The following is a 144,179-nucleotide window of genomic DNA, read 5'->3' on the forward strand; positions in this document are numbered from 1 at the left end:
TACATATGTTGAGAGTCTTGTCAAGTCTGAATATGTTAGAGTTGGGGTTTGTCCTCTACCTCCAAATATAAACGAGGACAATCACTTTGTTTTTCATACAGGTACCACTATTGTATGTATTTCTATTATCAAGGTTTCTATTACTTTACCATACTATGAAACTAATTGAATATGTTTTTAAGCGTCCAAAAAGCATTGATACCATTTCCAAGCACTCCAAGAATCATTTTGCGTTGCTGCTACAGCAGCCGCGCAATGTCAACACTTTACACACGCACTGGTGTAGCATGTAACATTAAAATCCATCAACTTCATATCAAACCATTGATGATTGGTGAACTTGTTGGATCAGTTAAGGCCTGTGCCAGAAATCAGTACACACACCAATCACACAATGGGACTATAACAGACACATACAGTGCATTCTGAAAGTATTCAGACCCCTTCACTTTTTCCGCATTATGTTATGTTACAGCCTTATTTTAAAATAGATTAAATTATTAATCTAATCATTAATCTACACACAATACGCAATAATGACAAAGGTGCTTCAACAAAGAACTGAGTAAAGGGTCTGAATACTTATGTAAAGGTGATATTTCAGTTTTTTATTTTGAATAAATTAGCAACAATTTCTAAAAACCTGTTTTCACTTTGTCATCATGGGGTATTGTGTGTCGATTGATGAGGGAAAAAAAATGTTGAATCCATTTTAGAATAAGGCTGTAACATCACAAAATGTGGAAAAAGTTAAAGGGTCTGAATACTTTCCGAGAGCACTGTATTTACATCTTGATTCACAGAATCACGCCTTGTACACACTTGCAAGTGATAGCAACGCCCATCACCTGTCCCAATAAAGAGATGCTCCAAGCGCACCATTTCATCCTTTCCACTCTTCACTCTCTGACTGTCTGAAGTGTACTGTAGTTGTGTTGTTGTAGCTGGCTACACCTCAGCCTATGATTCTCACGGAGCGTTAGATTGTCTCTGATAGAATCCTACGGTTCAGCTCGACATTCAACGACGATTTTCACCTTCTGAGCACCTGTTAACTCTCTGAGCTAGCAGGCTAACCTGTGAGCTCTCAATTCTTTGTTATTGTTGAACCCTAGCTCAACAATAATTCCTCAGGTTATTATTATAACTTGCTAGGTCATATGTGTAGGCTACAGCTAGCACTTGGGACGGTCGGCTAACTAAGTTACTTGTTGTTTCCGGACAGCTGAGAACCTTGGCTAGCTTTGACAAGCTAATATTGAGAAATATTAGCACCCTGTTTGCAGGAGGGTTGGCCAGCTTGTGTTTGTAGCCCTGGGACTACTGAGCACTTTCTAGTTTGACATAATTCCTAGTTAGTTACCTCGTATAATGATCTAGAATATGCCAGTTCTCTCTAGTGTGAGACCAGTGCCATATCTAACTATGCGGGTACCAGTTCCCTGTGGTAGCACGTGGGTGGAGTAATGCTGAGGTGTGCTGATATTGTACCTGCTTGTTGCTTCGTGCGCTGTATCTAAACTAGTCAACTACACTATCTACAACTACACTGTCTATCACAACTAAGTCAACTAATAAACATGGGCTACGCATATCTTAAACATGCCTGTGTCTGTGTGTTTGTGTGTGTGTGTGTGTGTGTGTGTGTGTGTGTGTTTGCATACATGTGTTTTTTCGGGGATGCATAGAAAGTCTTCCAGCTGTTCCAATGAGAACATCCATCCATAGACCTATGCATTTAATTCTGGTTTGTTTATAACTAAGAGGAAGACACGGTTATCATCAAAAACCACTAGTTATCATCAAAAATGATGGTCACAGTTTGCTAAAAAAAAGTACCTAAAAAGCCTGCAGAGGTCTCGTAAAAATGAAAGTTTGGAGAAAAAAGGATCTGCCCAAGATTTACAGCATACCACCTCATCTGTGAAACATGGTGCAGGGGGTGTTAGGTTTGGGCATGTATAGTTGCCATTAGAACTTGTTAACTTGTCTTAATTGATGATTGTACCTGCTGACGGCAGCAGCAGAATGTATTCTGAAGTGCACAGAAACATCTTGTCTGCTTGAGTGCAAGCAAATGCGTCCAAATGCATTGGATGGTGCCACACCATACAATAAAACAATGCCATAGCCAAAACACTGCCATAGCAACTAGTGGAAAGATCTTGATTGGCCAAGTCAATCTTCAGATTAAAATTCAATTGAACATGCATTACATTTCCCTAATGATAAGAATTTAGGCAAAAAGACCTCAAAACAAACAACAACTGAAGATGGCTGCAGTACAGGCCTAGCAGAGCATCACCAAAGAAGATGCCCAGCGTCTGGTAGGGTTAGTGGGTTGCAGACTTCAGGCAGTTATTGTCCACTAAATACTAGTGGATTGTCCACTAAATACTAAACATGACTGCTTCATATGGACATTTGATAAGTCTGTCCCATTACTTTTGGGTACACTGAAATAGGGGGACTATGCATAAAAAGTGGGGTAATTTTTGAATGGTGAAACCAATGTGTACACAAATACCGTCAAATAAAAGCTGAGAATCTCTACTTGTAATAATTGTTTAATTTCAAATCTAAACGTTTGGAGTATAGAGCCGAAAGAACAAAAAATGTTTTGTTGTCCCATTACTTACACAGGCAGGGGTTTGGGAAAGTGAACAACATTTGATGGTGAATACATACTGTATGTCAAACCCCAGCCTGACCACTCCGTTCTTCCACCTCGGCTGGCCGCCTCTAAGAGGATGGAGTGGTTGCGCTAGTTGGTCACGGCTTTTCACTGTCTTGGCACCCCGGTGGTGGAACGAGCTTCCCAGTGCGGTCAGGACTGCAGAGTCACTACCTATCTTCCGCCGTAGATAGAAGACCCATCTCTTCAGGCTACATCTTGACTGTCCCTCCTAAATACCTCTTCACCTTCCACTACCCACCTGTACAGTACCTCTAATGTAAAGCATTTTTAAAAAGCATTGTGACTACCAATGGCCCATCTGCTAAATGTCAAAAATTTAAATGTAAATGTGGTGAAAATGGGTGAAGTGTCTAGCCCCAAATTTACAAAAAATGGTTAGGGCATAAACCCAATATTTTCATGTTTTATTCATTTTTCCAGAGAACAGATTGGTGTTGAATTGTGGGATATATGAAGGATTGCCCCTTTTAAAAGGCTACCCATTTTTAATTGGCAATTAGGGCACTTGAAATTAGCCAAATAAGCCACCTTTTTGGAGTGGTAGGGTCTCTCTCTGATAACCCCCCCCCCCCCCCCCCCTAAAAAGTACCACATAGGTTCTTGACATCAAAGATGAGCATGGAAATTAACAGGCCATGTAGCAATTAAGCTTATTTTATTTTCTCGTGCATGAGGTTATTCGCAGGTTACCTAAATGTTAACCTCGTCCTCAGGCTATCGCTCACAGCGCATATAAGTCTGGAATAACGACGACTCAAACCTGGCCGTAGGGTGATTACTGATTAAAGTACTTGTTATTATTTGATTTCAGCTAATCACACGGCTGCAAGGTGTAGCTTCTTATCAGAAATGTGTGGAATGTGCTGTGGAAGATGATTGATCCGAGGTAAAGCCAATGGCTATGCCCCGTCCCTGTTTTTGACGCTCTTGCTCTTGGCTTAATGAAAGCCAATGAAGTTTAACGCATTGGTCCAACAGACCTTTCGGGCATTTGGGCGGAAGTGTCTGGGAACGAGACTACTTAAATCTTAACATAATATTAACATAATCTTCAGCAGTACATGCTAAGCACAGTGTATCTATGAGAAGATATTCAGCAGTTTGCTCGTACAAAAGTCCTACAATTCCGAAGCGAGTATAAACCAAGGCAATAATTAATATTAAATACATTTAAATACATTCATAAAGTTCTTCATAACCAACATCAGGGAGATGTGACCAGAGAGGTGGTTGAGTGGATCCTGGCTATAAGGGCACACTCTTGCCAACACACATTCTGGTGTGACATGTGCGATGTCTTATTGATCTATGTTGCTTTGGCTGTCTCCATGTGTGGATCATTGTAATCAGGGGTGGGGCTGGCCTTTTAAACACCTGTGCTTTGTTTCATTCAGGGAAAACAAAGAGATTTTTAACATTTCTTTTAAAGAGACAACACACATTTTCTGCCATGCCTCTGTCAATTGATTTGGCTTTAATCAATGGTTTCTTCTTGATGTTGTGTACATGTTTTCATGCCTATGTCACCTTTCAGAGGAAATCAAGGAACCTATCCAGATCTGATGTCGTATTAGATGAGTCAAACCCTGTCAGAACATAGTTTGCTTTTGCTAGATTCTTTTCTTTTCTTTTGTCTAGTATTGGTATACATGGTCGAAATGATGCACTCATGTTTAGTATTTGGTTGACAATACTTTGTATGCAATAACCGTCTGGGACCCATTGACCCCACCAGGTGCTGGGTATCTTCTCTGGTGATATTCTGCCAGGCCAGCCATCTTTTTGCCAGGTCTTTTTGCCCAAAATCTTACCATCAGAAAATGAAATGCATGTTCAGTAGGATTTAAATCCAAACATTGACATGGCCAGTCAAGGACTTTCCACTTTTTCGCCCTGAAAATCTCCCGAGCTCCAATGGCAGTATGTTTTGGGTCATTGTCTTACTGTATGATGAAGCGCCATCCAATGAATTTGGAAGCATTGCTTTTACTCGACCAGACAAGATATTTCTGTACACTTCAGAATACATTCTGCTGCTACTGTCAGCAGTAACATCATCAATTATGATAAGTTAGCAAGTTCTAGTGGCAGCTATACATGCCCAAACCATAGCATCCCCTCCACCATGTTTCACAGATGAGATGGTATGCTGTAAACCTTGGGCAGATCCTTTTTTCTCCAAACTTTCCTCTTGCAATCACTCTGATAATATTCATCTTATCTGTCCACAAGACTTTTTTCCACACCTCTGCAGGCTTTTTAGGTACTTCTTAGCAAACTGTAACCCGACTATCCTTTTTAAGAATAACTAGTGGTTTGCATCTTGCAGTGAATCCTCAGCCATTTGCGATTGCTGAGCTCATCAGTGCTTGATTTTGGCAAGTCTAAGGTTTTGACTATGTTTCAGATTTTTCAGCTTTCACCATTTGTCAATTCCTTTGCTATTGTAATGTATCTAACACCTTGTCCTTTGTTGGGAATGATATTTAAGGAGAGGGACAGCGAGATATTCTTTGAGTTTTGGGTTAGGCCCATCACGGGCATCATTCTCCCGCGTTGTCCTTGACGCACGTTAACGTATGGTTAAAACTTACAGACGTATGTTGTTTTAAATTGTGTTAAATTGGTTATTTTGTTGATACTCTATTCTCATTCTTCCTATGGGCATTAATGTGATGTTGTGCGCTCGATAAAGGTTCTGTTAATCAGGGCTGGCTCTAGCCATTTTGGTGCCCAAGCATTTTTCCTTCTTTTGCATTATCAAATGTCTAAATTAAGCACTCATGTTTAGTATTTGGTCCCCAATCCTTTGTATGCAAAAGTGCAAAAGTCTGTGACCCATTGACCCAACCAGACGCTGGGTATCTTCTCTGGTAATGCTATGTTGCAGCGACTGTTGTTGTTTTTTTAGGATGTTTTGCCCTAAGTCTCCTCTTGAGCAAATGAAATGCATGTTCTATAGGATTTAAATCTGGAGACTGACTTGGCCAGTCAACAACTTTCCACTTTTTGGCCCTGAAAAATTCCCTAGTTCCTATGGCAGTATGTTTTGGGTCATTGTCCTGCTGTATGATGAAATGCTGTCCAATGAGTTTGGAGCCATTTACTTGTACTTGGACTGACAAGATGTAAATAAATGATTCTCAATTATGGTGAGCATTCTTTGGTTATCCACTGGAAGTCTTCCTTGGCCTACTAGGTAATTTGCGATTTCTGAGCTCACCAGTGCTTTCTTTCCTTTTAATGAAGTTAAATGAAGTTCCAAACTGTTGATTTTGGTAGGTTTAAGGTTTTGGCTATGTTTATTTTTTTTCTGATATTTCAGCATCATAATGGCTTCCCTGACTTTCAATAACATCTCTTTGGTCCTCATGTTGACAAGACACCAATAGCAGACTGCACAAATTATGTGACGGAACACACCTGACGAACACACTTGTCAAGCCAATTGTCCTATCACTTTTGTGTAGCCTGAAATAGGGGGATTATGCATAAAAGTGTTGGAATTTCTGAATGATAAACCAATATGTACATTATATAAAAAATTAAAATCTCTACGTTTTTATTTCAAATCCAAACAGAAGAAAAAATGCTTCACTGTCCCATTACTTACGCACGGTACTGTATAACCTTCTGTGGAAAGGGTTTTACATGGAACCCAAAAGGTTTCTTCAAAGGGACAGTGGAAGAAGAACCCTTTTTGGTTCTAGGTAGCACTTTTTCAAAGAGTGCAGGATCTGTGATGGGTCTGTCTGTCTCTATCTACGGTATATTTGCTTGAATGCCACAGCCTATTTAAGTATTGTTGCTGACCATGTGCATCCCTTCATGGCCACAATTTACCCACCTTCTAATGGCTACTTCCAGCATGATAATGCACCATGTCACAAAGCAAAAGTCGTCTTAAACTGGTTTCATGAACATGACAATGAGTTCAGTGTTCTTCAGTGGCCTTCCTTGTCACCGGATCTGAATCCAATAGAACATCTTTGGGATGTGGCACAACGGGAGATTCACATCTTGAAAGTGCACCTGAAAAATGTGCAGGAATTGCGTGATGCAATCATGTCATCATTGACCAGAATCTCAAAGGAATCAATGTCACGAAGAATTGAGGCTGTTTTGAAAGCAAAGGGAGGCTCTACCTAGTATTAGTATAGTGTTCCTAATAAAGTGTTGGGTGAGTGTATATCTAACTATCTTTGTTTTTGCTGGTCTGTAGGATCTATGATGGCCGTCAGCCCGTCCTGTGTATCATGGACACAGCCATGATCAAAACCATCCTCATCAAGGAATGCTACTCCCTTTTCACTAACAGGAGGGTAATACGCTAAATTGAAGTTGTTGTATGGGGAAAAAAACATAAGGGCTCATTAAATAGATAATATCATTGTTATTATAGCATTATTAATATTCGGTTAATTTTGCAGTATATAATCATTGTTATTTTTCTAGAATTTCTATCTCAACGGGCCTCTGTATGACGCCGTGTTTATCGCTGAGGATGATGCATGGAGACGGATCCGCAGTGTCCTGTCTCCCTCCTTCACCAGTGGGCGGATCAAAGAGGTACAGTCCCATCTCTCCTCTCCTTCTTTTATTCATTCCAACAACACAAATAAATGAATGACTAACAACTCTGACGTGTGTGTGTGTGTTTATGTGATTTGTACTATGTGTATAGTGTGTATTCATTGTTGTTTGTTGTTGTGTGAAGCAGCAACTTTAATTGTCTAAGACAAATTTCCATCCGGGACAACAAAGTATATTTAATCTTATCTTAGATAAGTTCAGTGGTCAGATGACAGAGTTTAGAATAATAGTTCATCTTTGGAGTCAGTTATTCCTTGACTATATACATAATGTATCCTGTATGAATGTATATTCTCAGGCTATATAAACATTAAAATAATTCCTGTTTCAAACATGATATTAACCCATGTTTTGCACATATTAATCCATGTATCAATCATCATATTTTTCCATGTATCCTTCCCAACTCAGATGTTCGGGATCATGAAGCAGCACTCTGGTAATTTGGTCAGCAATCTGAAGAAGACGGCCGATAACGAAGAGCCCATTGAACTAAAAGAGTGAGTATTTCTCTCCGAGAAGATAAGGTGAATTTGTAATTTCAGTGAACTCCCCCTTTAAGTTTGTGGTTGTGGTTCTGGTGGTCAAAGATTTTGTGGTTGTGTTCCAGGTTCTTTGGACCATACAGTATGGATGTGGTCGTCAGCACTTCATTCAGTGTCGACATCGACTCCCTCCACAACCCCTCTGACCCCTTTGTGACCAACATCAAGAAAATGCTCAAGTTTGACATCTTCAGCTCACTGTTCCTCACAGTCGGTACAACTGCCTCCATATAGCTTTCAGTCTCAATCATTTTGTGCTTAATAAATGAAGCTATCGATTTCATTACACTGTGGAAACACTCTATGAGACCACCAGTAGCTCTCTGTCCTTCCTGGCCTACAATCTGGCAACCAGCCCTCACATTATGACCAAGCTGCAGGAGGAGATAGACACTGTTTCCCAACAAGGTAACCCCTCTGCAGACTCCTATATAGTACTATTCATGTGGAACAGGAAATATGATAGTGACAGTATTTTAGAGGGTACTGATGAGTGTGTAACCCCTGTGCACTGCAGACTCCTACAGTATCTATTACTATTGCTTTGGAACAGATGGTTAGATAGGTGACAGTATTTTGCAGTGTGCTAATGTGTCTGTAGCATCCCTGTGCAGACTTCTGCCCAGTATTATTCATTTGAAACAGGAAGTAGATAGGTGTTGTTGGAATCTTCAGAATAGTTAAAAGGCCAGTACCTGAGGACCTGAGGGATCTACAGGGTATATACCTTAAAAGCATGTCTGACATGCAGTGGTGTGCGTGACCATAGAGTGATTTCTAAACTAATACAATTATCTTAAAATAAATTATAAAACGAACAGGTTATCAGTGCAGAGACTTGTATGATATGTGCTCTCCATCTGACTCGTGCTGCTGCAATCTGTATCATTTGCCAATAGCTTTCTTTGGTCGACCAGACAGGAGAGTGTTACAGTAATCAAGGCTGCTAGTAATACAAGCATGCATTTGTCATTCAGTGTCAGCCTGGGAGAGGAAAGGTTGCACCTTTACAGCTGTGTTCTGTAAAGGTCCATGTAATATTCAACCTTTTTAAAAGCTTCCTAAAGGTTGTAATGACTATCTTTAATCGGTAGCGATCAGGGAACGAGATCCCTTGAAATAAATATGTCATTTACAAACGCTGTTTTGGTTCGGAAAACACGCTTTTTAAAATGGAGTGTCCTACCTGGTTTTTGCTCGAATGACTAGTTCTGTGACATCCATATGTCCGCAATGCATTTCACCAGGAAATCAATCAAACTGTTTGACTGGTGCTACAGAGTCGATAGTTGCCCTTAGTTTGGTGTTGAAGCTGGTTAATCAATCATTATCACAGGAGGAAGCTGTTGATGGTGTACTATTCATATTCATCATCATGAATCTCATCTGCTCAGCGACATGGCTAGATAAATAATAGAGGATGCAACAGGAGTAAGACCCTTTGTAATCACTAGGTCCAGGGTGTGGCAGTGGTTATGGGTGAGCCCAGTAACTCGCTGAATAAAGTCCGTAGAATTCAAGAGATTCATCAAATCCATGGCTGTCGAGTCAGTCTCATTGTCCACATGTAGGTTAAAATCACCAATGATAATAATCTTAGCATAATTTGAATGAAAGGTAGATGGGCCTTGGATGAAACCGTGATCTTTACATTTCTCATCCTTGTCATCAGGTGTCTTTATCACTCATTACTGTGCAACAGGAGGCTGATGGAGGTAGAAATGGGAGGACAGCTCATTGTAATTAGAGCTTGACAGACATATCTGATATTGGCCTTAAAGAAATATCGGGGAGTTATTCACCATGTTATATATAATATAGAGGAAACTGGACAGCACTTATTATGGATCATTTAACACAATTACACATGACACAACTGTGTTAACAGAGACACAATACGTCCTGCTCCTGTACATGTTTGTATATACTGTACATTTTCCCCTATGTCTGCTAAGGGCTTCACTGCTTTTTCCACTGTTTATGTGGCACATAATATATTTATATGTAATTGGCCACTTACGTAAATGTGTTATTTTATATGTATGCACTTTATCTTGCATGTTTACAGACTCCCCCCATTCAATTTCACGCATTTCTATTTGGAGTATAAAAGGCACTAGATCACCTGCGGGTATATAAGCTGTGGCTTGCGCTGCGTTCTTCAGTTGGCAGTTAATACCTGAACCAGTAAAGACTGAGGACCAGACGACTCACTAGTGTGTTTTCCATTTATTCTTAAGCATAAGCATTAATACAGTTTGTCATTAATGTAGGCTTTCTATTTAGTGTACCGTTATGCATAGTAGCATATGAAGTTTGTAGTCTGTTAGCGGTAATTGCGCTAGCTTGGTATCCTAAACGAGGACGAGTTAGCACTAGCTTGCCGTTTACGATGAGTGGTTGTTGTCAAATGACACCTGACAAAACATGTCGAAGGGAGTCTGGTGTAACGTTTGCCTGACTCCACTGATACAGATGTATGTGTAGGATTTAATGTTAGAGTGTTTTGTAGTTTACATTTTCTTTGTTTTTCTTCGTTTTCTCCTAACGGTTAAGAGAAGGTAGACGGTTAGAGCCAGAGCCCGAACCGCTGATGAACAGCGCTGTAGTTTACCGTTGCCAAGGCAACCAGGCAGCTCACAGGTTGTACCATATTTCTAAATCATTATTTTGATATAATACTGAAATGTTGATATTATATTGTTATTGTTTTACATTGTAATTTGTATTGTTCCAACTAAGTTCATTGGCAGTTAATACCTGAACCACGAGTATGTTTTCCATTTATCCCCCCCCCCCTATACTAACCCTAACCCCAACCCCACCCAGAGACCTCTTCATCCCCGCTACCCCTCTTGTACAAGTTCTCTCCTGCTAATACAAATAAAATGAAATAGCCGACTGCCTATGGCCCCTGGTGTGAGCATTGATTACTTTGTCTTATGATGACTGTTGGATAGATGATTCAATTACTTAAACAAATGTATTGTTGTAAGTCGCTTTGGATAAAGGCGTCTGCTAAATGCCATGACTGTAAATCTAAATTACAATGGAGGGCCATGTCCAGAAACGACCCCGAGCCCCTACCACTGATCTATATACCTATATCTATGTCTGTGTTTTGTCTATTAATTAATAATATGATGATGATTAATCCCAACGACGTATATTTTCCAAGAAACAACATGAGCATATCTGTAATCAAATAAATATCTCCTGCGTCATAATGCTGTTGTCTTGATGACGCTGCTAGCAATGACGTAAATTTATGTAAAAGTCACTTTGGTCACTTGAACCTCCAGTTGTTGTCAAATAGCCTTTGCTGATTGTCATTTGTAATGTGGTACGCTCATTAGTGGAAATAGATTCAATTACATTTCAACACAATGGAGAAAAACTGGTGGGACCCGCCGCAGGTAAGTTTGCCTTGCTCTATTTTAGTTTAAATAAACGGGAATACTTTACATTAAATTGCCCCAATACTTGGGCCAAATGTCCAAGGACGTAGGATGTATCTTTCGAGAGGGGGTGCTGCCTAAATGTTGTGTAAAGGGCTGTGCCATGGCTGCTGGTGGGCCGGTCGATCTGTGGGCTGCGGGGCCGGTGAGCGACACGATGTGTGGGCTTCGCGCAGATCCCCCCTACCTTAATCGAATAAGCACTAGGCCGACAAGCTCCTGTATATTTTCAGCCTACCTCAAGTCCGTGAACTGCCTTCAAGTAAACGCAAAGGTGTAAGAAGCAGGGCTGAAAATTTATCAAATTTAATCAAATCAAGCTCTATCATCCGTGGTGACAACATGTTACTGTACACTTGTTTGTATTCGTATGTTATCGTCCAGTCAAAGTAGCCTACAATTCAAAGCAACATTTCCCCCACAATCAGGACCTAGACCTACTGCAAAGAAATACCCTTAATTGGCTACTCTTTGTTGTTAGATCTCTGGGAAGTAATTCATCCGACTCGGCAGACAGTTTGATCCCAACATCAAGTCAAATCGCGGTAATTTCGGTGAGCGCTTAATTCCAAAAACAGCTGTTTGTCAGTGAAAGAGCAGCGTAACAGCCTAAAAAGTGAAACGGGACGAGCTCAATCGTTGTTACAGAGAGAAATGTGGCTGCAAAATCAACCATTTTAAAGATCAACATTAAAACGAGACAGCTTTATAAATAACCTATAGAGGATGGACTATCGAAGAAAGATGATTGACAGAACAATATCAAAATGGTTAATTTGATGTTTTCAGGTAGGCCCTATCTAAAATATAACCAAACATAGTTGGCACTAATAGGTCTTAATCGACAGGACCTTTCCTTAAGTAAGTCGTAAGTTGACTTTGCAAAGGGCCTACAATTACTTACTGTACAGGCCTACATGATTTGCAATATAAATTGTGTCGGATATGTTGAATAAAAGGTAGATGTAGGCCTTTTTTAAAGGCAAAACTAGAGAGCCCCTTTTGGGAAATTGGGAACGCAACAGCCTATTCTTGAGAACATTGTGAGGTACCGCAATCTCTTTGCGAGGGAAGCCTGTTATCTAACGCAATCATATTTCTTGACGTTTCCCTGTCATTGTGTCTGTCATCTCCATCAGGAAGTTTCAAAGCCCTATGCTACTGTATTTGATAACTACCCACTCACCCCATTCAGGATGGCTAAACATAGACAATATGTAAAGATCACTGGAGACAATTGAATGGTTTTATACTCAAAAAAGACAAATACATTCATAGAGACATTCTCGAGACTGCACCTGTAGTGTGTTCACTGTATGTCCACAGGAGTGTAAAGAGGATCAGGCTGCCCTGATAATGGAGGCAGCAGGACCGGCAGCTTTCGCAGCCTACACCCCACTCCCACAGAGGACATCAAGACGGGCCAGGCACACAAGAGAGAGGGCCAGAGTGGCTAAAGAAAGAAAGGAAGAGAAGGAGGGTTGGAGGAGGGAGATGGAGGAGAGAGCGGAAGAGGTGGAGGGAGCCCAAAACCTTCTGCATAAGGTGAAGGAGCACACCGATGCAGAGAAGGAGAGGCTGATGGAGGAGAGAGAGAGGGTGGACAAGGACAGAGAAATGGTGGACAAGGACAGAGAAATGGTGGAGAGGAAGAGGAAGATAGTCAACCATCTTAAAGATAATATGGAGAGGAAGAGGAAAGTGTTGGATAGAGACACTGAGAAAGTGAATGAATGCAATGCAATACTCAGTTGCATTCAAAAGACGCAGGAAAATAACAAAAACGATTTGGAGGAGAGGATTGTCCAGTTGGAAATAAAGGCGAAAGAGGTGGAGGAGGTGGAGAAAGTGACAAAGGAGATGGAGGAGACTTTCCAGAGGGAGATGGAAAAAACAAGAAATGAGATGAAGAGGAGAGAGAAGGAGGTGGAGGAGAGAGAGAGGGTGGTGCAGGAGAGAGAGAAGGAGGTAAAGAAGAGCGAAGAGAGATTAAAGATGAGTGAGAAGGAGACCGAAACAATGGAGGTGATGAAGAGAAGGGTAGAAGAGGTCGACAGAGAGATGGAGAGAATCCTAGAGGAGAAAGAAATGGAGGTGAAACAAGTGAAAGAGAGGATGGAGGTGATGAAATGGGCAGAGGAGGAGAGAGAAAAAGACAGGAATGAGAAGAAGAAAGAAAAGGATATTGAATGGATGAGAAAGGAGTTGGAGGCGATGAAGAGAGTAGAGGAGGTGGAGAGAGAGATGGAGAGAATATTGGAGGAGAAAGAACGTGACGTTAAACATGTGAGAGAAGAGATGGATGTGATAAAGAATATGTTGGAAAGGAGGGAGAGTGAAGTGGAAGAGGAGATGAGAAAGATTACAGAAGATGTCGTGAAGTGGATGAAGACAGAGATGGAGAGGGAGAAGGAGAAGATTGAGAAGGAGAAAGAAAACGATATTGAATGGATGAGAAAGGAGATGGAGGCGGGTATGAAGACAGTAGAAGAGATGGAGAGAATCCTGAGGAGAAAGAAATGGAGGTGAAACAAGTGAAAGAGAGGATGGAGGTGATGAAATGGGCAGAGGAGGAGAGAGAGAGAGACAGGAGTGAGAAGGAGAAAGAAAAGGATTTTGAATGGATGAGAAAGGAGTTGGAGGCGATGAAGAGAGTAGAGGAGGCCGAGAAAGAGATGGAGAGAATCCTGGAGGAGAAAGAAATGGAGGTGAAACAAGTGAAAGAGAGGATGGAGGTGATGAAATGGGCAGAGGAGGAGAGACAGAGAAACAGGAATGAACAGGAGAAAGAAAAGGATATTGAATGGATGAAAAAGGAGTTGGAGGCAATGAAGAGAGTAGAAGTGGTCGAGAAAGAGATGGAGAAAATCCTGAAGGAGAAAGAAGATGACGTTAAACGCATGAGAGAAGAGATGGATGGGATGATAAATAATATGGTGGAAAGGAGGGAGAGGGAAGTGAAAGAGTTGATGACAAAGATTACAGAAGATGTCGTGAAGAGGATGAAGACAGAAATGGAGAGAGAGAAGGAGAAGACTGAAAAGAAAAGAGTAATGGCGGCGAACCTGGAGTTTGCCAGAGAGAGCATGGAGAGGGCTTTCCATAAAGGGAAACAAAATACAGGTATGCCCTCCATTATCTGCTTACAGAGCATTCTAATTATGATCCTTTTGGCTTCTCAAATCACCTCAAAATAATTTAGATTTTATCTATACAAATGATAAGACAATTTTTCTCTTTCAGATATTTCAACACAGAGACAATTCTGGAAATCCACAACTATCCCGAACTTACTACCACAATAACTACCCTGCATACTACCACTATAACTACACTTGCCGTTTCAATTCTCTTTCATTAAAGTCATATTCAAAGGCAAACTGTGTGTCATGTTTGAAATGCTGTATTTTACAAGTTGCATAGCTGTAAACTATGTTGAGTGATGATGAGTTTAGGAAGAAAAGGAATGTAAAAAAATGAATACTCCTGCACACACGATTGTTACCTCTGCTTATTTATTGTGTCGACGTTTCGGTTTATGACCTTTATCAAAACATTTTTATCTGTGAGGTCTGTATTCCTAACACCACAAAAAGACAAAGTGGTGGTGTTTGTGTTTTTTACATTTACAAGTTGAGGAAGAAAAAACATGGCACATGTATGCACATGGGTTAGATTAGAAACAATCTGGGTAAACCTTAATTTGAAGAGGTATGCATGAGGTCTGTTATGTTTTTCTCTATATCCCATAATATTGATTACAATGATCAACATATTTGTACCCTGAAAAGAACCCAAACTGAACAAGTTCCCCATTATAAGTACCTGGGCATTTAGATAGATGATACACTTTTAAAATACATGTTGAAAAAGTGATCAAGAGTTTGCGAGTTAGACTTGTACTTGTTTTGTAAAGAAATGTCTTGCTTCACCTTTGATAATAGGAGGAAGATGGCGGCGCGTGCACACGCAGCGACCACTCGCGCTCCAGAGAATGCGGTGTTTTGTTTGTTTAATAAGTGTTTGCCCGAAAGTTTGTCGTGTTCGTCTCGTCTGTCTGCGTCGAAATACAAGTACAGTCGACAGGCTCTGCTAGACATCTGCGAGAGCAAGATTTACAACGTTTTGGACACCACAACAGAGACACTCGAAGAGCTCGGATTACTTCGCCGGCCCGCGACTACTCGACCCGACCCGACTCGACTCGACTCGACTGCCACCACTCCCCCGGAAAGGAGAGGTCGGAAGCGGTGTGCGAGGAAGCAGAAGAGGGGCAAGCGCGGAGGTATCCGGGCTAGGCTAGCGGCTAGTCCAACTCGCCCAGCCATACCATCCATCATCCTGGCTAACGTACGATCCTTGGACAACAAAATGGATCATATACGACTGCTGAGGTCAGCTAATCGGACGGTGAGTAACTGCTGTGTACTTGTTTTCACTGAAACATGGCTTAACGACAACATCCCCGACTCCGCTGTACAACTTGAGCAGCTGACATGCTATCGAGCGGACAGAGCCCTCGTCAACGGAGGTAAACAGCGTGGCGGCGGAGTTTGTGTTTACATTCGTGATGCGTGGTGCCGGGACGCTGTGGTAGTATGCAGACACTGTTCACCACTGGCGGAGTTTATGATCATAAAGTGCCGTCCTTTCTATCTGCCGAGGGAGTTTACTGCGGTCTTGCTAGCCGCAGTGTACATCCCTCCAACCTCCAGCAACAGTGACAGGAATGCGGCACTTTGTGAACTGTACCAGGCCATCAGTGAACAACAGACAGCACACCCAGATGGATTTACCATCCTCGCTGGAGATTTTAATCATGCTGACCTTAAGACTGTCCTACCAAAACTCCATCAGCATGTCAATTTCCCAACAAGAGGGGAAAACACCTTGGACTTGGTCTACACTTCCCACAAAGGAGCATACAAGGCCTCCCCCCTCCCCCACATCGGACTCTCTGATCACATCACTGTCATGCTAATGCCAGCATATAGGCCCAGAGTGAAAGTCGGAAAACCGGTCCGGAAAGAGATAACTGTGTGGCCGGAGGGGTCCAGGTCTGCTCTCAAGGACTGTCTTGCAACAACAGACTGGGACATGTTCAAGCAAGCAGCCACACAGAACAACCATACGGACAATGAGGAGCTTACAGACACTGTCCTCTCCTACATCCGTAAGTGCTCTGATGATGTGACCCACAAAAAGACCATCATCACTCGGGCTAACCAGAAGCCATGGCTGACAGGGGCTGTCCATCGGCTGCTGAGGGCCAGAGACAAAGCCTTCAGAGCCGGGGATGAAAATGGCCTAAGAACAGCGAGAGCCAGCCTGTCCCGTGGCATCAAGAAAGCAAAACTGGACTACACAAATAAGATTACCTGCCACTTCAAGGACAGCAGAGACACGCGGAGCCTGTGGCAGGGCATTCAGACCATAACGGACTACAAGCCCGCGCCACAGACCTGCGACAACAACATCTCTCTGCTCAACAACCTCAACAGCTTCTTTGCACGGTTTGAAGCAACAAACACTACAAGCCCACAGAAAACTCCACCCCCCCCCCACGATCAGGTCCTGTGCCTGTCTGCTGCCAGTGTGAAGAGGACACTCTCTACCATCAACCCCCGCAAAGCAACAGGCCCAGACAACATCCCAGGCCGTGTGCTGAGGGACTGCGCAGAGGAGCTTAAGGATGTCTTCACGGACATCTTTAACACTTCTTTGCATCAAGCTGCTGTCCCATCACATTTCAAGACCTCCATCATCATACCTGTGCCAAAGAAATCCGCTCCATCCTGCTTCAATGACTATCGCCCGGTAGCACTGACCCCCATCATCATGAAGTGCTTTGAACGGCTAGTCATGTCTCACATTAAGTCCATCCTCCCCCCCACCCTGGACCCCTTTCAGTTTGCATACCGAGCAAAACGTTCCACAGAGGACGCAATCTGCTCTGCTCTCCACCCAGCCCTCACCCACCTGGAAAAAGCAGACTCATATGTGAGAATGCTTTTCATAGACTTTAGCTCAGCATTTAACACCATAATCCCGCAACAACTGATCTGCAAACTGGACCAGCTGGGGCTCAACACCTCCCTCTGCAACTGGCTGCTGGACTTCCTCAGCGAGAGACCACAGGCAGTACGAGTCGGCAACAACACCTCGAGCAGCATCACACTCAGCACAGGGGCCCCCCAAGGCTGTGTGCTCAGTCCCCTGCTCTTCACCCTGCTGACTCACGACTGCACATCAACCCACAGCACCAATCACATGGTGAAGTTTGCGGACGACACAACTCTGGTGGGTCTCATCTCCAAGAACGACGAGACCCACTATAGAAAGGAGGTCAACCTTCTGACCACGTGGTGCAGAGACAACAACCTCCTGCTGAATGTCAGCAAAACGAAGGAGATTGTGGTCGACTTCCGGAGAGGGCACACCGAACACCCACCACTGACCATCGATGGTGCTGCTGTGGAGAGAGTGAGCAGCACCAAATTCCTGGGGGTGCACATCAGTGAGGACCTCTCCTGGACCACCAACACCGCATCACTGGCGAAGACAGCCCAGCGGCGCCTCTACTTCCTCCGCAAGCTGAAGCGAGCGAAAGCTCCCACACCGATCCTGACAACATTCTACCGAGGCACCATTGAAAGCATCCTGTCCAGCTGCATCACTGTGTGGGGCGGTAGCTGCACCGAACACAGTAGGAAAGCACTGCAACGCATTGTGAACACAGCTGCTAAGATCATTGGTGCCCCACTCCCTTCCCTGCAAGAGACTTACTCCACCCGCCTCACCCGAAAAGCTACCTCGATTGTGAGCGACGCAAGCCACCCCGCACACAATCTGTTCAGCCTCCTGCCTTCTGGAAGAAGGTATAGGAGCCTCCGTGCCCACACCACCAGACTCACGAAAAGCTTCATACCCCAAGCTGTCAGGAAGCTAAATTCTCTCCCCTCACTTCCCCCAGCCACATCCTCCTAGCTGTCAGGAAGCTGAAACCACCCCCCCCCTCCCAACCCTTCAGCCCCCCCCCCCCCCCCCCCCCAAAACACACGGACTCTGGACAATCCACTACTCTATTGCTACAATGCACTATTGCACTATTATTTTATTTTTTTTATACATAATACACAGTATTTGGCTGCTATTTTACTGACTTTACTGTCTTTACTGACTGCTCTTTTTGCACTGTTTAAATTATTTTTATTGAATGTTTTACTTTTAGTATGTGTTATCTGTTGTGCCTGGGCACTTTATCTGTCTCACCGTGGGAGAGTGAGAAACGTCCTCTCGATTCCTTTGTATGTCTTGACATGTGAAGAATTGACAATAAAGCCACTTTGACTTTGACTTTGACTTTGAAGATTGTCTTGGCAACGCTCCTCCCTGTCCGTGATTATGGTGACACAATTTAAAATCACACGACAGCCTCAATTCTTAAACCACTAGACCCGATTTATCACTTCATTTATCAGTTCATTTGTAGGCATGTTTTCTGTACCCACCATTGTCTTTTGTATCAGTCTGTGGGTTGGGATTCTTTGACGTTGAGAAGGGCTTATCATTGGATTTCATCTGTATATGAAGCAGTTCTTTTAAAACTCCCATTTTACCTCACATCATTGCTTTTATGGCGACTTAGTGGCGATCAAACTTGCAGCTTGTTACTATTTAATGTCCTTCAAGTGATTACAGAATTGAGAAGAACTTTTTAGCTGCTGTGCTCCTTAGATATGGAATGATCTTCAGGCTAGACTGAGGTTGGAGCACTTGGTCCCTTACACTTGTACCATCATCTGCTTTTTAGTGGACAATATATGCAATAAATACCTTTTTTACACAAACATCTTGAATCAGAATGGGTCAGCCCTAGCCTCTTACACAAACAGGGTCAGAGTCAATGGGTACAAAACTGGAGCAAACGTGTGTATACCAAGATACTGTACCTCGACTCCTTTCCATTCCAAAAGAAATGTGTGCTTCCCTTTCCCTTCACTCAAATGTTGTGGATGACATGTACATAAAGCTATACACTGGTGCAGGTGTGATGTTATGAGAGCTTTAGCATTTAGCATTTCCTGTGTCCAGGCGTTCTATTCACTTCTAATAGGACAAATGAAGGTACACTTGCCTCATAGGGGCTCATTCTTGTTTCATTTGTCCTATTAGCTCCTACTGACCTCACTTTACACAGACACAGAGGAGGAGAGACTCAGACTCATTAGAAGTTTATTACTGGATCAGTTTACAAAACAAAACAAAACTGCATGGAGCGTACAGTACAGCAGAGCTTGGAGTACCAGACATGAACACACACCTCACATGCACACACATCGGAGCTGTCACAGTGGTATACCTTGGATCACACACAGACACACACACACACACACACACACACACACACACACACACACAAACACACACACACACACACACACACACACACACACACACACACACTCACTCTCTCTCAGGGCTGCATGCGGATAGCTCCATCTAGTTTGATGACCTCTCCATTGATCATGGGGTTCTCAGCCAGTGATGTCACCAGGTGGGCAAACTCTGCAGGGTCTCCCAGGCGCGAGGGGAAGAGCACTTGGCGGGCCAGGAATGAACGCACCTTCTCAGGTTAACCCGCCAGGAGAGGTGTGGAGAACAGAACCTAAGGAGAGGGAGAGAGAGGTTGTCTGATATGGAGAGGAAGGGGGTGGGGGGGGAGTGTGTGAAAGAGTGCGTATGTATGTGTGTGTGTTTACTGACTGGGTGCGATGGTGACCACACAGATGTCCATGGGTGCCAGGTCTCGGGCGATGGGTAGAGTCATCCCAACAATACCCCCCTTAGAGGCTGAATACGCAGCCTGACCCACCTACAGAGAGAGAGAGTGAGAGTGAAGGAAGGGGCTGTTGAGACAGTGTTTGTGTGTGTGTGTGTGTGTGTGTGTGTGTGTGTGTGCGTGCGTGCATGGTTCAATGGAGGTCTTGGCGATCTGTTGGTTCTTGTGTGTGATTGGCTGACGGTACTGCAGCATGTTGACCTCTTCCTCACTGCAGGGTCTACTACAGTTGGAGCAGTCAGAGAGCACAGCCTGGGCCCCTGCAACCAAACATACACCCTGAAATATGGTTTGGACAAAGGATCATATTGCTGTAGGGAAGCTACTCTATGACACAATACCATGTGGAAATGTCAATGATTTTCTAAAGATGAGTGGATAGTGGATAGTGGATAGTGGATAGTGGATAGTGCCTGGTGGGGTCGCAGACTTCAGGCAGATTGTTGACCTAATACGAAACATTAGTACTTTATTTGGACATTATATGATACTTTTGAAGCCCTGAAATAGTGGGAGTATGTTTACAAATGTTTTTTTAAAAACCCATTGAATTAAAGTTGAGAATCTCTACTTTGACCCCATAATATTTGTTTGATTTCAAATCCAAGTGTAGAGCTAAAAGAACAGAAAATGCTTCCTCTTTCCAATACTTATGAAGAGCACTGTATTCATGTTAATCAGTTGCTTCATTACTGTAATATGTGATGTGTTTTGAACTAGTATTTTGAAATACTGTTTTTAGGAGCCAATGATATAAAACAAGTGCATACATGTAAAGAACATAACACATTTTTAGAGGAGTTCAAATATGTAAAATTCAGTATTACTCGAAAGAAAATATTTGCCCAAAAATATTTGCCCCATAGTCCTTCTTGATTCAATGGGTCTGCAAACTATTAAAACCCGATAGGGATCAAACAGGCAGCAACTATTAGCAGGATGTTAAGATAAAGGCCGACAATAACATCACTGAGTGTTGCCCTCTGCGCAGGGATCCTTTCAATCATTCACTAGCCATGGCTTCAACTTCACCTCTCACATACTCTTTCGCCTGTGTTTCATGATCTGAAACACAGGTGTCATGATGGGATAAAATAATCACTTCAGCAGACGTGTCCGGGGTTACTCAGAAGAAGCGATTGAACCTGTAAAGATGGGTTACCTTCCGTACTTCTCCACCGAGACATGGACTCTCCTTGCCTTACTCATCACTCTGATCGTAGTGTAAGAAGTTTTAATAAAAAATATTATTTGTTAGTTAGTTAGTTGTAATAATACATACAAATGATAGTATTGATAATTACAGTTATCTAACAGTTTCAATGATACCTATGACTTGATCGTTTTGCTTTTGTTTCAAGTCAGATTGTTGATTTATATTTGTTCTGACCAGGTATGGATACTGGCCATATGGAATATTAAAAAAACTAGGCATTCCTTGTCTCAAACCCATCCCTTTCCTCGGGACGATGATGGGATATAAGAAGGTTTGTAGAGATTAAGCCCATAAACAACAACATTGTAGACTCATCCATGATGTGTGTTGTTGTGGTGAAAGCCATGGGAGCTGAATATGAATTGTTTTACCCAGAAAAATGGGCAATAAAGCTTTTGAACGAAAACGAAAAGAGAGGAGTGGGAGCCGGTCTGTAGTGGAAAAGGGCCATCATAAACTAAGCCACAATTCAGGTTTATGACAAGCATTTATGTACTGGCTATTTCTTTGTTTTGTTTTTTGTTCCCAGGGTGGTTTCACCAATTTTGACACAGAGAGCTTCCAGAAATATGGGAAACTGTGGGGCTGAGTCTGCTAAACTGATCCTGGTTATTGTTAACTATGATGGATATATGTATCTCTCAGTGTCTACAGTATACACTCTTAAACCAGGCGGACACCGTGCGATTTTCACAAACACAGACGATCCAACCGACGAAATGGTCTCGTACACCAAGACAAATGATCTGTCTTGATGCAATGTACACTGCCCAAGCAACAATTTCATGCTTCCACATTAATAATTTGAATCTGTTATTGAGCGATTTAAGTTTTAAGCTTTTAAGTATTCTGTAGTATGGTCCCTGTGGGGGGACATGCAGCGTTCGGCCTGTAGAGGGAGCTACAGGACCGTGGCCAGGGTGACGTCGGCGAGGCTCCGTTGCACACCTGTTGCAAATGAAGCCTCGTTGACTAGATGGTTTAAAATGTGTGTGCCTCGGCGTTCGAGGGAGAAGGAGGGCGACTGGAAAGTCGCCGAGTGGCGTGTTACGAACATTGAAATTATTACGAACATTGGAATTATTACTAACATTTTATGAAAATAAACGGGATACTCCCAGAAAACAGTACCTCGACTCCGCCTCTGTGTCACAGACTTGTTACAGTGGCGCCCAACGTGGGGCACAGCGAAGGCGGAGAAAAAAAGGGAATGGAGGCGTTAAGCGCGGCTATCGGAAGGATGGCCCTTATACTGGAGCAGCAGGCCCACCTCCAGCAGGAGCACCAGACCGCGGTGAGGGAGATGGTGACGGCAAGGGCTGAGGACCGTACCCTCCTCCTGGAGCTCGTCAGGGCCCTGATGATGGAGGAGGGGAGCCGGCCCTTTGCCTACGCCCAGCAGCTGCGGGACAGCGCGCGGCGGTGGCTGGACCCAGGGAACAGCTCGTCGGAGGAGGTCGGGGACCGGGTGGTGTTGGAGCAATTCCCCACGGGGCTCCCGGCCCGGACCGCCGCCTGGGTCCAGTACCACCGGCCCCAGGATCTCGCGGCCGCCGTTACCTTGGTGGAGGACCATCTCTCCTTCCCGCCGCAGGAGCCCCGATGACCAACGCCCGGTCCGGCGCCCGGAAGGAGCCATGGTGACGGAGGAGGAGAGACCGGCGCCCGCCCCGAGGACGAGATGGCAGGGGCAGGCATGTCGAGAACCAGCCCTGGCCCCACAGGAAGCACCCCGAGCGACAGGGGGGGTGTGTTGGCGATGCGGACGGCCGGGCCATGTACAGGCGGAGTGCCCAGTGAGGGAGGTGGGGCAGGTCGTCCGCATCGGCGACATACCGGGAGCGGCGTATCGTGTTCCGGTAAGGATACAACATGATATGCACCAGGCCTTCTTGGATTCGGGCTGCATGCAGTCCATGATCCAGGAGCGCCTGGTTCGACCGGGGGCATTGTTAAAGGCATCGAGGGTGTTGGTGAAGTGTGTGCATGGGGACATTCACGAATATCCTGTGGTCACGATCAAGATTAATTTTGAAGGGAAAAAGCATAGTGTACAGGCGGCGGTTAGCCCGCGCCTCACGCATCCCCTTATTCTGGGTGTAGATTGGGAGGGGTTTCCTCAAGCGGTAAGCAGGGCTACCGGGGTGCGTGCATGACAGAGAGGGAGGTGTGAGGCGGGTAATGTGTTCTGTGCTGAGGCGGCGCCTCGCGACACTGCCGAGGAGCCGGAGCCGGCGGGGGGGTCTCAACCCGAGATTCCCCCGCCGAACTATCCGTTGCTAGGTGACTTCCCCCTCGAGCAGTCTCGTGACGAGACCCTACGATCGGCCTATGACCAAGTGATAGCGATTGATGGTACTTTGGTACAGCCAGACGCAGTACGCGCCCACCCCTATTTCGCGATTATCAGCGACAGGTTGTACCGAGTAAGTCGTGACTCACATAGCCAGGAGGAAGTAACCCAGTTGTTGGTTCCCCGTAGCCGCCGGGAAATGGTCTTCCAGGCGGCTCATTTCAACCCCATGGCGGGCCATTTAGGTTATGATAAGACACTAAACCGTATAATGGCTCGATTTTATTGGCCGGGAATTCGGGCAGAGGTGCGTAGGTGGTGCGCGAATGTCAGTTGGTAAAGCCCCCTTGCGGCCCTTACCATTGGTCGAGAACCCATTCGACCGCATTGCGATGGATATTATCGGGCCATTTGATCGGTGTACACAGGGATATCGATTTGTGTTGGTCTTGATAGATTACACAACCCAATACCCCGAGGCAATACCGCTGCGCAATATCTCTGCCAGGAGTGTAGCGCAGGCATTGTTTCAAGTAATCTCCCACGTGGGAATCCCGAAAGAGATTCTCACCGATCAGGGCACTAATTTTATGTCACGCACCCTCAAGGAACTGTATGGCTTGTTGAACATCAAGGCGATTCGAACCAGTGTTTACCACCCGGCCACTGATGGCCTTTGTGAGCCGTTCAATCGGACCTTGAAGTCAATGATCCGGAAGTTCGAACACGAAGATAGTCGGAATTGGCATAAATGGCTAGATCCCCTGTTGTTTGCGGTACGGGAAGTCCCCCAAGCTTCCACCGGGTTTTCCCCGTTTGAATTACTCTACGGGCGTAAGCCTCGGGGTGTCCTAGACCTTCTTAAAGAAAATTGGGAGGAAGGGTCTAGCGACAGTAAAAATGAGATTCAATACGTCCTGGACTTGCGCACAAAGCTCCACGCCCTAGGGGTTATCTCACGCGAGCATTTGCTGCAAGCCCAGGAGCGTCAAAAGTGACTGTACGACAGGGGAACTAACCTGCGAGAATTTACAGGTGTGGTCACACGTCGCATGGGGGACGTGGATTACGAGGTAGTACGCTCGGACCGGGGGGATAGCTTGCAGGTGTATCACGTAAATCTCCTAAAAAAATGGAACGACGTGGTCACTGTTGCTCTGGCTACAATAATTCCAGAGAGAGATGAGTTCGGTCCGGAAGTCCCAAAATCAAAAGTTAGCACTCCGGTCGGTATTGATAACCATCTCTCTGCTAGCCAGGCCACGGACGTTGCAGATTTGCAAGCTAAGTTCGCGGACGTGTTCTCTCCCTTGCCCGGTCGGACTACGCTTATCGACCACCACATAGAAACGCAGCCGGGTTTAACGGTGCGCACGCGTCCCTATAGGTTGCCGGTACACAAACGAGACATTGTGTGCAGGGAATTGGAAGCCATGCTGGAGCTGGGTGTGGTCGAGGAGTCCCGCAGTGACTGGTGTAGCCCCATCGTGCTTGTCAACAAGCCGGATGGGGCTATACGGTTCTGTGTGGATTATAGACGGGTTAATGCGGTCTCCAAGTTCGATGCCTACCCGATGCCCCGGGTTGACGAGCTCTTGGACCGGCTTGGCACGGCCAAGTATTTCACGACGTTGGATTTCACGAAGGGATACTGGCAGATTCCACTCTCGCCGGTATCCCGGGAGAAAACTGCATTCTCCACTCCACTCCAAGTTTGAAACCATAGTTAGGGTTAGGGAAGTTTATAGCTAGATTTAGGGTTAGGGTTAGGGAAGTTTATAGCTAGGGTTAGGGTTAGGGTTAGGGGTTAGGGTTAGGGTTAGGGTTAGGGTTAGGGAAGTTTATAGCTAGAGTTAGGGTTAGGGTTAGGGTTAGGGTTTAGGGTTAGGGTTAGGGAAGTTTATAGCTAGATTTACAATGACTGCTTAGTCTGTATTGCACTGGCCTATAGTATACCCTCCCTTCTATTTAAATAAATCAAGGAGAATGTATACATTGTGTTTGTCCTTTTCTTTGTGTCTGAACATCCACACACACACACACACACACACACACACACACACACACACATATATATATATATAAACTTACTATAATAAATAATGACATAATATTTCATACCAAAAGTGCTGATGTAAAAGGAAAAAGTGCTTAAATCCATCCTAAAGACACACTGTAAAACACACAAAATCTCTTATAAGTGCTAATTTTCAAAGTGCTAAAATACACCAATTACACACGTGATAATGAAAAGGAGAAAGAGTAATCTCTTTCTCTATATAGTATAATAAAATAATAAATCATCACATACATTCTGATATAAAAAGTGCTGATGTAAAGGGAGTATAAATAAATAAGGTGTATCACCTCTATAAATTAACACATATATACATTTACATATACATACACAACAATTGAAACCCACAATCACTCACACTGACACGTGATCTGTTAAAATCTTTTATTTAGCCCTGTGGGTTCGATGGTTCGTAATAAATGTATCCATCTCCTTTCATTTGCTCTCCGCTGCTCAACGGTCCATAAACTGTTTGATTGCAGTCCTGATATGCTGAGGTGAGTGATGGAGTGCTCTTGGAAGTGTGTGACTGTGTGTGTTTGTAGTTGACCTTTTTTAATGTTGTACAGGTGCTGTTTCAATCGTGTTTCTATGGTGTGTGCTGTTTCCCCTATGTAGTGTTTGTGACAAAGTGTGCATGTGATAATATAAATGACGTTGGTGGATGTTAAAGTGAATGAGTCTAAAATAGGGGATGAGGTGCGACTGTGGGGATTACTAATGTATTTTCTCTGTCTAAAGTGAGTGGTATGAGGGTGAAGGGGTTGTGTCAATGTCCTGCTGAATCTTGAGTGAACCAAAATGTCTAGTAGATTTTTATTTTTACGGTAAGCTGAAATGATCTTGTATGATTGTAGAGGTGCAAAGGTTTGTTGGCTGGTGACAAAGTTGTGTTTGAGAGTCTGATGTAAGATTTTTGTTCTATGTGAAAATGTGGTTACTAAGGGAATCAAGATGCTAGGTTGGGTCGGGGGAACCAAAGGGGGGGAAAGAGAGTGGGGAATAGGAGTAGGGTTAAGGTTAGGGGGGGAAAGAGAGTGGGGAATAGAAGTAGAGTTAAGGTTGGAGGGAGGAAGAGAGTGGGGAATAGAAGTGTAGGCTGGGTTGAGGCCAGTGTTAAGATTAGGATCAGGGCATGGGTTGGGGTAGGGGTTAGGGTTAGGGTTGTGGTTAGGGTTGGGGTTAGAGTTGGGGTTAGGGTCAGGGTTATTGTTAGGGTTAAGGTTAGGGTTAGGGTTAAGGATAGGGTTAAGGTAAGGGTTGGGGTTAGGATCAGAAGGGTTAGGATTAGAATCAGGGCCTAGGTAGGGGTTGGGGTTAAGGTTAGGGTTAGAGTTGGGATTAGGAATAGGGTTAGGGTTAAAATTAAGGTTAGGGATAGGGTTAGGGTTAAGGTTAGGGTTTAGGGTTAGGGTTAGGGAAGTTTATAGCTAGAGTTAGGGTTAGGTTTAGGGTTAGGGTTAGGGTTAGGGTTTAGGGTTAGGGTTAGGGAAGTTTATAGCTAGAGTTAGGGTTAGGGTTAGGGTTAGGGTTAGGGTTTAGGGTTAGGGTTAGGATTAGGGTTAGGGTTAGGGAAGTTTATAGCTAGAGTTAGGGTTAGGGTTAGGGTTTAGGGTTAGGGTTAGGGTTAGGTTTCAGGGTTAGGGTTAGGGTTAGGGTTAGGGTTAGCTTGCGAAGGCCTAAAAAACACAAGCAGCCCGTGAGTTATTATGGGAGAGACTGTTTTCATCAAGTTTGAAGCCATAGTGAGGGTTAGGGTTAGGGTTAGGGAAGTTTATAGCTAGATTTAGGGTTAGGGTTAGGGTTAGGGTTAGGGTTAGCTTGCGAAGGCCTAAAAAACACAAGCAGCCCGTCAGTTATTATGGGAGAGACTGTTTTCATCAAGTTTGAAGCCATAGTTAGGGTTAGGGTTAGGGTTAGGGTTAGGGAGGTTTATAGCTAGATTTAGGGTTAGGGTTAGGGTTTAGGGTTAGGATTAGGGTTAGGATTAGGGTTAGGGTTAGGGTTAGGGTTAGGGTTAGGGTTAGGGTTTAGGGTTAGGGTTAGGGTTAGGGAAGTTTATAGCTAGAGTTAGGGTAAGGGTTAGGATTAGGGTTAGGGTTAGGGTTAGGGTTAGGGAAGTTTATAGCTAGAGTTAGGGTTAGGGTTAGGATTAGGGTTTAGGGTTAGGGTTAGGGTTAGGGTTAGGGTTCAGGGTTAGGGTTAGGGTTAGGGTTAGGGTTAGCTTGCGAAGGCCTAAAAAACACAAGCAGCCCGTGAGTTATTATGGGAGAGACTGTTTTCATCAAGTTTGAAGCCATAGTTAGGGTTAGGGTTAGGGTTAGGGTTAGGGAAGTTTATAGCTAGATTTAGGGTTAGGGTTAGGGTTAGGGTTAGTGTTTAGGGTTAGGGTTAGGGTTAGGGTTAGGGTTAGCTTGCGAAGGCCTAAAATACACAAGCAGCCCGTGAGTTATTATGGGAGAGACTGTTTTCATCAAGTTTGAAGCCATAGTTAGGGTTAGGGTTAGGGTTAGGGTTATGGTTAGGGTTAGGGTTTGGGTTAGGGATGTTTATAGCTAGATTTAGGGTTAGGGTTAGGGTTAGGGTTTAGGGTTAGGATTAGGGTTAGGGTTAGGGTTAGGGAAGTTTATAGCTAGAGTTAGGGTTAGGGTTAGGGTTAGGGTTTAGGGTTAGGGAAGTTTATAGCTAGAGTTAGGGTTAGGGTTAGGGTTAGGGTTAGGAAAGTTTATAGCTAGAGTTAGGGTTAGGGTTAGGGTTAGGGTTAGGGTTAGGGTTAGGGAAGTTTATAGCTAGAGTTAGGGTTAGGGTTAGGGTTAGGGTTAGGGTTTAGGGTTAGGGTTTAAGGTTAGGGTTAGGGTTAGGGTTAGGGTTAGCTTGCGAAGGCCTAAAAAACACAAGCAGCCCGTGAGTTATTATGGGAGACACTGTTTTAATCAAGTTTGAAGCCATAGTTAGGGTTAGGGTTAGGGTTAGGGTTAGGGAAGTTTATATCTAGATTTACAATGACTGCTTAGTCTGTATTGCACTGGCCTATAGTATACCCTCCCTTCTATTTCAATAAATCAAGGAGAATGTATACATTGTGTTTGTCCTTTTCTTTGTGTCTGAACATCCACACACACACACACACACACACACACACACACACACACACACATATATATATATATATAAACTTACTATAATAAATAATGACATAATATTTAGGGTTAGGGTTTAGGGTTAGGATTAGGGTTAGGATTAGGGTTAGGGTTAGGGAAGTTTATAGCTAGAGTTAGGGTTAGGGTTAGGGTTAGGGTTAGGGTTAGTGTTTAGGGTTAGGGTTAGGGTTAGGGTTAGCTTGCGAAGGCCTAAAATACACAAGCAGCCCGTGAGTTATTATGGGAGAGACTGTTTTCATCAAGTTTGAAGCCATAGTTAGGGTTAGGGTTAGGGTTAGGGTTATGGTTAGGGTTAGGGTTAGGGATGTTTATAGCTAGATTTAGGGTTAGGGTTAGGGTTAGGGTTAGGGTTAGGGTTTAGGGTTAGGATTAGGGTTAGGATTAGGGTTAGGGTTAGGGTTAGGGTTAGGGAAGTTTATAGCTAGAGTTAGGGTTAGGGTTAGGGTTAGGGTTTAGGGTTAGGGAAGTTTATAGCTAGAGTTAGGGTTAGGGTTAGGGTTAGGGTTAGGGAAGTTTATAGCTAGAGTTAGGGTTAGGGTTAGGGTTAGGGTTAGGGTTAGGGTTTAGGGTTAGGGTTAGGGTTAGGGAAGTTTATAGCTAGAGTTAGGGTTAGGGTTAGGGTTTAGGGTTAGGGTTAGGGTTAGGGTTAGGGTTTAGGGTTAGGGTTAGCTTGCGAAGGCCTAAAAAACACAAGCAGCCCGTGAGTTATTATGGGAGACACTGTTTTAATCAAGTTTGAAGCCATAGTTAGGGTTAGGGTTAGGGTTTAGGGTTAGGGTTAGGGTCAGGGTCAGGGTTAGGGTTAGGGTTAAGGTTAGGGTTTAGGGTTAGGGTTAGGGTTAGGGTTAGGGTTAGGGTTAGCTTGCGAAGGCCTAAAATACACAAGCAGCCTGTGAGTTATTATGGGAGAGACTGTTTTCATCAAGTTTGAAGCCATAGTTAGGGTTAGGGTTAGGGTTAGGGTTAGGGAAGTTTATATCTAGATTTACAATGACTGCTTAGTCTGTATTGCACTGGCCTATAGTATACCCTCCCTTCTATTTCAATAAATCAAGGAGAATGTATACATTGTGTTTGTCCTTTTCTTTGTGTCTGAACATCCACACACACACACACACACACACACACACACACACACACACATATATATATATATATAAACTTACTATAATAAATAATGACATAATATTTCATACCAAAAGTGCTGATGTAAAAGGAAAAAGTGCTTAAATCCATCCTAAAGACACACTGTAAAACACACAAAATCTCTTATAAGTGCTAATTTTCAAAGTGCTAAAATACACCAATCACACACGTGATAATGAAAAGGAGAAAGAGTAATCTCTTTCTCTATATTGTATAATAAAATAATAAATCATCACATACATTCTGATATAAAAAGTGCTGATGTAAAGGGAGTATAAATAAATAAGGTGTATCACCTCTATAAATTAACACATATATACATTTACATATACATATACAACAATTGAAACCCACAATCACTCACACTGACACGTGATCTGTTAACATCTTTTATTTAGCCCTGTGGGTTCAATGGTTCGTAATAAATGTATCCATCTCCTTTCATTTGCTCTCCGCTGCTCAACGGTCCATAAACTGTTTGATTGGAGTCCTGATATGCTGAGGTGAGTGATGGAGTGCTCTTGGAAGTGTGTGACTATGTGTGTTTGTAGTTGACCTTTTTTAATGTTGTACAGGTGCTGTTTTAATCGTGTTTCTATGGTGTGTGCTGTTTCCCCTATGTAGTGTTTGTGACAAAGTGTGCATGTGATAATATAAATGACGTTGGTGGATGTTAAAGTGAATGAGTCTAAAATAGGGGATGAGGTGCGACTGTGGGGATTACTAATGTATTTTCTCTGTCTAAAGTGAGTGGTATGAGGGTGAAGGGGTTGTGTCAATGTCCTGCTGAATCTTGAGTGAACCAAAATGTCTAGTAGATTTAATTTTTACGGTAAGCTGAAATGATCTTGTATGATTGTAGAGGTGCAAAGGTTTGTTGGCTGGTGACAAAGTTGTGTTTGAGAGTCTGATGTAAGATTTTTGTTCTATGTGAAAATGTGGTTACTAAGGGAATCAAGATGCTAGGTTGGGTCGGGGGAACCAAAGGGGGGGAAAGAGAGTGGGGAATAGGAGTAGGGTTAAGGTTAGGGGGGGAAAGAGAGTGGGGAATAGAAGTAGAGTTAAGGTTGGAGGGAGGAAGAGAGTGGGGAATAGAAGTGTGTTTGAGAGTCTGATGTAAGAGTTAAGTTAAGGTTGAGTAGAGTAGAGTTAAGGTTGGAGGGAGGAAGAGAGTGGGGAATAGAAGTTGTGTTTGAGAGTCTGATGTAAGATTTTTGTTCTATGTGAAAATGCTGGGTTGAGGCCAGTGTTAAGATTAGGATCAGGGCATGGGTTGGGGTAGGGGTTAGGGTTAGGGTTAGGGTTGTGGTTAGGGTTGGGGTTAGAGTTGGGGTTAGGGTCAGGGTTATTGTTAGGGTTAAGGTTAGGGTTAGGGTTAAGGATAGGGTTAAGGTAAGGGTTGGGGTTAGGATCAGAAGGGTTAGGATTAGAATCAGGGCCTAGGTTGGGGTTGGGGTTAAGGTTAGGGTTAGAGTTGGGATTAGGAATAGGGTTAGGGTTAAAATTAAGGTTAGGGATAGGGTTAGGGTTAAGGTTAGGGTTAGGGTTTAGGGTTAGGGTTAGGTTTAGGGAAGTTTATAGCTAGAGTTAGGGTTAGGGTTAGGGTTTAGGGTTAGGGTTAGGGTTAGGGAAGTTTATAGCTAGAGTTAGGGTAAGGGTTAGGATTAGGGTTAGGGTTAGGGTTAGGGTTAGGGTTAGGGAAGTTTATAGCTAGAGTTAGGGTTAGGGTTAGGATTAGGGTTTAGGGTTAGGGTTAGGGTTAGGGTTAGGGTTAGGGTTCAGGGTTAGGGTTAGGGCTAAAAAACACAAGCAGCCCGTGAGTTATTATGGGAGAGACTGTTTTCATCAAGTTTGAAGCCATAGTTAGGGTTAGGGTTAGGGTTAGGGTTAGGGAAGTTTATAGCTAGATTTAGGGTTAGGGTTAGGGTTAGGGTTAGTGTTTAGGGTTAGGGTTAGGGTTAGGGTTAGGGTTAGCTTGCGAAGGCCTAAAATACACAAGCAGCCCGTGAGTTATTATGGGAGAGACTGTTTTCATCAAGTTTGAAGCCATAGTTAGGGTTAGGGTTAGGGTTAGGGTTATGGTTAGGGTTAGGGTTTGGGTTAGGGATGTTTATAGCTAGATTTAGGGTTAGGGTTAGGGTTTAGGGTTAGGATTAGGGTTAGGGTTAGGGTTAGGGAAGTTTATAGCTAGAGTTAGGGTTAGGGTTAGGGTTAGGGTTTAGGGTTAGGGAAGTTTATAGCTAGAGTTAGGGTTAGGGTTAGGGTTAGGAAAGTTTATAGCTAGAGTTAGGGTTAGGGTTAGGGTTAGGGTTAGGGTTTAGGGTTAGGGTTAGGGTTAGGGTTAGGGAAGTTTATAGCTAGAGTTAGGGTTAGGGTTAGGGTTAGGGTTAGGGTTTAGGGTTAGGGTTTAAGGTTAGGGTTAGGGTTAGGGTTAGGGTTAGCTTGCGAAGGCCTAAAAAACACAAGCAGCCCGTGAGTTATTATGGGAGACACTGTTTTAATCAAGTTTGAAGCCATAGTTAGGGTTAGGGTTAGGGTTAGGGTTAGGGAAGTTTATATCTAGATTTACAATGACTGCTTAGTCTGTATTGCACTGGCCTATAGTATACCCTCCCTTCTATTTCAATAAATCAAGGAGAATGTATACATTGTGTTTGTCCTTTTCTTTGTGTCTGAACATCCACACACACACACACACACACACACACACACACACACACACACACACACACACACACACACACACACACACACACACACATATATATATATATATAAACTTACTATAATAAATAATGACATAATATTTAGGGTTAGGGTTTAGGGTTAGGATTAGGGTTAGGATTAGGGTTAGGGTTAGGGAAGTTTATAGCTAGAGTTAGGGTTAGGGTTAGGGTTAGGGTTAGGGTTAGTGTTTAGGGTTAGGGTTAGGGTTAGGGTTAGCTTGCGAAGGCCTAAAATACACAAGCAGCCCGTGAGTTATTATGGGAGAGACTGTTTTCATCAAGTTTGAAGCCATAGTTAGGGTTAGGGTTAGGGTTAGGGTTATGGTTAGGGTTAGGGTTAGGGATGTTTATAGCTAGATTTAGGGTTAGGGTTAGGGTTAGGGTTAGGGTTAGGGTTTAGGGTTAGGATTAGGGTTAGGATTAGGGTTAGGGTTAGGGTTAGGGTTAGGGAAGTTTATAGCTAGAGTTAGGGTTAGGGTTAGGGTTAGGGTTTAGGGTTAGGGAAGTTTATAGCTAGAGTTAGGGTTAGGGTTAGGGTTAGGGTTAGGGTTAGGGTTTAGGGTTAGGGTTAGGGTTAGGGAAGTTTATAGCTAGAGTTAGGGTTAGGGTTAGGGTTTAGGGTTAGGGTTAGGGTTAGGGTTAGGGTTTAGGGTTAGGGTTAGCTTGCGAAGGCCTAAAAAACACAAGCAGCCCGTGAGTTATTATGGGAGACACTGTTTTAATCAAGTTTGAAGCCATAGTTAGGGTTAGGGTTAGGGTTTAGGGTTAGGGTTAGGGTTAGGGTCAGGGTTAGGGTTAGGGTTAAGGTTAGGGTTTAGGGTTAGGGTTAGGGTTAGGGTTAGGGTTAGGGTTAGCTTGCGAAGGCCTAAAATACACAAGCAGCCTGTGAGTTATTATGGGAGAGACTGTTTTCATCAAGTTTGAAGCCATAGTTAGGGTTAGGGTTAGGGTTAGGGTTAGGGAAGTTTATATCTAGATTTACAATGACTGCTTAGTCTGTATTGCACTGGCCTATAGTATACCCTCCCTTCTATTTCAATAAATCAAGGAGAATGTATACATTGTGTTTGTCCTTTTCTTTGTGTCTGAACATCCACACACACACACACACACACACACACACACACACACACACACACACACATATATATATATATATAAACTTACTATAATAAATAATGACATAATATTTCATACCAAAAGTGCTGATGTAAAAGGAAAAAGTGCTTAAATCCATCCTAAAGACACACTGTAAAACACACAAAATCTCTTATAAGTGCTAATTTTCAAAGTGCTAAAATACACCAATCACACACGTGATAATGAAAAGGAGAAAGAGTAATCTCTTTCTCTATATTGTATAATAAAATAATAAATCATCGCATACATTCTGATATAAAAAGTGCTGATGTAAAGGGAGTATAAATAAATAAGGTGTATCACCTCTATAAATTAACACATATATACATTTACATATACATATACAACAATTGAAACCCACAATCACTCACACTGACACGTGATCTGTTAACATCTTTTATTTAGCCCTGTGGGTTCAATGGTTCGTAATAAATGTATCCATCTCCTTTCATTTGCTCTCCGCTGCTCAACGGTCCATAAACTGTTTGATTGGAGTCCTGATATGCTGAGGTGAGTGATGGAGTGCTCTTGGAAGTGTGTGACTATGTGTGTTTGTAGTTGACCTTTTTTAATGTTGTACAGGTGCTGTTTTAATCGTGTTTCTATGGTGTGTGCTGTTTCCCCTATGTAGTGTTTGTGACAAAGTGTGCATGTGATAATATAAATGACGTTGGTGGATGTTAAAGTGAATGAGTCTAAAATAGGGGATGAGGTGCGACTGTGGGGATTACTAATGTATTTTCTCTGTCTAAAGTGAGTGGTATGAGGGTGAAGGGGTTGTGTCAATGTCCTGCTGAATCTTGAGTGAACCAAAATGTCTAGTAGATTTAAATTTTTACGGTAAGCTGAAATGATCTTGTATGATTGTAGAGGTGCAAAGGTTTGTTGGCTGGTGACAAAGTTGTGTTTGAGAGTCTGATGTAAGATTTTTGTTCTATGTGAAAATGTGGTTACTAAGGGAATCAAGATGCTAGGTTGGGTCGGGGGAACCAAAGGGGGGGAAAGAGAGTGGGGAATAGGAGTAGGGTTAAGGTTAGGGGGGGAAAGAGAGTGGGGAATAGAAGTAGAGTTAAGGTTGGAGGGAGGAAGAGAGTGGGGAATAGAAGTGTAGGCTGGGTTGAGGCCAGTGTTAAGATTAGGATCAGGGCATGGGTTGGGGTAGGGGTTAGGGTTAGGGTTGTGGTTAGGGTTGGGGTTAGAGTTGGGGTTAGGGTCAGGGTTATTGTTAGGGTTAAGGTTAGGGTTAGGGTTAGGGTTAAGGATAGGGTTAAGGTAAGGGTTGGGGTTAGGATCAGAAGGGTTAGGATTAGAATCAGGGCCTAGGTTGGGGTTGGGGTTAAGGTTAGGGTTAGAGTTGGGATTAGGAATAGGGTTAGGGTTAGGGTTAAAATTAAGGTTAGGGTTAGGGTTAAGGTTAGGGTTAGGGTTAGGGTTAAGGTTAGGGTTAGGGTTAAGGTTAGGGTTAGGGTTAAGGTTAGAGTTAAGGTTAGGGTTAGGGTTAGGGGTAAGGTTAGGGTTAGGGTTAGGGTTAGGGTTAAGTATAGGGTTAAGGTTAGGGTTAGGGTTAAGGTTAGGGTTAGGGTTAGGGTTAAGGTTAGGGTTAGGGTTAGGGTTAAGGTTAAGGTTAGGGTTAGGGTTAGGGTTAAGGTTAGGGTCAGGGTTGAGAATAGGGTTAGGGATAGGGTTAGGGTTAGGGTTAAAGTTAGGGTTAAGGTTATGGTTATGGTTAGGGTTGTGGTTAGGGTTAGGGTTGGGGTTAGGGATAGGGATAGGGTTAGGGTCAGGGTTGATGTTAGGGTCAAGGTTAGGGTCAGGGTTAGGGATAGGGTTAAAGTTAGGGTTGGGGGCATGGTTAGAGTTAGGGTTAAGGTCAGGGTTGGTGTCAATGTCGGTGTGTGTTGTGTATGAATGAAGTCGGTTAATGTGTGTGTGTGTTTGTGCATGGTGGTCTGTCCGGATGGGAGAGAGGGCAGCCAATGTGCTGGTCTTGATTGTACGGAGGAAGCGTTTGGAATATCCTCTCTGTCTAAGTGCTTTAAATAAGGTTTGAATGGCTTCGTGCAAATGTGTCTGGGTGGAGGATATTCTATAGTAGCGTATGATTTGTGATTTTACTATGCCTTTGAATGTATGTTTTGGGTGGTAGCTGTGTTTATGTAATAGTGCATGTGTGTCTGTCGGTTTGAAGTAGACCTTAGTCAATAATGTTTTCTGTGTTGAATTGATCTGATTAAAATAAACTGTGGTGTCCAGGAAATTAATTTCTTGTGGGTGTATGCTGTGTTTGAGTTTTATAGACGAATGGTGCGAGTTTAAAATGTTTATGAATTCTGTGAATAAATCTATATGGTGTGGCCATGCTCCTATAATGTCATCTAGAAATCTGTAATAGAAACTGGGTTGGTGGGGGCATTTGGCTAGTGCCTCTCTCTCCCATTCGGACATGTATAAGTTGGCGTATGAGGGTGCATATCGTTGGCCCATGGCTGTTCCCTCTACCTGTAAATATTGTTTATCGTCAAAAGTGAAATTATTGCCTGTAAGACTAATCTCCAATAGTTGTAAGAGTTCAGTGTCGGGTCTATTCTTATCTGGGTGTTTATGAAAGATATTCCTAACTGCATTTATTCCTGTGTGTGTATTTATGTTGGTGTATAAACTATCGATATCTATAGTGAATATGTAAGCCTGGGAGGGAACAACCATGGGTTGGATTTTGTGTAAGAAGTCGTAGGTGTCTTTCAGGTAGCTGGGGTGCTTGGTGGAGAGAGGGTTAAGATGATGGTCTATGTATTGTGCAATGTGGTATGATTCGCTGTTGCAGTCTGAAACTATCGGTCCACCAGGAGGAACTTCAAAGGGAATAGTCCAAGTCTCAGGTTCCTTATGAATTTTCGGAAGTAAGTAAAATTGTCTGGGTCTGGGGTCGTCCGGTCCGAATAAAAAGTCTCTTTGTTTTCGTGTAATGTATTTCTTTTCGTATATGGTCTGTATGACTTGTCGTAGTTGTGTTTGTGTCTGTTTTTGTATATTGTTGTCTATGTGTTTGTAATATCTAGTGTTTGATAATTGTCTGTTCGCTTCTAATAGGTATTGGTGTTTATCCATTATGACAATTTTGGAGCCTTTGTCTGCTGGTTTTATAATGATGTGTGGGTTACTTTTCAATGTGTGTATGGCGTTCCTTTCTGTTGCTGTGATATTGTCTGGCATGTCTGGTAGTATGTGATAGTTAGATAATGTATGTAGGTTTGTTCTAATCAGTTTCTGAATGTGTCTGTCTACTTGGCTGAGTTTAGGCTCCCAGGTGGAGGGGTAGGTGAGTGGTGTGTATTTGTGATTGGGTTGGTAGTCAAAATAGTCCAATAATTTGCATCGTCTGTGAAAGTGGTGAATGTCCCTTTGGAGTTCCTCCTGGTCATGTTTGTTGGGTCGAGGGATGAACGTCAACCCTCTCTCCAGTAGCTTGATCTGGGGTGCTGTGGGGTGAAAAGATTTAGAAAGATTTAAGATATTTGAGGGAGGAAAAGAATAAAGAGAAGGGGGAAGGGGGGAGGTTGTTGTTAGGGGTAGAGGGGGGGAAGAAGAGGTGGGGTTGGGGTTTCTTCTCCTACTGCTCCAGTAGGGGGAGCTACGGGCTGGGGAAGAAAGGTGTTTGGCAATGTATGTGTGGAAGTGGCGGTAGAGATGTGTGAGTCCAGATTGTGGTTACTGTTTATTATAAATTTAGCTGCTTGCACCAGTGATTAAAAATGGTCTGTGCTGTTTTAGTTGTCCAATGTATATTATCTGGTGTGGTGTAGAATGTGTCCTGGGCTATTTCTGATAAGTGTGGGAGGTGTCTTGTAATGTGTTCATTGATGTATTTCAGATTTGTCTGCTGTTCTGTGGTGAGGTGACGTGAAAACTGAATGACTGGCATGTAAACTGTTGCGTTGGTGTAGACCCTCTTGGCTTCCCTGATCATCCTTGGTAGTTGTTTTAGTGATGTCTGGCGTGCATCGTGATCCTTGTTGTTGAGGCCCACTGAGAGAACCACCAGTTCCACTTGGGGTTGGACGGTGGCCTTCTCCAGGATCCTATAAAAATGATAGATACAGGCCCCTGCATAGCTGTCTACCTGTATACGGTGATTAGTGAATGGGGGGATCCGGCTGAGGTTGGAATCCCCCAACATGATGAATGGTTTGTTACTATTGAAGTTCCACTCCTGAATCTTACGCCCTGGTGTGGCCCGGTGGTATGTTGGAGTGTATACAGTGGTGATGTGTGTGTGTGTTGGAGGTAAATTGGGTTGGTTGAGCGTGCGTGTGGATGTATGCGTATGCGTATGTGTCTGGGCGTGTGTTCTGTCATCAGTTCGAGGGAGGTCTTTGCTAGGCAATCTCTTAGATATTGAGGGCTCAGATTGGGCCTGTATGGGAAGTTCCCCTTTATGTGGCCCTTTCATCATGGTTGGTTTTGCCCTCGTATTGGATTGCATAGCTTCCGACCTCCTCCTAATGGCGCCACCTGTGGGTGTGAGTGTGAGAGAGTCAAATGTTATGTTATCCGTTATTAGAACTGAAGTGTTTGTCTGTCTGTGTTGTGTGGTGGTCAAGTCAGTGACCGGAACGTGAGTCATGTTTGTTGTGGGTTGACTACTGATCTTGTGGTGGAACTGTGCTCTGATTTCTTTACCTGTGTGATAGGAGGTGGGTTCTTGTGGAGGGGGGGATGGTGGGGGGGATGGTGAAAATTGGAGGGAAAAAGTAGGGGAAAAGTGGCTCTCTGACGAGACAGGTGTAGTTCGAATCGGTGTGCAGATAAGTGATGAGTGATCCTTGGCGCCCGGTAATCCGAAGGCTCCATCCCTCCCCTGGTGACAAGGTGAGGTTGGAGTGGATGTGTGGGTAGATGTCCCTTGTGTGTGTATGTGTGTTGTCTGTATGGGTGTGGGTGTCTGTGTAGGCCTAAGTGTCAATTGTGTATGTGTGGGTGCAGGTATGGGTGGTGTAGGTGCGTGTGTACGTGTGGGCGATATGTGTATGTCTGTGTGTGTAGGTGTAGGATGTGTCCCTTTCTGAGTATGTATGTGTGTGTGCGTAGGCCCACGTGATGCTAAAATCTGACGAGGGCCTAGGTTTAATGATTTTTTTGTATGAGGGTTCCCTTCTAGGTAAGGGTGGAAAGTCCTCCGTAGAAAAGATGGGAGTAGGTGAGTCAGGGAGGATGTGAGTGAGCTCTATGCTGGTGTCATGTACTACATGAGGAGGGAGGTTAGTAGGGGACGTTGACTGTACATGTGATGACTGGTGAGTGTGTGTGGGAGTGGGTGAGTCAGGGGGGATATGAGTGAGCTCTATGCTGGTGTCATGTACTACAGGAGGAGGGAGGTTAGTAGGGGACGTCGACTGTACATGTGATGACTGGTGAGTGTGTGTGGGAGTGTTTATAATTGTGTCCACCCGTGATCTTGTTGTTGAAGTCAGTCTATGTCTGTATCTCTTGTCTGCCCATCTCATGGCAATCTCGAGTGCCATCTTGTTAACTGTGTGGGGGGGCTGTAGGAGTGAATCTATAGTGTTTTGATAATGTGTCTGGAGTATTACCATGATCTTTGCCATCCATTCTGTTGTGCATGTTGTTACATGTGTTTTCGTTTGTTCTGTAGGTGAGGAAGGTTTGATAAAGTCTGTCAGTCTCCTTATCTGTCTCATCATGCCAGCAGGGTAAGTGTGTGTTTTTATAGTCTCATCAGTGATCTCCTTATGATGTATGGCCTGAATGAGTTTGAAATATGTTTTGGCATCCTGTCTCGTGGCCTCATCTGGAGTTTCAGTTCTAGCTGATTGTGTGCTATGTGTTTGCCTGCTGGGTGTGTGTCCATATGTGTGTCTGTTGGCTAATGGTCTGTTCTGTCCTAGTGTAGCGAATGTTTGTCCTTTGAGTGTATGTCTGGATGGTGTTTTCCCTGGTCTACTAGAGAATTGGTGTGATGGTGCAATCGCAGAGTGGTGTATGTGTCTTGTCCTACCGTGGTGTGGTGGTCTAATGTGTGTATAGTTTAAACTCAATAAGGGCTGCATTCTAGGGGTAGGTAGTAATGCTGGTCTAATTCTATTCCTATCATGAGTGATCTCCCCCAATGTATTCAATGCAGCGGATCCACCTCTAACAGGAAGCATAGTGTAGGTTCAATCCAAGGGTATCTGGGCAACAAACAGGCACACACTCAGTATAAGATAGATACCCGTCTGTTGCCCAGATAGGGTTCTTACCGCCTTGTATCTGCGTGCAGCGTCTACAGCTCCTCCGGGTCTCCAACTCCAGGGACAGGCGTGGTCTCTGTGGACTCAGGTCAGAAGGGTGAGTAATCCTTGTTGGGTCTTTGTGTTATTGTAGTAAGTCTATGAGGCCTGAGTTCCTTCGAGTAATCCTTCCCAGGAGCTAAGACTCCAAAAGTATTGAAAATGGAGGAGATGTTCTGGAGGTGTTCTTACCTGAACCCCCCTATAAGATTAAAACCTCACTTTTATTTGAATTAGTTTAAAAACTGGTTGGCGCCAAAGGAGGCCAAAACTATCAATCCTTAGAAAGAAAAAAATTCACTGCATTGAAATATCCCTGACGTTTCGTAGTAAGTTCTACTTCCTCAGAGGGGGTTGGGGTTGGGGTTGGGGTTGGGGTTGGGGTTGGGGTTGGGGTTAGGGTTAGGGTTAGGGAAGTTTATAGCTAGATTTAGGGTTAGGGTTAGGGTTAGTGAGTTATTGTGGGAAAGACTGTTTTCATCAAGTTTGAAGCCATAGTTTTGGCGCGGCAGCCGTTTCTTTCATTTTGGGGCCTATGTGTTTTTCGACCGTGAAATCGCAAAAAAGGCGCGAAAACATGGATTTGTCTCTCCTGCCGCGCACACACTTCCGATAGCTTGCAAAGGCCTAAAAAACACAAGCAGCCCGTGAGTTATTATGGGAGAGACTGTTTTCATCAAGTTTGAAGCCATAGTTTTGTCGCGGCAGCCGTTTCTTTCATTTTGGGGCCTATGTGTTTTTCGACCTTGAAATCGCAAAAAATGCGCGAAAACATGGATTTGTCTCTCCTGCCGCGCACACACTTCCGATAGCTTGCGAAGGCCTAAAAAACACAAGCCGCCCTTGAGTTATTGTGGGAGAGACTGTTTTCATCAAGTTTGAAGCCTCAGTTTTAGCTGGACAGCCGTTTCTTTATTTTTGGGGTCTGTGTGTTTTTCGACCTGGAAATGGCAAAATAGGCGCGAAAACATAGATTTGTCTCTCCTGCCGCGCACACACTTCCGATAGCTTGCGAAGGCCTAAAAAACACAAGCAGCCCATGAGTTATTATGGGAGAGACTGTTTTCATCAAGTTTGAAGCCATAGTTTTGGCGCGGCAGCCGTTTCTTTCATTTTGGGGCCTATGTGTTTTTCGACCTTGAAATCGCAAAAAAGGCGCGAAAACATGGATTTGTCTCTCCTGCCGCGCACACACTTCCGATAGCTTGCGAAGGCCTAAAAAACACAAGCGGCCCTTGAGTTATTGTGGGAGAGACTGTTTTCATCAAGTTTGAAGCCTCAGTTTTGGCTGGACAGCCGTTTCTTTATTTTTGGGGCCTATGTGTTTTTCGACCTGGAAATGGCAAAAAAGGCGCGAAAACATGGATTTGTGTGTCCTGCCGCGCACACACTTCCGATAGTTTGCGAAGGCCTAAAAACACAAGCAGCCCGTGAGTTATTGTGGGAGAGACTGTTTTCATCAAGTTTGGCGCGGCAGCCGTTTCTTTCATTTTGGGGCCTTTGTGTTTTTCGACCTTGAAATCGCAAAAAATGATGGAAGTGTGAGATTTAAAAAAAAGCTATTTGTATTTCTGCAAAACTCCCTCGAGACTTCATAGGGCCATTTTAATGTATGTCGACCCAAGAGAGGTTGTCCAGGAGTTTGAGTTTATTTGAATTTATAGTGCAATGCTACCCGAACGTAACAGTGACACTGTATTAGGTAACATTCATAGTGTAACGCTGACATCTGTTTTACTCGTTCCTTCATACTTTAACTGTGTGTCAACTCTCACCAGATCCCCATTGAGATGGACCTACAGAACACTCTGATGCCCATACGGCCCATCAAACTCAAGCTGCTGTTCCGCTGCCAGTAGTCCAACGACAACCAGCTCAAAGCAGACAGCCAGTGATGAGGACCTGCCCTGCTGCAGGTCTCTCAGTTATTATGTTACACATAGATCTAGGATAAGCCCCAACACTGGCTACTTTCAAAAATGGGCTTAAAAAAAAAAAGGGCTTCGCTTTTGCCTTAAATTGAAACTAAATTGGCGCTAATAATTGCACAGTGACCCTAAAATGCACTGTGACTTTTATTCTTTTTTTATGTCTTTTATGCGTTTTTATTAAAAAAAAAATTCATGCTCTTTCCTTTTTATCTATTTTAGAATTGAATTGCCTCTGTGTATGAAATGTGCTATATAAATAAACTTGCCTTGCCTTGCCTCGCCTCGCCTCTGGGCTCTGCTGCTACTGTATGCTGCTCTCTTTGTATCTGTCTATTAGTGGAGGTCCAGGACTAGTTGTACAGAGACAGTTGTTGTCTGTCGTCTGCAGTGCAGGGATTTGCATGTGACTTGTGTATGTTTTGTACTCGTCTGGTAGTGGGTCTCTATCATCACGCTAAAAACGTGTGTATAATCACAAACTAAATCATAACATGAGAATGAACAACATGCCATCAAAACATGACAATAAATAGGTGTTAGATTAGATTCAACTTTATTGTCATTGTGCAGAGTACAAGTACAGAGACAACGAAATGCAGTTAGCGTCTAACCAGAAGTGCAAAAAAGCAGAAAAGTGCAATGTGAACAATATATACAGGTAGAGCAGTATAAGCAATATATGAGCAGTATAAGTAGTGCAGTATAAGCAGTATATGAGCAGTATAAGCAGTAAATGAGCAGTATAAGTAGTGCAGTATAAGCAATATATGTATTAACAGTAACATTATAAGCAGAATAAATATAGAATGCAGTATGAACAGTATAAGCAGTATATGAGCTGTATAAGTAGTGCAGTTACCAATGTATTGGGTCTATCTATGGGTATCGTAGTGCAGCAGTAGTCAAAATGTACCTGCATTTTGTCGGTTGAAGTGCCATCTCATCTGTCATAAGATTTGACTTGTAAAACTGAAAAGTAGGATACAACTAATAGCCTAAATGTATAAACACAGAACACAACCAAAAAACAACATGGGAAAATCGTTTACGCATCCTCTGCAGCAGGAACAGTGCAGAGAAAAAGTATGTACAGTAAACCCCATAACTGAATACACTTCATACGCTTCAGCAAGACACACAACGCCTATACTGCAACAAAGTAAAAAGATGAGACAGACACGTGTCTTCAATAACTTGCATGTTTAATCAAAATACAAGCATTCGGCACATCGTTAACTTGTAGGAAAGTTTAATCAGGTTTTATCAATTGTATTATTTTAAATGTGAAATAAATAGCATCAGTGCAGAGGCTATAACACACTACAAAAGTCACATTAAATCACGGAAAGTAGGCTAGGCTAATTAACGGAACTATATGAATATACAGCCGGAGCCTAGTCCAGGGTTCTGAAAGCGACAAGTAACAAGTGTGCCCATCAACTGTCTAGATATTAGGCCTATACGTAACATTTAGTCCTCCACTTTATATCACAGCCAGTATAACGTTTAAAATGACTACAAAACAAAAGCAATATAGTCTACAGTGAACGGCGCATTGTCCATTTGTCATACATGTCCAAACAGACCCGCTCACTTGAATAGGAAAGTAGCGCGGCGGTTCGTTGCTTCAGCAAACCTCTCGATGACTTTACTGTTGAAATCCATCTGTCCCTGGATCAATGCATTTTCAATGGAAAGCATGTCAAGGCCGTTCAGTCGCTGGTGTCTGTTCTGTTCTGACAGATGTATAATGTCTTTGAATCCAGCCGATGCCCAAATAGTCTCCACCAAAAATCATACATGGGAAACAGAACAGCGCATGTTTCGAGGTGGTAGCGGTTAGCCATCTCTTTTTGTCAAACCATTCCTGTTGGCCCTAAACGTTTTATCTCCAACTTCTCTTCCAAAGGCAATGTACTAAACCGCATGGTCAACAAATAATCTACACGATTCAATGTGAAAACTTTAGCTAGCTAGCATTAGCGATAGACGTACAGTAGATGAACTGAATTGCTTTGTGATTATTTCCTGTCATGTCAGACCACGTTAACGACATTAGCGTTTAATAGTTTTTCGCCACCTGTTGCTAGGCAGAATTCATACCCAATATAATTTGCGTGAGGTTTTCCCTGCTTACGCCAAACACGCTCACGTTGTTCCCCTCGCAACGATGGGGCAAGAGTGCTCCGCTGCCCCACAGCAGAAAGACGGGACAGGGAGCGCAGTCCGCACACACTAGTAATTACTAGTAATTAGTAATTACTCCAAAAACAGCACTATACGAATTATGAGTCAAGTTTATTATATTTATACACACCAATTTCACCATTTAATCTATTTTGTATTAAATATAAAAGACTTATTATTATTACTAATAAAAAATAGGACTAATAATTGTTTCGTATTTGTAATGTACTTTATGAGACTTTATGTTTGTAATGTACTTTATATAGAAAAAAACCCTGTATATCCCCAAATTTGATTCTATGCAATATGTTTTTTCAAATGTTGTATTTGTCTTGTAGGCTACTTTTGTTTAAGCCGTATATTGTGGGTAAAATGCACTATAAATTCAAATGAACTTTAACTTAAATGTGTATTGCAGTGGAATCCTAACTCGAGATCCGCGTGTAAATCGAATCAATTTCCCATTGACATGAATGCAAGATTTACGCGCGCGGATTTGGAGTTAGGATTCCACCCAAAATGCGTTGCTATTGGTATCATTATGACGTTGATATGTACACAGAATTGAGAATGTTCTGCAATAATACACAAAGTTCTTGAACTTTTAGTTTAGTGGCATAACGAACTAAGACGCAACCTGAACCTGTGCAATCAGTATTACCAGAGTGAGATATAAAGAGATTATAACCGGAAGATTCGGCGCTTATACACAGCCTACTGACTGAGGTAGGCTAATGTAGGCCAGAGATGTAGTATAGTTGACATATAGTATAGTTTTATAACACTTGTATTTGTAAATACTTGAGACGGCATAGGCCGACTACCTTTACAGCATTTGGACAAGGGACGCGTAAAAATGTCACTGAGAGATATCTGTCACTAGGAGATGATATTCCCATTAAGTCGAATTCAGCGTTGGATATTTCTATATGGCTAAAAACTCACATCTTTAGAAAGGCCTTCCTTTAGGTCCTGTCCTCTTGTTGTTGTTAGTGTTTTGTTTGTGTTTTTGTTTGTGTGTCTATTGCACTCAACTGCACAGGCTTTGAAATTGTCGGCTACAAATGAAAAACACATTCCAAATAAAATATATTTTTTATTATTATTATGAGAGACCTAAATGCATGAATTGAATTAGGGCTTTTTTAATTTTGCCGAGGTCTTCTGCTTATTAGCCTATAGGCTCCTACCTGTACCAGGCCGATTCCAGTTAATAAAATGTGCCCATTATATGGCCACTGATATTTGACCTGTTGGCCACAATTGTAGGCTATATTTCAAGGCGTGTCAACAAACATAGCCAGCCAACCCACACTGGAAGCTTTTGCTGACTCTAACATAGGCCTCTGACAGGACCAAGTCACTTCGAACCATTGCATCGAACGCTGATAAGAGTTGTTAGGCAGTGAATTACCATGATAGTCATTCCAAACCCATTATGACGCCAGCCGAACGCACATTATAGATAATAACATTTCTTTGCTGCCAATCGGTGTACTGGTATTTGTTGACTGATTCAGAAGGGCAAACTCAAAGATTGTTATACCATTCTCATTTGGGGAATCTTTCTGACATTCCTGTTGCATTATAGTATGGGTGTGTGGAGATTATTTCAATCATTTTTGTTTGTGTTCTATCTACTGAAGGTGCATAAAAACAATGGAGGTGAAAATATATATGAGTATTGAGGATATCAGGAAGGAGCATGAGAGGATTAAGACAGAGAAGGCAGAGTTTGAGAAAAAGATAGAGGAATATGAGAAACAAAAGAGAAGGGACCAAAAAGTTAGGCAGAGGGAGGAGGAGATCCTGGCCAGAAAGGCAGAAAGACTGCAGGAGGACAGGAATGAGTTCAATAGGGAGAGGGAGGAGATGGACAGTGGGATCAAGATCCTCATGATGGAGATTGAGAAAGAGAAGGAGTCCTCAAAGGAGATACTTAGAAAGGCTGAGAAGGCAGAGGCAGAGTTAAATATGATGAGGAAGGAGAGCGTGAAAATCCAAAGAGACGGACAGAAGGTGGAGCAAGAAATGCTCAGGATGTGGAAGGAGAAGGAGACATTTCTCAAGGCCAAGAAACAGATGGAGAAAGAGATGGAGAAAAATATGGTGGCAGTCAAGAGGAGAGAGACCCTGGTGATGGAGGCCGAAGAAAGACTTAAACTGAGCAAGGAAAAAGAGAAGGAAGAGCAGGAGAAGGAGACCTCAAAGGAGATGCTTAGAAAGACAGAGAAGGTCGGAGCAGAGTTGCAAATGATAAAGAAGGAGTGGATGAAAATCAAAAGAGACGGGCAGAAGGTGGAGCAAGAAATGCTTGGGATGTGGAAGGAGAAGGAGACATTTCTCAAGGCCAAGAAACAGATGGAAAAAGAAATGGAGGCAGTCAAGAGGAGAGAGGCCCTGGTGATGGAGGCCGAAGAAAGACTTAAACTGAGCCAGGAAAAGGAGAAGCTAGAGCAGGAAAAGGAGACCTCAATGGAGATGCTTAGAAAGACAGAGAAGGTCGGAGCAGAGTTGCAAATAATAAAGAAGGAGTGGATGAAAATCAAAAGAGACGGGCAGGATGTGGAGCGAGAAATGCTCAAGATGTGGAAGGAGAAGGAGACATTTAAAAAGGATAAGAAACAGATGGAAAAAGAGATAGAGGCCATCAAGAGGAGAGAGGCCCTGGTGATGGTGGCTGAAGAAAGAGCGAAACAGAGTCTGGAAAAAGAGAAGCTAGAACAGGAGAGGGAGACATTGAAGAAGGTGAGCATGGTGACGATTAGAGAGATGGTAGAGAACCTATAGACTAAGTAGATGAAGGTGATTGTTGCTAGTTTTACTATAGCATTTAGTCCATGACCTTCAACTCTCAGTTGAATTTGTCCAATTCTTGTCTCACCTTGCACTCCCCTCTGATGTTACTTTTTTAATTTCAGATGAACGATGGCTCCCCAACCCTCATGTTCTCGTTGAGAGCGACTCCTCTGATGGCTCAGCTGGTACACAATCAGGCAAACCAGGGGACGAGCCTTTCTGTCAAAAGCCTTGTTGATGTGGCCCTGGCTGAGAGCGTGTGGGGGTGCAGAGATAAGACAGGGGACTGCACATGCCGACACCGTTAGCCTGGAAACCTCAACACAATTGGCCGCTATTTAGTGCTATGTGTGCTTCCCTTTCCCTTCACTCAAATGTTGTGGATGACATGTACATAAAGCTATACACTGGTGCAGGTGTGATGTTATGAGAGCTTTAGCATTTAGCATTTCCTGTTTCCAGGCGTTCTATTCACTTCTAATAGGACAAATGAAGGTACACTTGCCTCATAAGGCTCATTCTTGTTTCATTTGTCCTATTAGCTCCTACTGACCTCACTTTACACAGACACAGAGGAGGAGAGACTCAGACTCATTAGAAGTTTATTACTGGATCAGTTTACAAAACAAAACAAAACTGCATGGAGCGTACAGTACAGCAGAGCTTGGAGTACCAGACATGAACACACACCTCACATGCACACACACATCGGAGCTGTCACAGTGGTATACCTTGGATCACACACAGACACACACACACACACACACACACACACACACACTCACTCTCTCTCAGGGCTGCATGCGGATAGCTCCATCCAGTTTGTTGACCTCTCCATTGATCATGGGGTTCTCGACCAGTGATGTCACCAGGTGGGCAAACTCTGCAGGGTCTCCCAGGCGCGAGGGGAAGAGCACTTGGCGGGCCAGGAATGAACGCACCTTCTCAGGTTAACCCGCCAGGAGAGGAGTGGAGAACAGACCTAAGGAGAGGGAGAGAGAGGTTGTCTGATATGGAGAGGAAGGGGGGGGGGGGAGGAGTGTGTGAAAGAGTGCGTATGTATGTGTGTGTGTTTACTGACTGGGTGCGATGGTGACCACACGGATGTCCATGGGTGCCAGGTCTCGGGCGATGGGTAGAGTCATCCCAACAATACCCCCCTTAGAGGCTGAATACGCAGCCTGACCCACCTACATAGAGAGAGAGTGAGAGTGAAGGAAGGGGCTGTTGAGACAGTGTTTGTGTGTGTGTGTGTGTGTGTGTGTGTGTGTGTGTGTGTGTATGTGTGTGTGTGTGTGTGTGTGTGTGTGTGTGTGTGTGTGTGTGTGTGTGTGCGTACGTGCATGGTGCAATGGAGGTCTTGGCGATCTGTTGGTTTTTGTGTGTGATTGGCTGACGGTACTGCAGCATGTTGACCTCTTCCTCACTGCAGGGTCTACTTCAGTTGGAGCAGTCAGAGAGCACAGCCTGGGCCCCTGCAACCAAACATACACCCTGAAATATGGTTTGGACAAAGGATCCCAATGTCAAGATAATATTGCTGTAGGGAGGCTCGTCTATGACACAATACCATGTGGAAATGTCAATGATTTTCTAAAGATGAGTGGATAGTGGATAGTGGATAGTGGATAGTGGATAGTGCCTGGTGAGGTCGCAGACTTCAGGCAGATTGTTGACCTAATACGAAACATTAGTATTTTATTTGGACATTATATGATACTTTTGAAGCCCTGAAATAGTGGGAGTATGTTTACAAATGTTTTTTTAAAAACCCATTGAATTAAAGTTGAGAATCTCTACTTTGACCCCATAATAATTGTTTGATTTGAGAGCACTGTATTCATGTTAATCAGTTGCTTCATTACTGTAATATGTGATGTGTTTTGAACTAGTATTTTGAAATACTGTTTTTAGGAGCCAATGATATAAAACAAGTGCATACATGTAAAGAACATAACACATTTTTAGAGGAGTTCAAATATGTAAAATTCAGTATTACTCGAAAGAAAATATTTGCCCAAAAATATTTGCCCCATAGTCCTTCTTGAATCAATGGGTCTGCAAACTATTAAAACCCGATAGGGATCAAACAGGCAGCAACTATTAGCAGGATGTTAAGATAAAGGCCGACAATAACATCACTGAGTTTTGCCCTCTGCGCAGGGATCCCCTTTCAATCATTCACTAGCCATGGCTTCAACTTCACCTCTCACATACTCTTTCGCCTGTGTTTCATGATCTGAAACACAGGTGTCATGACGGGATAAAATAATCACTTCAGCAGACGTGTCCGGGGTTACTCAGAAGAAGCGATTGAACCTGTAAAGATGGGTTACCTTCCGTACTTCTCCACCGAGACATGGACTCTCCTTGCCTTACTCATCTCTCTGATCGGAGTGTAAGAAGTTTTAATAAAAAATATTATTTGTTAGTTAGTTAGTTGTGATAATACATACAAATGATAGTATTGATAATTACAGTTATCTAACAGTTTCAATGATACCTATGACTTGATCGTTTTGCTTTTGTTTCAAGTCAGATTGTTGATTTATATTTATTCTGACCAGGTATGGATACTGGCCATATGGAATATTCAAAAAACTAGGCATTCCTAGTCCTAAACCCATCCCTTTCCTCGGGACGATAATGGGATATAAGAAGGTTTGTAGAGATTAAGCCCATAAACAACAACATTGTAGACTCATCCATGATGTGTGTTGTTGTGGTGAAAGCCATGGGAGCTGAATATGAATTGTTTTACCCAGAAAAATGGGCAATAAAGCTTTTGAACGAAAACGAAAAGAGAGGAGTGAGAGCCGGTCTGTAGTGGAAAAGGGCCATCATAGACTAAGCCACAGTTCAGGTTTATGACAAGCATTTATGAACTGGCTATTTTTTATTTTTATTTTTTTGTTCCCAGGGTGGTTTCACCAATTTTGACACAGAGAGCTTCCAGAAATATGGGAAACTGTGGGGCTGAGTCTGCTAAACTGATCCTGGTTATTGTTAACTATGATGGATATATGTATCTCTCAGTGTCTACAGTATACACTCTTAAACCAGGCGGACACCGTGCGATTTTCACAAACACAGACGATCCAACCGACGAAATGGTCTCATACACCAAGACAAATGATCTGTCTTGATGCAAGTACACTGCCCAAGCAACAATTTCATGCTTTCACATTAATAATTTGAATCTGTTATTGAGCGATTTAAGTTTTAAGCTTTTAAGTATTCTGTAGTATGGTCCCAAACACAACTTGTGCGTTGCCAATGTTTGACAACATCCTGGATTCTCATTGGTTGAGGCTCCTATATTGCCTCTGAGCACGTCTCAAACTGCATGAATAAAGAGGAGCCACGACATGTCAGAATTCAAATCGGAAGTGATTGTGTCTTCCCTCCATGTCATTGAAAGGGCAAAAATGTAATTAAAAAAATAAAGAAAAAAAGGGTTCTAAAAGGATTCTTTGGTTGAATAACTCTTATGGGTTCCATTTGCAGTGCCCTGCGTAAGTAATGGTCCAAGCATTTTTTCTTCTTTTGCATTATGCAAATGTCCAAATTAAGCACTCATGTTCAGTATTTGGTCCCCAATCCTTTGTATGCAAAAGTGCAAAAGTCTGTGACCCATTGACCCAACCAGACGCTGGGTATCTTCTCTGGTAATGCTCTGCCAGACCTATATTGCAGCGATTGTTGTTTGTTTTTTTAGGATGTTTTGCCCTCCTCTTCAGCAAATTAAATGCATGTTCTATAGGATTCTATAGGATTCTCTTTTTGGCCCTGAATAATTTCCTAGTTGCTATGGCAGTATGTTTTGGGTCATTGTCCTGCTGTATGGTGAAATGCCGTCCAATGAGTTTGGAGCAATTAACTTGTACTTGGACTGACAAGATGTTTCTGAACACTTCTGAATTCATCCTCATCAAAGGAGACAAGTGAGCCAGTTACAGTGGAAGCCATACATGCCCAAGCCATAACACCCCCTCCCCCATATTTCACAGATGATGTGGGATGCTGTGGATATTGGGCAGTTCCTTTTTTTCTCCACACTTTACACTTGCCATCACTCTGGTACATGTTTTTCCAGAACTCTGCAGGCTCTTTTAGGTACTTTTTAGCAAACCGTAACCTGGCCAGCCTGTTTTTGTGGCCAAGTAGTGGTTTGCACCTTGCAGTGTAGCCTCTGTAGTTCCGCTGGTGAAGTCTTCTGCGGATGGTAGTCTCTGACTCATTGACGCCTACCTCCTGGAGAGTGTTCCTAATCTATGGGGCAGTTTTTTTTATTTTTATTTTTTTATTATGGTGAGCATTCTTTGGTTATCCACGAGAAGTCTTCCTTGCCATTTGCGATTTCTTAGCTCACCAGTGCTTTCTTTCCTTTTAATGAAGTTCCAAACTGTTGATTTTGGTCGGTTTAAGGTTTTGGCTATGTTTCATTTTTTTCTGATATTTCAGCATCATAATGGCTTCCCTGACTTTCAATAACATCTCTTTGGTCCTCATGTTGACAAGACACCAATAGCAGACTGCACAAATTATGTGATGGAACACACCTGACGAACACACCTGTCAAGCCAATTGTCCCATCACTTTAGTGTAGCCTGAAATAGGGGGATTATGCATAAAAATGTTGTAATTTCTGAATGATAAACCAATATATACACAAATAACATCAAATAAAAGATGAGAATCTCTACGTTCTCATTTCAACTCCAAAAAGAAGAAAAAATGCTTCACTGTCCCATTACTTTCGCACGGTACTGTATAACCTTCTGTGGAAAAGGGTTCTACATGGAACCCAAAAGGTTTCTTCAAAGGGAGAGTGGAAGAAGAACCCTTTTTGGTTCTAGGTAGCACTTTTTTTCTAAGAGTGCAGGATCTGTGATGGGTCTGTCTGTCTCTATCTACGGTATATTCGCTTGAATGCCACAGCCTATTTGAGTATTGTTGCTGACCATGTGCATCCCTTCATGGCCACAATTGACCCATCTTCTAATGGCTACTTCCAGCATGATAATGCACCATGTCACAAAGCAAAAGTTGTCTTAAACTGGTTTCATGAACATGACAATGAGTTCAGTGTTCTTCAGTGGCCTTCCCAGGATCTGAATCCAATAGAACACCTTTGGGATGTGATAGAACGGGAGATTCACATCTTGAAAGTGAACCTGAAAAATCTGCAGGAATTGAGTGATGCAATCATGTCATCATGGACCAGAATCTCAAAGGAATGTTTCCAACATCTTGTGGAATCAATGCAACGAAGAATTGAGGCTATCTTTGTTTTTGCTGGTGTGTAGGATCTATGATGGCCGTCAGCCCATCCTGTGTATCATGGACACAGCCATGATCAAAACCATCCTCATCAAGGAATGCAACTCCCTTTTCACTAACAGGAGGGTAATACGCTGAATTGAAGTTGTTGTATGGGGAAAAAAACATAAGGACTCCTTAAATAGATAATATCATTGTTATTATAGCATTATTAATAGTAGGTTAATCTTCCAGTATATAATTATTATTATTTTTCTAGAATATCTATCTCAAAGGGCCTCTGTATGACGCCGTGTTTATCGCTGAGGATGATGCATGGAGACGGATCCGCAGTGTCCTGTCTCCCTCCTTCACCAGTGGGCGGATCAAAGAGGTACAGTCCCATCTCTCCTCTCCTTCTTTCATTCATTCCTTTATACAACACAAATAAATGACTGACTAACAACTCTGATGCGCGCGCGCGTGTGTGTGTGTGTGTGTGTGTGTGTGTGTGTGTGTGTGTGTGTGTGTGTGTGTGTGTGTGTGTGAGAGTGTGTGTGTGATTTGTGCTATGTGTATAGTGTGTATTCATTGTTGTTTGTTGTTGTGTGAAGCAGCAACTTTAATTAATTAATCCAAGACAAATTTTCATCCGGGACAATAAAGTATATTTGATCTTATCTTCGATAAGTTCAGTGGTCAGATGACAGAGTATAGAATAATAGTTCATCTTTGGAGTCACTTATTCTTTGACATAATGTATCCTGTATGGATGTATATTCTCAGGCTATATAAACATTAAAATAATTCCTGTTTCAAACATGATATTAATATATGTTTTGCACATATTAATCCACGTATCAATCATGATATTTTTCCATGTATCCTTCCCAACTCAGATGCTCAGGATCATGAAGCAGCACTCTGGTAACTTGGTCAGCAATCTGAAGAAGACGGCTGATAACGATGAGCCCATTGAACTAAAGGAGTGAGTATTTATCTCCGAGACGATAAGGTGAATTTGTAATTTCAGTGAACTCCCCGTTTTATTTTGTAGTTGTGGTTCTGGTAGTCAGAGATTGTGTGGTTGTGTTCCAGGTTCTTTGGACCATACAGTATGGATGTGGTCGTCAGTACTTCATTCAGTGTCGACATCGACTCCCTCCACAACCCCTCCGACCCCTTTGTGACCAACATCAAGAAAATGCTCAAGTTTGACATCTTCAGCCCACTGTTCCTCACAGTCGGTACAACTGCCCCCATATAACTTTCAGTCATTTTGTGCTTAATAAATGAAGCTATTGATTTCATTGATTAGACTGACATGAACCACACTGCCAATGGTTTGCGCTCTACTCATTTGACAAACACATGGGCCCTGTCCAGAACCAACCTCTAGTTCCTAAATGCTGGACACTTGGAGATCTGAGTGGATTGGATACAGAAGTGTCTAGGGATAGAGCCTAGGAGTTGTTTCTGGACAGGGCTGTGCATTGAATAGGATTGGAGTCACGTATCATGGTATTTCCTGTTCCTGTTTGTAACCGTGGCATTTCCTGTCCGTCCAGCATTCTTCCCCTTCATGGGTCCTGTTATGGCAAACAAGGAGGTATCCCTATTCCCTGCCTCGGTCACAGATTTCTTCTACGCTGTCTTTCAGAAGATCAAGTCCAATCGCGTTGCTAGCACCAGGAAGGTATGTAAATATATCTGATCAAATATACGATCTTCAGCCAGTATTGTGTAATACAATTGTAGAGATTTGGTAGCATCTGGTAGTTCTCATGTGATTTTGATCTGACGTAAGCCTGCTTCCAGAGTCGGGTAGATTTCCTGCAGCTGATGATAGACTCGCAGAAAGACAGCAACTCAAAGGGAGAGGAGCAGAGTAAAGGTGCCTGCCTTAAACACACACACACACACACACACACACACACACACACACACACACATCCACACACACACACACACACACACACACACACACACACACACACACACACACACTGTATACTAGCATCTAACACACACACATACAGTACCTGCCTCAAACACCTATACCTACAAACACACCTACCACCCCATTTCTCCCATCATCATAGGATTGAGTGACCATGAGATCTTGTCCCAGGCAATGATGTTCATCTTTGCTGGCTATGAGACCACCAGTAGCTCTCTGTCCTTCCTGGCCTACAATCTGGCAACCAACCCTCACATCATGACCAAGCTGCAGGAGGAGATAGACACTGTGTTTCCCAACAAGGTAACCCCTCTGCAGACTCCTATATAGTACTATTCATGTGGAACAGGTGATAGTGACAGTGACAGTGTGATAGTGACATGATAGTGACAGTGTTTTAGAGGGTACTGATGAGTGTGTAACCCCTGTGCACTGCAGACTCCTACAGATGGTTAGATAGGTGACAGTATTTTGCAGTGTGCTAATGTGTCTGTAGCATCCCTGTGCAGACTTCTGCCCAGTATTATTCATTTGAAACAGGAAGTAGATAGGTGTTGTTGGAATCTTCAGAATAGTTAAAAGGCCAGTACCTGAGGACCTGAGGGATCTACAGGGTATATACCTTAAAAGCATGTCTGACATGCAGTGGTGTGCATGACCATAGAGTGATTTCTAAACTAATACAATTATCTTAAAATAAATTATAAAACTAACAGGTAATCAGTGCAGAGACTTGTGTGATATGTGCTCTCCATCTGACTCGTGCTGCTGCATTTTGTATCATTTGCCAAGAGCTTTCTTTGGTCGACCAGACAGGAGAGTGTTACAGTAATCAAGGTTGCTAGTAATACAAGCATGCATTCGTCTCTCAGTGTCAGCCTGGGAGAGGAAAGGTTGCACCTTTACAGCTGTGTTCTGTAAAGGTCCATGTAATATTCAAGCGTTCTAAAAGCTTCCTAACGGTTGTAATGACTATCTTTAATCGGTAGCGATCAGGGAACAAGATCCCTTATAATAAATCCCTTATGAATAAATATTTCATTTACGAACGCTGTTTTGGTTCGGAAAACACGCTTTTTAAAATGCAGTGTCCTACCTGACATTCGGTTTGCATATAAACATGTTGTGAGTGCCAGGGGTGTTCTAGGGGAGTAGACTGACCTTTCTCTGGTGGCTGCCTCTCCCAATCGTGTGCGCATGTAGAAACACAACAGCTAATGTCCAACACTGCAAGTTCATTTCGGGGGGATATATTATTATTAGGGAGGATGTTGTTGTTTGGACAACTTCAGACAGAATTTCTCCACGATGGCAGATTTCCGGCAAACTTACTTACTCTTCTTTAAGTGATACAAATATGTTTTAGTCACATTCTTGATATGGGTTTCAAAATTAAGATCTGAGTCAATGGTAACACCTTGTTTTTTTGCCTGGTGCTTAGTGTTACTGTAAGTAGTGTCTTTAAGTGTGCAGACAGTTTGACCAGGACAAGGACAAAGAGCATTTTGGCATCAGCATTAATTAATTAATTCTAAGGTCATTAAGAACCTAGTTAATAACTTAACAACATAGTGCTATCTCAGTGCTATGATCGGCACAAAAGCCAGATTGGAACATGTCAAAGGTACAGTTGGGAAGAAGGAGATTATTTAACAGTTTGAACACCTTTTCTTCAAGAATTATTATTTTTTTGCTTAAAAAGGGAAGGTTGGAGATTGGCCTAAAATCACAAAGGACTGAAGAGTCTAAGTTACTTTTCTTCAGGAGGGGTTTCACCATGGTAGTTTTAGGTGCAGATGAACAGACCCCCACTTTGCTGAGCATTTCTGTATGACCACTGCAAAAGAGTTCATAGTGCTTCCATGTGGTGGAAGGTGGGGTAACAAGTCATCAAACACATCTTCAGGTCTTGCCTGAGTGATCCTCCTCACCTAATATTGGTTCTCTTATCTCAGAAGTATGTTGCAAATTCCTCACATTTGTAGGTGGAGAGCAGATCACCAGGTGTCTTGTGGGCGGGATTTATAAGGCTGTCAATCGTTGAAAAGAGCACTGTTTGAGTTGTTATGATTCATTATCAATTTTGAGAAATGATCCCGTCTGTCTCGGCGTTTTTTTATTGCCTTATTAAAAGCAGAAAGATGCTCTCGAAGAATATCAAGGTGGACCTGCAGTTTTTGTCCGCTCAGACTTTCTGCAAATTCTTTTAAATTTGGCCACAGCCTTTTTTAGTTTGACTGGTGCTACAGAGTCGATAGTTGCCCTTAGTTTGGTGTTGAAGCTGGTTGCTAAATCATTATCACAGGAGGAAGCTGTTGATGGTGTACTATTCATATTCATATTCATCATGAAATTCTCATCTGCTCAGCGACATGGCTAGATAAATAATAGAGTGAAAATATATTTTTCCCCACTTCTAATAGACTGACATGCATTCATGTTTAGCCAGGTTTCAGATAAAAACATTACAGTGCAGCTTTCGCTCTGAGATAAGATCAATAAAGGTTTTGCCAGATAGGGACCTAATATTCAAAAGCACCATGGTAATGTTCTCTGGGCTGTTCGGTGCTGCCCGGCCACAGTTAATGGAATGGATACCAAGTTATTCACATTTGAACCACCTGACAGTTTTCTTGTAGTCTGTCGACTGTGATAGGAAATAATAGACTATAGCACATTCAGTATTCCAAGCAGTCAATCCACTAAAAGCAGCCCAGTTTAGTGGCATTTTGACTTCTGATTGATCCTTGTGTACATCTATCATTTACATTGTTCAGTGGAATCTAAATGTATTTTCTTCTAACTATCAAGATAACATTATTTAGCGATTTTTTTGTTTATTCATGTATAACAAAAAAGCAAGACACTATTACACACGTACATTGAAAGTAATGGCGTTCTGTATGCGGGTGTCATGAAATTAGGCTATGCAGATTAGAATAAGTATAGTACTGTGTTCATTTCCCCCCCAAAAAACACAAAAAACTAACAGCTCTTCAGATTTGCGACGAAAAAGAGTTAGTTCTGGGCTACGGCTACGTGAACGACCAATCACTAGTGCTCATGTGAGTGTAATATCCCTGTGCAGGCTCCTATCCAGTACGAGGCTCTGATGCAGATGGACTATCTAGACAGCGTGATCAACGAGTCTCTCAGGTTGTACCCCATCGACTTGAAAGAGTCGCCAAGAAATCTGTTGAGATCAGCGGCATCACCATCCCCAAGGGTATGGTCGTCATGATACCCATCTGGACCTTGCACCGTGACCCCGATGTGTGGGAAGACCCAGAGGAGTTCAAACCAGAGAGGTAATGGGCCACATCTTAACCACAACCACAATATCAATCACAACAGCAACGATAAGAGCAGTGTTCCACAAACAACCATAAAACAAACCTAAATGCGACGACCAAACACAAACAGGTTTCTTTAACCATGTATAACCATCATATTACTGTGATTTAATTGATATGTTCTTTAACCCCTACACCGTGTGTAGGTTCAGTAAGGAGAACAAGGAGAGCATCGACCCATACACCTACATGCCGTTCGGGTTGGGCCCACGGAACTGTATCGGGATGCGATTCACTCTGGTATTGATGAAACTGGCGATGGTGGAGATTCTACAGAGGTTCAACTTCACCGTCTGCAAAGAGACAGAGGTGAGACAAAATAATGATACAATGATTGTAAATATAATTTTGTACCTATGACTTTGTTGCGTTTCTATATGTAGCAGAGGTGATTTTGGAATCACACTCGCGTGATGAGGTAGCCCTGCCTGAGACATGTAAACTGAAGTGTCGCCCTCAGACCTTGAGGATGTCCTCTTGGCTTAATAGTAGCGTTTGTGTCTTCCACATGGGAGACCCGGGTTTGAACCCCCATACTACAATTCTGTACTTGCGTACTGCATGAGTATGTACTCCCCATTTAATTTCCCAGATTGCATTTTTCAGTACTAGGCGCCAATCATCCTCAGTATAGGCTACCTACTAAATGATGGAAGTGTGAGATTTAAAAAAAAGCTATTTGTATTTCTGCAAAACTCCCTCGAGACTTCATAGGGCCATTTTAATGTATGTCGACCCAAGAGAGGTTGTCCAGGAGTTTGAGTTTATTTGAATTTATAGTGCAATGCTACCCGAACGTAACAGTGACACTGTGTTAGGTAACATTCATAGTGTAACGCTGACATCTGTTTTACTCGTTCCTTCATACTTTAACTGTGTGTCAACTCTCACCAGATCCCCATTGAGATGGACCTGTTCCGCTGCCAGGAGTCCAACGACAACCAGCTCAAAGCAGACAGCCAGTGATGAGGATCTGCCCTGCTGCAGGTCTCTCAGTTATTATGTTACACATAGATCTAGGATCAGCCCCAACACTGGCTACTTTCAAAAATGGGAAAAAATAAAAAAAAAAGGCTTCGCTTTTGCCTTAAATTGAAACTAAATTGGCGCTAATAATTGCACTGTGACCCTAAAATGCACTGTGACTTTTATTCTTTTTTTTATGTCTTTTATGCGTTTTTATTCAAATTTTTCTTTCATGCTCTTTCCTTTTTATCTATTTTACGTAAAGCACTTTGAATTGCCTCTGTGTATGAAAAGTGCTATATAAATAAACTTGCCTTGCCTTGCCTTGCCTTGCCTCGCCTCTGGGCTCTGCTGCTACTGTATGCTGCTCTCTTTGTATCTGTCTATTAGTGGAGGTCCAGGACTCGTTGTACAGAGACAGTTGTACAATAAATAGGTGTTAGATTAGATTCAACTTTATTGTCATTGTGCAGAGTACAAGTACAGAGACAACGAAATGCAGTTAGCGTCTAACCAGAAGTGCAAAAAAGCAGAAAAGTGCAATGTGAACAATATATACAGGTAGAGCAGTATAAGCAATATATGAGCAGTATAAGTAGTGCAGTATAAGCAGTATATGAGCAGTATAAGCAGTATATGAGCAGTATAAGTAGTGCAGTATAAGCAATATATGTATTAACAGTAACATTATAAGCAGAATAAATATAGAATGCAGTATGAACAGTATAAGCAGTATATGAGCTGTATAAGTAGTGCAGTTACCAATGTATTGGGTCTATCTATGGGTATCGTAGTGCAGCAGTAGTCAAAATGTACCTGCATTTTATCGGTTGAAGTGCCATCTCATCTGTCATAAGATTTGACTTGTAAAACTGAAAAGTAGGATACAACTAATAGCCTAAATGTATAAACACAGACCACAACCAAAAAACAACATGGGAAAATCGTTTACGCATCCTCTGCAGCAGGAACAGTGCAGAGAAAAAGTATGTACAGTAAACCCCATAACTGAATACACTTCATACGCTTCAGCGCGACACAGAACGCCTATACTGCAACAAAGTAAAAAGATGAGACAGACACGTGTCTTCAATAACTTGCATGTTTAATCAAAATACAAGCATTCGGCACATCGTTAACTTGTAGGAAAGTTTAATCAGGTTTTATCAATTGTATTATTTTAAATGTGAAATAAATAGCATCAGTGCAGAGGCTATAACACACTACAAAAGTCACATTAAATCACGGAAAGTAGGCTAGGCTAATTAACGGAACTATATGAATATACAGCCGGAGCCCAGTCCAGGGTTCTGAAAGCGACAAGTAACAAGTGTGCCCATCAACTGTCTAGATATTAGGCCTATACGTAACATTTAGTCCTCCACTTTATATCACAGGTAGTATAACGTTTAAAATGACTACAAAACAAAAGCAATATAGTCTACAGTGAACGGCGCATTGTCCATTTGTCATACATGTCCAAACAGACCTGCTCACTTGAATAGGAAAGTAGCGCGGCGGTTCGTTGCTTCAGCAAACCTCTCGATGACTTTACTGTTGAAATCCATCTGTCCCTGGATCAATGCATTTTCAATGGAAAGCATGTCAAGGCCGTTCAGTCGCTGGTGTCTGTTCTGTTCTGACAGATGTATAATGTCTTTGAATCCAGCCGATGCCCAAATAGTCTCCACCAAAAATCATACATGGGAAACAGAACAGCGCATGTTTCGAGGTGGTAGCGGTTAGCCATCTCTTTTTGTCAAACCATTCCTGTTGGCCCTAAACGTTTTATCTCCAACTTCTCTTCCAAAGGCAATGTACTGAACCGCATGGTCAACAAATAATCTACACGATTCATTGTGAAAACTTTAGCTAGCTAGCATTAGCGATAGACGTACAGTAGATGAACTGAATTGCTTTGTGATTATTTCCTGTCATGTCAGACCACGTTAACGACATTAGCGTTTAATAGTTTTTCGCCACCTGTTGCTAGGCAGAATTCATACCCAATATAATTTGCGTGAGGTTTTCCCTGCTTACGCCAATCACGCTCACGTTGTTCCCCTCGCAACGATGGGGCAGAGTGCTCCGCTGCCCCACAGCAGAAAGACGGGACAGAGAGCGCAGTCCGCACACACTAGTAATTACTAGTAATTAGTAATTACTCCAAAAACAGCACTATACGAATTATGAGTCAAGTTTATTATATTTATACACACCAATTTCACCATTTAATCTATTGTGTATTAAATATAAAAGACTTATTATTATTACTAATAAAAAATAGGACTAATAATTGTTTCGTATTTGTAATGTACTTTATGAGACTTTATGTTTGTAATGTACTTTATAAAGAAAAAAACCCTGTATATCCCCAAATTTGATTCTATGCAATATGTTTTTTCAAATGTTGTATTTGTCTTGTAGGCTACTTTTGTGTAAGCCGTATATTGTGGGTAAAATGCACTATAAATTCAAATGAACTTAAACTTAAATGTGTATTGCAGTGGAATCCTAACTCGAGATCCGCGTGTAAATCGAATCAATTTCCCATTGACATGAATGCAAGATTTACGCGCGCGGATTTGGAGTTAGGATTCCACCCAAAATGCGTTGCTATTGGTATCATTATGACGTTGATATGTACACAGAATTGAGAATGTTCTGCAATAATACACAAAGTTCTTGAACTTTTAGTTTAGTGGCATAACGAGCTAAGACGCAACCTGAACCTGTGCAATCAGTATTACCAGAGTGAGATATAAAGAGATTATAACCGGAAGATTCGGCGCTTAACACAGCCTACTGACTGAGGTAGGCTAATGTAGGCCAGAGATGTAGTATAGTTGACATATAGTATAGATTTATAACACTTGTATTTGTAAATACTTGAGACGGCATAGGCCGACTACCTTTACAGCATTTGGACAAGGGACGCGTAAAAATGTCACTGAGAGATATCTGTCACTAGGAGATGATATTCCCATTAAGTCGAATTCAGCGTTGGATATTTCTATATGCCTAAAAACTCACATCTTTAGAAAGGCCTTCCTTTAGGTCCTGTCCTCTTGTTGTTGTTAGTGTTTTCTTTGTGTTTTTGTTTGTGTGTCTTTTGCACTCAACTGCACAGGATTTGAAATTGTCGGCTACAAATGAAAAACACATTCCAAATAAAATATATTTTTTATTATTATTATGAGAGACCTAAATGCATGAATTGAATTAGGGCTATTTTAATTTTGCCGAGGTCTTCTGCTTATTAGCCTATATGCTCCTACCTGTACCAGGCCGATTCCAGTTAATAAAATGTGCCCATTATATGGCCACTGATATTTGACCTGTTGGCCACAATTGTAGGCTATATTTCAAGGCGTGTCAACAAACATAGCCAGCCAACCCATACTGGAAGCTTTTGCTGACTCTAACATAGGCCTCTGACAGGACCAAGTCACTTCGAACCATTGCATCGAACGCTGATAAGAGTTGTTAGGCAGTGAATTACCATGATAGTCATTCCAAACCCATTATGACGCCAGCCGAACGCACATTATAGATAATAACATTTCTTTGCTGCCAATCGGTGTACTGGTATTTGTTGACTGATTCAGTAGGGCAAACTCAAAGATTGTTATCCCTTTCTCATTTGGGGAATCTTTCTGACATTCCTGTTGCATTATAGTATGGGTGTGTGGAGATTATTTCAATCATTTTTGTTTGTGTTCTATCTACTGTAGGTGCATAAAAACAATGGAGGTGAAAATATATATGAGTATTGAGGATTAAGACAGAGAAGGCAGAGTTTGAGAAAAAGATAGAGGAATATGAGAAACAAAAGAGAAGGGACCAAAAAGTTAGGCAGAGGGAGGAGGAGATCCTGGCCAGAAAGGCAGAAAGACTGCAGGAGGACAGGAATGAGTTCAATAGGGAGAGGGAGGAGATGGACAGTGGGATCAAGATCCTCATGATGGAGATTGAGAAAGAGAAGGAGTCCTCAAAGGAGATACTTAGAAAGGCTGAGAAGGCAGAGGCAGAGTTAAATATGATGAGGAAGGAGAGCGTGAAAATCCAAAGAGACGGACAGAAGGTGGAGCAAGAAATGCTCAGGATGTGGAAGGAGAAGGAGACATTTCTCAAGGCCAAGAAACAGATGGAGAAAGAGATGGAGAAAAATATGGTGGCAGTCAAGAGGAGAGAGGCCCTGGTGATGGAGGCCGAAGAAAGACTTAAACTGAGCAAGGAAAAAGAGAAGGAAGAGCAGGAGAAGGAGACCTCAAAGGAGATGCTTAGAAAGACAGAGAAGGTCGGAGGAGAGTTGCAAATGATAAAGAAGTAGTGGATGAAAATCACAAGAGACGGGCAGAAGGTGGAGCAAGAAATGCTTGGGATGTGGAAGGAGAAGGAGACATTTCTCAAGGCCAAGAAACAGATGGAAAAAGAAATGGAGGCAGTCAAGAGGAGAGAGGCCCTGGTGATGGTGGCTGAAGAAAGAGCGAAACAGAGTCTGGAAAAAGAGAAGCTAGAACAGGAGAGGGAGACATTGAAGAAGGTGAGCATGGTGACGATTAGAGAGATGGTAGAGAACCTATAGACTAAGTAGATGAAGGTGATTGTTGCTAGTTTTACTATAGCATTTAGTCCATGACCTTCAACTCTCAGTTGAATTTGTCCAATTCTTGTCTCACCTTGCACTCCCCTCTGATGTTACTTTTTTAATTTCAGATGAACGATGGCTCCAGATATGCAGATATGCCCCAACCCTCATGTTCTCTGATGGCTCAGCTGGTACACAATCAGGCAAACCAGGGGACGAGCCTTTCTGTCAAAAGCCTTGTTGATGTGGCCCTGGCTGAGAGCGTGTGGGGGTGCAGAGATAAGACAGGGGACTGCACATGCCGACACCGTTAGCCTGGAACCCTCAACACAATTGGCCGCTATTTAGGGATACATAGCAAATCAATTTATATAGTTGTCTTAAGTTCAATAAATTAAGTTGAACATTAAATTAAATTGACTTCCTTTCTCTACCACTGTGACTGCTTGTGGCATTTATTATTATAGAAAGTCTTACTTGTGATGACCGTGATGTATGTAGCTGAAGATGAATGTAGCTATTTATTTTAAGTCGCTCTGGATAAGAGCTTCTGCTAAATTACTCAAACGTAGGCCTAAAGTACATCCGTAAAATAATGTATCCATTTCCTTTTAACCATCTCTAAACCCTAGATGGCAGTATTTACTCTTACACCAGAAACGTGACCAGTTGCACGTGTGGATGCAGAATAAATAGCCCTCCCAGTCTGTTTCTGCAAGGATCTTCTAATTTATGGATTCTCTACATATGTTGAGAGTCTTGTCAAGTCTGAATATGTTAGAGTTGGGGTTTGTCCTCTACCTCCAAATATAAACGAGGACAATCACTTTGTTTTTCATACAGGTACCACTATTGTATGTATTTCTATTATCAAGGTTTCTATTACTTTACCATACTATGAAACTAATTGAATATGTTTTTAAGCGTCCAAAAAGCATTGATACCATTTCCAAGCACTCCAAGAATCATTTTGCGTTGCTGCTACAGCAGCCGCGCAATGTCAACACTTTACACACGCACTGGTGTAGCATGTAACATTAAAATCCATCAACTTCATATCAAACCATTGATGATTGGTGAACTTGTTGGATCAGTTAAGGCCTGTGCCAGAAATCAGTACACACACCAATCACACAATGGGACTATAACAGACACATACAGTGCATTCTGAAAGTATTCAGACCCCTTCACTTTTTCCGCATTATGTTATGTTACAGCCTTATTTTAAAATAGATTAAATTATTAATCTAATCATTAATCTACACACAATACGCAATAATGACAAAGGTGCTTCAACAAAGAACTGAGTAAAGGGTCTGAATACTTATGTAAAGGTGATATTTCAGTTTTTTATTTTGAATAAATTAGCAACAATTTCTAAAAACCTGTTTTCACTTTGTCATCATGGGGTATTGTGTGTCGATTGATGAGGAAAAAAAAATTTTGAATCCATTTTAGAATAAGGCTGTAACATCACAAAATGTGGAAAAAGTTAAAGGGTCTGAATACTTTCCGAGAGCACTGTATTTACATCTTGATTCACAGAATCACGCCTTGTACACACTTGCAAGTGATAGCAACGCCCATCACCTGTCCCAATAAAGAGATGCTCCAAGCGCACCATTTCATCCTTTCCACTCTTCACTCTCTGACTGTCTGAAGTGTACTGTAGTTGTGTTGTTGTAGCTGGCTACACCTCAGCCTATGATTCTCACGGGGCGTTAGATTGTCTCTGATAGAATCCTACGGTTCAGCTCGACATTCAACGACGATTTTCACCTTCTGAGCACCTGTTAACTCTCTGAGCTAGCAGGCTAACCTGTGAGCTCTCAATTCTTTGTTATTGTTGAACCCTAGCTCAACAATAATTCCTCAGGTTATTATTATAACTTGCTAAGTCATATGTGTAGGCTACAGCTAGCACTTGGGACGGTCGGCTAACTAAGTTACTTGTTGTTTCCGGACAGCTGAGAACCTTGGCTAGCTTTGACAAGCTAATATTGAGAAATATTAGCACCCTGTTTGCAGGAGGGTTGGCCAGCTTGTGTTTGTAGCCCTGGGACTACTGAGCACTTTCTAGTTTGACATAATTCCTAGTTAGTTACCTCGTATAATGATCTAGAATATGCCAGTTCTCTCTAGTGTGAGACCAGTGCCATATCTAACTATGCGGGTACCAGTTCCCTGTGGTAGCACGTGGGTGTAGTAATGCTGAGGTGTGCTGATATTGTACCTGCTTGTTGCTTCGTGCGCTGTATCTAAACTAGTCAACTACACTATCTACAACTACACTGTCTATCACAACTAAGTCAACTAATAAACATGGGCTACGCATATCTTAAACATGCCTGTGTCTGTGTGTTTGTGTGTGTGTGTGTGTGTGTGTGTGTGTGTGTTTGCATACATGTGTTTTTTCGGGGATGCATAGAAAGTCTTCCAGCTGTTCCAATGAGAACATCCATCCATAGACCTATGCATTTAATTCTGGTTTGTTTATAACTAAGAGGAAGACACGGTTATCATCAAAAACCACTAGTTATCATCAAAAATGATGGTCACAGTTTGCTAAAAAAAAGTACCTAAAAAGCCTGCAGAGGTCTCGTAAAAATGAAAGTTTGGAGAAAAAAGGATCTGCCCAAGATTTACAGCATACCACCTCATCTGTGAAACATGGTGCAGGGGGTGTTAGGTTTGGGCATGTATAGTTGCCATTAGAACTTGTTAACTTGTCTTAATTGATGATTGTACCTGCTGACGGCAGCAGCAGAATGTATTCTGAAGTGCACAGAAACATCTTGTCTGCTTGAGTGCAAGCAAATGCGTCCAAATGCATTGGATGGTGCCACACCATACAATAAAACAATGCCATAGCCAAAACACTGCCATAGCAACTAGTGGAAAGATCTTGATTGGCCAAGTCAATCTTCAGATTAAAATTCAATTGAACATGCATTACATTTCCCTAATGATAAGAATTTAGGCAAAAAGACCTCAAAACAAACAACAACTGAAGATGGCTGCAGTACAGGCCTAGCAGAGCATCACCAAAGAAGATGCCCAGCGTCTGGTAGGGTTAGTGGGTTGCAGACTTCAGGCAGTTATTGTCCACTAAATACTAGTGGATTGTCCACTAAATACTAAACATGACTGCTTCATATGGACATTTGATAAGTCTGTCCCATTACTTTTGGGTACACTGAAATAGGGGGACTATGCATAAAAAGTGGGGTAATTTTTGAATGGTGAAACCAATGTGTACACATATACCGTCAAATAAAAGCTGAGAATCTCTACTTGTAATAATTGTTTAATTTCAAATCTAAACGTTTGGAGTATAGAGCCGAAAGAACAAAAAATGTTTTGTTGTCCCATTACTTACACAGGCAGGGGTTTGGGAAAGTGAACAACATTTGATGGTGAATACATACTGTATGTCAAACCCCAGCCTGACCACTCCGTTCTTCCACCTCGGCTGGCCGCCTCTAAGAGGATGGAGTGGTTGCGCTAGTTGGTCACGGCTTTTCACTGTCTTGGCACCCCGGTGGTGGAACGAGCTTCCCAGTGCGGTCAGGACTGCAGAGTCACTACCTATCTTCCGCCGTAGATAGAAGACCCATCTCTTCAGGCTACATCTTGACTGTCCCTCCTAAAGACCTCTTCACCTTCCACTACCCACCTGTACAGTACCTCTAATGTAAAGCATTTTTAAAAAGCATTGTGACTACCAATGGCCCATCTGCTAAATGTCAAAAATTTAAATGTAAATGTGGTGAAAATGGGTGAAGTGTCTAGCCCCAAATTTACAAAAAATGGTTAGGGCATAAACCCAATATTTTCATGTTTTATTCATTTTTCCAGAGAACAGATTGGTGTTGAATTGTGGGATATATGAAGGATTGCCCCTTTTAAAAGGCTACCCATTTTTAATTGGCAATTAGGGCACTTGAAATTAGCCAAATAAGCCACCTTTTTGGAGTGGTAGGGTCTCTCTCTGATAACCCCCCCCCCCCCCCCCCCCCCCCCCCCCGAGGTCTTCTGCTTATTAGCCTATATGCTCCTACCTGTACCAGGCCGATTCCAGTTAATAAAATGTGCCCATTATATGGCCACTGATATTTGACCTGTTGGCCACAATTGTAGGCTATATTTCAAGGCGTGTCAACAAACATAGCCAGCCAACCCATACTGGAAGCTTTTGCTGACTCTAACATAGGCCTCTGACAGGACCAAGTCACTTCGAACCATTGCATCGAACGCTGATAAGAGTTGTTAGGCAGTGAATTACCATGATAGTCATTCCAAACCCATTATGACGCCAGCCGAACGCACATTATAGATAATAACATTTCTTTGCTGCCAATCGGTGTACTGGTATTTGTTGACTGATTCAGTAGGGCAAACTCAAAGATTGTTATCCCTTTCTCATTTGGGGAATCTTTCTGACATTCCTGTTGCATTATAGTATGGGTGTGTGGAGATTATTTCAATCATTTTTGTTTGTGTTCTATCTACTGTAGGTGCATAAAAACAATGGAGGTGAAAATATATATGAGTATTGAGGATTAAGACAGAGAAGGCAGAGTTTGAGAAAAAGATAGAGGAATATGAGAAACAAAAGAGAAGGGACCAAAAAGTTAGGCAGAGGGAGGAGGAGATCCTGGCCAGAAAGGCAGAAAGACTGCAGGAGGACAGGAATGAGTTCAATAGGGAGAGGGAGGAGATGGACAGTGGGATCAAGATCCTCATGATGGAGATTGAGAAAGAGAAGGAGTCCTCAAAGGAGATACTTAGAAAGGCTGAGAAGGCAGAGGCAGAGTTAAATATGATGAGGAAGGAGAGCGTGAAAATCCAAAGAGACGGACAGAAGGTGGAGCAAGAAATGCTCAGGATGTGGAAGGAGAAGGAGACATTTCTCAAGGCCAAGAAACAGATGGAGAAAGAGATGGAGAAAAATATGGTGGCAGTCAAGAGGAGAGAGGCCCTGGTGATGGAGGCCGAAGAAAGACTTAAACTGAGCAAGGAAAAAGAGAAGGAAGAGCAGGAGAAGGAGACCTCAAAGGAGATGCTTAGAAAGACAGAGAAGGTCGGAGGAGAGTTGCAAATGATAAAGAAGTAGTGGATGAAAATCACAAGAGACGGGCAGAAGGTGGAGCAAGAAATGCTTGGGATGTGGAAGGAGAAGGAGACATTTCTCAAGGCCAAGAAACAGATGGAAAAAGAAATGGAGGCAGTCAAGAGGAGAGAGGCCCTGGTGATGGTGGCTGAAGAAAGAGCGAAACAGAGTCTGGAAAAAGAGAAGCTAGAACAGGAGAGGGAGACATTGAAGAAGGTGAGCATGGTGACGATTAGAGAGATGGTAGAGAACCTATAGACTAAGTAGATGAAGGTGATTGTTGCTAGTTTTACTATAGCATTTAGTCCATGACCTTCAACTCTCAGTTGAATTTGTCCAATTCTTGTCTCACCTTGCACTCCCCTCTGATGTTACTTTTTTAATTTCAGATGAACGATGGCTCCAGATATGCAGATATGCCCCAACCCTCATGTTCTCTGATGGCTCAGCTGGTACACAATCAGGCAAACCAGGGGACGAGCCTTTCTGTCAAAAGCCTTGTTGATGTGGCCCTGGCTGAGAGCGTGTGGGGGTGCAGAGATAAGACAGGGGACTGCACATGCCGACACCGTTAGCCTGGAACCCTCAACACAATTGGCCGCTATTTAGGGATACATAGCAAATCAATTTATATAGTTGTCTTAAGTTCAATAAATTAAGTTGAACATTAAATTAAATTGACTTCCTTTCTCTACCACTGTGACTGCTTGTGGCATTTATTATTATAGAAAGTCTTACTTGTGATGACCGTGATGTATGTAGCTGAAGATGAATGTAGCTATTTATTTTAAGTCGCTCTGGATAAGAGCTTCTGCTAAATTACTCAAACGTAGGCCTAAAGTACATCCGTAAAATAATGTATCCATTTCCTTTTAACCATCTCTAAACCCTAGATGGCAGTATTTACTCTTACACCAGAAACGTGACCAGTTGCACGTGTGGATGCAGAATAAATAGCCCTCCCAGTCTGTTTCTGCAAGGATCTTCTAATTTATGGATTCTCTACATATGTTGAGAGTCTTGTCAAGTCTGAATATGTTAGAGTTGGGGTTTGTCCTCTACCTCCAAATATAAACGAGGACAATCACTTTGTTTTTCATACAGGTACCACTATTGTATGTATTTCTATTATCAAGGTTTCTATTACTTTACCATACTATGAAACTAATTGAATATGTTTTTAAGCGTCCAAAAAGCATTGATACCATTTCCAAGCACTCCAAGAATCATTTTGCGTTGCTGCTACAGCAGCCGCGCAATGTCAACACTTTACACACGCACTGGTGTAGCATGTAACATTAAAATCCATCAACTTCATATCAAACCATTGATGATTGGTGAACTTGTTGGATCAGTTAAGGCCTGTGCCAGAAATCAGTACACACACCAATCACACAATGGGACTATAACAGACACATACAGTGCATTCTGAAAGTATTCAGACCCCTTCACTTTTTCCGCATTATGTTATGTTACAGCCTTATTTTAAAATAGATTAAATTATTAATCTAATCATTAATCTACACACAATACGCAATAATGACAAAGGTGCTTCAACAAAGAACTGAGTAAAGGGTCTGAATACTTATGTAAAGGTGATATTTCAGTTTTTTATTTTGAATAAATTAGCAACAATTTCTAAAAACCTGTTTTCACTTTGTCATCATGGGGTATTGTGTGTCGATTGATGAGGAAAAAAAAATTTTGAATCCATTTTAGAATAAGGCTGTAACATCACAAAATGTGGAAAAAGTTAAAGGGTCTGAATACTTTCCGAGAGCACTGTATTTACATCTTGATTCACAGAATCACGCCTTGTACACACTTGCAAGTGATAGCAACGCCCATCACCTGTCCCAATAAAGAGATGCTCCAAGCGCACCATTTCATCCTTTCCACTCTTCACTCTCTGACTGTCTGAAGTGTACTGTAGTTGTGTTGTTGTAGCTGGCTACACCTCAGCCTATGATTCTCACGGGGCGTTAGATTGTCTCTGATAGAATCCTACGGTTCAGCTCGACATTCAACGACGATTTTCACCTTCTGAGCACCTGTTAACTCTCTGAGCTAGCAGGCTAACCTGTGAGCTCTCAATTCTTTGTTATTGTTGAACCCTAGCTCAACAATAATTCCTCAGGTTATTATTATAACTTGCTAAGTCATATGTGTAGGCTACAGCTAGCACTTGGGACGGTCGGCTAACTAAGTTACTTGTTGTTTCCGGACAGCTGAGAACCTTGGCTAGCTTTGACAAGCTAATATTGAGAAATATTAGCACCCTGTTTGCAGGAGGGTTGGCCAGCTTGTGTTTGTAGCCCTGGGACTACTGAGCACTTTCTAGTTTGACATAATTCCTAGTTAGTTACCTCGTATAATGATCTAGAATATGCCAGTTCTCTCTAGTGTGAGACCAGTGCCATATCTAACTATGCGGGTACCAGTTCCCTGTGGTAGCACGTGGGTGTAGTAATGCTGAGGTGTGCTGATATTGTACCTGCTTGTTGCTTCGTGCGCTGTATCTAAACTAGTCAACTACACTATCTACAACTACACTGTCTATCACAACTAAGTCAACTAATAAACATGGGCTACGCATATCTTAAACATGCCTGTGTCTGTGTGTTTGTGTGTGTGTGTGTGTGTGTGTGTGTGTGTGTTTGCATACATGTGTTTTTTCGGGGATGCATAGAAAGTCTTCCAGCTGTTCCAATGAGAACATCCATCCATAGACCTATGCATTTAATTCTGGTTTGTTTATAACTAAGAGGAAGACACGGTTATCATCAAAAACCACTAGTTATCATCAAAAATGATGGTCACAGTTTGCTAAAAAAAAGTACCTAAAAAGCCTGCAGAGGTCTCGTAAAAATGAAAGTTTGGAGAAAAAAGGATCTGCCCAAGATTTACAGCATACCACCTCATCTGTGAAACATGGTGCAGGGGGTGTTAGGTTTGGGCATGTATAGTTGCCATTAGAACTTGTTAACTTGTCTTAATTGATGATTGTACCTGCTGACGGCAGCAGCAGAATGTATTCTGAAGTGCACAGAAACATCTTGTCTGCTTGAGTGCAAGCAAATGCGTCCAAATGCATTGGATGGTGCCACACCATACAATAAAACAATGCCATAGCCAAAACACTGCCATAGCAACTAGTGGAAAGATCTTGATTGGCCAAGTCAATCTTCAGATTAAAATTCAATTGAACATGCATTACATTTCCCTAATGATAAGAATTTAGGCAAAAAGACCTCAAAACAAACAACAACTGAAGATGGCTGCAGTACAGGCCTAGCAGAGCATCACCAAAGAAGATGCCCAGCGTCTGGTAGGGTTAGTGGGTTGCAGACTTCAGGCAGTTATTGTCCACTAAATACTAGTGGATTGTCCACTAAATACTAAACATGACTGCTTCATATGGACATTTGATAAGTCTGTCCCATTACTTTTGGGTACACTGAAATAGGGGGACTATGCATAAAAAGTGGGGTAATTTTTGAATGGTGAAACCAATGTGTACACATATACCGTCAAATAAAAGCTGAGAATCTCTACTTGTAATAATTGTTTAATTTCAAATCTAAACGTTTGGAGTATAGAGCCGAAAGAACAAAAAATGTTTTGTTGTCCCATTACTTACACAGGCAGGGGTTTGGGAAAGTGAACAACATTTGATGGTGAATACATACTGTATGTCAAACCCCAGCCTGACCACTCCGTTCTTCCACCTCGGCTGGCCGCCTCTAAGAGGATGGAGTGGTTGCGCTAGTTGGTCACGGCTTTTCACTGTCTTGGCACCCCGGTGGTGGAACGAGCTTCCCAGTGCGGTCAGGACTGCAGAGTCACTACCTATCTTCCGCCGTAGATAGAAGACCCATCTCTTCAGGCTACATCTTGACTGTCCCTCCTAAAGACCTCTTCACCTTCCACTACCCACCTGTACAGTACCTCTAATGTAAAGCATTTTTAAAAAGCATTGTGACTACCAATGGCCCATCTGCTAAATGTCAAAAATTTAAATGTAAATGTGGTGAAAATGGGTGAAGTGTCTAGCCCCAAATTTACAAAAAATGGTTAGGGCATAAACCCAATATTTTCATGTTTTATTCATTTTTCCAGAGAACAGATTGGTGTTGAATTGTGGGATATATGAAGGATTGCCCCTTTTAAAAGGCTACCCATTTTTAATTGGCAATTAGGGCACTTGAAATTAGCCAAATAAGCCACCTTTTTGGAGTGGTAGGGTCTCTCTCTGATAACCCCCCCCCCCCCCCCCCCCCCCCCCCCCCCCCCCTAAAAAGTACCACATAGGTTCTTGACATCAAAGATGAGCATGGAAATTAACAGGCCATGTAGCAATTAAGCTTATTTTATTTTCTCGTGCATGAGGTTATTCGCAGGTTACCTAAATGTTAACCTCGTCCTCAGGCTATCGCTCACAGCGCATATAAGTCTGGAATAACGACGACTCAAACCTGGCCGTAGGGTGATTACTGATTAAAGTACTTGTTATTATTTGATTTCAGCTAATCACACGGCTGCAAGGTGTAGCTTCTTATCAGAAATGTGTGGAATGTGCTGTGGAAGATGATTGATCCGAGGTAAAGCCAATGGCTATGCCCCGTCCCTGTTTTTGACGCTCTTGCTCTTGGCTTAATGAAAGCCAATGAAGTTTAACGCATTGGTCCAACAGACCTTTCGGGCATTTGGGCGGAAGTGTCTGGGAACGAGACTACTTAAATCTTAACATAATATTAACATAATCTTCAGCAGTACATGCTAAGCACAGTGTATCTATGAGAAGATATTCAGCAGTTTGCTCGTACAAAAGTCCTACAATTCCGAAGCGAGTATAAACCAAGGCAATAATTAATATTAAATACATTTAAATACATTCATAAAGTTCTTCATAACCAACATCAGGGAGATGTGACCAGAGAGGTGGTTGAGTGGATCCTGGCTATAAGGGCACACTCTTGCCAACACACATTCTGGTGTGACATGTGCGATGTCTTATTGATCTATGTTGCTTTGGCTGTCTCCATGTGTGGATCATTGTAATCAGGGGTGGGGCTGGCCTTTTAAACACCTGTGCTTTGTTTCATTCAGGGAAAACAAAGAGATTTTTAACATTTCTTTTAAAGAGACAACACACATTTTCTGCCATGCCTCTGTCAATTGATTTGGCTTTAATCAATGGTTTCTTCTTGATGTTGTGTACATGTTTTCATGCCTATGTCACCTTTCAGAGGAAATCAAGGAACCTATCCAGATCTGATGTCGTATTAGATGAGTCAAACCCTGTCAGAACATAATTTGCTTTTGCTAGATTCTTTTCTTTTCTTTTGTCTAGTATTGGTATACATGGTCGAAATGATGCACTCATGTTTAGTATTTGGTCGACAATACTTTGTATGCACTAACCGTCTGGGACCCATTGACCCCACCAGGTGCTGGGTATCTTCTCTGGTGATATTCTGCCAGGCCAGCCATCTTTTTGCCAGGTCTTTTTGCCCAAAATCTTACCATCAGAAAATGAAATGCATGTTCAATAGGATTTAAATCCAAACATTGACATGGCCAGTCAAGAACTTTCCACTTTTTCGCCCTGAAAATCTCCCTAGCTCCAATGGCAGTATGTTTTGGGTCATTGTCTTACTGTATGATGAAGCGCCATCCAATGAATTTGGAAGCATTGCTTTTACTCGACCAGACAAGATATTTCTGTACACTTCAGAATACATTCTGCTGCTACTGTCAGCAGTAACATCATCAATTATGATAAGTTAGCAAGTTCTAGTGGCAGCTATACATGCCCAAACCATAGCATCCCCTCCACCATGTTTCACAGATGAGATGGTATGCTGTAAACCTTGGGCAGATCCTTTTTTCTCCAAACTTTCCTCTTGCAATCACTCTGATAATATTCATCTTATCTGTCCACAAGACTTTTTTCCACACCTCTGCAGGCTTTTTAGGTACTTCTTAGCAAACTGTAACCCGACTATCCTTTTTAAGAATAACTAGTGGTTTGCATCTTGCAGTGAAGCCTCAGCCATTTGCGATTGCTGAGCTCATCAGTGCTTGATTTTGGCAAGTCTAAGGTTTTGACTATGTTTCAGATTTTTCAGCTTTCACCATTTGTCAATTCCTTTGCTATTGTAATGTATCTAACACCTTGTCCTTTGTTGGGAATGATATTTAAGGAGAGGGACAGCGAGATATTCTTTGAGTTTTGGGTTAGGCCCATCACGGGCATCATTCTCCCGCGTTGTCCTTGACGCACGTTAACGTATGGTTAAAACTTACAGACGTATGTTGTTTTAAATTGTGTTAAATTGGTTATTTTGTTGATACTCTATTCTCATTCTTCCTATGGGCATTAATGTGATGTTGTGCGCTCGATAAAGGTTCTGTTAATCAGGGCTGGCTCTAGCCATTTTGGTGCCCAAGCATTTTTCCTTCTTTTGCATTATCAAATGTCTAAATTAAGCACTCATGTTTAGTATTTGGTCCCCAATCCTTTGTATGCAAAAGTGCAAAAGTCTGTGACCCATTGACCCAACCAGACGCTGGGTATCTTCTCTGGTAATGCTATGTTGCAGCGACTGTTGTTGTTTTTTTAGGATGTTTTGCCCTAAGTCTCCTCTTGAGCAAATGAAATGCATGTTCTATAGGATTTAAATCTGGAGACTGACTTGGCCAGTCAACAACTTTCCACTTTTTGGCCCTGAAAAATTCCCTAGTTCCTATGGCAGTATGTTTTGGGTCATTGTCCTGCTGTATGATGAAATGCTGTCCAATGAGTTTGGAGCCATTTACTTGTACTTGGACTGACAAGATGTAAATAAATGATTCTCAATTATGGTGAGCATTCTTTGGTTATCCACTGGAAGTCTTCCTTGGCCTACTAGGTAATTTGCGATTTCTGAGCTCACCAGTGCTTTCTTTCCTTTTAATGAAGTTAAATGAAGTTCCAAACTGTTGATTTTGGTAGGTTTAAGGTTTTGGCTATGTTTATTTTTTTTCTGATATTTCAGCATCATAATGGCTTCCCTGACTTTCAATAACATCTCTTTGGTCCTCATGTTGACAAGACACCAATAGCAGACTGCACAAATTATGTGACGGAACACACCTGACGAACACACTTGTCAAGCCAATTGTCCTATCACTTTTGTGTAGCCTGAAATAGGGGGATTATGCATAAAAGTGTTGGAATTTCTGAATGATAAACCAATATGTACATTATATAAAAAATTAAAATCTCTACGTTTTTATTTCAAATCCAAACAGAAGAAAAAATGCTTCACTGTCCCATTACTTACGCACGGTACTGTATAACCTTCTGTGGAAAGGGTTTTACATGGAACCCAAAAGGTTTCTTCAAAGGGACAGTGGAAGAAGAACCCTTTTTGGTTCTAGGTAGCACTTTTTCAAAGAGTGCAGGATCTGTGATGGGTCTGTCTGTCTCTATCTACGGTATATTTGCTTGAATGCCACAGCCTATTTAAGTATTGTTGCTGACCATGTGCATCCCTTCATGGCCACAATTTACCCACCTTCTAATGGCTACTTCCAGCATGATAATGCACCATGTCACAAAGCAAAAGTCGTCTTAAACTGGTTTCATGAACATGACAATGAGTTCAGTGTTCTTCAGTGGCCTTCCTTGTCACCGGATCTGAATCCAATAGAACATCTTTGGGATGTGGCACAACGGGAGATTCACATCTTGAAAGTGCACCTGAAAAATGTGCAGGAATTGCGTGATGCAATCATGTCATCATTGACCAGAATCTCAAAGGAATCAATGTCACGAAGAATTGAGGCTGTTTTGAAAGCAAAGGGAGGCTCTACCTAGTATTAGTATAGTGTTCCTAATAAAGTGTTGGGTGAGTGTATATCTAACTATCTTTGTTTTTGCTGGTCTGTAGGATCTATGATGGCCGTCAGCCCGTCCTGTGTATCATGGACACAGCCATGATCAAAACCATCCTCATCAAGGAATGCTACTCCCTTTTCACTAACAGGAGGGTAATACGCTAAATTGAAGTTGTTGTATGGGGAAAAAAACATAAGGGCTCATTAAATAGATAATATCATTGTTATTATAGCATTATTAATATTCGGTTAATTTTGCAGTATATAATCATTGTTATTTTTCTAGAATTTCTATCTCAACGGGCCTCTGTATGACGCCGTGTTTATCGCTGAGGATGATGCATGGAGACGGATCCGCAGTGTCCTGTCTCCCTCCTTCACCAGTGGGCGGATCAAAGAGGTACAGTCCCATCTCTCCTCTCCTTCTTTTATTCATTCCAACAACACAAATAAATGAATGACTAACAACTCTGACGTGTGTGTGTGTGTTTATGTGATTTGTACTATGTGTATAGTGTGTATTCATTGTTGTTTGTTGTTGTGTGAAGCAGCAACTTTAATTGTCTAAGACAAATTTCCATCCGGGACAACAAAGTATATTTAATCTTATCTTAGATAAGTTCAGTGGTCAGATGACAGAGTTTAGAATAATAGTTCATCTTTGGAGTCACTTATTCCTTGACTATATACATAATGTATCCTGTATGAATGTATATTCTCAGGCTATATAAACATTAAAATAATTCCTGTTTCAAACATGATATTAACCCATGTTTTGCACATATTAATCCATGTATCAATCATCATATTTTTCCATGTATCCTTCCCAACTCAGATGTTCGGGATCATGAAGCAGCACTCTGGTAATTTGGTCAGCAATCTGAAGAAGACGGCCGATAACGAAGAGCCCATTTAACTAAAAGAGTGAGTATTTCTCTCCGAGAAGATAAGGTGAATTTGTAATTTCAGTGAACTCCCCCTTTAATTTTGTGGTTGTGGTTCTGGTGGTCAAAGATTTTGTGGTTGTGTTCCAGGTTCTTTGGACCATACAGTATGGATGTGGTCGTCAGCACTTCATTCAGTGTCGACATCGACTCCCTCCACAACCCCTCTGACCCCTTTGTGACCAACATCAAGAAAATGCTCAAGTTTGACATCTTCAGCTCACTGTTCCTCACAGTCGGTACAACTGCCTCCATAGAGCTTTCAGTCTCAATCATTTTGTGCTTAATAAATGAAGCTATCGATTTCATTACACTGTGGAAACACTCTATGAGACCACCAGTCGCTCTCTGTCCTTCCTGGCCTACAATCTGGCAACCAGCCCTCACATTATGACCAAGCTGCAGGAGGAGATAGACACTGTTTCCCAACAAGGTAACCCCTCTGCAGACTCCTATATAGTACTATTCATGTGGAACAGGAAATATGATAGTGACAGTATTTTAGAGGGTACTGATGAGTGTGTAACCCCTGTGCACTGCAGACTCCTACAGTATCTATTACTATTGCTTTGGAACAGATGGTTAGATAGGTGACAGTATTTTGCAGTGTGCTAATGTGTCTGTAGCATCCCTGTGCAGACTTCTGCCCAGTATTATTCATTTGAAACAGGAAGTAGATAGGTGTTGTTGGAATCTTCAGAATAGTTAAAAGGCCAGTACCTGAGGACCTGAGGGATCTACAGGGTATATAACTTAAAAGCATGTCTGACATGCAGTGGTGTGCGTGACCATAGAGTGATTTCTAAACTAATACAATTATCTTAAAATAAATTATAAAACGAACAGGTTATCAGTGCAGAGACTTGTATGATATGTGCTCTCCATCTGACTCGTGCTGCTGCAATCTGTATCATTTGCCAATAGCTTTCTTTGGTCGACCAGACAGGACAGTTTTACAGTAATCAAGGCTGCTAGTAATACAAGCATGCATTTGTCATTCAGTGTCAGCCTGGGAGAGGAAAGGTTGCACCTTTACAGCTGTTTTCTGTAAAGGTCCATGTAATATTCAACCTTTTTAAAAGCTTCCTAAAGGTTGTAATGACTATCTTTAATCGGTAGCGATCAGGGAACGAGATCCCTTGAAATAAATATGTCATTTACAAACGCTGTTTTGGTTCGGAAAACACGCTTTTTAAAATGGAGTGTCCTACCTGGTTTTTGCTCGAATGACTAGTTCTGTGACATCCATATGTCCGCAATGCATTTCACCAGGAAATCAATCAAACTGTTTGACTGGTGCTACAGAGTCGATTGTTGCCCTTAGTTTGGTGTTGAAGCTGGTTAATCAATCATTATCACAGGAGGAAGCTGTTGATGGTGTACTATTCATATTCATCATCATGAATCTCATCTGCTCAGCGACATGGCTAGATAAATAATAGAGGATGCAACAGGAGTAAGACCCTTTGTAATCACTAGGTCCAGGGTGTGGCAGTGGTTATGGGTGAGCCCAGTAACTCGCTGAATAAAGTCCGTAGAATTCAAGAGATTCATCAAATCCATGGCTGTCGAGTCAGTCTCATTGTCCACATGTAGGTTAAAATCACCAATGATAATAATCTTAGCATAATTTGAATGAAAGGTAGATGGGCCTTGGATGAAACCGTGATCTTTACATTTCTCATCCTTGTCATCAGGTGTCTTTATCACTCATTACTGTGCAACAGGAGGCTGATGGAGGTAGAAATGGGAGGACAGCTCATTGTAATTAGAGCTTGACAGACATATCTGATATTGGCCTTAAAGAAATATCGGGGAGTTATTCACCATGTTATATATAATATAGAGGAAACTGGACAGCACTTATTATGGATCATTTAACACAATTACACATGACACAACTGTGTTAACAGAGACACAATACGTCCTGCTCCTGTACATGTTTGTATATACTGTACATTTTCCCCTATGTCTGCTAAGGGCTTCACTGCTTTTTCCACTGTTTATGTGGCACATAATATATTTATATGTAATTGGCCACTTACGTAAATGTGTTATTTTATATGTATGCACTTTATCTTGCATGTTTACAGACTCCCCCCATTCAATTTCACGCATTTCTATTTGGAGTATAAAAGGCACTAGATCACCTGCGGGTATATAAGCTGTGGCTTGCGCTGCGTTCTTCAGTTGGCAGTTAATACCTGTAAAGACTGAGGACCAGACGACTCACTAGTGTGTTTTCCATTTATTCTTAAGCATAAGCATTAATACAGTTTGTCATTAATGTAGGCTTTCTATTTAGTGTACCGTTATGCATAGTAGCATATGAAGTTTGTAGTCTGTTAGCGGTAATTGCGCTAGCTTGGTATCCTAAACGAGGACGAGTTAGCACTAGCTTGCCGTTTACGATGAGTGGTTGTTGTCAAATGACACCTGACAAAACATGTCGAAGGGAGTCTGGTGTAACGTTTGCCTGACTCCACTGATACAGATGTATGTGTAGGATTTAATGTTAGAGTGTTTTGTAGTTTACATTTTCTTTGTTTTTCTTCGTTTTCTCCTAACGGTTAAGAGAAGGTAGACGGTTAGAGCCAGAGCCCGAACCGCTGATGAACAGCGCTGTAGTTTACCGTTGCCAAGGCAACCAGGCAGCTCACAGGTTGTACCATATTTCTAAATCATTATTTTGATATAATACTGAAATGTTGATATTATATTGTTATTGTTTTACATTGTAATTTGTATTGTTCCAACTAAGTTCATTGGCAGTTAATACCTGAACCACGAGTATGTTTTCCATTTATCCCCCCCCCTATACTAACCCTAACCCCAACCCCACCCAGAGACCTCTTCATCCCCGCTACCCCCCTTGTACAAGTTCTCTCCTGCTAATACAAATAAAATGAAATAGCCGACTGCCTATGGCCCCTGGTGTGAGCATTGATTACTTTGTCTTATGATGACTGTTGGATAGATGATTCAATTACTTAAACAAATGTATTGTTGTAAGTCGCTTTGGATAAAGGCGTCTACTAAATGCCATGAATGTAAATGTAAATTACAATGGAGGGCCATGTCCAGAAACGACCCCGAGCCCCTACCACTGATCTATATACCTATATCTATGTCTGTGTTTTGTCTATTAATTAATAATATGATGATGATTAATCCCAACGACGTATATTTTCCAAGAAACAACATGAGCATATCTGTAATCAAATAAATATCTCCTGCGTCATAATGCTGTTGTCTTGATGACGCTGCTAGCAATGACGTAAATTTATGTAAAAGTCACTTTGGTCACTTGAACCTCCAGTTGTTGTCAAATAGCCTTTGCTGGTTGTCATTTGTAATGTGTTACGCTCATTAGTGGAAATAGATTCAATTACATTTCAACACAATGGAGAAAAACTGGTGGGACCCGCCGCAGGTAAGTTTGCCTTGCTCTATTTTAGTTTAAATAAACGGGAATACTTTACATTAAATTGCCCCAATACTTGGGCCAAATGTCCAAGGACGTAGGATGTATCTTTCGAGAGGGGGTGCTGCCTAAATGTTGTGTAAAGGGCTGTGCCATGGCTGCTGGTGGGCCGGTCGATCTGTGGGCTGCGGGGCCGGTGAGCGACACGATGTGTGGGCTTCGCGCAGATCCACCCTACCTTCATCGAATAAGCACTAGGCCTACAAGCTCCTGTATATATTCAGCCTACCTCAAGTCCGTGAACTGCCTTCAAGTAAACGCAAAGGTGTAAGAAGCAGGGCTGAAAATTAATCAAATTTAATCAAATCAAGCTCTATCATCCGTGGTGACAACATGTTACTGTACACTTGTTTGTATTCGTATGTTATCGTCCAGTCAAAGTAGCCTACAATTCAAAGCAACATTTCCCCCACAATCAGGACCTAGACCTACTGCAAAGAAATACTCTTAATTGGCTACACTTTGTTGTTAGATCGCTGTGAAGTAATTCATCCGACTCGGCAGACAGTTTGATCCCAACATCAAGTCAAATCGCGGTAATTTCGGTGAGGGCGCAATTCCAAAAACAGCTGTTTGTCAGTGAAAGAGCAGCGTAACAGCCTAAAAAGTGAAACGGGACGAGCTCAATCGTTGTTACAGAGAGAAATGTGGCTGCAAAATCAACCATTTTAAAGATCAACATTAAAACGAGACAGATTCTCTTTTTAGCTTGACAAACGCAAATAACCTATAGAGGAGGGACTATCGAAGAACGATGATTGACAGAACAATATCAAAATGGTTAATTTTATGTTTTCAGGTAGGCCCTATCTAAAATATAACCAAACATAGTTGGCACTAATAGGTCTTAATCGACAGGACCTTTCCTTAAGTAAGTCGTAAGTTGACTTTGCAAAGGGCCTACAATTACTTACTGTACAGGCCTACATAATTTGCAATATAAATTGTGTCGGATATGTTGAATAAAAGGTAGATGTAGGCCTTTTTTAAAGGCAAAACTAGAGAACCCCTTTTGGGAAATTGGGAACGCAACAGCCTATTCTTGAGAACATTGTGAGGTACCGCAATCTCTTTGCGAGGGAAGCCTGTTATCTAACACAATCATATTTCTTGACGTTTCCCTGTCATTGTGTCTGTCATCTCCATCAGGAAGTTTCAAAGCCCTATGCTACTGTATTTGATAACTACCCACTCACCCCATTCAGGATGGCTAAACATAGACAATATGTAAAGATCACTGGAGACAACTGAATGGTTTTATACTCAGAAAAGACAAATACATTCATAGAGACATTCTCGAGACTGCACCTGTAGTGTGTTCACTGTATGTCCACAGGAGTGTAAAGAGGATCAGGCTGCCCTGATGATGGAGGCAGCAGGACCGGCAGCTTTCGCAGCCTACACCCCACTCCCACAGAGGACATCAAGACGGGCCAGGCACACGAGAGAGAGGGCCAGAGTGGCTAAAGAAAGAAAGGAAGAGGTGAGAGCGGAAGAGGTGGAGGGAGCCCAAAACCTTCTGCATAAGGTGAAGGAGCACACCGATGCAGAGAAGGAGAGGCTGATGGAGGAGAGAGAGAGGGTGGACAAGGACAGAGAAATGGTGGACAAGGACAGAGAAATGGTGGAGAGGAAGAGGAAGATAGTCAACCATCTTAAAGATAATATGGAGAGGAAGAGGAAAGTGTTGGATAGAGACACTGAGAAAGTGAATGAATGCAATGCAATACTCAGTTGCATTCAAAAGACGCAGGAAAATAACAAAAACGATTTGGAGGAGAGGATTGTCCAGTTGGAAATAAAGGCGAAAGAGGTGGAGGAGGTGGAGAAAGTGACAAAGGAGATGGAGGAGACTTTCCAGAGGGAGATGGAAAAAACAAGAAATGAGATGAAGAGGAGAGAGAAGGAGGTGGAGGAGAGAGAGAGGGTGGTGCAGGAGAGAGAGAAGGAGGTAAAGAAGAGCGAAGAGAGATTAAAGATGAGTGAGAAGGAGACCGAAACAATGGAGGTGATGAAGAGAAGGGTAGAAGAGGTCGACAGAGAGATGGAGAGAATCCTAGAGGAGAAAGAAATGGAGGTGAAACAAGTGAAAGAGAGGATGGAGGTGATGAAATGGGCAGAGGAGGAGAGAGAAAAAGACAGGAATGAGAAGAAGAAAGAAAAGGATATTGAATGGATGAGAAAGGAGTTGGAGGCGATGAAGAGAGTAGAGGAGGTGGAGAGAGAGATGGAGAGAATATTGGAGGAGAAAGAATGTGACGTTAAACATGTGAGAGAAGAGATGGATGTGATAAAGAATATGTTGGAAAGGAGGGAGAGTGAAGTGGAAGAGGAGATGAGAAAGATTACAGAAGATGTCGTGAAGTGGATGAAGACAGAGATGGAGAGGGAGAAGGAGAAGATTGAGAAGGAGAAAGAAAACGATATTGAATGGATGAGAAAGGAGATGGAGGCGGGTATGAAGACAGTAGAAGAGATGGAGAGAATCCTGGAGGAGAAAGAAATGGAGGTGAAACAAGTGAAAGAGAGGATGGAGGTGATGAAATGGGCAGAGGAGGAGAGAGAGAGAGACAGGAGTGAGAAAGAGAAAGAAAAGGATTTTGAATGGATGAGAAAGGAGTTGGAGGCGATGAAGAGAGTAGAGGAGGCCGAGAAAGAGATGGAGAGAATCCTGGAGGAGAAAGAAATGGAGGTGAAACAAGTGAAAGAGAGGATGGAGGTGATGAAATGGGCAGAGGAGGAGAGACAGAGAAACAGGAATGAACAGGAGAAAGAAAAGGATATTGAATGGATGAAAAAGGAGTTGGAGGCAATGAAGAGAGTAGAAGTGGTCGAGAAAGAGATGGAGAAAATCCTGAAGGAGAAAGAAGATGACGTTAAACGCATGAGAGAAGAGATGGATGGGATGATAAATAATATGGTGGAAAGGAGGGAGAGGGAAGTGAAAGAGTTGATGACAAAGATTACAGAAGATGTCGTGAAGAGGATGAAGACAGAAATGGAGAGAGAGAAGGAGAAGACTGAAAAGAAAAGAGTAATGGCGGCGAACCTGGAGTTTGCCAGAGAGAGCATGGAGAGGGCTTTCCATAAAGGGAAACAAAATACAGGTATGCCCTCCATTATCTGCTTACAGAGCATTCTAATCATGATCCTTTTGGCTTCTCAAATCACCTCAAAATAATTTAGATTTTATCTATACAAATGATAAGACAATTTTTCTCTTTCAGATATTTCAACACAGAGACAATTCTGGAAATCCACAACTATCCCGAACTTACTACCACAATAACTACCCTGCATACTACCACTATAACTACACTTGCCATTTCAATTCTCTTTCATTAAAGTCATATTCAAAGGCAAACTGTGTGTCATGTTTGAAATGCTGTATTTTACAAGTTGCATAGCTGTAAACTATGTTGAGTGATGATGAGTTTAGGAAGAAAAGGTATGTAAAAAAATGAATACTCCTGCACACACGATTGTTACCTCTGCTTATTTATTGTGTCGACGTTTCGGTTTATGACCTTTATCAAAACATTTTTATCTGTGAGGTCTGTATTCCTAACACCACAAAAAGACAAAGTGGTGGTGTTTGTGTTTTTTACATTTACAAGTTGAGGAAGAAAAAACATGGCACATGTATGCACATGGGTTAGATTAGAAACAATCTGGGTAAACCTTAATTTGAAGAGGTATGCATGAGGTCTGTTATGTTTTTCTCTATATCCCATAATATTGATTACAAAGATCAACATATTTGTACCCTGAAAAGAACCCAAACTGAACAAGTTCCCCATTATAAGTACCTGGGCATTTAGATAGATGATACACTTTTAAAATACATGTTGAAAAAGTGATCAAGAGTTTGCGAGTTAGATTTGTACTTGTTTTGTAAAGAAATGTCTTGCTTCACCTTTGATAATAGGAGGAAGATTGTCTTGGCAACGCTCCTCCCTGTCCGTGATTATGGTGACACAATTTAAAATCACACGACAGCCTCAATTCTTAAACCACTAGACCCGATTTATCACTTCATTTATCAGTTCATTTGTAGGCATGTTTTCTGTACCCACCATTGTCTTTTGTATCAGTCTGTGGGTTGGGATTCTTTGACGTTGAGAAGGGCTTATCATTGGATTTCATCTGTATATGAAGCAGTTCTTTTAAAACTCCCATTTTACCTCACATCATTGCTTTTATGGCGACTTAGTGGCGATCAAACTTGCAGCTTGTTACTATTTAATGTCCTTCAAGTGATTACAGAATTGAGAAGAACTTTTTAGCTGCTGTGCTCCTTAGATATGGAATGATCTTCAGGCTAGACTGAGGTTGGAGCACTTGGTCCCTTACACTTGTACCATCATCTGCTTTTTAGTGGACAATATATGCAATAAATACCTTTTTTACACAAACATCTTGAATCAGAATGGGTCAGCCCTAGCCTCTTACACAAACAGGGTCACAGTCAATGGGTACAAAACTGGAGCAAACGTGTGTATACCAAGATACTGTACCTCGACTCCTTTCCATTCCAAAAGAAATGTGTGCTTCCCTTTCCCTTCACTCAAATGTTGTGGATGACATGTACATAAAGCTATACACTGGTGCAGGTGTGATGTTATGAGAGCTTTAGCATTTAGCATTTCCTGTGTCCAGGCGTTCTATTCACTTCTAATAGGACAAATGAAGGTACACTTGCCTCATAGGGGCTCATTCTTGTTTCATTTGTCCTATTAGCTCCTACTGACCTCACTTTACACAGACACAGAGGAGGAGAGACTCAGACTCATTAGAAGTTTATTACTGGATCAGTTTACAAAACAAAACAAAACTGCATGGAGCGTACAGTACAGCAGAGCTTGGAGTACCAGACATGAACACACACCTCACATGCACACACACATCGGAGCTGTCACAGTGGTATACCTTGGATCACACACAGACACACACACACACACACACACACACACACACACACACACACACACACACACACACACTCACTCTCTCTCAGGGCTGCATGCGTATAGCTCCATCTAGTTTGATGACCTCTCCATTGATCATGGGGTTCTCAGCCAGTGATGTCACCAGGTGGGCAAACTCTGCAGGGTCTCCCAGGCGCGAGGGGAAGAGCACTTGGCGGGCCAGGAATGAACGCACCTTCTCAGGTTAACCCGCCAGGAGAGGTGTGGAGAACAGAACCTAAGGAGAGGGAGAGAGAGGTTGTCTGATATGGAGAGGAAGGGGGTGGGGGGGGAGTGTGTGAAAGAGTGCGTATGTATGTGTGTGTGTTTACTGACTGGGTGCGATGGTGACCACACAGATGTCCATGGGTGCCAGTTCTCGGGCGATGGGTAGAGTCATCCCAACAATACCCCCCTTAGAGGCTGAATACGCAGCCTGACCCACCTACAGAGAGAGAGAGTGAGAGTGAAGGAAGGGGCTGTTGAGACAGTGTTTGTGTGTGTGTGTGTGTGTGTGTGTGTGTGTGTGTGTGTGCGTGCGTGCATGGTGCAATGGAGGTCTTGGCGATCTGTTGGTTCTTGTGTGTGATTGGCTGACGGTACTGCAGCATGTTGACCTCTTCCTCACTGCAGGGTCTACTACAGTTGGAGCAGTCAGAGAGCACAGCCTGGGCCCCTGCAACCAAACATACACCCTGAAATATGGTTTGGACAAAGGATCCCAATGTCAAGATAATATTGCTGTAGGGAAGCTACTCTATGACACAATACCATGTGGAAATGTCAATGATTTCCTAAAGATGAGTGGATAGTGGATAGTGGATAGTGGATAGTGGATAGTGGATAGTGGATAGTGGATTGTGCCTGGTGGGGTCGCAGACTTCAGGCAGATTGTTGACCTAATACGAAACATTAGTACTTTATTTGGACATTATATGACACTTTTGAAGCCCTGAAATAGTGGGAGTATGTTTACAAATGTTTTTTTAAAAACCCATTGAATTAAAGTTGAGAATCTCTACTTTGACCCCATAATATTTGTTTGATTTCAAATCCAAGTGTAGAACAGAAAATGCTTCCTCTTTCCAATACTTATGAAGAGCACTGTATTCATGTTAATCAGTTGCTTCATTACTGTAATATGTGATGTGTTTTGAACTAGTATTTTGAAATACTGTTTTTAGGAGCCAATGATATAAAACAAGTGCATACATGTAAAGAACATAACACATTTTTAGAGGAGTTCAAATATGTAAAATTCAGTATTACTCGAAAGAAAATATTTGCCCAAAAATATTTGCCCCATAGTCCTTCTTGAATCAATGGGTCTGCAAACTATTAAAACCCGATAGGGATCAAACAGGCAGCAACTATTAGCAGGATGTTAAGATAAAGGCCGACAATAACATCACTGAGTGTTGCCCTCTGCGCAGGGATCCTTTCAATATTCACTAGCCATGGCTTCAACTTCACCTCTCACATACTCTTTCGCCTGTGTTTCATGATCTGAAACACAGGTGTCATGATGGGATAAAATAATCACTTCAGCAGACGTGTCCGGGGTTACTCAGAAGAAGCGATTGAACCTGTAAAGATGGGTTACCTTCCGTACTTCTCCACCGAGACATGGACTCTCCTTGCCTTACTCATCACTCTGATCGTAGTGTAAGAAGTTTTAATAAAAAATATTATTTGTTAGTTAGTTAGTTGTAATAATACATACAAATGATAGTATTGATAATTACAGTTATCTAACAGTTTCAATGATACCTATGACTTGATCGTTTTGCTTTTGTTTCAAGTCAGATTGTTGATTTATATTTGTTCTGACCAGGTATGGATGCTGGCCATATGGAATATTAAAAAAACTAGGCATTCCTTGTCTCAAACCCATCCCTTTCCTCGGGACGATGATGGGATATAAGAAGGTTTGTAGAGATTAAGCCCATAAACAACAACATTGTAGACTCATCCATGATGTGTGTTGTTGTGGTGAAAGCCATGGGAGCTGAATATGAATTGTTTTACCCAGAAAAATGGGCAATAAAGCTTTTGAACGAAAACGAAAAGAGAGGAGTGCGAGCCGGTCTGTAGTGGAAAAGGGCCATCATAAACTAAGCCACAGTTCAGGTTTATGACAAGCATTTATGAACTGGCTATTTCTTTGTTTTGTTTTTTGTTCCCAGGGTGGTTTCACCAATTTTGACACAGAGAGCTTCCAGAAATATGGGAAACTGTGGGGCTGAGTCTGCTAAACTGATCCTGGTTATTGTTAACTATGATGGATATATGTATCTCTCAGTGTCTACAGTATACACTCTTAAACCAGGCGGACACCGTGCGATTTTCACAAACACAGACGATCCAACCGACGAAATGGTCTCGTACACCAAGACAAATGATCTGTCTTGATGCAATGTACACTGCCCAAGCAACAATTTCATGCTTCCACATTAATAATTTGAATCTGTTATTGAGCGATTTAAGTTTTAAGCTTTTAAGTATTCTGCAGTATGGTCCCTGTGGGGGGACATGCAGCGTTCGGCCTGTAGAGGGAGCTACAGGACCGTAGCCAGGGTGACGTCGGCGAGGCTCCGTTGCACACCTGTTGCAAATGAAGCCTCGTTGACTAGATGGTTTAAGATGTGTGTGCCTCGGCATTCGAGGGAGAAGGAGGGCGACTGGAAAGTCGCCGAGTGGCGTGTTACGAACATTGAAATTATTACGAACATTGGAATTATTACTAACATTTTATGAAAATAAACGGGATACTCCCAGAAAACAGTACCTCGACTCCGCCTCTGTGTCACAGACTTGTTACAGTGGCGCCCAACGTGGGGCACAGCGAAGGCGGAGAAAAAAAGGGAATGGAGGCGTTAAGCGCGGCTATCGGAAGGATGGCCCTTATACTGGAGCAGCAGGCCCACCTCCAGCAGGAGCACCAGACCGTGGTGAGGGAGATGGTGACGGCAAGGGCTGAGGACCGTACCCTCCTCCTGGAGCTCGTCAGGGCCCTGATGATGGAGGAGGGGAGCCGGCCCTTTGCCTACGCCCAGCAGCTGCGGGACAGCGCGCGGCGGTGGCTGGACCCAGGGAACAGCTCGTCGGAGGAGGTCGGGGACCGGGTGGTGTTGGAGCAATTCCCCACGGGGCTCCCGGCCCGGACCGCCGCCTGGGTCCAGTACCACCGGCCCCAGGATCTCGCGGCCGCCGTTACCTTGGTGGAGGACCATTTCTCCTTCCCGCCGCAGGAGCCCCGATGACCAACGCCCGGAAGGAGCCATGGTGACGGAGGAGGAGAGACCGGCGCCCGCCCCGAGGACGAGATGGCAGGGGCAGGCATGTCGAGAACCAGCCCTGGCCCCACAGGAAGCACCCCGAGCGACAGGGGGGGTGTGTTGGCGATGCGGACGGCCGGGCCATGTACAGGCGGAGTGCCCAGTGAGGGAGGTGGGGCAGGTCGTCCGCATCGGCGACATACCGGGAGCGGCGTATCGTGTTCCGGTAAGGATACAACATGATATGCACCAGGCCTTCTTGGATTCGGGCTGCATGCAGTCCATGATCCAGGAGCGCCTGGTTCGACCGGGGGCATTGTTAAAGGCATCGAGGGTGTTGGTGAAGTGTGTGCATGGGGACATTCACGAATATCCTGTGGTCACGATCAAGATTAATTTTGAAGGGAAAAAGCATAGTGTACAGGCGGCGGTTAGCCCGCGCCTCACGCATCCCCTTATTCTGGGTGTAGATTGGGAGGGGTTTCCTCAAGCGGTAAGCAGGGCTACCGGGGTGCGTGCATGACAGAGAGGGAGGTGTGAGGCGGGTAATGTGTTCTGTGCTGAGGCGGCGCCTCGCGACACTGCCGAGGAGCCGGAGCCGGCGGGGGGGTCTCAACCCGAGATTCCCCCGCCGAACTATCCGTTGCTAGGTGACTTCCCCCTCGAGCAGTCTCGTGACGAGACCCTACGATCGGCCTATGACCAAGTGATAGCGATTGATGGTACTTTGGTACGGCCAGACGCAGTACGCGCCCACCCCTATTTCGCGATTATCAGCGACAGGTTGTACCGAGTAAGTCGTGACTCACATAGCCAGGAGGAAGTAACCCAGTTGTTGGTTCCCCGTAGCCGCCGGGAAATGGTCTTCCAGGCGGCTCATTTCAACCCCATGGCGGGCCATTTAGGTTATGATAAGACACTAAACCGTATAATGGCTCGATTTTATTGGCCGGGAATTCGGGCAGAGGTGCGTAGGTGGTGCGCGAATGTCAGTTGGTAAAGCCCCCTTGCGGCCCTTACCATTGGTCGAGAACCCATTCGACCGCATTGCGATGGATATTATCGGGCCATTTGATCGGTGTACACAGGGATATCGATTTGTGTTGGTCTTGATAGATTACACAACCCAATACCCCGAGGCAATACCGCTGCGCAATATCTCTGCCAGGAGTGTAGCGCAGGCATTGTTTCAAGTAATCTCCCACGTGGGAATCCCGAAAGAGATTCTCACCGATCAGGGCACTAATTTTATGTCACGCACCCTCAAGGAACTGTATGGCTTGTTGAACATCAAGGCGATTCGAACCAGTGTTTACCACCCGGCCACTGATGGCCTTTGTGAGCCGTTCAATCGGACCTTGAAGTCAATGATCCGGAAGTTCGAACACGAAGATAGTCGGAATTGGCATAAATGGCTAGATCCCCTGTTGTTTGCGGTACGGGAAGTCCCCCAAGCTTCCACCGGGTTTTCCCCGTTTGAATTACTCTACGGGCGTAAGCCTCGGGGTGTCCTAGACCTTCTTAAAGAAAATTGGGAGGAAGGGTGGATTACGAGGTAGTACGCTCGGACCGGGGGGATAGCTTGCAGGTGTATCACGTAAATCTCCTAAAAAAATGGAACGACGTGGTCACTGTTGCTCTGGCTACAATAATTCCAGAGAGAGATGAGTTCGGTCCGGAAGTCCCAAAATCAAAAGTTAGCACTCCGGTCGGTATTGATAACCATCTCTCTGCTAGCCAGGCCACGGACGTTGCAGATTTGCAAGCTAAGTTCGCGGACGTGTTCTCTCCCTTGCCCGGTCGGACTACGCTTATCGACCACCACATAGAAACGCAGCCGGGTTTAACGGTGCGCACGCGTCCCTATAGGTTGCCGGTACACAAACGAGACATTGTGTGCAGGGAATTGGAAGCCATGCTGGAGCTGGGTGTGGTCGAGGAGTCCCGCAGTGACTGGTGTAGCCCCATCGTGCTTGTCAACAAGCCGGATGGGGCTATACGGTTCTGTGTGGATTATAGACGGGTTAATGCGGTCTCCAAGTTCGATGCCTACCCGATGCCCCGGGTTGACGAGCTCTTGGACCGGCTTGGCACGGCCAAGTATTTCACGACGTTGGATTTCACGAAGGGATACTGGCAGATTCCACTCTCGCCGGTATCCCGGGAGAAAACTGCATTCTCCACTCCACTCCAAGTTTGAAGCCATAGTTAGGGTTAGGGTTAGGGTTAGGGAAGTTTATAGCTAGATTTAGGGTTAGGGTTAGGGTTTAGGGTTAGGGTTTAGGGTTAGGGAAGTTTATAGCTAGAGTTAGGGTTAGGGTTAGGGTTTAGGGTTAGGGTTAGGGTTTAGGGTTAGGGAAGTTTATAGCTAGATTTACAATGACTGCTTAGTCTGTATTGCACTGGCCTATAGTATACCCTCCCTTCTATTTCAATAAATCAAGGAGAATGTATACATTGTGTTTGTCCTTTTCTTTGTGTCTGAACATCCACACACACACACACACACACACACACACACACACACACACACACATATATATATATATATAAACTTACTATAATAAATAATGACATAATATTTCATACCAAAAGTGCTGATGTAAAAGGAAAAAGTGCTTAAATCCATCCTAAAGACACACTGTAAAACACACAAAATCTCTTATAAGTGCTAATTTTCAAAGTGCTAAAATACACCAATCACACACGTGATAATGAAAAGGAGAAAGAGTAATCTCTTTCTCTATATTGTATAATAAAATAATAAATCATCACATACATTCTGATATAAAAAGTGCTGATGTAAAGGGAGTATAAATAAATAAGGTGTATCACCTCTATAAATTAACACATATATACATTTACATATACATATACAACAATTGAAACCCACAATCACTCACACTGACACGTGATCTGTTAACATCTTTTATTTAGCCCTGTGGGTTCAATGGTTCGTAATAAATGTATCCATCTCCTTTCATTTGCTCTCCGCTGCTCAACGGTCCATAAACTGTTTGATTGGAGTCCTGATATGCTGAGGTGAGTGATGGAGTGCTCTTGGAAGTGTGTGACTATGTGTGTTTGTAGTTGACCTTTTTTAATGTTGTACAGGTGCTGTTTTAATCGTGTTTCTATGGTGTGTGCTGTTTCCCCTATGTAGTGTTTGTGACAAAGTGTGCATGTGATAATATAAATGACGTTGGTGGATGTTAAAGTGAATGAGTCTAAAATAGGGGATGAGGTGCGACTGTGGGGATTACTAATGTATTTTCTCTGTCTAAAGTGAGTGGTATGAGGGTGAAGGGGTTGTGTCAATGTCCTGCTGAATCTTGAGTGAACCAAAACGTCTAGTAGATTTTTATTTTTACGGTAAGCTGAAATGATCTTGTATGATTGTAGAGGTGCAAAGGTTTGTTGGCTGGTGACAAAGTTGTGTTTGAGAGTCTGATGTAAGATTTTTGTTCTATGTGAAAATGTGGTTACTAAGGGAATCAAGATGCTAGGTTGGGTCGGGGGAACCAAAGGGGGGGAAAGAGAGTGGGGAATAGGAGTAGGGTTAAGGTTAGGGGGGGAAAGAGAGTGGGGAATAGAAGTAGAGTTAAGGTTGGAGGGAGGAAGAGAGTGGGGAATAGAAGTGTAGGCTGGGTTGAGGCCAGTGTTAAGATTAGGATCAGGGCATGGGTTGGGGTAGGGGTTAGGGTTAGGGTTGTGGTTAGGGTTGGGGTTAGAGTTGGGGTTAGGGTCAGGGTTATTGTTAGGGTTAAGGTTAGGGTTAGGGTTAGGGTTAGGGTTAAGGATAGGGTTAAGGTAAGGGTTGGGGTTAGGATCAGAAGGGTTAGGATTAGAATCAGGGCCTAGGTTGGGGTTGGGGTTAAGGTTAGGGTTAGAGTTGGGATTAGGAATAGGGTTAGGGTTAGGGTTAAAATTAAGGTTAGGGATAGGGTTAAGGTTAGGGTTAGGGTTAAGGTTAGGGTTAGGGTTAGGGTTAGGGTTAAGGTTAGGGTTAGGGTTAGGGTTAAGGTTAGGGTTAGGGTTAAGGTTAGGGTTAGGGTTAAGGTTAGGGTTAGGGTTAAGGTTAGAGTTAAGGTTAGGGTTAGGGTTAGGGGTAAGGTTAGGGTTAGGGTTAGGGTTAGGGTTAGGGTTAAGTATAGGGTTAAGGCTAGGGTTAGGGTTAAGGTTAGGGTTATGGTTAAGGTTAGGGTTAGGGTTAGGGTTAAGGTTAAGGTTAGGGTTAGGGTTAGGGTTAGGGTTAAGGTTAGGGTCAGGGTTGAGAATAGGGTTAGGGTTAGGGTTAGGGTTAGGGTTAAAGTTAGGGTTAAGGTTATGGTTATGGTTAGGGTTGTGGTTAGGGTTGGGGTTAGGGATAGGGATAGGGTTAGGGTCAGGGTTGATGTTAGGGTCAAGGTTAGGGTCAGGGTTAGGGATAGGGTTAAAGTTAGGGTTGGGGGCATGGTTAGAGTTAGGGTTAAGGTCAGGGTTGGTGTCAAGGTCGGTGTGTGTTGTGTATGAATGAAGTCGGTTAATGTGTGTGTGTGTTTGTGCATGGTGGTCTGTCCGGATGGGAGAGAGGGCAGCCAATGTGCTGGTCTTGATTGTACAGAGGAAGCGTTTGGAATATCCTCTCTGTCTAAGTGCTTTAAATAAGGTTTGAATGGCTTCGTGCAAATGTGTCTGGGTGGAGGATATTCTATAGTAGCGTATGATTTGTGATTTTACTATGCCTTTGAATGTATGTTTTGGGTGGTAGCTGTGTTTATGTAATAGTGCATGTGTGTCTGTCGGTTTGAAGTAGACCTTAGTCAATAATGTTTTCTGTGTTGAATTGATCTGATTAAAATAAACTGTGGTGTCCAGGAAATTTATTTCTTGTGGGTGTATGCTGTGTTTGAGTTTTATAGACGAATGGTGCGAGTTTAAAATGTTTATGAATTCTGTGAATAAATCTATATGGTGTGGCCATGCTCCTATAATGTCATCTAGAAATCTGTAATAGAAACTGGGTTGGTGGGGGCATTTGGCTAGTGCCTCTCTCTCCCATTCGGACATGTATAAGTTGGCGTATGAGGGTGCATATCGTTGGCCCATGGCTGTTCCCTCTACCTGTAAATATTGTTTATCGTCAAAAGTGAAATTATTGCCTGTAAGACTAATCTCCAATAGTTGTAAGAGTTCAGTGTCGGGTCTATTCTTATCTGGGTGTTTATGAAAGATATTCCTAACTGCATTTATTCCTGTGTGTGTATTTATGTTGGTGTATAAACTATCGATATCTATAGTGAATATGTAAGCCTGGGAGGGAACAACCATGGGTTGGATTTTGTGTAAGAAGTCGTAGGTGTCTTTCAGGTAGCTGGGGTGCTTGGTGGAGAGAGGGTTAAGATGATGGTCTATGTATTGTGCAATGTGGTATGATTCGCTGTTGCAGTCTGAAACTATCGGTCTACCAGGAGGAACTTCAAAGGGAATAGTCCAAGTCTCAGGTTCCTTATGAATTTTCGGAAGAAAGTAAAATTGTCTGGGTCTGGGGTCGTCCGGTCCGAATAAAAAGTCTCTTTGTTTTCGTGTAATGTATTTCTTTTCGTATATGGTCTGTATGACTTGTCGTAGTTGTGTTTGTGTCTGTTTTTGTATATTGTTGTCTATGTGTTTGTAATATCTAGTGTTTGATAATTGTCTGTTCGCTTCTAATAGGTATTGGTGTTTATCCATTATGACAATTTTGGAGCCTTTGTCTGCTGGTTTTATAATGATGTGTGGGTTACTTTTCAATGTGTGTATGGCGTTCCTTTCTGTTGCTGTGATATTGTCTGGCATGTCTGGTAGTATGTGATAGTTAGATAATGTATGTAGGTTTGTTCTAATCAGTTTCTGAATGTGTCTGTCTACTTGGCTGAGTTTAGGCTCCCAGGTGGAGGGGTAGGTGAGTGGTGTGTATTTGTGATTGGGTTGGTAGTCAAAATAGTCCAATAATTTGCATCGTCTGTGAAAGTGGTGAATGTCCCTTTGGAGTTCCTCCTGGTCATGTTTGTTGGGTCGAGGGATGAACGTCAACCCTCTCTCCAGTATCTTGATCTGGGGTGCTGTGGGGTGAAAAGATTTAGAAAGATTTAAGATATTTGAGGGAGGAAAAGAATAAAGAGAAGGGGGAAGGGGGGAGGTTGTTGTTAGGGGTAGAGGGGGGGAAGAAGAGGTGGGGGTTGGGGTTTCTTCTCCTACTGCTCCAGTAGGGGGAGCTACGGGCTGGGGAAGAAAGGTGTTTGGCAATGTATGTGTGGAAGTGGCGGTAGAGATGTGTGAGTCCAGATTGTGGTTACTGTTTATTATAAATTTAGCTGCTTGCACCAGTGATTAAAAATGGTCTGTGCTGTTGTAGTTGTCCAATGTATATTATCTGGTGTGGTGTAGAATGTGTCCTGGGCTATTTCTGATAAGTGTGGGAGGTGTCTTGTAATGTGTTCATTGATGTATTTCAGATTTGTCTGCTGTTCTGTGGTGAGGTGACGTGAAAACTGAATGACTGGCATGTAAACTGTTGCGTTGGTGTAGACCCTCTTGGCTTCCCTGATCATCCTTGGTAGTTGTTTTAGTGATGTCTGGCGTGCATCGTGATCCTTGTTGTTGAGGCCCACTGAGAGAACCACCAGTTCCACTTGGGGTTGGACGGTGGCCTTCTCCAGGATCCTATAAAAATGATAGATACAGGCCCCTGCATAGCTGTCTACCTGTATACGGTGATTAGTGAATGGGGGGATCCGGCTGAGGTTGGAATCCCCCAACATGATGAATGGTTTGTTACTATTGAAGTTCCACTCCTGAATCTTACGCCCTGGTGTGGCCCGGTGGTATGTTGGAGTGTATACAGTGGTGATGTGTGTGTGTGTTGGAGGTAAATTGGGTTGGTTGAGCGTGCGTGTGGATGTATGCGTATGTGTCTGGGCGTGTGTTCTGTCATCAGTTCGAGGGAGGTCTTTGCTAGGCAATCTCTTAGATATTGAGGGCTCAGATTGGGCCTGTATGGGAAGTTCCCCTTTATGTGGCCCTTTCATCATGGTTGGTTTTGCCCTCGTATTGGATTGCATAGCTTCCGACCTCCTCCTAATGGCGCCACCTGTGGGTGTGAGTGTGAGAGAGTCAAATGTTATGTTATCCGTTATTAGAACTGAAGTGTTTGTCTGTCTGTGTTGTGTGGTGGTCAAGTCAGTGACCGGAACGTGAGTCATGTTTGTTGTGGGTTGACTACTGATCTTGTGGTGGAACTGTGCTCTGATTTCTTTACCTGTGTGATAGGAGGTGGGTTCTTGTGGAGGGGGGGATGGTGGGGGGGATGGTGAAAATTGGAGGGAAAAAGTAGGGGAAAAGTGGCTCTCTGACGAGACAGGTGTAGTTCGAATCGGTGTGCAGATAAGTGATGAGTGATCCTTGGCGCCCGGTAATCCGAAGGCTCCATCCCTCCCCTGGTGACAAGGTGAGGTTGGAGTGGATGTGTGGGTAGATGTCCCTTGTGTGTGTATGTGTGTTGTCTGTATGGGTGTGGGTGTCTGTGTAGGCCTAAGTGTCAATTGTGTATGTGTGGGTGCAGGTATGGGTGGTGTAGGTGCGTGTGTACGTGTGGGCGATATGTGTATGTCTGTGTGTGTAGGTGTAGGATGTGTCCCTTTCTGAGTATGTATGTGTGTGTGCGTAGGCCCACGTGATGCTAAAATCTGACGAGGGCCTAGGTTTAATGATTTTTTTGTATGAGGGTTCCCTTCTAGGTAAGGGTGGAAAGTCCTCCGTAGAAAAGATGGGAGTAGGTGAGTCAGGGAGGATGTGAGTGAGCTCTATGCTGGTGTCATGTACTACATGAGGAGGGAGGTTAGTAGGGGACGTTGACTGTACATGTGATGACTGGTGAGTGTGTGTGGGAGTGGGTGAGTCAGGGGGGATATGAGTGAGCTCTATGCTGGTGTCATGTACTACAGGAGGAGGGAGGTTAGTAGGGGACGTCGACTGTACATGTGATGACTGGTGAGTGTGTGTGGGAGTGTTTATAATTGTGTCCACCCGTGATCTTGTTGTTGAAGTCAGTCTATGTCTGTATCTCTTGTCTGCCCATCTCATGGCAATCTCGAGTGCCATCTTGTTAACTGTGTGGGGGGGCTGTAGGAGTGAATCTATAGTGTTTTGATAATGTGTCTGGAGTATTACCATGATCTTTGCCATCCATTCTGTTGTGCATGTTGTTACATGTGTTTTCGTTTGTTCTGTAGGTGAGGAAAGTTTGATAAAGTCTGTCAGTCTCCTTATCTGTCTCATCATGCCAGCAGGGTAAGTGTGTGTTTTTATAGTCTCATCAGTGATCTCCTTATGATGTATGGCCTGAATGAGTTTGAAATATGTTTTGGCATCCTGTCTCGTGGCCTCATCTGGAGTTTCAGTTCTAGCTGATTGTGTGCTATGTGTTTGCCTGCTGGGTGTGTGTCCATATGTGTGTCTGTTGGCTAATGGTCTGTTCTGTCCTAGTGTGGCGAATGTTTGTCCTTTGAGTGTATGTCTGGATGGTGTTTTCCCTGCTCTACTGGAGAATTGGTGAGAGGGTGCAATCGCAGAGTGGTGTATCTGTCTTGTCCTACCGTGGTGTGGTGGTCTAATGTGTGTATAGTTTAAACTCAATAAGGGCTGCATTCTAGGGGTAGGTAGTAATGCTGGTCTAATTCTATTCCTATCATGAGTGATCTCCCCCAATGTATTCAATGCAGCGGATCCACCTCTAACAGGAAGCATAGTGTAGGTTCAATCCAAGGGTATCTGGGCAACAAACAGGCACACACTCAGTATAAGATAGATACCCGTCTGTTGCCCAGATAGGGTTCTTACCGCCTTGTATCTGCGTGCAGCGTCTACAGCTCCTCCGGGTCTCCAACTCCAGGGACAGGCGTGGTCTCTGTGGACTCAGGTCAGAAGGGTGAGTAATCCTTGTTGGGTCTTTGTGTTATTGTAGTAAGTCTATGAGGCCTGAGTTCCTTCGAGTAATCCTTCCCAGGAGCTAAGACTCCAAAAGTATAGAAAATGTAGGAGAGCCTTCTGGAGGTGTTCTTACCTGAATAAGATTAAAACCTCACTTTTATTTGAATTAGTTTAAAAACTGGTTGGCGCCAAAGGAGGCCAAAACTATCAATCCTTAGAAAGAAACAAATTCACTGCATTGAAATATCCCTGACGTATCGTAGTAAGTTCTACTTCCTCAGAGGGGAAATTGGTAAGAGATCAAACCTTCCCTAAAGTATCCCCTGAAGGAAGGGAAACTCCCCTCCTCCAGGGGTGGGGCTGCTATTCTCCCTATCTGATTGGCTAGTTGACTAGTCTTACTGTCATCTTTCTATTTTGGCGGGAAAGAAATACAGTGTGGTGATTGGCCAATAAACAGGAAATGATCTACCCTGTTGTATGATGGGACCTGAAAAAGAGTAAATCAAAGAAATAAACAAAATGTCAGTGGTAGGTCCTTGATGTAGGGGCCTGTTGGGGAAATATGTATCACTTCTGTGTGGTATATTCTGAGACAGACCAATAGGTTCCTTATATTTTTGGGAGATGTGGCATGAAGAGACCTGAAAAAAAGTAAATCAAAGAAATAAACAAACTGTAAGTGGTATGTTGCCGGGCTTGTGCTGTAATCAGTTTTCTTTTATGCAGGGGCCTGTTGGGGAAACAGATATCAGCTCTCTGTAGTATATTCTAATAAGGACTAATAGGTTCCCCATATTTGTTGGGATGGCTGTTCTCCCAGTGGGCCACATTCTATTGAGCAGCGGAGGGCAAGCTAGGCTTAGTATGTGTTTAGCAGAGGATAAAAGAATAAGTGGGAGAAAGGGAGGAGTATTACTATGGCACGGGCTAGGGTTAGGGAAGTTTATAGCTAGATTTACAATGACTGCTTAGTCTGTATTGCACTGGCCTATAGTATACCCTCCCTTCTATTTAAATAAATCAAGGAGAATGTATACATTGTGTTTGTCCTTTTCTTTGTGTCTGAACATCCACACACACACACACACACACACACACACACACACACACACACACACACATATATATATATATAAACCTACTATAATAAATAATGACATAATATTTCATACCAAAAGTGCTGATGTAAAAGGAAAAAGTGCTTAAATCCATCCTAAAGACACACTGTAAAACACACAAAATCTCTTATAAGTGCTAATTTTCAAAGTGCTAAAATACACCAATTACACACGTGATAATGAAAAGGAGAAAGAGTAATCTCTTTCTCTATATAGTATAATAAAATAATAAATCATCACATACATTCTGATATAAAAAGTGCTGATGTAAAGGGAGTATAAATAAATAAGGTGTATCACCTCTATAAATTAACACATATATACATTTACATATACATACACAACAATTGAAACCCACAATCACTCACACTGACATGTGATCTGTTAACATCTTTTATTTAGCCCTGTGGGTTCGATGGTTCGTAATAAATGTATCCATCTCCTTTCATTTGCTCTCCGCTGCTCAACGGTCCATAAACTGTTTGATTGCAGTCCTGATATGCTGAGGTGAGTGATGGAGTGCTCTTGGAAGTGTGTGACTATGTGTGTTTGTAGTTGACCTTTTTTAATGTTGTACAGGTGCTGTTTCAATCGTGTTTCTATGGTGTGTGCTGTTTCCCCTATGTAGTGTTTGTGACAAAGTGTGCATGTGATAATATAAATGACGTTGGTGGATGTTAAAGTGAATGAGTCTAAAATAGGGGATGAGGTGCGACTGTGGGGATTACTAATGTATTTTCTCTGTCTAAAGTGAGTGGTATGAGGGTGAAGGGGTTGTGTCAATGTCCTGCTGAATCTTGAGTGAACCAAAATGTCTAGTAGATTTTTATTTTTACGGTAAGCTGAAATGATCTTGTATGATTGTAGAGGTGCAAAGGTTTGTTGGCTGGTGACAAAGTTGTGTTTGAGAGTCTGATGTAAGATTTTTGTTCTATGTGAAAATGTGGTTACTAAGGGAATCAAGATGCTAGGTTGGGTCGGGGGAACCAAAGGGGGGGAAAGAGAGTGGGGAATAGGAGTAGGGTTAAGGTTAGGGGGGGAAAGAGAGTGGGGAATAGAAGTAGAGTTAAGGTTGGAGGGAGGAAGAGAGTGGGGAATAGAAGTGTAGGCTGGGTTGAGGCCAGTGTTAAGATTAGGATCAGGGCATGGGTTGGGGTAGGGGTTAGGGTTAGGGTTGTGGTTAGGGTTGGGGTTAGAGTTGGGGTTAGGGTCAGGGTTATTGTTAGGGTTAAGGTTAGGGTTAGGGTTAGGGTTAAGGATAGGGTTAAGGTAAGGGTTGGGGTTAGGATCAGAAGGGTTAGGATTAGAATCAGGGCCTAGGTTGGGGTTGGGGTTAAGGTTAGGGTTAGAGTTGGGATTAGGAATAGGGTTAGGGTTAGGGTTAAAATTAAGGTTAGGGATAGGGTTAAGGTTAGGGTTAGGGTTAGGGTTAGGGTTAGGGTTAAGGTTAGGGTTAGGGTTAAGGTTAGGGTTAGGGTTAGGGTTTAGGGTTAGGGAATTTTCTAGCTAGAGTTAGGGTTAGGGTTAGGGTTTAGGTTAGGGTTCAGGGTTAGGGTTAGGGTTAGGGTTAGGGTTAGGGAAGTTTATAGCTAGATTTAGGGTTAGGGTTAGGGTTAGGGTTAGGGTTAGGGTTAGTGTTTAGGGCTAGGGTTAGGGTTAGGGTTAGCTTGCGAAGGCCTAAAATACACAAGCAGCCCGTGAGTTATTATGGGAGAGACTGTTTTCATCAAGTTTGAAGCCATAGTTAGGGTTAGGGTTAGGGTTAGGGTTAGGGTTAGGGTTATGGTTAGGGTTAGGGTTAGGGATGTTTATAGCTAGATTTAGGGTTAGGGTTAGGGTTAGGGTTAGGGTTAGGGTTTAGGGTTAGGATTAGGGTTAGGGTTAGGGTTAGGGAAGTTTATAGCTAGAGTTAGGGTTAGGGTTAGGGTTAGGGTTTAGGGTTAGGGAAGTTTATAGCTAGAGTTAGGGTTAGGGTTAGGGAAGTTTATAGCTAGAGTTAGGGTTAGGGTTAGGGTTAGGGTTAGGGTTAGGGTTTAGGGTTAGGGAAGTTTATAGCTAGAGTTAGGGTTAGGGTTAGGGTTTAGGGTTAGGGTTAGGGTTAGCTTGCGAAGGCCTAAAAAACACAAGCAGCCCGTGAGTTATTATGGGAGACACTGTTTTAATCAAGTTTGAAGCCATAGTTAGGGTTAGGGTTAGGGTTTAGGGTTAGGGTTAGGGTCAGGGTTAGGGTTAGGGTTAAGGTTAGGGTTTAGGGTTAGGGTTAGGGTTAGGGTTAGGGTTAGGGTTAGCTTGCGAAGGCCTAAAATACACAAGCAGCCTGTGAGTTATTATGGGAGAGACTGTTTTCATCAAGTTTGAAGCCATAGTTAGGGTTAGGGTTAGGGTTAGGGTTAGGGAAGTTTATATCTAGATTTACAATGACTACTTAGTCTGTATTGCACTGGCCTATAGTATACCCTCCCTTCTATTTCAATAAATCAAGGAGAATGTATACATTGTGTTTGTCCTTTTCTTTGTGTCTGAACATCCACACACACACACACACACACACACACACACACACACACACACACACACACATATATATATATATATATAAACTTACTATAATAAATAATGACATAATATTTCATACCAAAAGTGCTGATGTAAAAGGAAAAAGTGCTTAAATCCATCCTAAAGACACACTGTAAAACACACAAAATCTCTTATAAGTGCTAATTTTCAAAGTGCTAAAATACACCAATCACACACGTGATAATGAAAAGGAGAAAGAGTAATCTCTTTCTCTATATTGTATAATAAAATAATAAATCATCACATACATTCTGATATAAAAAGTGCTGATGTAAAGGGAGTATAAATAAATAAGGTGTATCACCTCTATAAATTAACACATATATACATTTACATATACATATACAACAATTGAAACCCACAATCACTCACACTGACACGTGATCTGTTAAAATCTTTTATTTAGCCCTGTGGGTTCAATGGTTCGTAATAAATGTATCCATCTCCTTTCATTTGCTCTCCGCTGCTCAACGGTCCATAAACTGTTTGATTGGAGTCCTGATATGCTGAGGTGAGTGATGGAGTGCTCTTGGAAGTGTGTGACTATGTGTGTTTGTAGTTGACCTTTTTTAATGTTGTACAGGTGCTGTTTTAATCGTGTTTCTATGGTGTGTGCTGTTTCCCCTATGTAGTGTTTGTGACAAAGTGTGCATGTGATAATATAAATGACGTTGGTGGATGTTAAAGTGAATGAGTCTAAAATAGGGGATGAGGTGCGACTGTGGGGATTACTAATGTATTTTCTCTGTCTAAAGTGAGTGGTATGAGGGTGAAGGGGTTGTGTCAATGTCCTGCTGAATCTTGAGTGAACCAAAACGTCTAGTAGATTTTTATTTTTACGGTAAGCTGAAATGATCTTGTATGATTGTAGAGGTGCAAAGGTTTGTTGGCTGGTGACAAAGTTGTGTTTGAGAGTCTGATGTAAGATTTTTGTTCTATGTGAAAATGTGGTTACTAAGGGAATCAAGATGCTAGGTTGGGTCGGGGGAACCAAAGGGGGGGAAAGAGAGTGGGGAATAGGAGTAGGGTTAAGGTTAGGGGGGGAAAGAGAGTGGGGAATAGAAGTAGAGTTAAGGTTGGAGGGAGGAAGAGAGTGGGGAATAGAAGTGTAGGCTGGGTTGAGGCCAGTGTTAAGATTAGGATCAGGGCATGGGTTGGGGTAGGGGTTAGGGTTAGGGTTGTGGTTAGGGTTGGGGTTAGAGTTGGGGTTAGGGTCAGGGTTATTGTTAGGGTTAAGGTTAGGGTTAGGGTTAGGGTTAGGGTTAAGGATAGGGTTAAGGTAAGGGTTGGGGTTAGGATCAGAAGGGTTAGGATTAGAATCAGGGCCTAGGTTGGGGTTGGGGTTAAGGTTAGGGTTAGAGTTGGGATTAGGAATAGGGTTAGGGTTAGGGTTAAAATTAAGGTTAGGGATAGGGTTAAGGTTAGGGTTAGGGTTAAGGTTAGGGTTAGGGTTAGGGTTAGGGTTAAGGTTAGGGTTAGGGTTAGGGTTAAGGTTAGGGTTAGGGTTAAGGTTAGGGTTAGGGTTAAGGTTAGGGTTAGGGTTAAGGTTAGAGTTAAGGTTAGGGTTAGGGTTAGGGGTAAGGTTAGGGTTAGGGTTAGGGTTAGGGTTAGGGTTAAGTATAGGGTTAAGGCTAGGGTTAGGGTTAAGGTTAGGGTTATGGTTAAGGTTAGGGTTAGGGTTAGGGTTAAGGTTAAGGTTAGGGTTAGGGTTAGGGTTAAGGTTAGGGTCAGGGTTGAGAATAGGGTTAGGGTTAGGGTTAGGGTTAGGGTTAAAGTTAGGGTTAAGGTTATGGTTATGGTTAGGGTTGTGGTTAGGGTTGGGGTTAGGGATAGGGATAGGGTTAGGGTCAGGGTTGATGTTAGGGTCAAGGTTAGGGTCAGGGTTAGGGATAGGGTTAAAGTTAGGGTTGGGGGCATGGTTAGAGTTAGGGTTAAGGTCAGGGTTGGTGTCAAGGTCGGTGTGTGTTGTGTATGAATGAAGTCGGTTAATGTGTGTGTGTGTTTGTGCATGGTGGTCTGTCCGGATGGGAGAGAGGGCAGCCAATGTGCTGGTCTTGATTGTACAGAGGAAGCGTTTGGAATATCCTCTCTGTCTAAGTGCTTTAAATAAGGTTTGAATGGCTTCGTGCAAATGTGTCTGGGTGGAGGATATTCTATAGTAGCGTATGATTTGTGATTTTACTATGCCTTTGAATGTATGTTTTGGGTGGTAGCTGTGTTTATGTAATAGTGCATGTGTGTCTGTCGGTTTGAAGTAGACCTTAGTCAATAATGTTTTCTGTGTTGAATTGATCTGATTAAAATAAACTGTGGTGTCCAGGAAATTTATTTCTTGTGGGTGTATGCTGTGTTTGAGTTTTATAGACGAATGGTGCGAGTTTAAAATGTTTATGAATTCTGTGAATAAATCTATATGGTGTGGCCATGCTCCTATAATGTCATCTAGAAATCTGTAATAGAAACTGGGTTGGTGGGGGCATTTGGCTAGTGCCTCTCTCTCCCATTCGGACATGTATAAGTTGGCGTATGAGGGTGCATATCGTTGGCCCATGGCTGTTCCCTCTACCTGTAAATATTGTTTATCGTCAAAAGTGAAATTATTGCCTGTAAGACTAATCTCCAATAGTTGTAAGAGTTCAGTGTCGGGTCTATTCTTATCTGGGTGTTTATGAAAGATATTCCTAACTGCATTTATTCCTGTGTGTGTATTTATGTTGGTGTATAAACTATCGATATCTATAGTGAATATGTAAGCCTGGGAGGGAACAACCATGGGTTGGATTTTGTGTAAGAAGTCGTAGGTGTCTTTCAGGTAGCTGGGGTGCTTGGTGGAGAGAGGGTTAAGATGATGGTCTATGTATTGTGCAATGTGGTATGATTCGCTGTTGCAGTCTGAAACTATCGGTCTACCAGGAGGAACTTCAAAGGGAATAGTCCAAGTCTCAGGTTCCTTATGAATTTTCGGAAGTAAGTAAAATTGTCTGGGTCTGGGGTCGTCCGGTCCGAATAAAAAGTCTCTTTGTTTTATGTGTTTGTAATATCTAGTGTTTGATAATTGTCTGTTCGCTTCTAATAGGTATTGGTGTTTATCCATTATGACAATTTTGGAGCCTTTGTCTGCTGGTTTTATAATGATGTGTGGGTTACTTTTCAATGTGTGTATGGCGTTCCTTTCTGTTGCTGTGATATTGTCTGGCATGTCTGGTAGTATGTGATAGTTAGATAATGTATGTAGGTTTGTTCTAATCAGTTTCTGAATGTGTCTGTCTACTTGGCTGAGTTTAGGCTCCCAGGTGGAGGGGTAGGTGAGTGGTGTGTATTTGTGATTGGGTTGGTAGTCAAAATAGTCCAATAATTTGCATCGTCTGTGAAAGTGGTGAATGTCCCTTTGGAGTTCCTCCTGGTCATGTTTGTTGGGTCGAGGGATGAACGTCAACCCTCTCTCCAGTATCTTGATCTGGGGTGCTGTGGGGTGAAAAGATTTAGAAAGATTTAAGATATTTGAGGGAGGAAAAGAATAAAGAGAAGGGGGAAGGGGGGAGGTTGTTGTTAGGGGTAGAGGGGGGGAAGAAGAGGTGGGGGTTGGGGTTTCTTCTCCTACTGCTCCAGTAGGGGGAGCTACGGGCTGGGGAAGAAAGGTGTTTGGCAATGTATGTGTGGAAGTGGCGGTAGAGATGTGTGAGTCCAGATTGTGGTTACTGTTTATTATAAATTTAGCTGCTTGCACCAGTGATTAAAAATGGTCTGTGCTGTTGTAGTTGTCCAATGTATATTATCTGGTGTGGTGTAGAATGTGTCCTGGGCTATTTCTGATAAGTGTGGGAGGTGTCTTGTAATGTGTTCATTGATGTATTTCAGATTTGTCTGCTGTTCTGTGGTGAGGTGACGTGAAAACTGAATGACTGGCATGTAAACTGTTGCGTTGGTGTAGACCCTCTTGGCTTCCCTGATCATCCTTGGTAGTTGTTTTAGTGATGTCTGGCGTGCATCGTGATCCTTGTTGTTGAGGCCCACTGAGAGAACCACCAGTTCCACTTGGGGTTGGACGGTGGCCTTCTCCAGGATCCTATAAAAATGATAGATACAGGCCCCTGCATAGCTGTCTACCTGTATACGGTGATTAGTGAATGGGGGGATCCGGCTGAGGTTGGAATCCCCCAACATGATGAATGGTTTGTTACTATTGAAGTTCCACTCCTGAATCTTACGCCCTGGTGTGGCCCGGTGGTATGTTGGAGTGTATACAGTGGTGATGTGTGTGTGTGTTGGAGGTAAATTGGGTTGGTTGAGCGTGCGTGTGGATGTATGCGTATGTGTCTGGGCGTGTGTTCTGTCATCAGTTCGAGGGAGGTCTTTGCTAGGCAATCTCTTAGATATTGAGGGCTCAGATTGGGCCTGTATGGGAAGTTCCCCTTTATGTGGCCCTTTCATCATGGTTGGTTTTGCCCTCGTATTGGATTGCATAGCTTCCGACCTCCTCCTAATGGCGCCACCTGTGGGTGTGAGTGTGAGAGAGTCAAATGTTATGTTATCCGTTATTAGAACTGAAGTGTTTGTCTGTCTGTGTTGTGTGGTGGTCAAGTCAGTGACCGGAACGTGAGTCATGTTTGTTGTGGGTTGACTACTGATCTTGTGGTGGAACTGTGCTCTGATTTCTTTACCTGTGTGATAGGAGGTGGGTTCTTGTGGAGGGGGGGATGGTGGGGGGGATGGTGAAAATTGGAGGGAAAAAGTAGGGGAAAAGTGGCTCTCTGACGAGACAGGTGTAGTTCGAATCGGTGTGCAGATAAGTGATGAGTGATCCTTGGCGCCCGGTAATCCGAAGGCTCCATCCCTCCCCTGGTGACAAGGTGAGGTTGGAGTGGATGTGTGGGTAGATGTCCCTTGTGTGTGTATGTGTGTTGTCTGTATGGGTGTGGGTGTCTGTGTAGGCCTAAGTGTCAATTGTGTATGTGTGGGTGCAGGTATGGGTGGTGTAGGTGCGTGTGTACGTGTGGGCGATATGTGTATGTCTGTGTGTGTAGGTGTAGGATGTGTCCCTTTCTGAGTATGTATGTGTGTGTGCGTAGGCCCACGTGATGCTAAAATCTGACCAGGGCCTAGGTTTAATGATTTTTTTGTATGAGGGTTCCCTTCTAGGTAAGGGTGGAAAGTCCTCCGTAGAAAAGATGGGAGTAGGTGAGTCAGGGAGGATGTGAGTGAGCTCTATGCTGGTGTCATGTACTACATGAGGAGGGAGGTTAGTAGGGGACGTTGACTGTACATGTGATGACTGGTGAGTGTGTGTGGGAGTGGGTGAGTCAGGGGGGATATGAGTGAGCTCTATGCTGGTGTCATGTACTACAGGAGGAGGGAGGTTAGTAGGGGACGTCGACTGTACATGTGATGACTGGTGAGTGTGTGTGGGAGTGTTTATAATTGTGTCCACCCGTGATCTTGTTGTTGAAGTCAGTCTATGTCTGTATCTCTTGTCTGCCCATCTCATGGCAATCTCGAGTGCCATCTTGTTAACTGTGTGGGGGGGCTGTAGGAGTGAATCTATAGTGTTTTGATAATGTGTCTGGAGTATTACCATGATCTTTGCCATCCATTCTGTTGTGCATGTTGTTACATGTGTTTTCGTTTGTTCTGTAGGTGAGGAAGGTTTGATAAAGTCTGTCAGTCTCCTTATCTGTCTCATCATGCCAGCAGGGTAAGTGTGTGTTTTTATAGTCTCATCAGTGATCTCCTTATGATGTATGGCCTGAATGAGTTTGAAATATGTTTTGGCATCCTGTCTCGTGGCCTCATCTGGAGTTTCAGTTCTAGCTGATTGTGTGCTATGTGTTTGCCTGCTGGGTGTGTGTCCATATGTGTGTCTGTTGGCTAATGGTCTGTTCTGTCCTAGTGTGGCGAATGTTTGTCCTTTGAGTGTATGTCTGGATGGTGTTTTCCCTGCTCTACTGGAGAATTGGTGAGAGGGTGCAATCGCAGAGTGGTGTATGTGTCTTGTCCTACCGTGGTGTGGTGGTCTAATGTGTGTATAGTTTAAACTCAATAAGGGCTGCATTCTAGGGGTAGGTAGTAATGCTGGTCTAATTCTATTCCTATCATGAGTGATCTCCCCCAATGTATTCAATGCAGCGGATCCACCTCTAACAGGAAGCATAGTGTAGGTTCAATCCAAGGGTATCTGGGCAACAAACAGGCACACACTCAGTATAAGATAGATACCCGTCTGTTGCCCAGATAGGGTTCTTACCGCCTTGTATCTGCGTGCAGCGTCTACAGCTCCTCCGGGTCTCCAACTCCAGGGACAGGCGTGGTCTCTGTGGACTCAGGTCAGAAGGGTGAGTAATCCTTGTTGGGTCTTTGTGTTATTGTAGTAAGTCTATGAGGCCTGAGTTCCTTCGAGTAATCCTTCCCAGGAGCTAAGACTCCAAAAGTATTGAAAATGGAGGAGAGCCTTCTGGAGGTGTTCTTACCTGAACCCCCCTATAAGATTAAAACCTCACTTTTATTTGAATTAGTTTAAAAACTGGTTGGCGCCAAAGGAGGCCAAAACTATCAATCCTTAGAAAGAAACAAATTCACTGCATTGAAATATCCCTGACGTTTCGTAGTAAGTTCTACTTCCTCAGAGGGGGTTGGGGTTGGGGTTGGGGTTGGGGTTGGGGTTGGGGTTGGGGTTGGGGTTGGGGTTGGGGTTGGGGTTGGGGTTAGGGTTAGGGTTAGGGAAGTTTATAGCTAGATTTAGGGTTAGGGTTAGGGTTAGGGTTTAGGGTTAGGGTTAGGGTTAGGGTTAGGGTTAGTGAGTTATTGTGGGAAAGACTGTTTTCATCAAGTTTGAAGCCATAGTTTTGGCGCGGCAGCCGTTTCTTTCATTTTGGGGCCTATGTGTTTTTCGACCGTGAAATCGCAAAAAAGGCGCGAAAACATGGATTTGTATCTCCTGCCGCGCACACACTTCCGATAGCTTGCAAAGGCCTAAAAAACACAAGCAGCCCGTGAGTTATTATGGGAGAGACTGTTTTCATCAAGTTTGAAGCCATAGTTTTGGCGCGCCAGCCGTTTCTTTCATTTTTGGGCCTATGTGTTTTTCGACCTTGAAATCGCAAAAAATGCGCGAAAACATGGATTTGTCTCTCCTGCCGCGCACACACTTCCGATAGCTTGCGAAGGCCTAAAAAACACAAGCGGCCCTTGAGTTATTGTGGGAGAGACTGTTTTCATCAAGTTTGAAGCCTCAGTTTTAGCTGGACAGCCGTTTCTTTATTTTTGGGGTCTGTGTGTTTTTCGACCTGGAAATGGCAAAATAGGCGCGAAAACATAGATTTGTCTCTCCTGCCGTGCACACACTTCCGATAGCTTGCGAAGGCCTAAAAAACACAAGCAGCCCGTGAGTTATTATGGGAGAGACTGTTTTCATCAAGTTTGAAGCCATAGTTTTGGCGCGGCAGCCGTTTCTTTCATTTTGGGGCCTATGTGTTTTTCGACCTTGAAATCGCAAAAAATGCGCGAAAACATGGATTTGTCTCTCCTGCCGCGCACACACTTCCGATAGCTTGCGAAGGCCTAAAAAACACAAGCCGCCCTTGAGTTATTGTGGGAGAGACTGTTTTCATCAAGTTTGAAGCCTCAGTTTTAGCTGGACAGCCGTTTCTTTATTTTTGGGGTCTGTGTGTTTTTCGACCTGGAAATGGCAAAATAGGCGCGAAAACATAGATTTGTCTCTCCTGCCGCGCACACACTTCCGATAGCTTGCGAAGGCCTAAAAAACACAAGCAGCCCGTGAGTTATTATGGGAGAGACTGTTTTCATCAAGTTTGAAGCCATAGTTTTGGCGCGGCAGCCGTTTCTTTCATTTTGGGGCCTATGTGTTTTTCGACCTTGAAATCGCAAAAAATGCGCGAAAACATGGATTTGTCTCTCCTGCCGCTAACACACTTCCGATAGCTTGCGAAGGCCTAAAAAACACAAGCGGGCCGTGAGTTATTGTGGGAGAGACTGTTTTCATCAAGTTTGAAGCCATAGTTTTGGCGCGCCAGCCGTTTCTTTCATTTTGGGGCCTATGTGTTTTTCGACCTTGAAATCGCAAAAAAGGCGCGAAAACATGGATTTGTCTCTCCTGCCGCGCACACACTTCCGATAGCTTGCGAAGGCCTAAAAAACACAAGCGGCCCTTGAGTTATTGTGGGAGAGACTGTTTTCATCAAGTTTGAAGCCTCAGTTTTGGCTGGACAGCCGTTTCTTTATTTTTGGGGCCTATGTGTTTTTCGACCTGGAAATGGCAAAAAAGGCGCGAAAACATGGATTTGTGTGTCCTGCCGCGCACACACTTCCGATAGTTTGCGAAGGCCTAAAAAACACAAGCAGCCCGTGAGTTATTGTGGGAGAGACTGTTTTCATCAAGTTTGAAGCCATAGTTTTGGCGCGGCAGCCGTTTCTTTCATTTTGGGGCCTTTGTGTTTTTCGACCTTGAAATCGCAAAAAATGATGGAAGTGTGAGATTTAAAAAAAAGCTATTTGTATTTCTGCAAAACTCCCTCGAGACTTCATAGGGCCATTTTAATGTATGTCGACCCAAGAGAGGTTGTCCAGGAGTTTGAGTTTATTTGAATTTATAGTGCAATGCTACCCGAACGTAACAGTGACACTGTATTAGGTAATATTCATAGTGTAACGCTGACATCTGTTTTACTCGTTCCTTCATACTTTAACTGTGTGTCAACTCTCACCAGATCCCCATTGAGATGGACCTACAGAACACTCTGATGCCCATACGGCCCATCAAACTCAAGCTGCTGTTCCGCTGCCAGGAGTCCAACGACAACCAGCTCAAAGCAGACAGCCAGTGATGAGGACCTGCCCTGCTGCAGGTCTCTCAGTTATTATGTTACACATAGATCTAGGATAAGCCCCAACACTGGCTACTTTCAAAAATGGGCTTAAAAAAAAAAAGGGCTTCGCTTTTGCCTTAAATTGAAACTAAATTGGCGCTAATAATCGCACTGTGACCCTAAAATGCACTGTGACTTTTATTCTTTTTTTATGTCTTTTATGCGTTTTTATTAAAAAAAAAATTCATGCTCTTTCCTTTTTATCTATTTTAGAATTGAATTGCCTCTGTGTATGAAATGTGCTATATAAATAAACTTGCCTTGCCTTGCCTCGCCTCGCCTCTGGGCTCTGCTGCTACTGTATGCTGCTCTCTTTGTATCTGTCTATTAGTGGAGGTCCAGGACTAGTTGTACAGAGACAGTTGTTGTCTGTCGTCTGCAGTGCAGGGATTTGCATGTGACTTGTGTATGTTTTGTACTCGTCTGGTAGTGGGTCTCTATCATCACGCTAAAAACGTGTGTATAATCACAAACTAAATCATAACATGAGAATGAACAACATGCCATCAAAACATGACAATAAATAGGTGTTAGATTAGATTCAACTTTATTGTCATTGTGCAGAGTACAAGTACAGAGACAACGAAATGCAGTTAGCGTCTAACCAGAAGTGCAAAAAAGCAGAAAAGTGCAATGTGAACAATATATACAGGTAGAGCAGTATAAGCAATATATGAGCAGTATAAGTAGTGCAGTATAAGCAGTATATGAGCAGTATAAGCAGTAAATGAGCAGTATAAGTAGTGCAGTATAAGCAATATATGTATTAACAGTAACATTATAAGCAGAATAAATATAGAATGCAGTATGAACAGTATAAGCAGTATATGAGCTGTATAAGTAGTGCAGTTACCAATGTATTGGGTCTATCTATGGGTATCGTAGTGCAGCAGTAGTCAAAATGTACCTGCATTTTGTCGGTTGAAGTGCCATCTCATCTGTCATAAGATTTGACTTGTAAAACTGAAAAGTAGGATACAACTAATAGCCTAAATGTATAAACACAGACCACAACCAAAAAACAACATGGGAAAATCGTTTACGCATCCTCTGCAGCAGGAACAGTGCAGAGAAAAAGTATGTACAGTAAACCCCATAACTGAATACACTTCATACGCTTCAGCAAGACACACAACGCCTATACTGCAACAAAGTAAAAAGATGAGACAGACACGTGTCTTCAATAACTTGCATGTTTAATCAAAATACAAGCATTCGGCACATCGTTAACTTGTAGGAAAGTTTAATCAGGTTTTATCAATTGTATTATTTTAAATGTGAAATAAATATCATCAGTGCAGAGGCTATAACACACTACAAAAGTCACATTAAATCACGGAAAGTAGGCTAGGCTAATTAACGGAACTATATGAATATACAGCCGGAGCCCAGTCCAGGGTTCTGAAAGCGACAAGTAACAAGTGTGCCCATCAACTGTCTAGATATTAGGCCTATACGTAACATTTAGTCCTCCACTTTATATCACAGGTAGTATAACGTTTAAAATGACTACAAAACAAAAGCAATATAGTCTACAGTGAACGGCGCATTGTCCATTTGTCATACATGTCCAAACAGACCCGCTCACTTGAATAGGAAAGTAGCGCGGCGGTTCGTTGCTTCAGCAAACCTCTCGATGACTTTACTGTTGAAATCCATCTGTCCCTGGATCAATGCATTTTCAATGGAAAGCATGTCAAGGCCGTTCAGTCGCTGGTGTCTGTTCTGTTCTGACAGATGTATAATGTCTTTGAATCCAGCCGATGCCCAAATAGTCTCCACCAAAAATCATACATGGGAAACAGAACAGCGCATGTTTCGAGGTGGTAGCGGTTAGCCATCTCTTTTTGTCAAACCATTCCTGTTGGCCCTAAACGTTTATCTCCAACTTCTCTTCCAAAGGCAATGTACTGAACCGCATGGTCAACAAATAATCTACACGATTCATTGTGAAAACTTTAGCTAGCTAGCATTAGCGATAGACGTACAGTAGATGAACTGAATTGCTTTGTGATTATTTCCTGTCATGTCAGACCACGTTAACGACATTAGCGTTTAATAGTTTTTCGCCACCTGTTGCTAGGCAGAATTCATACCCAATATAATTTGCGTGAGGTTTTCCCTGCTTACGCCAATCACGCTCACGTTGTTCCCCTCGCAACGATGGGGCAGAGTGCTCCGCTGCCCCACAGCAGAAAGACGGGACAGAGAGCGCAGTCCGCACACACTAGTAATTACTAGTAATTAGTAATTACTCCAAAAACAGCACTATACGAATTATGAGTCAAGTTTATTATATTTATACACACCAATTTCACCATTTAATCTATTTTGTATTAAATATAAAAGACTTATTATTATTACTAATAAAAAATAGGACTAATAATTGTTTCGTATTTGTAATGTACTTTATGAGACTTTATGTTTGTAATGTACTTTATAAAGAAAAAAACCCTGTATATCCCCAAATTTGATTCTATGCAATATGTTTTTTCAAATGTTGTATTTGTCTTGTAGGCTACTTTTGTGTAAGCCGTATATTGTGGGTAAAATGCACTATAAATTCAAATGAATTTAAACTTAAATGTGTATTGCAGTGGAATCCTAACTCGAGATCCGCGTGTAAATCGAATCAATTTCCCATTGACATGAATGCAAGATTTACGCGCGCGGATTTGGAGTTAGGATTCCACCCAAAATGCGTTGCTATTGGTATCATTATGACGTTGATATGTACACAGAATTGAGAATGTTCTGCAATAATACACAAAGTTCTTGAACTTTTAGTTTAGTGGCATAACGAGCTAAGACGCAACCTGAACCTGTGCAATCAGTATTACCAGAGTGAGATATAAAGAGATTATAACCGGAAGATTCGGCGCTTATACACAGCCTACTGACTGAGGTAGGCTAATGTAGGCCAGAGATGTAGTATAGTTGACATATAGTATAGTTTTATAACACTTGTATTTGTAAATACTTGAGACGGCATAGGCCGACTACCTTTACAGCATTTGGACAAGGGACGCGTAAAAATGTCACTGAGAGATATCTGTCACTAGGAGATGATATTCCCATTAAGTCGAATTCAGCGTTGGATATTTCTATATGCCTAAAAACTCACATCTTTAGAAAGGCCTTCCTTTAGGTCCTGTCCTCTTGTTGTTGTTAGTGTTTTGTTTGTGTTTTTGTTTGTGTGTCTATTGCACTCAACTGCACAGGCTTTGAAATTGTCGGCTACAAATGAAAAACACATTCCAAATAAAATATATTTTTTATTATTATTATGAGAGACCTAAATGCATGAATTGAATTAGGGCTATTTTAATTTTGCCGAGGTCTTCTGCTTATTAGCCTATAGGCTCCTACCTGTACCAGGCCGATTCCAGTTAATAAAATGTGCCCATTATATGGCCACTGATATTTGACCTGTTGGCCACAATTGTAGGCTATATTTCAAGGCGTGTCAACAAACATAGCCAGCCAACCCACACTGGAAGCTTTTGCTGACTCTAACATAGGCCTCTGACAGGACCAAGTCACTTCGAACCATTGCATCGAACGCTGATAAGAGTTGTTAGGCAGTGAATTACCATGATAGTCATTCCAAACCCATTATGACGCCAGCCGAACGCACATTATAGATAATAACATTTCTTTGCTGCCAATCGGTGTACTGGTATTTGTTGACTGATTCAGAAGGGCAAACTCAAAGATTGTTATCCCTTTCTCATTTGGGGAATCTTTCTGACATTCCTGTTGCATTATAGTATGGGTGTGTGGAGATTATTTCAATCATTTTTGTTTGTGTTCTATCTACTGTAGGTGCATAAAAACAATGGAGGTGAAAATATATATGAGTATTGAGGATATCAGGAAGGAGCATGAGAGGATTAAGACAGAGAAGGCAGAGTTTGAGAAAAAGATAGAGGAATATGAGAAACAAAAGAGAAGGGACCAAAAAGTTAGGCAGAGGGAGGAGGAGATCCTGGCCAGAAAGGCAGAAAGACTGCAGGAGGACAGGAATGAGTTCAATAGGGAGAGGGAGGAGATGGACAGTGGGATCAAGATCCTCATGATGGAGATTGAGAAAGAGAAGGAGTCCTCAAAGGAGATACTTAGAAAGGCTGAGAAGGCAGAGGCAGAGTTAAATATGATGAGGAAGGAGAGCGTGAAAATCCAAAGAGACGGACAGAAGGTGGAGCAAGAAATGCTCAGGATGTGGAAGGAGAAGGAGACATTTCTCAAGGCCAAGAAACAGATGGAGAAAGAGATGGAGAAAAATATGGTGGCAGTCAAGAGGAGAGAGGCCCTGGTGATGGAGGCCGAAGAAAGACTTAAACTGAGCAAGGAAAAAGAGAAGGAAGAGCAGGAGGAGGAGACCTCAAAAGAGATGCTTAGAAAGACAGAGAAGGTCGGAGCAGAGTTGCAAATGATAAAGAAGGAGTGGATGAAAATCAAAAGAGACGGGCAGAAGGTGGAGCAAGAAATGCTTGGGATGTGGAAGGAGAAGGAGACATTTCTCAAGGCCAAGAAACAGATGGAAAAAGAAATGGAGGCAGTCAAGAGGAGAGAGGCCCTAGTGATGGAGGCCGAAGAAAGACTTAAACTGAGCCAGGAAAAGGAGAAGCTAGAGCAGGAAAAGTCGACCTCAATGGAGATGCTTAGAAAGACAGAGAAGGTCGGAGCAGAGTTGCAAATGATAAAGAAGGAGTGGATGAAAATCAAAAGAGACGGGCAAGATGTGGAGCGAGAAATGCTCAAGATGTGGAAGGAGAAGGAGACATTTAAAAAGGATAAGAAACAGATGGAGAAAGAGATAGAGGCCATCAAGAGGAGAGAGGCCCTGGTGATGGTGGCTGAAGAAAGAGCGAAACAGAGTCTGGAAAAAGAGAAGCTAGAACAGGAGAGGGAGACATTGAAGAAGGTGAGCATGGTGACGATTAGAGAGATGGTAGAGAACCTATAGACTAAGTAGATGAAGGTGATTGTTGCTAGTTTTACTATAGCATTTAGTCCATGACCTTCAACTCTCAGTTGAATTTGTCCAATTCTTGTCTCACCTTGCACTCCCCTCTGATGTTACTTTTTTAATTTCAGATGAACGATGGCTCCAGATATGCCCCAACCCTCATGTTCTCGTTGAGAGCGACTCCTCTGATGGCTCAGCTGGTACACAATCAGGCAAACCAGGGGACGAGCCTTTCTGTCAAAAGCCTTGTTGATGTGGCCCTGGCTGAGAGCGTGTGGGGGTGCAGAGATAAGACAGGGGACTGCACATGCCGACACCGTTAGCCTGGAAACCTCAACACAATTGGCCGCTATTTAGGGATACATAGCAAATCAATTTATATAGTTGTCTTAAGTTCAATAAATTAAGTTGAACATTAAATTAAATTGACTTCCTTTCTCTACCACTGTGACTGCTTGTGGCATTTATTATTATAGAAAGTCTTACTTGTGATGACCGTGATGTATGTAGCTGAAGATGAATGTAGCTATTTATTTTAAGTCGCTCTGGATAAGAGCTTCTGCTAAATTACTCAAACGTAGGCCTAAAGTACATCCGTAAAATAATGTATCCATTTCCTGTTAACCATCTCTAAACCCTAGATGGCAGTATTTACTCTTACACCAGAAACGTGACCAGTTGCACGTGTGGATGCAGAAGAAATAGCCTCCCAGTCTGTTTCTGCAAGGAACTTCTAATTTATGGATTCTGTACATTGTTTTATGTTGAGAGTCTTGTCAAGTCTGAATATCTTAGAGTTGGGGTTTGTCCTCTACCTCCAATTATAAACGAGGACAATCACTTTGTTTTTCATACAGGTACCACTATTGTATGTATTTCTGTAATCTATGTTTCTATTACTTTACCATACTATGAAACTAATTGAATATGTTTTTAAGCGTCCAAAAAGCATTGATACCAGCACTCCAAGAATCATTTTGCGTTGCTGCTGCAGCAGCCGCGCAATGTCAACAATGTCGCACTGTCGCACTGGTGTAGCATGTAACATTAAAATCCATCAACTTCATATCACACCATTGATGATTGGTGAACTTGTTGGATCAGTTAAGGCCTGTGCCAGAAATCAGTACACACACCAATCACACAATGGGACTATAACAGGCACATACAGTGCATTCTGAAAGTATTCAGACCCCTTCACTTTTTCCGTATTATGTTATGTTACAGCCTTATTCAAAAATAGATGAAATTAATTTTTTTCCTCATTAATCTACACACAATACGCAATAATGACAAAGGTGCTTCAACAAAAAACGTAAAGGGTCTGAATACGTATGTAAAGGTGATATTTCAGTTTTTTATTTTGAATAAATTAGCAACAATTTCTAAAAACCTGTTTTTGCTTTGTCATTATGGGGTATTGTGTGTAGATTGATGAGGAAAAAGGCTGTAACATCACAAAATGTGGAAAAAGTGAAGGGGTCTGAATACTTTCCGAGAGCACTGTACTTATATCTTGATTCACAGAATCACACCTCGTACACACTTGCAAGTGATAGCAACGCCTATCACCTGTCCCAATAAAGGGATGCTACAAGCGCACCATTTCATCCTTTCCACTCTTCACTCTCTGACTGTCTGAAGTGTACTGTAGTTGTGTTGTTGTAGCTGGGTACACCTCAGCCTATGATTCTCATGGGGCGTTAGGTTGAAAAGTGTACTGTAGTTGTGTTGTTGTAGCTGGCTACACCTCAGCCTATGATTCTCACGGGGCGTTAGATTGTCTCTGATAGAATCCTACGGTTCAGCTCAACGATGATTTTCACCTTCTGAGCACCTGTTAACTCTCTGAGCTAGCAGGCTAACCTGTGAGCTCTCAATTTTTTGTTATTGTTGAACCCGAGCTCGACGATAATTCCTCAGGTTATTATTAGAACTTGCAAGGTCACATGTGTAGGCTACAGCTAGCACTTGGGACGGACGGCAAACTAAGTTACTTGTTGTTTCCGGACAGCTGAGAACCTTGGCTAGCTTTGACAAGGTAATATTGAGAAATATTAGCACCCTGTTTGCAGGAGGGTTGGTCAGCTTGTGTTTGTAGCCCTAGGACTACTGAGCACTTTCTAGTAATTAATAATTTACTAGCTAGTTACCTCGTATAATGATCTGGAACATACCAGTTCTCTCTGGTGTGGGACCACCATATCTAACTATGCGGGTACCAGTTCCCTGTGGTAGCACGTGGGTGTAGCAATGCTGAGGTGTGCTGATATTATACCTGTTTGTTGCATCGTGCGCTGTATCTAAACTAACCCCACAACTAAGTCAACTAATAAACATGGGCTACGCATATCTTAAACATGCCTGTGTGTGTGTGTGTGTGTGTGTGTGTGTGTGTGTGTGTGTGTGTGTGTGTGTGTGCGTGCGTGCGTGCGTGTGTGTGTTTGTGCGTGCTTGCGTACATGTGTTTTTTCGGGGATGCAGAGAAAGTCTTCCAGCTGTTCCAATGACAACATCCATCCATCCATACATACATAGACCTATGCATTTAATTCTGGTTTGTTTATAACTAAGAGGAAGACACATTTATCATCAAAAACCACTAGTTATCATCAAAAAGGATGGTCACAGTTTGCTAAAAAAGAGTACCTAAAAAGCCTGCAAAGGTCTCGTAAAAGATATTGTGGACAGATGAGATGAATATTATCATGGACTAGAGTGACAAAAGTTTGGAGAAAAAAGGATCTGCCCAAGATCCACAGCATACCACCTCATCTGTGAAACATGGTGCAGGGGGTGTTAGGTGTGGGCATGTATAGTTGCCATTAGAACTTGCTAACTTGTCTTAATTGATGATTGTACCTGCTGACGGCAGCAGCAGAATGTATTCTGAAGTGCACAGAAACATCTTGTCTGCTTGAGTGCAAGCAAATGCCTCCAAATGCATTGGATGGAGCCACACCATACAATAAAACAATGACCCAAAACACTGCCATAGCAACTAGTGGAAAGATCTTGATTGGCCAAGTCAATCTTCAGATTAAAATTTAATTGAACATGCATTACATTTCCCTAATGATAAGAATTTAGGCAAAAAGACCTCAAAACAAACAACAACTAAAGATGGCTGCAGTACAGGCCTAGCAGAGCATCACCAAACAAGATGCCCAGCGTCTGGTGAGGTTAGTGGGTTGCAGACTTCAGGCAGTTATTGTCCACTAAATACTAGTGGATTGTCCACTAAATACTAAACATGACTGCTTCATTTGGACATTTGATAAGTCTGTCCCATTACTTTTGGGTACACTGAAATAGGGGGATTATGCATAAAAAGTGGGGTAATTTCTAAATGGTGAAACCAATGTGTATACAAATACCATCAAATAAAAGCTGAGAATCTCTACTTTAACCTTGTAGTAATTGTTTAATTTCAAATCCAAACGTTTGATAAAGTTCTTCATAACCAACATCAGGGAGATGTGACCAGAGAGTGGATCCTGGCTATAAGGGCACACACTTGCCAACACACATTCTGGTGTGACATGTGCGATGTCTTATTGATCTATGTTGCTTTGGCTGTCTCCATGTGTGGATCATTGAAATCAGGGGTGGGGCTGGCCTTTTAAACACCTGTGCTTTGTTTCATTCACGGAAAACAAAGAGATTTTTAACATTTCTTTTAAAGAGACAACACACATTTTCTGCCATGCCTCTGTCAATTGATTTGGCTTTAATCAATGGTTTCTTCTTGATGTTGTGTACATGTTTTCATGCCTATGTCACCTTTCAGAGGAAATCAAGGAACCTATCCAGATCTGATGTCGTATTAGATGAGTCAAACCCTGTCAGAACATAGTTTGCTTTTGCTAGATTCTTTTCTTTTCTTTTGTCTAGTATTGGTATACATGGTCGAAATGATGCACTCATGTTTAGTATTTGGTTGACAATACTTTGTATGCAATAACCGTCTGGGACCCATTGACCCCACCAGGTGCTGGGTATCTTCTCTGGTGATATTCTGCCAGGCCAGCCATCTTTTTGCCAGGTCTTTTTGCCCAAAATCTTACCATCAGAAAATGAAATGCATGTTCAGTAGGATTTAAATCCAAACATTGACATGGCCAGTCAAGGACTTTCCACTTTTTCGCCCTGAAAATCTCCCTAGCTCCAATGGCAGTATGTTTTGGGTCATTGTCTTACTGTATGATGAAGCGCCATCCAATGAATTTGGAAGCATTGCTTTTACTCGACCAGACAAGATATTTCTGTACACTTCAGAATACATTCTGCTGCTACTGTCAGCAGTAACATCATCAATTATGATAAGTTAGCAAGTTCTAGTGGCAGCTATACATGCCCAAACCATAGCATCCCCTCCACCATGTTTCACAGATGAGATGGTATGCTGTAAACCTTGGGCAGATCCTTTTTTCTCCAAACTTTCCTCTTGCAATCACTCTGATAATATTCATCTTATCTGTCCACAAGACTTTTTTCCACACCTCTGCAGGCTTTTTAGGTACTTCTTAGCAAACTGTAACCCGACTATCCTTTTTAAGAATAACTAGTGGTTTGCATCTTGCAGTGAAGCCTCAGCCATTTGCGATTGCTGAGCTCATCAGTGCTTGATTTTGGCAAGTCTAAGGTTTTGACTATGTTTCAGATTTTTCAGCTTTCACCATTTGTCAATTCCTTTGCTATTGTAATGTATCTAACACCTTGTCCTTTGTTGGGAATGATATTTAAGGAGAGGGACAGCGAGATATTCTTTGAGTTTTGGGTTAGGCCCATCACGGGCATCATTCTCCCGCGTTGTCCTTGACGCACGTTAACGTATGGTTAAAACTTACAGACGTATGTTGTTTTAAATTGTGTTAAATTGGTTATTTTGTTGATACTCTATTCTCATTCTTCCTATGGGCATTAATGTGATGTTGTGCGCTCGATAAAGGTTCTGTTAATCAGGGCTGGCTCTAGCCATTTTGGTGCCCAAGCATTTTTCCTTCTTTTGCATTATCAAATGTCTAAATTAAGCACTCATGTTTAGTATTTGGTCCCCAATCCTTTGTATGCAAAAGTGCAAAAGTCTGTGACCCATTGACCCAACCAGACGCTGGGTATCTTCTCTGGTAATGCTATGTTGCAGCGACTGTTGTTGTTTTTTTAGGATGTTTTGCCCTAAGTCTCCTCTTGAGCAAATGAAATGCATGTTCTATAGGATTTAAATCTGGAGACTGACTTGCCCAGTCAACAACTTTCCACTTTTTGGCCCTGAAAAATTCCCTAGTTCCTATGGCAGTATGTTTTGGGTCATTGTCCTGCTGTATGATGAAATGCTGTCCAATGAGTTTGGAGCCATTTACTTGTACTTGGACTGACAAGATGTAAATAAATGATTCTCAATTATGGTGAGCATTCTTTGGTTATCCACTGGAAGTCTTCCTTGGCCTACTAGGTAATTTGAGATTTCTGAGCTCACCAGTGCTTTCTTTCCTTTTAATGAAGTTAAATGAAGTTCCAAACTGTTGATTTTGGTAGGTTTAAGGTTTTGGCTATGTTTATTTTTTTTCTGATATTTCAGCATCATAATGGCTTCCCTGACTTTCAATAACATCTCTTTGGTCCTCATGTTGACAAGACACCAATAGCAGACTGCACAAATTATGTGACGTAACACACCTGACGAACACACTTGTCAAGCCAATTGTCCTATCACTTTTGTGTAGCCTGAAATAGGGGGATTATGCATAAAAGTGTTGTAATTTCTGAATGATAAACCAATATGTACATCAAATAAAAAATAAAAATCTCTACGTTTTTATTTCAAATCCAAACAGAAGAAAAAATGCTTCACTGTCCCATTACTTACGCACGGTAATGTATAACCTTCTGTGGAAAGGGTTCTACATGGAACCCAAAAGGTTTCTTCAAAGGGACAGTGGAAGAAGAACCCTTTTTGGTTCTAGGTAGCACTTTTTCAAAGAGTGCAGGATCTGTGATGGGTCTGTCTGTCTCTATCTACGGTATATTTGCTTGAATGCCACAGCCTATTTAAGTATTGTTGCTGACCATGTGCATCCCTTCATGGCCACAATTTACCCACCTTCTAATGGCTACTTCCAGCATGATAATGCACCATGTCACAAAGCAAAAGTCGTCTTAAACTGGTTTCATGAACATGACAATGAGTTCAGTGTTCTTCAGTGGCCTTCCTTGTCACCGGATCTGAATCCAATAGAACACCTTTGGGATGTGGCAAAACGGGAGATTCACATCTTGAAAGTGCACCTGAAAAATGTGCAGGAATTGCGTGATGCAATCATGTCATCATGGACCAGAATCTCAAAGGAATCAATGTCACGAAGAATTGAGGCTGTTTTGAGAGCAAAGGGAGGCTCTACCCAGTATTAGTATAGTGTTCCTAATAAAGTGTTGGGTGAGTGTATATCTAACTATCTTTGTTTTTGCTGGTCTGTAGGATCTATGATGGCCGTCAGCCCGTCCTGTGTATCATGGACACAGCCATGATCAAAACCATCCTCATCAAGGAATGCTACTCCCTTTTCACTAACAGGAGGGTAATACGCTAAATTGAAGTTGTTGTATGGGGAAAAAAACATAAGGGCTTATTAAATAGATAATATCATTGTTATTATAGCATTATTAATATTCGGTTAATTTTGCAGTATATAATCATTGTTATTTTTCTAGAATTTCTATCTCAACGGGCCTCTGTATGACGCCGTGTTTATCGCTGAGGATGATACATGGAGACGGATCCGCAGTGTCCTGTCTCCCTCCTTCACCAGTGGGCGGATCAAAGAGGTACAGTCCCATCTCTCCTCTCCTTCTTTTATTCATTCCAACAACACAAATAAATGAATGACTAACAACTCTGACGTGTGTGTGTGTGTGTGTTTATGTGATTTGTACTATGTGTATAGTGTGTATTCATTGTTGTTTGTTGTTGTGTGAAGCAGCAACTTTAATTGTCCAAGACAAATTTCCATCCGGGACAAAAAAGTATATTTAATCTTATCTTAGATAAGTTCAGTGGTCAGATGACAGAGTATAGAATAATAGTTCATCTTTGGAGTCACTTATTCCTTGACTATATACATAATGTATCCTGTATGAATGTATATTCTCAGGCTATATAAACATTAAAATAATTCCTGTTTCAAACATGATATTAACCCATGTTTTGCACATATTAATCCATGTATCAATCATCATATTTTTCCATGTATCCTTCCCAACTCAGATGTTCGGGATCATGAAGCAGCACTCTGGTAATTTGGTCAGTAATCTGAAGAAGACGGCCGATAACGAAGAGCCCATTGAACTAAAAGAGTGAGGATTTCTCTCCGAGAAGATAAGGTGAATTTGTAATTTCAGTGAACTCCCCCTTTAATTTTGTGGTTGTGGTTCTGGTGGTCAAAGATTGTGTGGTTGTGTTCCAGGTTCTTTGGACCATACAGTATGGATAAGGTCGTCAGCACTTCATTCAGTGTCGACATCGACTCCCTCCACAACCCCTCTGACCCCTTTGTGACCAACATCAAGAAAATGCTCAAGTTTGACATCTTCAGCCCACTGTTCCTCACAGTCGGTACAACTGCCCCCATATAGCTTTCAGTCTAAATCATTTTGTGCTCAATAAATGAAGCTATCGATTTCATTGATTAGACTGACATACACTGTGGAAACACTCTATGAGACCACCAGTAGCTCTCTGTCCTTCCTGGCCTACAATCTGGCAACCAGCCCTCACATCATGACCAAGCTGCAGGAGGAGATAGACACTGTGTTTCCCAACAAGGTAACCCCTCTGCAGACTCCTATATAGTACTATTCATGTGGAACAGGAAATATGATAGTGACAGTATTTTTGAGGGTACTGATGAGTGTGTAACCCCTGTGCACTGCAGACTCCTACAGTATCTATTACTATTGCTTTGGAACAGATGGTTAGATAGGTGACAGTATTTTGCAGTATGCTAATGTGTCTGTAGCATCCCTGTGCAGACTTCTGCCCAGTGCTATTCATTTGAAACAGGAAGTAGATAGGTGTTGTTGGAATCTTCAGAATAGTTAAAAGGCCAGTACCTGAGGACCTGAGAGATCTACAGGGTATATACCTTAAAAGCATGTCTGACATGCAGTGGTGTGCGTGACCATAGAGTGATTTCTAAACTAATACAATTATCTTAAAATAAATTATAAAACTAACAGGTTATCAGTGCAGAGACTAGTATGATATGTGCTCTCCATCTGACTCGTGCTGCTGCATTCTGTATCATTTGCCAAGAGCTTTCTTTGGTCGACCAGACAGGAGTAAGCAAGGAGTAATTACAGTAATCAAGGCTGCTAGTAATACAAGCATGCATTCGTCTCTCAGTGTCAGCCTGGGAGAGGAAAGGTTGCACCTTTACAGCTGTGTTCTGTAAAGGTCCATGTAATATTCAACCTTTTTAAAAGCTTCCTAAAGGTTGTAATGACTATCTTTAATCGGTAGCGATCAGGGAACGAGATCCCTTGAAATAAATATTTCATTTACAAACGCTGTTTTGGTTCGGAAAACACGCTTTTTAAAATGGAGTGTCCTACCTGGACACTCGGTTTGCATATAAACATGTTGTTAGTGCCAGGGGTGTTCTAGGGGAGTGGACTCACCTTTCTGTCTCTGAGGGCTGCCTCTTCCAATCGTGTGCGCATGCAGAAACACAACAGCTAATGTCCAACACTGCAAGTTCATTTCGGGGGGTTATATTATTATAAGGGAGGATGTTGTCGTTTGGACAACTTCAGACAGAATTTCTCCACGATGGCAGATTTCCGACAAACTTACTTACTCTTCTTTAAGTGATACAAATATGTTTTAGTCACATTCTTGATATGGGTTTCAAAATTAAGATCTGAGTCAATGGTGACACCTCTGTTTTTTGCCTGGTGCTTAGTGTTACTGTAAGTAGAAATGTCTTTAAGTATGCAGACAGTTTCTCTCTTTCGGTTTTTGCTCGAATGACTAGTTCTGTGACATCCATATGTCTGCAATGCATTTCACCAGGAAATCAATCAAACTGTTTGACTGGTGCTACAGAGTCGATAGTTGCCCTTAGTTTGGTGTTGAAGCTGGTTAATAAATCATTATCACAGGAGGAAGCTGTTGATGGTGTACTATTCATATTCATCATCATGAATCTCATCTGCTCAGCGACATGGCTAGATAAATAATAGAGGATGCAACAGGAGTAAGACCCTTTGTAATCACTAGGTCCAGGGTGTGGCAGTGGTTATGGGTGAGCCCAGTAACTCGCTTAATAAAGTCCGTAGAATTCAAATCAAATCCATGGCTGTCGAGTCAGTCTCATTGTCCACATGTAGGTTAAAATCACCAATGATAATAATCTTAGCATAATTTGAATGAAAGGTAGATGGGCCTTGGATGAAACCCTGATCTTTACATTTCTCATCCTTGTCATCAGGTGTCTTTATCACTCATTACTGTGCAACAGGAGGCTGATGGAGGTAGAAATGGGAGGACAGCTCATTGTAATTAGAGCTTGACAGATATATCTGATATTGGCCTTAAAGAAATATCTGGAGAGTTATTCACCATGTTATATATAATATAGAGGAAACTGGACAGCACTTATTATGGATCATTTAACACAATTACACATGACACAACTGTGTTAACAGAGACACAATACGTCCTGCTCCTGTACATGTTTGTATATACTGTACATTTTCCCCTATGTCTGCTAAGGGCTTCACTGCTTTTTCCACTGTTTATGTGGCACATAGGATATTTATATGTAATTGGCCACTTACGTAAATGGGCGATTCTTAGACTACGGGCACTTTCATGTCCTTTGATCATATTTTATAAAAAAAAAAAAATATTCACACTTTCATAGTTATCTTTACAATGAAAGTACTTTAGGAACTTTTTACCGGTAGTCTATGATGATTTTTTCACCTTTTTCAACATCGTTATAGATGCAAATATTGCTGTTTTGTTTTATCTATTTTTTTTTAAATGTGACTGAATAAAGTATCAGTAAAATAATCAAAACATAATTGGGGTATTTAAGGTCAAACAACTATTTATGTGATTTTATATACAAAATGTAGTTGTCCCACAGTATTGCCATCATTTCCACCACAACACTGTAATGTCCCTTTAAAAGGTTTGTGTGAAAGATGGTTTGGGTAGTTTCTATGGAGATGAACAGTTACATCACAGCACATGTCTGATATGGAGGATATTTTGGATTTCTTCACCAACTTTTGAAGAAAACTCAAGGTAAATATTGCTTGAAATGAAAATATTTTTATTGTATGTCATTTCCAAACATGACGTAACATCAATTGAGTTTGTAAATAAATCGATTTTTTAACGTACATAGATGTATTTTGCATGCATGAAATGCTAGGTACCAATTCATAGCTAATCTGTGATGCTAGCTTGGATTTTTTTACAAAATACTGTAAGATTGTCATTTCCACCTCCGTCATTTCCAACACATTACCTTCTTGGGTGGAAATGACAAAGGTGAGGTGGAAATTACATTTATGCTTACAAGGTGCAATTCATAGATTGTGAGGCTACATATGTGTAATTTATTTATTAAAATGTACAATGTTAATGTTTTATTCAAATGCATATTTGTTGAAATGCATTTTCATCTATTTTTAAGATGCCACGGACCTCTACTGCAGAAAGGTCTCAGGCCTATAGGGACAGAATAAAAGAGGACCCTGTCAAATATGAAGAGCAACTGAAAAGAGACAGGGAGAGATACCTGAGGAAAAAAGAAAGAGGGGTTGACCCAGAAATGACCCAGAAATGACCCAGTCATTTCCACCACCTCATACCTTTTTTTAAAAATAGTTACAAAATTCTAAACACTCATTAAAAACTTCTGCATAGTTTATGGGATAATGTTCCACTTAATATAATAACACAAGTAGTTATTTCCTGAAATGTATCTAACCAATCCAATATTATATTTCAGGTTGTGGTTGATGTAAGCTTTGTGTTTGGTCCTCATCTCAATTAATTTACCTAATCCACAAATGTATGGTAATTGCAATATAGGTATAAACTGGTAAAACTATGTGTGAAAGTGGTCTTACACTGTTGAGAAATTATGTATATCATACTTTTTTTAAATAATAATCAAATGTTTACATGTGATGGAAATTACATTTGTTCAATGCGGGTCGGACAATATGTAAAAAAACACCAATTTGTCTTGTAATGTTAGTGCGTTCTCTTATGGATCATGAAACTAGACTAGTTATATTAACCTATTAGACTGTGACAATTTAGATTTGAACATTTTTTTTCCCCTCAAGTTCACAAGGCCAAAAGTGCCTGTAGTTGAAGAATCGCCCAAATGTGTTATTTTATATGTATGCACTTTATCTTGCATGTTTACAGACTCCCCCCATTCAATTTCACGCATTTCTATTTGGAGTATAAAAGGCACTAGATCACCTGCGGGTATATAAGCTGTGGCTTGCGCTGCGTTCTTCAGTTGGCAGTTAATACCTGAACCAGTAAAGACTGAGGACCAGACGACTCACTAGTGTGTTTTCCATTTATTCTTAAGCATAAGCATTAATACAGTTTGTCATTAATGTAGGCTTTCTATTTAGTGTACCGTTAGGCATAGTAGCATATGAAGTTTGTAGTCTGTTAGCGGTAATTGCGCTAGCTTGGTATCCTAAACGAGGACGAGTTAGCACTAGTTTGCCGTTTACGATGAGTGGTTGTTGTCAAATGACACCTGACAAAACATGTCGAAGGGAGTCTGGTGTAACGTTTGCCTGACTCCACTGATACAGATGTATGTGTAGGATTTAATGTTAGAGTGTTTTGTAGTTTACATTTTCTTTGTTTTTCTTCGTTTTCTCCTAACGGTTAAGAGAAGGTAGACGGTTAGAGCCAGAGCCCGAACCGCTGATGAACAGCGCTGTAGTTTACCGTTGCCAAGGCAACCAGGCAGCTCACAGGTTGTACCATATTTCTAAATCATTATTTTGATATAATACTGAAATGTTGATATTATATTGTTATTGTTTTACATTGTAATTTGTATTGTTCCAACTAAGTTCATTGGCAGTTAATACCTGAACCACGAGTATGTTTTCCATTTATCCCCCCCCCTATACTAACCCTAACCCCAACCCCACCCAGAGACCTCTTCATCCCCGCTACCCCCCTTGTACAAGTTCTCTCCTGCTAATACAAATAAAATGAAATAGCCGACTGCCTATGGCCCCTGGTGTGAGCATTGATTACTTTGTCTTATGATGACTGTTGGATAGATGATTCAATTACTTAAACAAATGTATTGTTGTAAGTCGCTTTGGATAAAGGCGTCTGCTAAATGCCATGAATGTAAATGTAAATTACAATGGAGGGCCATGTCCAGAAACGACCCCGAGCCCCTACCACTGATCTATATACCTATATCTATGTCTGTGTTTTGTCTATTAATTAATAATATGATGATGATTAATCCCAACGACGTATATTTTCCAAGAAACAACATGAGCATATCTGTAATCAAATAAATATCTCCTGCGTCATAATGCTGTTGTCTTGATGACGCTGCTAGCAATGACGTAAATTTATGTAAAAGTCACTTTGGTCACTTGAACCTCCAGTTGTTGTCAAATAGCCTTTGCTGGTTGTCATTTGTAATGTGTTACGCTCATTAGTGGAAATAGATTAAATTACATTTCAACACAATGGAGAAAAACTGGTGGGACCCGCCGCAGGTAAGTTTGCCTTGCTCTATTTTAGTTTAAATAAACGGGAATACTTTACATTAAATTGCCCCAATACTTGGGCCAAATGTCCAAGGACGTAGGATGTATCTTTCGAGAGGGGGTGCTGCCTAAATGTTGTGTAAAGGGCTGTGCCATGGCTGCTGGTGGGCCGGTCGATCTGTGGGCTGCGGGGCCGGTGAGCGACACGATGTGTGGGCTTCGCGCAGATCCCCCCTACCTTAATCGAATAAGCACTAGGCCGACAAGCTCCTGTATATTTTCAGCCTACCTCAAGTCCGTGAACTGCCTTCAAGTAAACGCAAAGCTGTAAGAAGCAGGGCTGAAAATTAATCAAATTTAATCAAATCAAGCTCTATCATCCGTGGTGACAACATGTTACTGTACACTTGTTTGTATTCGTATGTTATCGTCCAGTCAAAGTAGCCTACAATTCAAAGCAACATTTCCCCCACAATCAGGACCTAGACCTACTGCAAAGAAATACCCTTAATTGGCTACTCTTTGTTGTTAGATCTCTGGGAAGTAATTCATCCGACTCGGCAGACAGTTTGATCCCAACATCAAGTCAAATCGCGGTAATTTCGGTGAGCGCTTAATTCCAAAAACAGCTGTTTGTCAGTGAAAGAGCAGCGTAACAGCCTAAAAAGTGAAACGGGACGAGCTCAATCGTTGTTACAGAGAGAAATGTGGCTGCAAAATCAACCATTTTAAAGATCAACATTAAAACGAGACAGCTTTATAAATAACCTATAGAGGATGGACTATCGAAGAAAGATGATTGACAGAACAATATCAAAATGGTTAATTTGATGTTTTCAGGTAGGCCCTATCTAAAATATAACCAAACATAGTTGGCACTAATAGGTCTTAATCGACAGGACCTTTCCTTAAGTAAGTCGTAAGTTGACTTTGCAAAGGGCCTACAATTACTTACTGTACAGGCCTACATGATTTGCAATATAAATTGTGTCGGATATGTTGAATAAAAGGTAGATGTAGGCCTTTTTTAAAGGCAAAACTAGAGAGCCCCTTTTGGGAAATTGGGAACGCAACAGCCTATTCTTGAGAACATTGTGAGGTACCGCAATCTCTTTGCGAGGGAAGCCTGTTATCTAACGCAATCATATTTCTTGACGTTTCCCTGTCATTGTGTCTGTCATCTCCATCAGGAAGTTTCAAAGCCCTATGCTACTGTATTTGATAACTACCCACTCACCCCATTCAGGATGGCTAAACATAGAAAATATGTAAAGATCACTGGAGACAATTGAATGGTTTTATACTCAGAAAAGACAAATACATTCATAGAGACATTCTCGAGACTGCACCTGTAGTGTGTTCACTGTATGTCCACAGGAGTGTAAAGAGGATCAGGCTGCCCTGATGATGGAGGCAGCAGGACCGGCAGCTTTCGCAGCCTACACCCCACTCCCACAGAGGACATCAAGACGGGCCAGGCACACGAGAGAGAGGGCCAGAGTGGCTAAAGAAAGAAAGGAAGAGAAGGAGGGTTGGAGGAGGGAGATGGAGGAGAGAGCGGAAGAGGTGGAGGGAGCCCAAAACCTTCTGCATAAGGTGAAGGAGCACACCGATGCAGAGAAGGAGAGGCTGAAGGAGGAGAGAGAGAGGGTGGACAAGGACAGAGAAATGGTGGACAAGGACAGAGAAATGGTGGAGAGGAAGAGGAAGATAGTCAACCGTCTTAAAGATAATATGGAGAGGAAGAGGAAAGTGTTGGATAGAGACACTGAGAAAGTGAATGAATGCAATGCAATACTCAGTCGCATTCAAAAGACGCAGGAAAATAACAAAAAGGATTTGGAGGAGAGGATTGTCCAGTTGGAAATAAAGGCGAAAGAGGTGGAGGAGGTGGAGAAAGTGACAAAGGAGATGGAGGAGACTTTCCAGAGGGAGATGGAAAAAACAAGAAATGAGATGAAGAGGAGAGAGAAGGAGGTGGAGGAGAGAGAGAGGGTGGTGCAGGAGAGAGAGAAGGAGGTAAAGAAGAGCGAAGAGAGATTAAAGATGAGTGAGAAGGAGACCGAAACAATGGAGGTGATGAAGAGAAGGGTAGAAGAGGTTGACAGAGAGATGGAGAGAATCCTAGAGGAGAAAGAAATGGAGGTGAAACAAGTGAAAGAGAGGATGGAGGTGATGAAATGGGCAGAGGAGGAGAAAGAAAAAGACAGGAATGAGAAGAAGAAAGAAAAGGATATTGAATGGATGAGAAAGGAGTTGGAGGTGATGAAGAGAGTAGAGGAGGTGGAGAGAGAGAAGGAGAAAATCCTGGAGGAGAAAGAATGCGACGTTAAACGTGTGAGAGAAGAGATGGATGTGATGATAAAGAATATGGTGGAAAGGAGGGAGAGGGAAGTGAAAGAGGAGATGAGGATGAAGACAGAGATGGAGAGAGAGAGGGAGAAGATTGAAAAGGAGAAAGAAAAGGTTATTGAATGGATGAGAAAGGAGATGGAGGCGGGTATGAAGAGAGAAGAAGAGATGGAGAGAGAGATGGAGAGAATCCTGGAGGAGAAAGAAAGGGAGGTGAAACAAGTGAAAGAGAGGATGGAGGTGATGAAATGGGCAGAGGAGGAGAGAGAGAGAAACAGGAGTGAGAAGGAGAAAGAAAAGGATTTTGAATGGATGAGAAAGGAGTTGGAGGCGATGAAGAGAGTCGAAGAGATGGAGAGAATCCTGGAGGAGAAAGAATGTGACGTTAAACACGTGAGAGAAGAGATGGATGTGATAAAGAATATGTTGGAAAGGAGGGAGAGTGAAGTGGAAGAGGAGATGAGAAAGATTACAGAAGATGTCGTGAAGTGGATGAAGACAGAGATGGAGAGGGAGAAGGAGAAGATTGAGAAGGAAAAAGAAAACGATATTGAATGGATGAGAAAGGAGATGGAGGCGGGTATGAAGACAGTAGAAGAGATGGAGAGAATCCTGGAGGAGAAAGAAATGGAGGTGAAACAAGTGAAAGAGAGGATGGAGGTGATGAAATGGGCAGAGGAGGAGAGAGAGAGAAACAGGAGTGAGAAGGAGAAAGAAAAGGATTTTGAATGGATGAGAAAGGAGTTGGAGGCGATGAAGAGAGTAGAGGAGGCCGAGAAAGAGATGGAGAGAATCCTGGAGGAGAAAGAAATGGAGGTGAAACAAGTGAAAGAGAGGATGGAGGTGATGAAATGGGCAGAGGAGGAGAGACAGAGAAACAGGAATGAACAGGAGAAAGAAAAGGATATTGAATGGGTGAAAAAGGAGTTGGAGGCAATGAAGAGAGTAGAAGTGGTCGAGAAAGAGATGGAGAAAATCCTGAAGGAGAAAGAAGATGACGTTAAACGCATGAGAGAAGAGATGGATGGGATGATAAATAATATGGTGGAAAGGAGGGAGAGGGAAGTGAAAGAGTTGATGACAAAGATTACAGAAGATGTCGTGAAGAGGATGAAGACAGAAATGGAGAGAGAGAAGGAGAAGACTGAAAAGAAAAGAGTAATGGCGGCGAACCTGGAGTTTGCCAGAGAGAGCATGGAGAGGGCTTTCCATAAAGGGAAACAAAATACAGGTATGCCCTCCATTATCTGCTTACAGTGCATTCTAAGGATGATCCTTTTGGCTTCTCAAATCACCTCAAAATAATTTAGATTTTATCTATACAAATGATAAGACAATTTTTCTCTTTCAGATATTTCAACACAGAGACAATTCTGGAAATCCACAACTATCTCGAACTTACTACCACAATAACTACCCTGCATACTACCACTATAACTACACTTGCCGTTTCAATTCTCTTTCATTAAAGTCATATTCAAAGGCAAACTGTGTGTCATGTTTGAAATGCTGTATTTTACAAGTTGCATAGCTGTAAACTATGTTGAGTGATGATGAGTTTAGGAAGAAAAGGTATGTTAAAAATGAATACTCCTGCACACACGATTGTTACCTCTGCTTATTTATTGTGTCGACGTTTCGGTTTATGACCTTTATCAAAACATTTTTATCTGTGAGGTCTGTATTCCTAACACCACAAAAAGACAAAGTGGTGGTGTTTGTGTTTTTTATATTTACAAGTTGAGGAAGAAAAAACATGGCACATGTATGCACATGGGTTAGATTAGAAACAATCTGGGTAAACCTTAATTTGAAGAGGTATGCATGAGGTCTGTTATGTTTTTCTCTATATGCCATAATATTGATTACAATGATCAACATATTTGTACCCTGAAAAGAACCCAAACTGAACAAGTTCCCCATTATAAGTACCTGGGCATTTACATAGATGATACACTTTTAGAATACATGTTGAAAAAGTGATCAAGAGTTTGTGAGTTAGACTTGTACTTGTTTTGTAAAGAAATGTCTTGCTTCACCTTTGATAATAGGAGGAAGATTGTCTTGGCAACGCTCCTCCCTGTCCGTGATTATGGTGACGCAATTTAAAATCACACGACAGCCTCAATTCTTAAACCACTAGACCCGATTTATCACTCTGCTCTGCAGTTCATTTGTAGGCATGTTTTCTGTACCCACCATTGTCTTTTGTATCAGTCTGTGGGTTGGGATTCTTTGACGTTGAGAAGGGCTTATCATTGGATTTCATCTGTATATGAAGCAGTTCTTTTAAAACTCCCATTTTACCTCACATCATTGCTTTTATGGCGACTTAGTGGCGATCAAACTTGCAGCTTGTTACTATTTAATGTGCTACAAGTGATTACAGAATTGAGAAGAACTTTTTAGCTGCTGTGCTCCTCAGATATGGAATGATCTTCAGGCTAGACTGAGGTTGGAGCACTTGGTCCCTTACACTTGTACCATCATCTGCTTTTTAGTGGACAATATATGCAATAAATACCTTTTTTACACAAACATCTTGAATCAGAATGGGTCAGCCCTAGCCTCTTGGGTACAAAACTGGAGCAGTCAATGGGTACAAAACTGGAGCAAACGTGTGTATACCAAGATACTGTACCTCGACTCCTTTCCATTCCAAAAGAAATGTGTCCCTTTCCCTTCACTCAAATGTTGTGGATGACATGTACATAAAGCTACACACTGGTGCAGGTGTGATGTTATGAGAGCTTTAGCATTTAGCATTTCCTGTGTCCAGGCGTTCTATTCACTTCTAATAGGACAAATGAAGGTACACTTGCCTCATAAGGCTCATTCTTGTTTCATTTGTCCTATTAGCTCCTACTGACCTCACTTTACACAGACACAGAGGAGGAGAGACTCAGACTCATTAGAAGTTTATTACTGGATCAGTTTACAAAACAAAACAAAACTGCATGGAGCGTACAGTACAGCAGAGCTTGGAGTACCAGACATGAACACACACCTCACATGCACACACACATCGGAGCTGTCACAGTGGTATACCTTGGATCACACACAGACACACACACACACACACACACACACACACACACACACACACACACACACACACACACACACACTCACTCTCTCTCAGGGCTGCATGCGGATAGCTCCATCCAGTTTGATGACCTCTCCATTGATCATGGGGTTCTCAGCCAGTGATGTCACCAGGTGGGCAAACTCTGCAGGGTCTCCCAGGCGCGAGGGGAAAAGCACTTGGCGGGCCAGGAATGAACGCACCTTCTCAGGTTAACCCGCCAGGAGAGGAGTGGAGAACAGAACCTAAGGAGAGGGAGAGAGAGGTTGTCTGATATGGAGAGGAAGGGGGGGGGGGAGGAGTGTGTGAAAGAGTGCGTATGTATGTGTGTGTGTTTACTGACTGGGTGCGATGGTGACCACACAGATGTCCATGGGTGCCAGGTCTCGGGCGATGGGTAGAGTCATCCCAACAATACCCCCCTTAGAGGCTGAATACGCAGCCTGACCCACCTACAGAGAGAGAGAGTGAGAGTGAAGGAAGGGGCTGTTGAGACAGTGTTTGTGTGTGTGTGTGTGTGTGTGTGTGTGTGTGTGCGTGCGTGCATGGTTCAATGGAGGTCTTGGCGATCTGTTGGTTCTTGTGTGTGATTGGCTGACGGTACTGCAGCATGTTGACCTCTTCCTCACTGCAGGGTCTACTACAGTTGGAGCAGTCAGAGAGCACAGCCTGGGCCCCTGCAACCAAACATACACCCTGAAATATGGTTTGGACAAAGGATCATATTGCTGTAGGGAAGCTACTCTATGACACAATACCATGTGGAAATGTCAATGATTTTCTAAAGATGAGTGGATAGTGGATAGTGGATAGTGGATAGTGGATAGTGCCTGGTGGGGTCGCAGACTTCAGGCAGATTGTTGACCTAATACGAAACATTAGTACTTTATTTGGACATTATATGATACTTTTGAAGCCCTGAAATAGTGGGAGTATGTTTACAAATGTTTTTTTAAAAACCCATTGAATTAAAGTTGAGAATCTCTACTTTGACCCCATAATATTTGTTTGATTTCAAATCCAAGTGTAGAGCTAAAAGAACAGAAAATGCTTCCTCTTTCCAATACTTATGAAGAGCACTGTATTCATGTTAATCAGTTGCTTCATTACTGTAATATGTGATGTGTTTTGAACTAGTATTTTGAAATACTGTTTTTAGGAGCCAATGATATAAAACAAGTGCATACATGTAAAGAACATAACACATTTTTAGAGGAGTTCAAATATGTAAAATTCAGTATTACTCGAAAGAAAATATTTGCCCAAAAATATTTGCCCCATAGTCCTTCTTGATTCAATGGGTCTGCAAACTATTAAAACCCGATAGGGATCAAACAGGCAGCAACTATTAGCAGGATGTTAAGATAAAGGCCGACAATAACATCACTGAGTGTTGCCCTCTGCGCAGGGATCCTTTCAATCATTCACTAGCCATGGCTTCAACTTCACCTCTCACATACTCTTTCGCCTGTGTTTCATGATCTGAAACACAGGTGTCATGATGGGATAAAATAATCACTTCAGCAGTCCGGGGTTACTCAGAAGAAGCGATTGAACCTGTAAAGATGGGTTACCTTCCGTACTTCTCCACCGAGACATGGACTCTCCTTGCCTTACTCATCACTCTGATCGTAGTGTAAGAAGTTTTAATAAAAAATATTATTTGTTAGTTAGTTAGTTGTAATAATACATACAAATGATAGTATTGATAATTACAGTTATCTAACAGTTTCAATGATACCTATGACTTGATCGTTTTGCTTTTGTTTCAAGTCAGATTGTTGATTTATATTTGTTCTGACCAGGTATGGATACTGGCCATATGGAATATTAAAAAAACTAGGCATTCCTTGTCTCAAACCCATCCCTTTCCTCGGGACGATGATGGGATATAAGAAGGTTTGTAGAGATTAAGCCCATAAACAACAACATTGTAGACTCATCCATGATGTGTGTTGTTGTGGTGAAAGCCATGGGAGCTGAATATGAATTGTTTTACCCAGAAAAATGGGCAATAAAGCTTTTGAACGAAAACGAAAAGAGAGGAGTGGGAGCCGGTCTGTAGTGGAAAAGGGCCATCATAAACTAAGCCACAATTCAGGTTTATGACAAGCATTTATGAACTGGCTATTTCTTTGTTTTGTTTTTTGTTCCCAGGGTGGTTTCACCAATTTTGACACAGAGAGCTTCCAGAAATATGGGAAACTGTGGGGCTGAGTCTGCTAAACTGATCCTGGTTATTGTTAACTATGATGGATATATGTATCTCTCAGTGCCACAGTATACACTCTTAAACCAGGCGGACACCGTGCGATTTTCACAAACACAGACGATCCAACTGACGAAATGGTCTCGTACACCAAGACAAATGATCTGTCTTGATGCAATGTACACTGCCCAAGCAACAATTTCATGCTTCCACATTAATAATTTGAATCTGTTACTGAGCGATTTAAGTTTTAATCTTTTAAGTATTCTGTAGTATGGTCCCTGTGGGGGGACATGCAGCGTTCGGCCTGTAGAGGGAGCTACAGGACCGTGGCCAGGGTGACGTCGGCGAGGCTCCGTTGCACACCTGTTGCAAATGAAGCCTCGTTGACTAGATGGTTTAAGATGTGTGTGCCTCGGCATTCGAGGGAGAAGGAGGGCGACTGGAAAGTCGCCGAGTGGCGTGTTACGAACATTGAAATTATTACGAACATTGGAATTATTACTAACATTTTATGAAAATAAACGGGATACTCCCAGAAAACAGTACCTCGACTCCGCCTCTGTGTCACAGACTTGTTACAGTGGCGCCCAACGTGGGGCACAGCGAAGGCGGAGAAAAAAAGGGAATGGAGGCGTTAAGCGCGGCTATCGGAAGGATGGCCCTTATACTGGAGCAGCAGGCCCACCTCCAGCAGGAGCACCAGACCGCGGTGAGGGAGATGGTGACGGCAAGGGCTGAGGACCGTACCCTCCTCCTGGAGCTCGTCAGGGCCCTGATGATGGAGGAGGGGAGCCGGCCCTTTGCCTACGCCCAGCAGCTGCGGGACAGCGCACGGCGGTGGCTGGACCCAGGGAACAGCTCGTCGGAGGAGGTCGGGGACCGGGTGGTGTTGGAGCAATTCCCCACGGGGCTCCCGGCCCGGACCGCCGCCTGGGTCCAGTACCACCGGCCCCAGGATCTCGCGGCCGCCGTTACCTTGGTGGAGGACCATCTCTCCTTCCCGCCGCAGGAGCCCCGATGACCAACGCCCGGTCCGGCGCCCGGAAGGAGCCATGGTGACGGAGGAGGAGAGACCGGCGCCCGCCCCGAGGACGAGATGGCAGGGGCAGGCATGTCGAGAACCAGCCCTGGCCCCACAGGAAGCACCCCGAGCGACAGGGGGGGTGTGTTGGCGATGCGGACGGCCGGGCCATGTACAGGCGGAGTGCCCAGTGAGGGAGGTGGGGCAGGTCGTCCGCATCGGCGACATACCGGGCCCTCCCCCCGGACCAGGAGCGGCGTATCGTGTTCCGGTAAGGATACAACATGATATGCACCAGGCCTTCTTGGATTCGGGCTGCATGCAGTCCATGATCCAGGAGCGCCTGGTTCGACCGGGGGCATTGTTAAAGGCATCGAGGGTGTTGGTGAAGTGTGTGCATGGGGACATTCACGAATATCCTGTGGTCACGATCAAGATTCATTTTGAAGGGAAAAAGCATAGTGTACAGGCGGCGGTTAGCCCGCGCCTCACGCATCCCCTTATTCTGGGTGTAGATTGGGAGGGGTTTCCTCAAGCGGTAAGCAGGGCTACCGGGGTGCGTGCACGACAGAGAGGGAGGTGTGAGGCGGGTAATGTGTTCTGTGCTGAGGCGGCGCCTCGCGACGCTGCCGAGGAGCCGGAGCCGGCGGGGGGGTCTCAACCCGAGATTCCCCCGCCGAACTATCCGTTGCTAGGTGACTTCCCCCTCGAACAGTCTCGTGACGAGACCCTACGATCGGCCTATGACCAAGTGATAGCGATTGATGGTACTTTGGTACGGCCAGACGCAGTACGCGCCCACCCCTATTTCGCGATTATCAGCGACAGGTTGTACCGAGTAAGTCGTGACTCACATAGCCAGGAGGAAGTAACCCAGTTGTTGGTTCCCCGTAGCCGCCGGGAAATGGTCTTCCAGGCGGCTCATTTCAACCCCATGGCGGGCCATTTAGGTTATGATAAGACACTAAACCGTATAATGGCTCGATTTTATTGGCCGGGAATTCGGGCAGAGGTGCGTAGGTGGTGCGCGAATGTCAGTTGGTAAAGCCCCCTTGCGGCCCTTACCATTGGTCGAGAACCCATTCGACCGCATTGCGATGGATATTATCGGGCCATTTGATCGGTGTACACAGGGATATCGATTTGTGTTGGTCTTGATAGATTACGCAACCCAATACCCCGAGGCAATACCGCTGCGCAATATCTCTGCCAGGAGTGTAGCGCAGGCATTGTTTCAAGTAATCTCCCACGTGGGAATCCCGAAAGAGATTCTCACCGATCAGGGCACTAATTTTATGTCACGCACCCTCAAGGAACTGTATGGCTTGTTGAACATCAAGGCGATTCGAACCAGTGTTTACCACCCGGCCACTGATGGCCTTTGTGAGCGGTTCAATCGGACCTTGAAGTCAATGATCCGGAAGTTCGTACACGAAGATAGTCGGAATTGGCATAAATGGCTAGATCCCCTGTTGTTTGCGGTACGGGAAGTCCCCCAAGCTTCCACCGGGTTTTCCCCGTTTGAATTACTCTACGGGCGTAAGCCTCGGGGTGTCCTAGACCTTCTTAAAGAAAATTGGGAGGAAGGGTCTAGCGACAGTAAAAATGAGATTCAATACGTCCTGGACTTGCGCACAAAGCTCCACGCCCTAGGGGTTATCTCACGCGAGCATTTGCTGCAAGCCCAGGAGCGTCAAAAGTGACTGTACGACAGGGGAACTAACCTGCGAGAATTTACAGGTGTGGTCACACATCGCATGGGGGACGTGGATTACGAGGTAGTACGCTCGGACCGGGGGGATAGCTTGCAGGTGTATCACGTAAATCTCCTAAAAAAATGGAACGACGTGGTCACTGTTGCTCTGGCTACAATAATTCCAGAGAGAGATGAGTTCGGTCCGGAAGTCCCAAAATCAAAAGTTAGCACTCCGGTCGGTATTGATAACCATCTCTCTGCTAGCCAGGCCACGGACGTTGCAGATTTGCAAGCTAAGTTCGCGGACGTGTTCTCTCCCTTGCCCGGTCGGACTACGCTTATCGACCACCACATAGAAACGCAGCCGGGTTTAACGGTGCGCACGCGTCCCTATAGGTTGCCGGTACACAAACGAGACATTGTGTGCAGGGAATTGGAAGCCATGCTGGAGCTGGGTGTGGTCGAGGAGTCCCGCAGTGACTGGTGTAGCCCCATCGTGCTTGTCAACAAGCCGGATGGGGCTATACGGTTCTGTGTGGATTATAGACGGGTTAATGCGGTCTCCAAGTTCGATGCCTACCCGATGCCCCGGGTTGACGAGCTCTTGGACCGGCTTGGCACGGCCAAGTATTTCACGACGTTGGATTTCACGAAGGGATACTGGCAGATTCCACTCTCGCCGGTATCCCGGGAGAAAACTGCATTCTCCACTCCGCTCGGGCTATTCCAGTTCACGGTGCTCCCTTTCGGGTTGTTCGGAGCCCCAGCCACTTTTCAGCGCCTCATGGACCCTGAGGTCCCTGAGGCAGGCGGGGCTGACGGCCAACCCGAAGAAGTGCTTGATCGGGCGGAGGGAGATCCGGTATCTGGGGTACCACTTGGGTCGGGGGGAGGTGCGGCCACAGATTGAAAAGACTGCGGCCATCGCAGCTACTCCGCGGCCCAAGACAAAGAAGGAGGTGAGGGCCTTCCTGGGGCTGGCTGGCTATTACCGGCAGTTCGTGCCGGGGTTTTCAGAGCTGGCCAGTCCCTTGACGGACCTCACCCGGAAGGGTGCCCCGGATCCGGTCCAATGGTCGGGCCAGTGCCAGGGGTCGTTCGAGGCCCTTAAGGGAGCTCTTTGTGGAGAAACGGTCCTGTATGCGCCTGATTTTAACCTCCCTTTCTCCCTACAGACGGACGCGTCGGATAGAGGCCTGGGAGCAGTGCTGACCCAGCGGGTGGAGGGGGCTGACCGGCCGGTGCTGTACCTGAGCCGCAAACTATCGGAGAGGGAGGGCCGGTACAGCACGATGGAGAAGGAGTGCCTGGCCATCAAGTGGGCGGTCGGCGCCCTCCACTACTATCTGCTGGGTCGCGCTTTCACCCTCTACTCCGACCATGCTCCCCTCCAGTGGCTCCACCGGTGGTATCTCGCGTTGCAGCCCTTCAACTTTTCGGTCGTGCACAGACCGGGGGCGCAGATGGTCGTGGCAGACTTCCTCTCCCGTGCAGGGGGGGGGGGGAGTAGGTTGTCAGCCGTCGTGTCCCCGGCCTGTGTCGGGTGGTGGGGGTATGTGGGGGGACATGCAGCGTTCGGCCTGTAGAGGGAGCTACAGGGTGACGTCGGCGAGGCTCCGTTGCACACCTGTTGCAAATGAAGCCTCGTTGACTAGATGGTTTAAGATGTGTGTGCCTCGGCGTTCGAGGGAGAAGGAGGGCGACTGGAAAGTCGCCGAGTGGCGTTGTGTTACGAACATTGAAATTATTACGAACATTGGAATTATTACTAACATTTTATGAAAATAAACGGGATACTCCCAGAAAACAGTACCTCGACTCCGCCTCTGTGTCACGGACTTGTTACAGTCCCAAACACAACTTGTGCGTTGCCAATGTTTGACAACATCCTGGATTCTCATTGGTTGAGGCTCCTATATTGCCTCTGAGCACGTCTCAAACTGCATGAATAAAGAGGAGCCACGACACGTCAGAATTCAAATCGGAAGTGATTGTGTCTTCCCTCCATGTCATTGAAAGTGCAAAAATGTAATTAAAAAAATAAAGAAAAAAAGGGTTCTAAAAGGATTCTTTGGTTGAATAACTCTTATGGGTTCCATTTGCAGTGCCCTGCATAAGTAATGGGACAAGCATTTTTTCTTCTTTTGCATTATGCAAATGTCCAAATTAAGCACTCATGTTTAGTATTTGGTCCCCAATCCTTTGTATGCAAAAGTGCAAAAGTCTGTGACCCATTGACCCAACCAGACGCTGGGTATCTTCTCTGGTAATGCTCTGCCAGACCTATATTGTAGCGATTGTTGTTTGTTTTTTTAGGATGTTTTGTCCTCCTCTTCAGCAAATTAAATGCATGTTCTATAGGATTCTATAGGATTCACTTTTTGGCCCTGAATAATTTCCTAGTTGCTATGGCAGTATGTTTTGGGTCATTGTCCTGCTGTATGGTGAAATGCCGTCCAATGAGTTTGGAGCAATTAACTTGTACTTGGACTGACAAGATGTTTCTGAACACTTCCGAATTCATCCTCATCAAAGGAGACGTGAGCCAGTTCCAGTGGAAGCCATACATGCCCAAGGCATAACACCCCCTCCCCCATATTTCACAGATGATGTGTTATGCTGTGAATATTGGGCAGTTCCTTTTTTTCTCCACACTTTCTCCGGTACATGTTTTTCCAGAACTCTGCAGGCTCTTTTAGGTACTGTTTAGCAAACCGTAACCTGGCCAGCCTGTTTTTGTGGCTGAGTAGTGGTTTGTACCTTGCAGTGTAGCCTCTGTAGTTCTGCTGGTGATGTCTTCTGCGGATGGTAGTCTCTGACTCATTGACGCCTACCTCCTGGAGAGTGTTCCTAATCTATGGGGCAGTTTTTATTTTATTTTATTTTTTATTATGGTGAGCATTCTTTGGTTATCCACTGGAAGTCTTCCTTGCCATTTGCGATTTCTTAGCTCACCAGTGCTTTCTTTCCTTTTAATGAAGTTCCAAACTGTTGATGTTGGTAGGTTTAAGGTTTTAATGTTTCATTTTTTTCTGATATTTCAGCATCATAATGGCTTCCCTGACTTTCAATAACATCTCTTTGGTCCTCATGTTGACAAGACACCAATAGCAGACTGCACAAATTATGTGACGGAACACACCTGTCAAGCCAATTGTCCCATCACTTTTGTGTAGCCTAAAATAGCGGGATTATGCATAAAAGTGTTGTAATTTCTGAATGATAAACCAATATGTACACAAATAACATCAAATAAAAGATGAGAATCTCTACGTTCTCATCGACCTGGCGCCGGCGTGAGCAGGCTGTCCATCCAGTAGCTCTCGTTGTTTTGTCTTTGTTAAGTCTTTTAACTACTTTTCCGTTTGCAATTTTTATATTTTATTTACATGCAACGCGTGGACATGTTGTATCCTATGGATACGGATACTTTTCCGCAAGAAAGCAGCAGCACAACGCGGACTTACTCGAGGAATCTGCTACTCGAGCTCAGATCAAAGGGAACTACCGACAGTACTTACGTTAACAGCATTCCGAAGGAGATTCGACGGCCTTATCGAGGCTGCAGAGCTGGGGCTAAAGTTAAGGAGAGGGCCCTAGCGAAGCGGTGGAAGTATAAACCGTCGATCCCTTCGTGTGTGATGGGTAACGTTAATTCACTTTCCAATAAAACGGACGAGCTGGCAGCTTTGGTGAGGAACGTTAAACTGTACAGGGAATGCAGCGTGATGATTCTCACGGAGACATGGCTGAACAACAACACACCAGATGCTAACATTGAACTCCCTGGTTTCTCGCATGTGAGAGCGGACAGAGACCCGAGTTTAAGTGGCAAAAACAAAGGTGGCGGGCTCGTACTCTACATCAATAACAGATGGTGTAACCCTGGACATATTACGGTGAAGGACATTATCTGCTGCCCTGATGTTGAAGTACTAGCGGTGAGTTTACGTCCCTATTATCTGCCCCGAGAATTTACGAACGCCATCGTCATCGCTGTGTACATACAACCCCGAGCTATGGCTGAGACCGCGTGTGACGTCATCCACTCTACCATCGCGAAACTCCAAGCTCAGTACCCCGATGCTTACATCGCCATATCAGGGGACTTTAATCATGTCACATTGGATTCAACACTGCCCGCCTTTCACCAGTATGTCAACTGCCCCACACGACAGAACAGAACAATTGACCTTCTGTATGCAAACATTAAGGATGCCTACACCGCCACATCACTACCACCACTGGGGAAATCAGATCACAATCTGGTCTCCCTACAACCACTGTACACTCCATGTGTTCGGAGAGAACCAATCAGAACACGCACCTTCAAGAAGAAGTCCCCCGAGACGGATGAGGCCATGAGGGACTGCTTGGACATAACAGACTGGAATATTTTCCAACAATCATATGGTGATGACATTGATGGGCTCGCACACTGCTACTCCGACTACCTGAACTTCTGTGAAGACATTGTTGTTCCCACAAAAACTGTGCGCTGCTTTCCAAACAACAAGCCTTGGATTACCAGCGATGTCAAGGCCCTCCTCAATAAGAAAAAGAGGGCGTTCAAAGAGGGGGACCTAGCTAAGCTGAAGCACGCACAAGGGGAACTCAAAGTCAAGCTGAAAGAGGCAAGGGAGTTATACAGAAGGAAGGTAGAGAGGAAGTTGCAGCAGAACAACGTGCGAGAGGTGTGGGATGGGATGAAGATGATGATGGGCATGAGGAAGAGCAGTAGCTGTGTTGAGGGAGGTCGAGACCGGGCCAATGAACTGAACCAGTTCTACAACAGGTTCAACCACCCAGCTGCGGTGGCCTACCCCACCCCCTCTCCAGGAGCTGTCTCTGTCGGCCATTCTACACCTCTCCCCCATCTCACACAGCCCCCCATCTCCCAACACCCCCCATCATCAAAGGCGTCACCGACCTCAATCACCAGCCATCAGCCACTGTCTACTGGAGCGCCCAGGGACAAAGAGCCACCCCACCACCCACCCCCCCCTCCCTCCCAGTCCCTCCCCCCTACAATCACGGCAGACCAGGTGAGATCGGGACTAAAGCGACTTAACCCCAGGAAGGCAGCGGGTCCAGACAAAGTGTGTCCCAGACTGCTCAAGACCTGCGCTGCCGAACTGGGAGAGCCGCTGAGGTACTTATTTGACCTGAGTCTACGTCTTGGTAGGGCCCCAACACTGTGGAAGACATCATGTCTTATCCCTGTCCCAAAAAAGCCACACGCAAAAGAACTCAATGACTTCAGGCCTGTCGCACTCACCTCACACATTATGAAAACAATGGAGAGACTGCTTCTACATACACTCAGACCCCAGGTTAGCCATGCACTGGACCCACTACAGTTTGCATACCAGGAGAAGGTTGGAGTAGACGATGCCATCACATATCTACTGCACAGGACGCACTCTCACCTGGACAAAGGGAAAAGCGCTGTGAGAATCATGTTCTTTGATTTTTCCAGTGCTTTCAACACCATCCAACCCCTCAGATTGGGAGACAAGCTCCTGCAGATGGGTGTGGACGCCCACCTGGTATCCTGGATCACTGACTACCTGACAGGGCGGCCACAGTTTGTCAGACTGAAGGACTGCCTCTTGGACACTG

General features: G+C 43.0%; 1 pseudogene across 1 annotated transcript; it reads left to right on the plus strand.

Annotated features, from left to right (window-relative positions):
• The first annotated feature begins 39,082 nt into the window (after nucleotides 1–39,082).
• On the plus strand, nucleotides 39,083–110,388 carry LOC310824134 (cytochrome P450 3A27-like; annotated as a pseudogene). The gene is made up of 11 exons: nucleotides 39,083–39,088; nucleotides 50,023–50,072; nucleotides 52,412–52,511; nucleotides 52,645–52,758; nucleotides 53,264–53,352; nucleotides 53,463–53,604; nucleotides 54,189–54,258; nucleotides 54,467–54,627; nucleotides 57,413–57,632; nucleotides 57,824–57,986; nucleotides 110,272–110,388. The product of its transcript is annotated as a cytochrome P450 3A27-like (transcript).
• The last annotated feature ends 33,791 nt before the right edge of the window (nucleotides 110,389–144,179 follow it).

Source organism: Argentina silus (assembly GCF_951799395.1).
Source record: "Argentina silus genome assembly, chromosome: Y".
NCBI classification, from domain to species: domain Eukaryota; kingdom Metazoa; phylum Chordata; class Actinopteri; order Argentiniformes; family Argentinidae; genus Argentina; species Argentina silus.